Genomic DNA, 144,179 nt, shown 5'->3' with positions numbered 1-144,179 from the left:
GCCATCAGGGTACCGCACGTGCGCGTAAGTGGGATTAACATCCGTTAGTTCCACCTCATCGACGTGGGGATATTTTTGGAAGATCGGACGAATCTTCGGAGCAGCACGGGGCCGGGAGCTGCCAACCATGACGGTAGGGACGTCCCATGAGTGGAGCGACGCTGGAACCTGAAGAATCGCTCATGAGGAGTGACATTGGTGGACGTAAAAAGAAGAGACCTGATGGAATGCAACGCGTCAGGGAGCATAGTTTCCCACTGCTGGTCTGGTAGGTTGCGTGACCTCAGTGCAAGACGAACAGCGTTCCAAATGATAGCGTTGTATCTCAGCCTGAAACATCAGATGTGGCGATCTTGGCTACCTCCGTTACCGATGGGATGATACGTTGGGAAAGATAATCTTGGAGTTCGCTTGACATGAAGGAGGCACCCCGATCAGAGTGGATGAAATTGGCCGTACCGCAAAGGGAAAAGACCTGATCGAGGCATTTGATCACTGTGGAGGTAAGCATATTGGGACAGGGGAAAGCAAAGGGAAAGCGTGAATATTCGTCCACCATAGTAAGTGAGTAGGTGTTTCGCGTTGAGGAAGGCAATGGCCCTTTAAAGTCAATGCTGAGTCGCTGCATAGCGTGTATGAGCGAGCCATCCGATGGACGGAAGAATTGTGGTTTTAATTCCACACAAATTTTACAGGTGGAGCAAGTTCTTTTCACATTTTCCATAGAAAATGGGAGATTTTTAGTTCGCACAAAGTGCAACATACGGGTAACGCCAGGATGGCATAAGTCAGTATGAAGATCCGCCAGAGTTGAAGTTGACATAGAAGAGCAGAATGCACGCGTGAGGGTATCCGGGGCCACATTCTCTTTGCCGGGTCAATAATGTATGGTGTAGCCAAAGGCGGCTAATTCCATCCTCCAGAGTTGTATATTGTTATTCTTGATCTTAGTGCATTTCAGGTTATCCAGCATAAAGGCCACGGAGTGCTGATCGGTTATAAGCATGAAATGGGGACGAGCGAGAAAATGACTCCATTTACGTACTGCTTCGATGATAGCTGTAGCCTCCTTCTCGACAGGAGGATAATGGAGCTCGCTACCCTGCAAAGTTTTGGACAGAAATGCAACAGATCGACCACCTTGATTCAAGGTAGCCGAGATCGCCACATCCGATGTATCGCACTCGACCACGAAAGGGAAATTTTCATCGATGGAACGAAGCGTGGCTTTTTCCAATTGTCGCTTGAGGAGGTTGAAAGCTGAAATAGCTGTTGCCTCCAACGGAAATGACTTTGCATGAAGCAGGGGCTGGATCTTGTCGGAGAAGTGGGGTATCCACTTTGCATAATAGGCGAACATGCCGAGTGCCCGCCGAAGAGAGCCGAGATTCGTAGGGGAAGGGAGCTCCTGAAGCGGACGAAGTCACTCCAGATCCAGTTTGATGACACTGTTGCCCACCCAGTAGCCAAGGATGTTGACTGATGGTACTGATTTCACAGATTTGGATTCATTTAAGGTTAAGTTGCGACGACGGAGAACGTCAAAAAAATTCTGGAGATTGGCATCATGCTCCTTCTGGTCATGACCAGCAATGGTGATATTATCCAGATATGGAAAAGTGTCCGTTAAGTTCTCTTGTTTGACTAGGCTATCCATTGCCCGTTGAAAGATGGCCACCCCATTGGTGACCCCAAATGGAAGGTGACAAAACTGGTAAAGCTGACCATTGGCCTCAAAGGCCGTATACTTTTTTCAGAGTCCTTTAACGGTACTTGATGGTATGCGCTCTTTAAATCAAAAGTTGAAAGTACCTTGTAGTTGGCAAGGTTATTGACCATGTCATCGATGCGTGGTAGTGGGTAGGCATCCAGGTTGGTATACTGATTAATAGTTTGTGAGTAATTGATGCAAAGACGTTTCTTGTGTTGCTTCAGAGGATTTTTAACAACGACAACTTGAGCCCGCCAGGAAGATGAACATGGCTCAATGATACCTTCAGCTAGAAAGCGAGAGATTTTTGCCTCAATAAAGGATCGATCATCTTGGTTGAAACGTCATGATTTAGTGACTATGGGCTTACATCAGGGGGAAAGATTGGCAAACAAGGAGGGCTCGTCGAGCGAAGCTGCCGAAAGCGCACAAAATGGTACTTTGGAAATAGTAAGTTCCGGCTTTGACCCTCCACACTCGAAAGTGAGTCTTTTGTGTTGTTTCTGGAAATTATGTCCCAGGAGCACATCACTGCATAGGTTTTTGAGCACCCCGAGCCGGGTGGAGAAATAAGTGCGGCCATTGAGAATAAAGTCGACAAGACAAAAGCTGGAAGAGTTGGTGGTCAGTGTCATCAGAGCTATTGCAATTTCCCTGTCTGAGGGGTAAATACGCAGTTTTAACTTAATGACAGCCTGCTCACTAATGAAGCTGTCAGAGCTACATGAGTGGATTAGTGCACTCAAAATGTGTCCATTTACCGAAACCTTCGTGGCTGCATGGGACAGACTTTGGAGAAAAATAGCTGTGGTGGGAGGAGGGGCAGTTTTACCCTCGACAGCTGTAACCTTAGTAGTGGTTTTTGGGGGAGGAGCAGTTTTATAGATAGTAGCTGCAAAACTAACAGGGGCGCTTGACTGGTATACCTTAGAAAAGTGGCCTTTCTTACTAACAGAGGCTCTTGACTGGCATACCTTAGAAAAGTGACCTTTCTTACTGCAATGATTGCAGGTTGCGTTACGAGCAGGACAAAATGTCCTATAGTGGAATGCACCTCCACAGAAGAAACACTTCCTTCCAGATTGCCAAGATGCCGCTAGGGCAGGGTCGTCATCAGTGAAGGCTTCTAGGGTAGGGTTGTTACCCGCTAGGTTGGAGTCATCATCAGTGAGGGCTTCCGCCCGAGACCTATCGAAGGAGTCATTAAAAGGTGATAGCAGCAGCCTGTGCACGTGGTAAAAGATAGGTATCTGCATTCCACTTTGCTAAGTCCAGGGAACATGCCTGGTCATAGGCAGCCTGAAACGCGAGGGTTTTATTCTCCAACAGACGCTGGCGTATGAAGGGAGACGTAATTCCGTTAATAAAAGAATCATGAAGTAGCTCCTTCTGGTACTGCTCAGTTGTGACAGCTTTAAGGCTACAATCCTTGCTGAGCCTGTGAAGCTTTTGAAGGAATTTGTCAAGTGATTCCCTGGGTTGTTGTTGAGTTGTGGCCAGTAGATGCCGAGCAAAAATTTCATTTGGGGCCTTAACTTATAGTTGCTGTAATGTTAGGATAGCGGAGTCATAGTCTACAAAGTCTTCGATATAGTCAAACACATGAGGAGATACATAATTGGCAAGTATCTCTAATTTATCAGGAACATTCGCACCACAAACCCTGAGGAAGTTGCTGAAGGTACGATACCAGTGTTTCCATACCTTAGCAGTTGTAGGTGAATTCAGGTCCAGGTCAAAATGGGCGGGTCTGAGTAGTTTGTCCATGATGGATTGATTACTACATCGGAGTTCCCTTCTACAGTTGAAGTCGTAGCTGGCTGTTTCCGAAATTACTCAGAGTGTGGAGTCGATACACAGTTGATTAAATTGATGTAAAAAGACTACTGAGCACTTGGTTTGAGTATAAAACAAGGCTTTAATCAATTGTTTCAAAACCATGAGATTTCTAGTTACATCACTAGTTCCTGGTTACAGAAACATCCTGAGCAAGCTGGGCCCACGCCCGAGTATTTATACTCCTTGGACAGCGCCACCAGCTGGCTGCCCAGTGTTACTTCATGAGTCATGATAAGATTCATGACAAACAGTATAAGCAGGCTGTCCCCATTAGAAGTATAAACAGATTGTACCTATTAACAGTATAAACAGCTTGTCCCCATTAGCAGTATAAACAGACTGTACCTATTAACAGCATAAGCAGACGTAGAAACATAGAAGATAGGAGCAGGAGTAGGTCATTCGGCCCCTCGAGCCTGCTCCGCCATTCAATGAGATCATGGCTGATCATCCAAATTCAGTACCCTGTCCCTGCTTTCTCCCCATATCCCTTGATCCCTTTAGCCTTAAGAAATATATCTAACTCCTTCTTGAATATATTTAATGAATTGACCTCAACTGCCTTGTGGTAGAGAATTCCACAGGTTCACCACTCTCTGGGTGAAGAAATTCCTCCTCATCTCTGTCCTTAATGGCTTACCCCTTATCTTTAGACTGTGACCCCTGGTTCTGGACTCCCCCACCATCGGGAACATCCTTCCTGCATCTAGTCTGTCTAGTCCTGTTAGTCCTGTTAGATTTTTATAAGTTTCAATGAGATCCCCTCTCATTCTTCTAAACTCCAGCGAGTATCAGCCTAATCGACCCAATCTCGACTCATACGTCATTCCTGCCATCCCAGGTATCAGTCTGGTGAATCTTCGCTGCACTCCCTCCACGGCAAGAACATCCTTCCTCAGATAAGGCAACCAAAACTGCACACAATACACAAGGTGTGGTCTCACCAATGTCCTGTACAACTGCAGCAAGACATCCCCATAATCATAATCATAATCAACTTTATTGTCATTGTTAGTGCACAAGTGCAGTACAACGAAATGTAGGCTTGCAGCTCCCGAGAGTGTACATTTAGATTAAGACATTTAAACATTCAACATTCATTTGGCTTGGACCTGTGGGAGAGCAGCAGCGCGACCGGCGGCACTTAAAACCGGCGGATTCAGCAGAGGCGAGGTCAGAGAGCTTGGACCTGTGGGAGAGCAGCAGCGCGACCGGCGGCACTTAAAACCGGCGGATTCAGCAGAGGCGTACCAAATCAACAGCAGAGGAGAGAGGTAAAAAGTAATCAGAGTGTGACGTCACCAGGGAGCAGGTAAGTGATTGGTTGGTGAGTATTTCTCTTTTTTAAACTTTAACTCTGTAGTTTATAGTTACTAGGGTCTTTTCTGGTGTAGTAGGGACTGTTGGTAGACTATACAAGCGCCTTAGAGATATTTTTAATTGGTGATAGTAAATTAATTTAAATTAATTAAAGGGAAGGTCATGCCAGGTGAGCCCAGCCCCGTGATATGCTCCTCTTGCTCTATGTGGGAATTCAGGGACCCCGGTGCCGCTGATGACCACGTGTGCCAGAGATGCATCCATCTGCAGCTACTAGCAGACCGCATTGAGGCGCTGGAGCTGCGGGTGGATGGGTTGTTGAGCATTCACGATGCTGAGAGGGTCGTGGATAGCACGTTTAGTGAGTTGGTCACACCGCAGGAAGGGCTGCACAGGAAGACAGGAAATAGGTGACCACCAGGCGGAGCAATAGAAGCAGGCAGGTAGTGCAGGAGACCCCTGTGACCATTCCCCTCTCAAACAAGTATACCGCTTTGGATACTGTTGAGGGGGATGACTCACCAGGGGAAGGCAGCAGCAGCCAACTTCCTGGCACTGGGGGTGCTCCTGCTGCCCAGGAAGGGGGGAAAAAGAGTGGGAGAGCAATAGTGGTAGGGGATTCTATAGTAAGGGGAACAGATAGGCGTTTCTGTGGCCGTAGACGTGAATCCAGGATGGTTTGTTGCCTCCCTGGTGCCAGGGTCAAGGATATCACTGAGCAGCTGCAGGGCATTCTGGAGGGGGAGGGTGAACAGCCAGAGGTCGTGGTCCACATTGGTACCAATGACATAGGTAAAAAGAGGGATGAGGTCCTGCAGCAAGAATTTAGGGAGCTAGGTGAAGGATTAAAGAGCAGGACCTCAAAGGTTGTAATCTCTGGATTACTCCCGGTGCCACGTGCTAGTGGGTATAGGAATAGGAAGATAGAACAGATGAATGCGTGGCTAAAGGGATGGTGCAGGGGGGAGGGCTTTAGTTTCCTGGATCACTGGGTCTGCTTCTGGGAAAGGTGGGACTTGTACAAGTCGGACGGTTTACACCTGAACCAGAGGGGAACCAATATCCTTGCGGGGAGGTTTGCTAGCACTGCTGGGGGGGGTTTAAACTAACTTGGCAGGGGGATGGGGTACAGAGTGGAGCTATAGTAGGGGGTGATTTACAGCTAAATACAGAGGAAAAAACAAGTCAGCTGGGAAGGCAGAGCAAATATGTGAAGGCAAAAGGGAATATGGCAGGGCTGGAAGGCATTTATTTTAATGCAAGGAGTCTTGCAAATAAGGTGGATGAACTGAAGTTGTTGTTGAACACATGGGAGTACGATATTGTTGCTATCACGGAGACATGGTTGAGGGAGGGTCAGGACTGGCAGCTCAATATTCCGGGGTATAGAATCTTCAGGCGAGACAGAGGGGGGTGTAAAAGGGGAGGGGGTGTTGCAATATTAATTAAGGAGTCAATTACTGCTGTAAGGAGGGATGATATATTAGCGGGTTCCTCTAATGAGGCCATATGGGTAGAACTTAAAAACAAAAAGGGGGCAAGCACTTTGCTGGGAGTGTACTATAGGCCCCCAAACAGTCAGGGGGAGATAGAGGAACAGATATGTAGGCAAATCTCAGAGAAGTGTGAAAATAATAGGGTAATAATAGTGGGGGATTTCAACTTCCCCAATATAAATTGGGATAGTCAGAGTGTGAAAGGCTTAGAGGGTGCAGAATTCTTAAAGTGCATCCAGGAGAGCTTTTTGAGCCAACATGTAGAAAGTCCTACAAGAGAGGGGGCGGTACTGGACCTAATTCTGGGGAATGTAGCCGGGCAAGTGGTGGAAGTATCAGTAGGAGAGCATTTTGGCGACAGTGACCATAATTCGGTGAGATTTAAGGTGGTCATGGAAAAAGACAAAGACGGCCTGGAAATAAGGGTTCTAAATTGGGGGAAGGCCGATTTTAATATGATAAGGCAGGATCTGGCCAAAGTGGACTGGGAGCAGCTACTTATAGGAAAATCCACATCAAAACAGTGGGAGACTTTCAGAAGGGAAATAGAGAGAGTACAACGCCAACATGTTCCTGTAAAGGTCAAGGGTGGGACCAACAAGCAAAGGGAACCTTGGATGACAAGGGATATACAAAAATGCATTAGAAATAAAAGGGGGGCTTTTGGCAGTTACAAAAGACTAAAGACGGAAGAAGCCCTAGAGGAGTATAAAAAGTGCAGGGGCATACTTAAAAAAGAAATTAGGAGGGCGAGGAGGGGCCATGAAATAACACTGGCGAGCAAAATAAAGGAAAATCCTAAGATGTTTTATAAGTATATTAAGGGCAAGAGGATAACCAGGGAAAGGGTAGGGCCCATTAGGGACCAAAGTGGCAATCTGTGTGTAGAGCCAGATGATGTAGGCGGGGTTTTAAATGAATTTTTTGCATCTGTGTTCACTATGGAGAAAGACGATGCAGACATAGAAATCGGGCAAGGGGACTGTGACATACTTGAACATATTAGCATCGAGAGGGAGGAGGTGCTAGCGGTTTTAGCAGGCCAAAAAGTGGATAAATCCCCAGGCCCGCACGAGATGTATCCCAGGCTGCTGTGGGAGGCAAAGGAGGAGATTGCAGGGGCTCTGACACAAATTTTCAGAACCTCTCTGGCCACAGGGGATGTACCAGAGGACTGGAGAACAGCTAATGTAGTACCATTATACAAGAAGGGTAGCAGGGATAAACCAGGGAATTACAGGCCAGTGAGCCTAACATCTGTGGTAGGGAAATTATTGGAAAAAATTCTGAGGGACAAAATTGGTCTCCACTTGGAGAGGCAAGGATTAATCGGGGATAGTCAGCATGGCTTTGTCAAGGGTAAATCATGTCTGACAAATCTGATTGAATTTTTCGAGGGGGTGACTAGGGGGGTGGATGAGGGAAATGCTGTGGATGTGGTTTACATGGACTTCAGTAAAGCTTTTGACAAAGTCCCGCATAGGAGACTGGTCAAGAAGGTAAGAGCCCATGGGATCCAGGGTGCCTTGGCGTGTTGGATCCTAAACTGGCTGAGTGGCAGGAGGCAGAGGGTGATGGTCAAAGGTTGCTTTTGTGACTGGAAGCCTGTGTCCAGTGGGGTACCTCAGGGATCGGTGCTGGGTCCCTTGTTGTTTGTGATCTACATAAATGATTTGGATGAGAATGTAAAAGGTATGATCAGTAAGTTCGCAGATGACACGAAAATTGGTGGGGTGGTAAATTGCGAGGAGGAAAGCCTCAGGCTACAGGACGATATAAACGGGTTGGTCAGATGGGCGGAAAAGTGGCAAATGGAATTTAACCCTGAAAAGTGCGAGGTGATGCATTTTGGATGGACAAATAAGGCAAGGGAATACACAATGAGTGGTAGGACCCTAGGAAGTACAGAGGGTCAGAGGGACCTTGGTGTACATGTACATAGATCCCTGAAGGCAGCGGAACAGGCATATGGGATACTTATATTCTATGCCTCGGCTAATGAAGGCAAGAGCAGGGAGGTTATGATGGAGCTGTACAAAATGCTGGTGAGGCCACAGCTGGAGTACTGTGTGCAGTTCTGGTCACCTCACTATCGGAAGGATGTGATTGCTTTGGAGAGGGTGCAGAGAAGATTCACCAGGATGTTACCTGGGATGGAGCGCCTCAGCTATGAAGAAAGACTAAACAGGCTGGGGTTGTTTTCCTTGGAGCAAAGAAGGCTGAGGGGGGACCTGATTGAGGTGTACAAAATGATGAGGGGCATAGATAGGGTAGACAAAGAGGAACTTTTCCCCTTAGTAGGGGGGTCAATAACAAGGGGGCATAGATTCAGGGTAAGGGGCAGGAGATTTAGAGGGGATTTGAGGAGGAACTTTTTCACCCAGAGGGTGGTTGGAATGTGGAACTCAATGCCTAAAAGGGTGGTAGAGGCAGGAACCCTCACAACATTCAAGAAGCATTTGGATGAGCACTTGAAATGCCATTGCATACAAGGCTATGGACCAAATGCTGGAAAATGGGATTAGACTGGACAGGGATGGATGGGCGGCACAGACACGATGGGCCGAAGGGCCTCTTTCTGTGCTGTAAAACTCTATGACTCTATGATTAACATAAACATAACCATAATAAAGTGCATTGGCAGATGTGCAGGCTTTAGAGTTTATTTGTGGAGTTCAGTAGGATGACAGCCCTGGGAAAGAAGCTGTTCCTAAATCTGGTCGTTCGGGTGCGAATGCATCTGTAGCATCTCCCAGATGGCAGGAGGGCGAACAGACTGTGGTTGGGGTGGGTAGGGTCTTTGATGATGGTCTGTGACCTCCGTAAACAGCGTTTCTGGTATATGTGCTCTATGGTCGGTAGCCGGGTGCCGGTAATGCGTTGGGCAGTTTTGACTACCAGCTGCAGGGCTTTCCGGTCATAGTAGCTACAGCTGCCATACCATACTGGCTGCCAGGCCATCCTGAACTCGAATCCTCTAGCTACGAAGGCCAACATACCATTTGCTGTCCCCATTAGCAGTGTAAACAGATTGTCCCCATTAGCAGTATAAACAGACTGTCCCTAATAACAGTATAAACAGACTGTCCCCATTAGCAGTATAAACAGACTGTCCCCACTAACAGTATAAACAGACTGCCCCCAGCAACAGTGTAAACAGACTATCCCCATTAGCAATATAAACAGACTGTCCCCATTAGCAGTATAAACACACTGTCCCCATTAGCAATATAAACAGACTGTCCCCATTAACAGTATAAACACACTGTCCCCAGTAACAGTATAAACAGACTTTCCCAAGTAACAGTATAAACAGACTGTCCCCATTAGCAGTATAACCAGACTGTCCCCATTAGCAGTATAAACAGATTGTCCCCAGTATAGCAGTATAAACAGACTGTCCCTATTAGCAGTATAAACTGACTGTCCCCATTAGCAGTATAAACAGACTGTCGCCAGTAGCAGGATAAATAGACCGTCCCCATTAGCAGTATAAACAGACTGTCCCCTTTAGCAATATAAACAGACTGTCCCCAGTAGCAGTATAAGCAGACTGTCCCCATTTGCAGTTTTTCTCCTAATTTACTGCACAAAGGATAATCTGGTCAAATCAGAAAAATTCTGATTGGCCTGAATTGATCTCAATCATTCAGATTCATTATGATTTGGATTTCAGAATCATGTTGCAGTTAATATATTAAATTAGTATAGTATAATACAGTTGGGCAAAATGATAACAGTGTGTGCAGTCTGGTACATTCCAGATCTGTCTATACATTGTATGATTATTGCATGTCTCAATATTCCCTCTGATGTATATATTGTATTGTAGCATTATGGGAACATATTTTGAGGCCGCCAAAGGAAATGTCAGAGCCTTTCGCCATGGTATAAAGGGGAAATGCACTGCTTGGTGTCATACAGACCAGGAATGTCTGATACTTAATCACCAATCTGTGCTGAATTGATTGATTTCAGCTGGGGGGCAATGCAATTTGCCCCAGCACACCTGGGCTAAGGAAAGGAAACATCAACCAGGGTTTCTGCTTATACTTGCTATCCAATGATTCCTGTTAAAAATTGCATGTGTAGAAGCTGAACCCACAAAGTATTAGGATAGCTAGGGTCAGCTGTGACACTCTCTGTAGTGAAATAGCGTGCTGACACTCACTATCTAATAATAACATAAGAAGTAAGAGCAGGAGTAGGCCATTCGGCCCCTCAAGCCTGCTCCGCCATTCAATAAGATCTTGGCTGATCATCAACCTCAACTCCACTTTCCTGCCCGATCTCCATATCCCTTGATTCCCCTAGATTCCAAAAATCTATCTATCTCAGCCTTGAATATATTCACAGCCCTCTGGGGCAGAGAATTCCAAAGATTAACAACCCTCTGAATGAAGAAATTCCTCCTCATCTTAGTCTTAAATGGCCTACCCCTTATCCTGAGACTATGCCCCCTAGTTCTAGACACTCCAGCCAGGGGAAACAACTTCTCAGCATCTACCTGTCAATCCCCTTCAGAATATTGTATGTTTCAATGAGATCACCTCTCATTCTTCTAAACTCCAGGGAGTATAGGCCCATTCTACACAATCTCTCATCATAGGACAGCCCTCTCATCCCAGGAATCAATCTAGTGAACCTTTGTTGCACCTCCTCCAAGGCAAGTAAATCCTTCCTTAGATAAGGAGACCAAAACTGCGCACAGTACTCCAGGTGTGGTCTCACTAAGGCCTTGTACAATTGTAGCAAGACTTCCCTACTCTTATACTCCAACCCCCTTGCAATAAAGGCCAACATTGTAGGAACGGGAGTTCCTATCCAAATAACGAATTCCAACGCAGATAAACAAAGTAATCAACTTTTAATAAACTCAATACTTTAGCTTTTAAACTACAGGAGCAAAGGTCAGCAGGTCTGTTAAGGTCTCCAGCCTTTCTCAGACTGCCTTTAAATACTGGAACCTGACGTCATGACGTCATCACGTTTTCCACGCCAACTGAGGGTCATGTGATCGGCGTCATGACGTCATCACGTGAAAATACAAGAAGCTGCATACAGCTTAAAGGTGCAGTCCACAACTGCACTACAGAGTGTTTAAAGGAATTATTACAGGTTGTTCAGTGTCTCTTGGTGGTTCTGCCACAGGCGCCCCCCCAGAATTCTCTTTAACAGACAGCATCAAACGTGCAGGAGGTTTAATTATTCTGCCCGAACGACTGCGAACTTCAGACGCTGGATCGATAGCAGATGGGCCAACATTTGGCTGTGTCTGAAGAGGTACATCTGGGGTGGAGAAAACCGTAGCAGAAGGTGTAGATAAGGATGAAGCCGAAGCAGGCAATTTAATAGTAGGCCGCTTCAGGATTGGTCTAGTGGCCAATGGCGGTCGCCCACGGCGAGGCGGCTGAGCAACCACCACCGGTTCACTCCGATCCAGATGGGCTGGTTTAAGTCGGTCGATGGAGATGGTATCCGATTTACCTCCTATTTCAATCGTAAAATATTTCTCTCCCGTTGCAATGACCCGAAACGGTCCATCATAAGGTGGTCTGAGTGTATCTCCATGAGCATCCTGCCGAATAAAAACATAATCGGAACTCATAAGTTCTGCCGGTACATGAGGCTGATGTAGATCGTGATGTGAAGTTGGAATAGGCAGAAAATTCTTTGCCGCCTCTTGATGCAGAAGAAGCTGCTGCGCAAGCGACCATGATTCTGTATGTGGAGGGAGGAAATCCCCGGGTACTCGAAGCACCTGACCGTATACTAATTCAGCCGATGAAGCCTGGAGGTCTTCTTTAGGGGCTGTACGGAGGCCTAGCATCACCCAAGGGAGTCTATCCACCCAGTTGGAACAACGCAAACTGGCACGGAGGGACACCTTTAAAGAACGATGAAATCTTTCACATAAGCCATTTGCTTGCGGATGGTAAGCGGTGGTACGATGCAGCTTGGTACCCAAGCCCTGTGCAACTGCATTCCATAATTCTGACGTAAATTGAGGACCACGGTCAGAGGAGATACCAGATGGCACACCAAACCGGGCCACCCACGCTGAAATAAATGCCCTGGATACGTCTGCTGTGGTAGTAGCAACTAAGGGAATTGCCTCTGGCCACCTGGTAGTACGGTCTACTATTGTCAGGAGATGCATAAAACCCCGTGAAATGGGGAGGGGGCCCACCAAGTCCACATGTACATGGTCGAAACGGCGTTCAGGCACTGGAAAGATGGCCCTTGGAGCCTTCACATGACGATGAACCTTTGACTTTTGACAGTCCACGCAATTGTTTGTCCAGTCACGAACATCTAAATGTATCCCCTTCCAAACAAACTTACGGGACATAAGTCGTTGTGAAGCTCGCATCCCCGGGTGTGGTAAGCCATGCATAATATTAAATATCTTCTTACGCCATTCGCCTGGCACAATTGGTCGGGGCACTCCCATGGATATGTCACACAACAGCGTGGTTCCTGCTGATTGGAACATAACATCGGCTACCTGCAAGCTAGAAGGCATGGTCCGATACGCCTGAACTTCAGGGTCCGCCTGTTGTTCTTTCGCCAACCCGACGTAATCAATTCCCAGGTGAATTGTCTGGACTCGGGCACGTGACAGGCAATCAGCCACCAGATTATCTTTGCCAGACACGTGTCGCAAATCCGTTGTAAATTCAGATATGAATGTGAGATGACGCTGTTGTCGGGCTGACCACGGCTCCGCCGTTTTGGCCATTGCAAAAGTAAGTGGTTTATGGTCCACAAATGCTGTAAAAGGACGTCCTTCTAACAGAAAACGAAAATGCCGGATGGCCAAAAACAAGGCCAGCAACTCTCTATCAAAAGTACTATATTTTCGTTCATTTTTACGTAATTGGCGGCTAAAAAAGGCCAATGGCTGCCACGTACCATCCACCCATTGTTCCTGCACTGCCCTGATGGCGTAATCGGAGGCGTCGGTAGTGAGGGCGATGGTTGTGCCCGGAAGTGGGTGTGCAAGCATAGTTGCATCTGCCAATGCCGCCTTGGTGTCCAAGAATGCTTGGTCCATCTGTGGTGTCCAAATGATAACAGCTTTACCCGACTTCCCTTTAAGTGCTTCATACAGCGGCTGCATTAATTGAGCTGCCTTGGGGACAAAACGGTGATAAAAATTCACCATTCCCAGGAACTCCTGAAGAGATTTAATCGTTTGAGGCTGCGGGAATGCCATAACTGCTTCTACCTTAGTGGCCAGTGGAACAGCGCCTTCTGAGGTGATCCTGTGCCCTAGAAAGTCAATGCTGGTTAACCCAAACTGGCATTTGGCTAGATTTATAATGAGGCCATGTTGGCTGAGACGGGCAAAGAGTGTACGTAAATGAGCCATGTGCTCTTCCTTATCTTTACTAGCAATGAGTATATCATCCAAGTAAATGAAAATGAAAGAAAGGTCCCGTAACACAGAGTCCATAAGCCGCTGAAAAGCCTGAGCTGCATTTTTTAATCCAAACGGCATACGAAGGAACTCAAACAGGCCAAACGGTGTGATGACCGCCGTTTTGGGGATGTCTTGAGGGTATACAGGAACTTGATGGTATCCACGAACGAGATCCACTTTAGAAAATATCGATTTGCCGGCCAAATGAGCAGAAAAATCCTGTATATGTGGTATTGGATACCTATCTGGCCTAGTGGCTTCGTTAAGGCGTCTGTAATCCCCACAAGGCCTCCATCCGCCACCTGGTTTGGGTACAATGTGTAATGGGGAAGACCAAGGACTGTTGGAGCGTCGGACAATCCCAAGGCGCTCCATAATACGAAACTCTGCCTTTGCGGCTATAAGCTTTCCGGGTTCCAATCTTCGTGCACGAGCGTACACGGACGATCCCGTTGTGGTAATATAATGCACCACCCCGTGCTTCGCAACTGCTGCTGAGAATGTAGGCCTGGTGAGCTCTGGGAATTCGCCAAGTAGGCGCTTAAACCCGTCTTGCGATGGAACCGCACAGGCAACCGACCAGGAGACAGCAGTACTGCGGTGACAAGGCACTGCATGGAAGGTAGACGCATTAATAAGTCGACAATGTTGGACGTCGACCAGTAAACCATAGGCACAAAAAAAATCAGCCCCCAGAATGGCCTGTGATACTTTAGCCGTTATAAATTCCCATACAAAACGTTGACCTCCAAGAGTTAAATTAACTGTCCGTTTACCGAATGTGCGAATAGCCGCACCATTGGCTGCCTCAAGGGAAGGGCCGTGACTGCCGGATTGTAGGTCCAGCTTTGAAACTGGCAATATACTACACTGAGAACCAGTATCACATAAAAATCATTGCCCTGTTCCAGAATCAGTAACATAGAGGAGTTTTCCTGCTGAACCGACTGCCATGGTGAACTGGATGTGTTTGTCAGTTTCGGTCTTCTTCGAAGCTTGTGAGTCTGCTGGAGACTTTTTCTCTACCCAACTGCAGGGTGGACGGCAGCGTCTAGCCCTGACGCCAAAACGGGCGTGGTACATACACAAGCCTGACGAAGGAGGGCTGGATTTTGCTCGCGTAGGAGAAAGACGCCTCGTAGCTGCACAACTCTGCTGTATGACCATAAAAGACTTATCTGCCTCCGCAACCAGCTCGGCACAGTCCATAATCGTAGAACTGGCCAAAACTGCCTGAACTGGCTCGGGTAGCTGGCAGAGGAAGAGCTCTCGAAATAAAAAACATTGGGGCTCTGAACCCAAAAGCGTGAGCATTTGGCTCATCAATTCTGATGGTTTTGAGTCCCCAAGACCCGGCATTGCAATAAGCTTGCGTGCACGTTCCGATTTAGTTAAAGCATACACTTGTAGTAAACGCTCTTTTAAAGCTGAGTACTTGCCCTCTGCCGGTGGATTCCCCAGGATGCCAACGACGCGTGAAGCCGTGGCGCTGTCCAGAGCGGAAACCACGTAATAATAGCGGGTTGAATCCGCTGTAATGTCCCGGATAGCAAACTGGGCTTCTGCTTGAAAAAACCATGCTTCTGGTTGCTGTTTCCAGAACTGCGGCAATTTAAGGGCAACGGCGTTCGTATTCATCATGAATATCTCGAAGAAAGTTGTCCAATGAGCTCGAGGTCACCAATGTAGGAACGGGAGTTCCTATCCAAATAACGAATTCCAACGCAGATAAACGAAGTAATCAACTTTTAATAAACTCAATACTTTAACTTTTAAACTACAGGAGCAAAGGTCAGCAGGTCTGTTAAGGTCTCCAGCCTTTCTCAGACTGCCTTTAAATACTGGAACCTGACATCATGACGTCATCACGTTTTCCGCGCCAACTGGGGGTCACGTGATCGGCGTCATGATGTCATCACGTGAAAATACAAGAAGCTGCATACAGCTTAAAGGTGCAGTCCACAACTGCACTACAGAGTGTTTAAAGGAATTATTACAGGTTGTTCAGTGTCTCTTGGTGGTTCTGCCACAACATGCCATTTGCCATCCTTCTTGCTTGTTGTACCTGCATGCTAGCTGTCTGTGTTTCTTGCACAAGGACACCCAAATCTCTCGGAACACCAATATTTGAAAGTTTCTCACCATTTAAAAAATATTCTGTTTTTCTATTCTTCTTACCAAAGTGAATCACCTCACATTTCCTTACATTGGCCCAGTAATTCCGGGCACAACGCGTGAGTAAGGACGGGGTACTCACGCGTGTGCCCGGAGGAATTGCCGGTTTTCAGCATGCACAGTGCATGCGCTGAAAACCGGCATTTCCTGTCCTCTGACCCAAGGGGTTAAGAGGCAGAATGCACGCGACTGCACAGGCAGCGCGTGCGCAGTGAAATTCCTTTTTTTTTTCAGAGTTGCGCATGTGTAAAGGCCTCCGGTCTTTACGCATAGAAAAACCACACGTAAGTACTTCGTTTTTCAGGTAAGTGGGCTTTTAGTACAATTGAGAATTTTTTTTTCCACAGGTTTGTTATTTTTAAAGAATTTACAGTAAGGTAAGTTTAGTTTTAGCCCCGATTTAAAAAAAAATTTTTTTTTTCAAATTTTAAAATTATTATTTAAAATAGTTTTTCAGAGTTCTTTATTGTTCATTTAAGTAGTGCAATGTTTTTTTTAATTTTCTTTCAGGTTTAAGTAGTGTTTTGGGGCCAGGAGTTTTCATGAGTTTGACAGCTCTTACTGTCAAACTCATGAATGAGTTTCCCCTCCCCTGATTGGCTGCAGAGTGCTCACCTGATCCCAGCCGGCACATCGCACTAACTACGCCGTTGGATCAGGTAAGCACTGCGCGCCGACAGCTGAACCGGGCCAGTGACAGGAAATGCAAGCAGGCCCGGGCTTCAGATGTCAGCGCGCAGGGTGAGTGCACATCGGGGGCTTGCACGCGCGGCAAGCACCCGATCCTAATTTCAGGGCCATTATACTCCATCTGCCACCTTACTGCCCACTCACTTAGTCTATCTCTATCTCTTTGCAGACTCTTTGGGCAGGATTTTCATTGGGCCATGGAGGCGGGATTGGAGGCGTGTGGGGGGTTAAAATCCCAAAATCGGGGGGCACAAACCCATCGCGCCCCCAACCCGCCTCCATGCCAGTTTCAAAGGAGGCGGGTACCCGACCCGCACTGGGACCCGCCTCCCCGAGGCGGGAAGGGGATTATTGCCAATTAACTGCCTGTAAACAGGTAGTTAACAGGCAGTTTTTAGCCTAATCCCAATTTTCATTCTTGAAGTGTGGGATTCCCGACAGCTCCAAACCACACCAAGTTAGCAAGGCGGGCCGGCGGGCTAAAGGGCTTGGAGGGGTCGAGATGTCAGTGTTCAGGTGAGTGATGGGTGCATGAGTGAAGAGGTAAGTGTTTTTGGTGTGTTTAAAGATGTTTTACTTACCTTTACAGCCTTCCTTCCTTCAGGTCTCGGGAGTCCCTCATCTCAGCGGCACAGAAAGCAGAATGGCCACGATCTGTGAAAAATTGCAACATTCAGCTTTCTGTTCTGGAGAGATCTCTAAATCATCCTGAGAGGAAGGAATTAACTTGGAATACAGATTGTCAGTGTTTGACAGCTTCAAACAGCTGTGAAATGCTGATATTTCATCTGTCAAAAGGTCTTGACAGATGAAATATCAATCTGTGATGTCACCTGTTGCCGGGTGGCCCTTAATTGGCCTGCTGAGCCCGCTGGGTGGGCTCAACAAGGTCAATCAAGTCAAAATCACGTGGGTTGGCTACAACTCAATGGAGGCGGGACTACAACCCCGAAAGTTGTAGTCCCGCATCCTACCCGCCTCCTCAATCAAAATCCAGCCCTTTGTGTTCTCCTCACAGCTTACTGTCCCACCTAGCTTTGTATCTGTAAAGGCCGCACCTCAATAATACACGGACTTCGGGAGAACAGTTTAACAGGTACTTTACTGAACAAGAGGCAGCTTGAAACTGAAACTACAGAAGCCTGCTAGGGCCTTTTATACAGGGGTGGTCACTGCCGGTACTGCAGTCTAAGACCAGTTATTCCCTTAAAGGTACATACACAACAGTATCATCAGCAAACTTGGATACATTACACTTGGTCCGTTCATCTAGATCATTAATATAGATTATAAATAGCTGAGGCCCCAACATTGATCCTTGCGGTACCTCACTAGTTACAGCTTGCCAACCTGAAAAAGATACATTTATCGCTACTCTCTGTTTACTCTCCGTTAACCAATCCTCTATCCATGCTACATAAGAACATAAGAACTAGGAGCAGGAGAAGGCCAATCGGCCCCTCGAGCCTGCTCCGCCATTCAATAAGATCATGGCTGATCTGATCCTAACCGCCAATCTACTATCACAGAACCATCTCCTGAATCTAACAGAATTAGACACACGAAATAGGAGCAGGATCAGGCTACACAGCCCCTGGGCCCGCTCCGCTACCCACAGGGCCATGACCGATCCGAACCTAGACTCATGTCCAAATTCCTGCCCGCTCCCCATAACCCTTTATTCCCTTTACTTCTAGGAAACTGTCTATTTCTGTTTTAAATTTATGTAATGATGTAGCTTCTACAGCTTTTTGGGGCAGCATATTCCATGGACCTACCACCCTCTGAGTGAAGTAGTTCCTCCTCATCTCAGTCTTGAAAGAGCAGCCCCTTATTCTAAGACTATGCCCCCTAGTTCTAGTTTCACCCATCATCGGGAACATCCTCCCCGCATCCACCCGATCCAACCCCTTCACAATCTTATATGTTTCAATAAGATCGCCTCTCATTCTTCTGAACTCCAATGAGTAGAGTCCCAATCTACTCAACCTCTCCTCATATGTCCATCCCCTCATCCCCGGGATTAACCGAGTGAACCTTCTTTGTACTGACTCGAGAGCAAGTATGTCTTTTCTTAAGTATGGACACCAAAACTGTATGCAGTATTCCAGGTGCGGTCTCACCAATACCTTGTACAACTGAAGCAATACCTCCCTATTTTTATATTCTATCCCCCTAGCAATGAAAGCCAACATTCCATTGGCCTTCTTAATCACTTGCTGCACCTGCATACTAACCTTTTGAGTTTCGTGCACCAGGACCCCCAGATCCCTTTGTACTTCAGTACTTTCCAGTTTCTTGCCATTAAGATAATAACTTGCTCGACGATTTTTCCTGCCAAAGTGCATAACCTCACACTTTCCAGTATTGTATTCCATCTGCCAAATCTCTGCCCACTTACTTAGCCTGTCGATGTCCCCTTGCAGGTTTTTTATGTCCTCCTCACTCACTACTTTCCCTCCCATCTTAGTATCATCTGCAAACTTTGATATGTTACACTCGGTCCCCTCCTCCAGATCGTTAATATAGATTGTAAAGATTTGGGGACCCAGCACTGACCCCTGTGGTACACCACTAGTTACTGATTGCCAGTCCGAGAATGAACCATTTATCCCAACTCTCTGCCTTCTGTTAGATAGCCAATCCTCTATCCATGCCAGAATATTACCCCCAATCCCGTGATTTTCTATCTTAAGCAATAATCTTTTGTGTGGCACCTTGTCAAATGCCTTTTGGAAGTCTAAATACACTACGTCCACTGGTTCCCCTTTATCCACCCTATATGTTACTTCCTCAAAGAACTCCAGCAAATTTGTCAAACATGACTTCCCCTTCATAAAACCATGCTGACTTTGTCCTATTAAATTATGATTATCCAAATGTCCTGTTACTGTCTCCTTAATAATGGACTCCAATATTTTACCTACCACAGATGTTAGGCTAACCGGTCTATAGTTTCCAGCCTTCTGTCTACTGCCCTTTTTAAATAAGGGCATTACATTAGCAGTTTTCCAGTCTGCCGGGACCTTTGCTGAGTCCAGGGAGTTTTGGAAAATTATTACCAATGCATCCACAATCCCTACCGCCACTTCCCTCAAGACCCTAGGATGTAAGCCATCAGGTCCAGGTGATTTATCCGCCTTGAGTCGCATTATTTTACCGAGTACCACTTCCTTAGTGATTTTGGTCATGTTTAGCTCCTCCCCCCCTATAGCCCCCTATTTGTCCAGTGTTGGGATATTCTTAGTGTCTTCTACTGTAAAGACTGATACAAAATATTCATTCAGTGTTTTTGCCATCCCCATATTTCCCACCATTAATTTCCCGGTCTCATCCTCTAAGGGACCAACATTTACTTTAGCCACCCTTTTTCTATTATATAACTATAAAAACTCTTACTATCTGTTTTCATATTTTTTGCTAATTTACTTTCATAATCTATCTTCCCTTTCTTAATCAATCTTTTTGTTATTTTTTGCTGTCTTTTAAAGTTTTCCCAATCCTCTATCCTCCCACTAGATTTGGCTACCTTATATGCCCTTGTTTTTAGTCGAAAACTATCCTTAGTTTCTTTACTTAGCCACGGATGGCTGTCTTTTCTTTTACACCCTTTTCTTCTCAGTGGAATATATCTTTTTTGGAAGTTGTAAAATAACTCCTTAAATGTACACCACTGATCATGTATTGTCTTACCCTTTAATCTATTTTCCCAATCCACTGTACTCAATTCTGCTCTCATACCTTCATAGTCTCCTTTATTCAAGCTTAGCACGCTTGTTTGAGATCCAACCTTCTCACCCTCTAATTGAATATGGAACTCAACCATGTTATGGTCACTCATTCCAAGGGGACCCTTTACTAGGACATTTTTAATTAATCCTGTCTCATTACACAGGACCAGATCTAAGGTTGCTTGCCCCCTGGTCGGTTCAGTTACATACTGCTCAAGAAACCCATCCCTAATACACTCAATGAACTCATCCTCAAGGCAGCCCTGCCCAATTTGATTTGTCCAATTAATATGATAGTTAAAATCCCCCATAATTATAGATGCTCCCTTATTACAAGCCTCAACTATTTCCTGATTGATACTCCGTCCAACAGAGTTGCAACTGTTCGGAGGCCTATAGACTACGCCCACTAGTGTTTTTTTCCCCTTATTATTCCTTACCTCCACCCAAACTGCTTCATTATCCTGATCTTTTGACCCAATATCATTTCTCTGTATTACAGTGATTCCTTCCTTTATTAACATAGCCACCCCACCTCCCCTTCCTTCCTGCCTGTCCTTCCTGATCGTTAAATAACCTGGTATGTTTAATTCCCAGGCATTGTCACCCTGCAGCCATGTTTCTGTAATGGCCACAAGATCATACCCATATGTAGTTATTTGTGCCATTAACTCATCTATTTTGTTACGAATGCTACGTGCATTCAGATAGAGAACTTTCAAATATGTTTTGTGACACTTAGTTCCTGCTTTTGCCCTTTTTATTACTTTACCTTTTACTCCATACCTTCTGCCCCTTCCTGACATGCTCTGGTTTTTAATTTCCCCACTGCTACCTAAGTCTATGACCTTCTCTGTTGTCATTTTTATTATTTGCTCTCTAGGAACCTCCCCCCCACTAGTTAGTTTAAAGCCCTCTCTACAGCCCTAGTTATATGATCCGCCAGGACTCTAGTCCCAGCACTGGCCAAGTGAAGCCCGTCCCAACGGAACAGCTCCCTCCTGCCCCAGTACTGCTGCCAGTGTCCCAGGAAGCAAAACCCATTTCTCCCACACCAGTCTTTGAGCCACGCATTTAACTCTCTAATTTTATTTGTCCTAGCCAAATTCGCTCGTGGCTCAGGTAATAATCCACAGATTATTACCCTTGAGGTTCTGTTTTTTAATTTGACCCCTAGCTGCTCATACTCCTTTAACAGAACCGGCTTCCTAGTCCTATCTACGTCGTTTGTACCAACATGGACCATGACAACTGGATCCACCCCCTCCCACTGCAAGTTTCTTTCCAGCCCAGAGGGGAGGTCCTTAACCCTGGGACCGGGTAGGCAACACAGCCTTCGGGACTCTCGCTCTCGGCTACAGAGAACTCTATCTACCCCCCTAATAATACTATCCCCTACCACTACAACATTTCTATTTACTCCCCCCTCTTGAATGGCCCCCCGTTCCACGGTGCTGTGTCCAGGTTGCTCATCCTCCCTGAAGTCCTTGCTCCTGTCCCCACAGGGAGTAAGAACTTCGAACCTGTTGGTCAAGAGCAAGGGCTGCGGCTCCTCCAGCTCTACCTCCTGGAACCCCGTACCTGCCTCACTCGTAGTCACACCGTCCTGTCCCTGACCATGGGCTACATCTGAATTACTTAACTTCATTGGTGTGACCACCTCCTGATACACAGAGTCCAGGTACTTCTCCCCCTCCCTGATATGTCGCAGTGTCTGAAGCTCAGACTCCAGCTCATCAACACGGAGCTGGAGTTCCTGTAGCAGCAGACATTTGTCACAGACGTAATCACCGTGAGCCTCAATGGGGTCCACCGGCTCCCACATCTCGCAACAGCAACACATCACCTGCTCCATTCTATGTAATTAATTACATTTTTTATTGTTAGTTATGGACACCCTCTGCCCGATTTTAGATGCTAGTATCCCCTTTAATTAATTGGATTTAAATTAAATCAATCCCTCTAGTTACACCAGTTAAATGGTTTACCAACAGTCACACTGCACCAGAAAGGCCTTGGTACACCACAGCAACCTTAAAAACTACAAACCACAGACTTAAAGTTTTAAAATGAGAGAAATACTCCAACCAATCACCTACCTGTTTTGTGGTGATGTCACACCTTGGATACTTTTTACCTCTCTCCTTGCCTGAGATTGGAGATTGGTACGCCTACCTGAGCCTCTGGGGCCTCTTGTAGTCGCTCTGCCGCGCTGCTCCACCTCCACCCGCTGCCGATGCCGCACTGAGGCCTACCTGAGCCTCTGGGGCCTCTTGTAGTCGCTCTGCCGCGCTGCTCCGCCTCCACCCGCTGCCGATGCCGCACTGAGGCCTACCTGAGCCTCTGGGGCCTCTTGAAGTCACTCTGCCGCGCTGCTCCACCTCCACCCGCTGCCGATGCCGCACTATATTACCCCCATCCCCATGAGCCCTAATCTTGTGTAATAACCTTTTATGTGGCACCTTATCAATTGCCTTTTGGAAATCCAAATATACTACATCCACTGGCTCCCCATTATCTACCCTGCTAGTTACATCCTCAAAAAACTCTAATAAATTTGTCAAACACGATTTCCCTTTCATAAATCCATGATAACTCTGCCTAATCATTTTATGATTTTCTAACTGTCCTGATACCACTTCCTTAATAATGGATTCCACATGAGGAATGGACACTAAGGTGAGGTACCAGAATCTTGCTAGGGCCCATGAAACCCATGTTATCCCCCTTGGCCTGCAGCATGACAGGGAGATGGAGCAGAGGCAGCAAAGAAGAGGACAAGCTGCTCGCAGAGAGAGGAGGAGGAGGGGGAGAAGGGCTGTCAGCAAAAGGCCTTACTCACCTAGCATCTTCCGAGAGCAATTCTCTTACCTCAACCTGAGCCAGGAGTGGAACAGTGTGTGAGGTGTCTGTGCTTTACAAAGGAGGAGCTCACAGAACTCTGCCACCTCTAGCAACCAGATCTGCAGCCTCAATCCAGGGCAAGGACAGTGCTGCCAATGGCCGTGTAGGTGTCCATGGCCCTGAATTTATTCATGTCAGGATCCTTCCAGGCTGGAGCAGGCGACATCTGTAACATCTCCCAGTTCGCTATCCACTGCTTCATAAGAGAGGTGACAGACACTCTGACATAATAAAGACTCACTACGCACTTGGTTGTACATAAAGCAAGGCTTTAATCGACTTGTAACAAAACATGGCGGTCTAGTTAGTAGCCACTAGCTTCCTGTTTCCAGACTGTCTCTGGCCAAGCTGGGCCCACGCCCTAGTATTTATACTCCTCGGGCAGCGCCCTCAGTGGCCGTTCAGTAGTACTTCCTTGTAGAAGTTTCGATTTGTGACATTCTTCCTCCCTAAAAGGTTTGGAAGTCCAATCTTCCTTTAACGGACTAGGCGGACCAAAAATAGCCGTAGTCGTTTAGCTTTCTGCTTGTGACCAGAGGGCACGTCTCCCCAGACCGTGTCCTGGTCCCTGGGTTGCTTGGCCCGTACCGATAAGTCGGTAGAGTCCACGTCGTCTTGATCGTCCTGTGGAGGCCTGGGAATATCATGACTCCGGGTGCGGGTCCCCACAGGCGCAGAGCTGGCCTCATCCTGGGTCGTAGCTGGAGATTGTCCGGCGACCTGATTTCGGGTGGCCACCCCACAGGGAGCGTTCAGCTCCCTGAGTTGATCCGGTAGCACTGCCGGCAGATCCCTCGATGTCCCAGGTAGGGCGTCATCTTCATAGGGGTGTGGAGTGTTGACATCGCCGTCGTGGGATCCTACATCATTCGGGCCCGTGTGACCGGTTGGGCAGGGAGCCAGATCTCTGAGCGAGACGGTGGACTCCCGGCCATCGGGGTACCGCACGTGCGCATACGTGGGCTTTACCTCCGTTAACTCCACCTCGTCAATGAGAGGGTCGTTCTTGGCCGACCGGACGAACCTCCGGAGTAGCACAGGGCCTGGAGCCACCAACCATGATGGTAGAGATGTCCCATGTGTAGAGCGACGCTGGAACTTGAAGAATCGCTTATGAGGTGTGACATTAGTGGATGTGGAGAGAAGAGACCTGATAGAGTGTAACACGTCGGGGAGCACAGTTTCCCACTGCTGGTCTGGTAGGTTGCGTGACCTCAGTGCCAGACGGACAGCGTTCCAAATGATGGCATTGTATCGTTCAACCTGTCCATTGCCGATTGGCTGATATGGTGTTGTCTTACTCGAGGCGATTGCCCGTTGGGAGAGATAACTTTTAAGTTCACTCGACATAAAGGAGGGACCCCGATCCATGTGGATAAAATTGGCTGTCCCGCAAAGGGAAAAGACCTGATCGAGGCATTTAATTACCGTAGAAGTAAGCATATTAGGACAGGGGAAGGCAAAGGGAAAGCGTGAATACTCGTCTACCATTGTAAGTAGGTAGGTGTTCCGCGTCAACGAAGGCAATGGCCCTTTAAAGTCTATGCTGAGCCTTTGCATATGCTGCATTGCATGTATGAGTAAGTCATCTGATGGGCGGAAGAATTGTGGTTTCAATTCTGCACAATCTACAGGAGGAGCATGTTTTCTTTACGTCCTCTGTTGAGAATGGTAGATTTTTGGAGCGCACAAAGTGCAACATACGGGTAACGCCAGGATGGCATAAGTCCATATGCAGATCCGCCAGAGTCGACGTTGACATTGAAGAGCAAAATGCCCGTGTGAAGGTATCTGGGGCCACATTCTGTTTGCCGGGTCGGTAACGGATAGTATATCCAAAGGCGGCCAGCTCCATCCTCCAGAGATGAATTTTATTATTTTTGATTTTCGTGCGCTTCCGGTTATCCAACATGAAGGCCACGGAGCGCTGGTCAATTATGAGCGTGAAATGACACCAAGCAAGAAAATGACTCCATTGGCGTACAGCCTCGATGATGGCTGTAGCCTCCTTCTTGACTGGGGGGTAATGGAGCTCGCTACCCTGTAAGGTTCTGGATAGGAATGCCAAGGGCCGACCACCTTGATTCAAGGTAGCCGAGATCGCCACCTCCGATGCATCGCATTCGACCACAAAAGGAAGGTTTTCGTCAATGGAGCGAAGCGTGGCTTTCTCCAGCTGTCGTTTGAGGAGGTTGAAGGCAGCAATAGCCGTTCCTTCTAATGGAAAAGACTTCGCATGAAGCAGGGGCTGTATTGTATCGGAGAAGTGAGGTATCCACTTTGCGTAATAAGCAAACATGCCAAGTGCCCGACGAAGAGAGCTGAGATTTGTAGGGGGAGGGAGCTCCTGAAGTGGACGAAGTCGCTCTGGGTCCGGTTTAATAACACCATTGCCCACCCAGTAGCCGAGAATGTTCACTGATGGCACCGATTTCACCGATTTGGATTCGTTTAACATTAAGTGGCGACGACGGAGAACATCAAAAAATCTCTGAAGATTGGCGTCATGCTCCTTTTGATCATGGCCGGCAATAGTGATATTGTCTAAATACGGAAAGGTATCTGTCAAGTTCTCTTGCCGGACTAGGCCATCCATTGCCCGTTGGAAGACGGCCACCCCATTGGTGACCCCAAATGGAAGGCGATAAAACAGATAAAGCCGACCATTGCCCTCAAAGGCCGTATACTTTTTGTCAGAGTCTTTCAGCGGTACCTGATGGTATGCGCTCTTTAAATTGAAGGTTGAAAATACCTTGTATTTGGCAAGGTTGTTGACCATGTCATCTATGCGTGGTAGTGGGTAGGCATCCAGATCAGTATATTCATTAATAGTCTGCGAATAATCAATACACAGACGTTTCTTATGTTGTTTTAAAGGGTTTTTCACAATGACGACTTGAGCCCGCCAGGGGGATGAACACGGCTTGATAATACCGTCAGCTAAAAGGCGAGAGATTTCTGCCTCGATAAATGCTCGGTCGTCTTGGCTAAAGCGCCGCAATTTGGTGGCTATGACTTTACAGCAGGGGGAAGAGATTGGCAAACAGGGAGGGCTCACCGAGTAAGGCCGCCGAGAGCACACAAAATGGCACTTTAGAAATGGTAAGCTCTGGCTTCGATCCTCCAAACTCAAAAGTGAGTCTTTTGTGCTGCTTCTGGAAGTCCTGTCCCAGAAGCACATCGCTACATAAGTTTTTGAGTACTCCGAGCCGGGTGGAGGGATACGTGCGACCATTGAGGATGAGGTTGACAAGACAGAAGCCAGAAGAATTGGTGGTCAGAGTCGTCAGAGCCATTACAATCTCCCTGTCCGAGGGATAAATGCGCAGTTTTAACCTGCTGACAGCCCGCTTACTAATGAAGCTGTCAGAGCTGCAGCAGTCAATTAACGCGCTTAGAGTGTGCCCATTTACTGAAACCTTCGTGGCTGCATGGGACAAACTTTGGGGAAAAACAGCTGTGATGGGAGGAGGGGTAATTTTTCCTTCGGCAGCTGTAGCCTTAGCAGTGGTTCTTGGGGGAGGAGCAGCTCCATAGATAGCAGCTGTGAAGCTAACAGGAGCTCTCGACCGGTATACTTTAGAGGAGCGGCCTTTCTTGTTAGCAGAGGCCCGTGACTGGCATACCTTGGAAAAGTGTCCTTTCTTGCTGCAATGATTGCAGGTCGCATAACGAGCCGGGCAAAATTTTCTGTAATGGAACGTACCTCCACAAAAGAAACACTTTCTTCCTGATTGCCAGGATGCTGCTAGGGTGTGGTCATCATCAGCAAAGGCCTCTAGGGTAGGGTCGTCGTCCGTTAGAGTAGAGTCATCATCAGCGGGGGCATCCACCCGAGACCTATCGAAAGACTTATTAAAGGTGATAGCCGCCGCACGTGCACGTGGTGGGAGATAAGTGTCTGCATTCTTCTTGGCCAAGTCCAGGGAACACGCCTGGTCATAAGCAGCCCGTAAATTGAGGGTTTTATTTTCCAGCAGGCGCTGACGTATAAAAGGGGACGCAATCCCATTGATAAACGAATCGCGGATTAGTTCCTTTTGATACTGTTCAGCTGTAACCGCTTTAAGGTTAGAATCTTTGCTGAGCCTGCGAAGTTTCTGGAGGAATTCATCGAGTGATTCCTCAGGCTGCTGCCGAGTTGTGGCCAGTAGGTGTCGAGCAAAGATTTCATTTAGGGACTTGACATATAGCTGCTGTAAAATTTCGATAGCAGCGTCGTAGTCTATACAGTCCTCAATATAATCATACACATGAGGGGATACGTAGTTAATAAGCATTCATAACTTATTAGAGGCACCCGCCCCACATTCTTCAAGAAAGTTGCTAAAGGTACGAAACCAATGCTTCCATACCTTCGCTGCCGCAGGTGCATTCGGGTCCAGGTCGAGACGAGCGGGTCTAAGGAGTTTTTGCATGATGGATCAGTTTCTTGCCCAGGTTCCTTTCTGCAGTTCGAGTTGCAGCTGGTTGTTCCGAATCACCCAAGGCGTGGAGATGATAACAAGTCGATTAAATTGACGTAATAAAGACTCACTACACACTTGGTTGTACATAAAGCAAGGCTTTAATCGACTTGTAACAAAACATGGAGGTCTAGTTAGTAGTCACTTGCTTCCTGTTTCCAGACTGTCTCTGGCCAAGCTGGGCCCACGCCCTAGTATTTATACTCCTCGGGCGGCGCCCTCAGCTGTCCGTTCAGTAATACTTCCTTGTAGAAGTTTCGATTTATGATACACTCGTTATGCCAGGATAGGGGACTTCATTGTCTTCTCACTGACCAGAGAGAAGCAGGCAGAGCATGTACATGGCTTTGCCAGGACAGTGGACTTCCCCATGGTGCAGGGCGGCATCGACTGCATGCACGTGGCTTTGCGGGCACCGTATCGAAATGTTGAGATGTACCGCAACCGCAAAGTTTACTACTTGCTGAATGTACAGTTGGTGTTGTTAGATCCGTGATTCTGAGAGTATGATGTTTTTCAATAACCACACGGATGCTGTAACTTAACAATCAACAGGTATTTACTGGAGTAGGGTAGTCTCAAGACTGGGGTACAGAGGCATGCTCAAGGCTTATATACAGGTGTGGTCACTGCCGGTACTACAGTATACAGGAGCTGTAAAAGTAGTTCTCTCTTAAAGGTACATACACTAAAATTCCTCCCCTTTTAGATTAGTAGTACCCATAATATTCAAATAACAATTAACACTTTAACATGTACATTAAACAACAATAGTCCATTTATAGATTCAGTCTTTGGGGCGGCTTCCTGATCCCTGTGGGTAGTGGAGCGGGCCCAGGGGCCGTGTAGCCTTGTTCTGCTCCTACTGTGTTCTAATTCTGTTAGATTTCAGGAGATGGTTTTATTCCTGTTCCTGGCTGGGGTGGAGATCGCCTTTACAGAAGGTAAGTACTGTAGAAAATATAGGGACAGAGTGATCTCCTGGAAGAATTTCGATCGCCTAGATGGGTCGGAGAGGAATTTCCCAGATTTTTTTCTCCCAAATTGGCCATTGGGTCTTTATCTGGTTTTTCGCCTCTCCCGGGAGATCACATGGGTTCGGGTGGATGCAGAGTGATAGAAGATTTGAGGTTAGGATCAGATCAGCCATGATCTTACTGAATGGTGGAGCAGGCTCGAGGGGCCGATTGGCCTACTCCTGCTCCTATTTCTTATGTTCTTATGTTCTTTCGGGATAGCGCCTTTCCTGAGGTTCTTGTTCTTGGAGCGGAGGCGATTCTGGCCCCTTTTCATCGGTTAGTTCATCGGGTTCCACTGCTATTGGTTCGGAGGTAGATGCTACCGGTATGTCAGGTTCATCCCCAGGTACTCAAGACATGGGGTTGACTCGTTCCTGTGACGCTAAGATCTGATCAACTTGGCGTCTCACAATGTTCTCCCCGACATCCACTGTGTACATCAATGGCCCCTGCCTTGTGCATATCGTTCCGGGTTGCCATTTCTCTGTTCGGTAGCCACGGGCCAAGACTGGTTGTCCTACGTTGAAGCTGCATGTCGGCTTCTCATTGATGTGCTGGAATTGTTTATCCTCAACATTTCTTCGCACATTTGGTCTGAGCAAGTCCAGACGAGATCTCAATCTTCGGTTAAAGAACATCATGGCCGGGGTCTGGTTGGTAACTGCATGTGTCGCGTTTCGGTAGGCTAATAAGAAATTGTCCACCTTATGCTGTAGTGGAATTTCATCGTCGCACATGGCCTTTATCGCCTTCTTAAAGGTTTGTACGAAACTCTCAGCCAATCCATTTGTGGCTGGATGATACGGGGCGGATGTGTAATGCCTTACCCCATTCCTTCTCATAAATTTTCGAAACTCTTCAGACACAAACTATGGTCCATTATCAGAGCAAATCTGCTCTGGCAAGCCGTTTCTGGCAAATATGGTCCATAGGACTGCAATCGTTTTCTCTGTAGTGGTTGAGGACATTTTTATCACCTCAGGCCACTTCGAATGAGCATCCACTGCTATTAAGAACATTGAGTCCATGAATGGACCAGCAAAATCAATATGCACCCATTGTCATGGAGAGGAGGGCCACTCCCATGGGTGTAGAGGGGCCTGTGGTGGTGCATTTTGGACCTTCTGGCATCCTGAGCAGCTCTTGGTTAGGTCTTCGATTTGTTGATCGATTCCCAGCCACCACACATAAGCCCTAGCAAGGCTTTTCATTTTCACTCCCCCCAGATGACCTTCATGTAGCTCATTTAGCACTCTCTCCCTTAACTTGGGTGGAATCACCACTCTGGATCCACACATCACTGTCCCCTGGCATACGGACAGCTGTTCTCTTCTGGATGAGAATGTTGGCAACAGTGAGTTGCCATGTGTTGGCCATCCCCTCACCGTCAAATCATATACCCGAGACAGCGTCGGATCATTGTGGGTCTCCTTCTCTATATCCGCGTTCGTTACTGGCAATTGTTCAATTATTGACGAATAAAATATCTCGATAGGGTCCACTGCTGGTGCTTCCTCCACAGTAGGCAGTGGCAGGCGCGATAGCCCATCAGCGTTTCCATGTTGTTTCGTGCCTTTATATTCTATTTCATATTAATTCGCCCCTAGAAACAGGGACCATCTTTGTAACCGTTGTGCAGTCATCACTGGATGCCCTTCTTAGGATTAAAGATGGAGACAAGTGGTTGGTGGTCAGTCAGCAAGGTGAACTTCTGCCCATGCAGATAGTGGTTGAATTTTTTTACTCCCCATACTAGGCTGAGGGCATCCCTGTCAATCTGGGCGTAGTTGCGCTCGGCTGAGGTTAGTGACCGAGACACAAAGGCTACTGGCCTCTCCAACCCGTCTGGCAATTTGTGCGACAGCATCGCTCCAATACCATAGGGTGATGCATCACATGCCAAATGAATTGGTAGTGCTTGGTTGAAATGGGCCAACACCTCTTTTGATGTGATCAATTCTTTACACTTCTGGAAAGCTCGTCTACATTCGTCATTCCACTTCCATGGTACCCCTGTTTGCAGTAGGGTGTTCAGTGGGTGTAATACCGTGGACAAATTTGGTAAGAACTTATGGTAGTAGTGTACCAGCCCGAGGAACGACCTCAGTTGTGACACATTTTCTGGTGCTGGAGCCTTGACTACTGCCTCAATCTTTTCAGGGGACTTATGTAACCCCTCTTCATCGATGACGTGGCCACAATACGAGATCTGCTTCTGGAAAAACTTGCACTTGTGGCGATTAGCTCGTAGCCCATATTCCTTTAATCTGGTGAGCACCTTCTCCAAGTTGGCGAGGTGATCACTGTCATTTTCGCCCATGACCAGGATGTCGTCCAAATAACACTGGGTCCCTGGAATCCCTTGCAGGACTTGATCCATCGCCCTTTGCCAAATAGCCGGAGCCGATGCTACCCCGAACACCAGCCGGTTGTATTGATAGAGACCTTTATGAGTGTTGATCGTAAGGTATTGTTTCGAGGCTTCTTCTACCTCCATTTGCAAGTACGCCTGGGCTAGATCAATTTTGGTGAAGCGTTTACCTCCAGATAGCGAGGCGAAAATATCCTCAATTCGTGGAAGCGGATATTGTACCGTGTGAAGGATTGGGTTCACTGTCACCTTAAAATCCCCACAGATGCGACCTTCTTTGGTTCCCCAGGCGTATTACTCAATGACCTCTTCATTACAGGAACGATGGGTGTAGCCCACTCGCTCCAGTCTACTTTGGACAGTACTCCTGAACGTTCCAACCCTTCCAGCTCTGCTTCGACAGCTGGTCTGATCGCATAAGGCACTGGTCTGGCCTTAAGAAACTTTGGGCTTGCATTTTCCTCTATTTTAATCGTTGCTGTTATGCCTTTTAGTGTTCCGAGTCCCTCCTGGAACACTTCTTTTGTGTCAGTTAGCATTTTTGACAGTCGTCCAGCTGTGACGTCGTCATCCTTTTTGGCCTCAACCTTCAGTGCCTGTATGGAATGCCAATCTAATTGTATCTTCCGGATCCATTCACGTCCTAGCAGTGGTGGTCCTCCATCTGGCAATACATATATGTCCATTTTAGGTATTTCCTGGCCTTTATATATCACTTTCACCCTTATTTTTCCTTTGGGGTAGACTTTTTGCCCCGTGTACGTCTTCAAGACAATCTCTGTAGCTTTCAAGGGTATATGTGAAAATAGCCGCTTGTAGTCCCTTTGGTTTATAATTGTTAGGACTGATCCTGTGTCCAATTCCATTTTCACTTGGACTCCGTCTATCTTGAGAGTAACCCAGATAGTCTGGTGATCCTCCATTTTGGTTACCTTATGTAGTTTCAGACAACCCAGCTCCTTGCTTCCGGAGTCTGTGTCACTTTTCTGTTCGTCTGAACTACTGTCCATCACTTTGTGTACCTTTTTGTACTTCTCCTGTGGAGATTTCTTACTGTTGGTTTTCTTCCCAGACCTGCAGACTCTTGCTATGTGTCCTGCTTTTCCACACTGTCTGCACACTTGGTCCTTGGACCAACAATCCTTCTGGTCATGTGTTGTTCTGCCGCAGCGATAGCACTTCCCTGTTCCATAGGACATTTCATTGGTGCCATATTCTTGCAGTCTCCGTTGTATCTCTGCAGCGCCCCTTGCGGCTGCTTCGTGTGATACTGCCATACTGAAAGCCTTGTCCAGTGTAAGATCCTTTTCTGATAGAAGCCGTTTCTGGGTTCCCTCACTTTGCAGCCCACACACAAACTTGTCCCTTAACGTATCTGCTAGTCCCACTCCAAACTGGCAGTGTTTCGATAGCGTGCGCAGTTCCGTTAGGTACTCAGCATTGCTTTCGTCTTTGTGTTGGTTCCTTTTATGGAACTTAAATCATTCTGCTATCAGCAGCGGTGTGGGGTTTAAGTGGTCCTGTAGGATTTCTACTATGCTTTCGAGATTCTTGTTCACAGGCTTCTCTGGGGTTATTAGGTTTTGGAGTAACCCATAAGTTTTTGCACCCATGGAATTTAACAAAACCAGTGCTTTCCTAGCATCTGGCACTTCATTCGCCCTGCAGTACACCTCAATACGTTCCACATATGTCACCCAATCTTCGACTTCATTGTCGAACGTAGAGATACTGCCACTCTTCGGCATCCCTGGGTGTGATTTAACTGTCAAATATGGCGTCTCCCGCATTTCCCCTTCTTCTCCACTGGCACAAAATGGCGTCTCCCGTGCTTTCCTTCCTTCCCGCGCTCGCCCTTCTTCTCCGCTGCGGCGTCTAAAAATGGCATCTCCTGCGCTCTTCCTTCTTCTCCGCGGCTCAATGGCGTCTCTCGCGCTTTCCCTTCTTCTCCCCGTGGACACTGTTCAGCCCTTGAGCCCTGGCTGTGCTCTGCGCGTTTTTTTTTCTTCTTTCTGTGCGCCTTTCCCGTTTCCGCCGCTCGGTCCTGAACCCGGCTGCTGCTTTACCCTCTCTCTCTCCATTTTGTTTTTCCTCGATGCCGCTTGGTTTTCAACCCCCGGCTGCACCCTGTGCGCTTCACCCTCTATCTTACCCCGTCGACGCTGCTCGGCTTTTTCTCCGCCGTCGGTCGGCTCCAGCTGCCGCTGTCCGGGAAGGGTCTGCGCTGTACCTGTCGTCAGTCTGTTGCTGATCGTCGTGGCTGGGGAACCAAGCCCGGCTCTCCACAGCCTCCCCTGCGATGTTCACTCTCTGCCGGACGACTGGGCGGTTGCTCGTGGTCGACGCCCGTGCTTCTGGCCTCGACTTTCTTCCACTGCCCTCCCGGAGCAAATCTTCGAAGGGAAATGCAGAGTTGCAGGTAGATTCGAATCGACACTCGTCACCACTGTTAGATCCGTGATTCTGAGAGTATGATGTTTTTCAATAACCACACGGATGCTGTAACTTAACAATCAACATGTATTTACTGGAGTAGGGTAGTCTCAAGACTGGGGTACAGAGGCATGCTCAAGGCTTAGATACAGGTGTGGTCACTGCCAGTACTACAGTATACAGGAGCTGTAAAAGTAGTTCTCTCTTAAAGGTACATACACTACAGGTGTGTGACCATGCTTAGCACATCATGATGGTATCCTGGCAGAAGTAATGATGCTTTTATTCTGCGCCAGTCCACTGTTCCCTCAGTCTTTGAGCCACCAAGACAAACCAGGGGGTGGCTACTGGGCGACAAGGGCTATCCCTTGACAAGCTGGCTCATGATCCGTTCCACAACCCAACAACACGTGGCCAGCAAATGTACAATGAGAGCCATACTGCCACACAAAACATCATAGAGCAGACCATTGGGGTGCTGAAGCAATAGTTCCAATACCTGGATCACGCTTGAAGAGCCCTACAGTACTCACCGGGGCACGTGTCCCGATTCGTGGTCGTCTGCTATATCCTCCACAACCTGGTCATGAGGGCACAGCCCTTGCCACCAGGGATACAGCCACCAGCTCAGGAGCAGGAAGAGGAGGAGGAGGAAGTGGCAGAGGAGGAAGTGGAAGAGGAGGAGGAGGTAGTGGAAGGAACAACCCAGTCAGCCCCATTCTGGCCAGAATATCCAGGATCGAATCATCTGCCTGCGATACAAGTGAACGCAAGCCCAATTCCCCATTCAACATTAGTGCCACACCTTACTTTCCTTCTGTTAATGACCATCACAGCGTGCTCTTGGCCACAATGCTGAAATAAAAGCCACCACAAAGCAAACATTCCAATCCAACTTTTTACATCTATCCATCCAATATTGCATCAAAAAATCAACTAATTACCCTTGTGCATTTCCTTAGTGACTGTCTTGCGTGTGCCTTTGGCTATCCTAGTACTCCTATGAAGTGCTACCCCAGTAGCTGCAGCATGGCTGGTGGAAGACTGCTGACTTGCAGTGGGGGAGACTGCAGATGGCCTTACAAGACAATTCAAGGAGCTCTAGGCCCAGTGGGCACATCTTCGGACTGCACCACCTCGGCATAGGCGGCAGCAGCCTGGGTTGGCTGGCTGACCGGCAACAGCAAGGGCACTGGTGGAGTGGCAGTGGTGAGAGGATGAATGCGGTCATCCTGAGAGAGGACAGCAGGGTCGGCCTCCACGGATCCACTGCCAGTCCCCTGGGGCAGCGCCTCAGCAATCCTAGTAATCTGCTGGAGTACAGATTGCTGGACTGATGTGACACCCTGCAAACCCCTTTCAACACTGGTAACCGCAGCCATGATGGCAGCAGTCTGTGCTTGCATGGCAACAAGCTGAGCTTGCATTACTTCTGTCTGAGCTTCCATTGCAGCACTCTGACATTGGATGGCTTCTGCTTATGCTGCAATAGAAGCTGAGCCATTGGCCATCAGACGCTGCATGATGGTTGGGTCCACAAGTGCGTTAATGAATCTGCCAACCCCTACCACGCTGGAAAGGATGGGCTCCAAGCTCTGCCCAAAGCTTTGGCAAGGCTGGAACTGGACTCCTCCATGCTCCTTAACATTGCATTCAGACTTTCTGACAGGTCTGCCTGTCAATGCATCAAACACTTCATTTTGCATACACATCAGAGTTCTTCTGTAGGCCGCCCCATCAAAGTCTTCATCTGAGTTCTGTGCGGCAGAACTCGTGTACGACCTTGCCCTCTGGTGAGCTGGCACCTGAGCTACCCTTTCCTCCATCCTGGCTGCAGGCCACTTGTGCCCCCTTGTCTCACCACGTGCGGATCCCGCGTCTAACCTATTCTCTAAAGTATGCAGATTATCAGTATCTGAGCTGGTAGCTGGGAGTGTGAAATCGAGTGACCGTGTTTCTTCTTCTTCACTCTCCTCCCCCTCTTAATTTTGTCCCACTGGCTGAACAGGCTGGACTTCTTGGGTGTCTGAAATGAGAAAGGTACAAGTGTAGGGTTGTGGTGAGGGGAGGGAGGAAAGCACGAGGTGCTTGCTTACACCATGTGCAGATTGTAAATCAGAAGAGATTGTGGGATGAGTGGGAAGTGGGATGTGAGAAGGAAGATAATGTATATTCTTTCAGCCCCGCCACTGGCCACGGGCTCAGCCATGCCCCTGCCAGAAATGGCAAGCAACGTTTCCTCCAAGGGTGTGAGGTGATGCAGGCAAGCCTGTCACCCACCAGTTAAGGTCTGCTGGCGCCGGTTATGCACCATCTTTACCAGTAAGAGAAATGGAAGTGTGTCAGTATGTGAGGTGTAATGTGTTTAGGTGATGTGCCTGTCATGGTTGAACAGCTGAGAGTGTATTCAAGCTGTGAGTTGTGGGTGTGAGACTTACAGCAGTGGTAAATGTGTGCAGGTGATGTGAAGCTATGAATGTGTGGTGTGTGTTGTGTTTGGTAGAGATTTTTGGTAGCTGAGTGATGGGGGTGTGGTGCATTGAGCAGTGTGTGAAGCTTGTGGTGCAGATGCTGGGATATAGCATTTGAAAATGAATTCACTGACCTTGACCACTCGTGTGAGGTCATTAAACTTCTTCGTGCACTGAGTCCAAGTTCTCGGGGCTAAACCGCTGCCATTTACCACAGCAGCTATCTGCTCCCACTGCAGTCTGGTTTTGTTGCCTGGAGGGCCTCCTGGCCCCCTGTAGAAAGAGGACTTCTCTCCTGGAGTAGACCTCATGGACCAAGGCCTCCACTGCGGCATCCATGAACTTTGGTGTCCTTTATCTGGCCTGTTGAGCCATTATTTAGTCGTCTTCTTTCTGACCCTTGCCTCCACAACCAGTTCCAGCAGGTGCTACAGGCAAAATGCACCTTCCCTTTTAGAGGTGCAGGCTGCCTTTAAGAAGTGAGGCTAGCTTTAATTGGAGCTAGCCTTGCATGAACTTGGGCCCCCTGCTGAGCATTCAGCCACTCCGCAGCATGTTGGCTGAAAACTACAATCATGTAAATTAGCAAGCACCATGAAGTTTGCGTGCAGCCTGCAGTTTTCCAAACGGGCATGTGTTGATTGCACATCTCGAACCCTGCGCCGTTTTCAGGCCTTATCCAATTTCTAGGCAAGTGCCTTCAAGAAAGGAGTGAAAACTGGGGGAAAATGAAGATCCAGGTCTGTGGAACTGTAGAAACTGAGCAATTTTATTATGGAACTACCAACTCAAAGCCACAGTAACTATGGCTGTGATTTCACCTACCGAGGCGGGTCCAGGGCGGCGAGGGTCGGTGGCGGGGTGCGACCCCCACTCTGGCTCCAGCCCGCTCTGTGAAAAGATTTTATGATGATTGGGCTTGTTAAGCCCGCCCAGCACGTTTGCTGGCCAATTGAAGGAAGCGGTTCTGATGATGTCATTTCATGTTGCGTCATCAGCTGGTTTCCTTAAAGGGACCATGTCCAAATTGATTTTGACAGTTCTGCTGTCAGTATTCTACAGCATTGAAGTGTTGCAAACACTGACAATTACTGCACAGAGGTGCACGGCTGCACCCAGGCTCTCCCATGACTCCCTCCATATGCTTATGGAGGGAGTTGCAGCATACAGGGAGGTCCTCTTCCCCTCCCATAGGCGGAAGAGACCTCCCCAGGAGATCAACACAGCCTGGTTGCACATTGCACAGGAGGACACAAGCAGGGATGTCATTGGGAGGACCAGGCTGCAATGGCGCAAATCTTTCAATGATCCCAGTAGATCACGAAACGTTAATGCAAAGCCACACTCAACCTCATCCTGCAGTGTAACCCATCACATCCCCATCACTCTGCCTTCCCTACCCTACTCCTGCACTTCCTTACTCACACTGTAAAGTTCGAAAATTTCTGCAAAACCCCAAAACAGAAGAATAACCTTATTTAAAATGATTTTTGGAACATCACAGAAGAAATCTGTAAAAAGGATAAAATGTGTGGATGGGCCTAACAGAAGAATTCAAAAGAGTTAAATTACACATTTTTCCTAAGTGTAAGGAAGGAAGAGATTTTGGACTGTTTTAAGGAATTATTGGGGCAAAGGGATTTAAAAATAAAAATCCCAGGAAGATTTGGCTGGTTTAAAAGACATGTTCAGGCTTGCAAAAGGCTGTGACACAGGGGAGGTGGGGTGGGCCCCCGAGTTTGGATATTGGACAGTCTGGGAATGTCCCGGGCCACCCCAGCTTTACATAAGGACAATGAAACCTGTTCCTGACAAAAGTTTGCAGAGCCAAGGTACATGAATAAAACAGTACATGTCCCCAGCAACACAAAGGAAAGAACATAGCCCTACAGGATACAACAATCAAACCACAGTCCAAAACCAATCAAAGAGATTGACAAACATTTTGCATTTTTAAACTAGTTTCAAGGCAATCCCGAAACCAGTTAAAAGTCAATTAAGAGTTAGATGGACCATCCCCAAAACTCGTTAAGTTTAGATGGGCCATCCCCGAAGCTCGTTAAAGTTTTAAAACATATTAAAAATAACGAGCCTGCCAAATTTAACAAAGAAACCTGAGATTTGGCGGTCAGATAAGCCAGGCCCCAAAGTATTATAATTGAGGCCTGCCTTTTCAGTTAAATGGTCAGCTCAGAAGTTCAGCTCAGAAGTCAGTTCGAGTTCAGCTCAGAGTTCAAGTTCGAGAAACAGCACAGTACAGTTCAACATATCATCATCATCGGAGACTTGAAACAGAAAGAAGAAATGGAGATCGCGGCAACCAAAGGCCTACAGAAACCAACAACCACCAATATTACCACCAACCAGGTAATATTGGGCCACCGCAACCAACAAGAAACCAACCGCCGAAAAACTCGAAAAACAAAGACTTGTTTCCACTCTACAGGCTAGTCTGACTTACCTCTGGGTAAGATTTGGACACAAAAGACCCTAAAACTAGCCCTAACCAAAGAAAATCGGGTACTCACCTGATACATCCAACAGCGCGACTAACCGCATCAGCGGACCAACCCAAACTGAAGACCCAACGCAGGTGCTGTCTTCTACCATGTCTGGGGTACAGCAGGCCCCAACCGCCACAACTAAGGAGAACCTCGAAATCGCGAACCTCTACAATCTGTCAAGAAAGTCGTTTTGGTGAGCATTTCCTGGTCCTCTGGATTCCAGCCTAGCTGGTGTAGTGCGGTTGGGAGGGTAAGGGATTTTGTATATTGTAATTCTCCCTCGCTTATTCTGAGTGTTCCCCACCCTTTTAGAGTATAAGTTTTATTGTATTGTATATTTTTCCTGTCTCAAAATAAAGATCTGAATTCTTTTGACTAACCCAGGTGTCTGTTGCAAGTTTATTACAACCCCCAAATAAGTCCAAAGTCTAGGACAAAAGGGAGTGGGAGCGATTCAAACTGCTCAAAGGAGTCAGAGGTGAAGCTGACAAACAACCCACACACCACCCCTTACAACACCAACTTACCTTGCGCCTCCACCCATCCCTATCTACATTAGCACTTCCCCATCTCACTAGCCACCCCTCACACTCACCCTCATCCTAGTGCAATCATACCAACTAACAACACACAAGGGTAGGCACTTGTGTGTTTCAGCCAATGTTCATGTGAAGTTTCTGTTAATGTGCTGTCAAACATTGAAATCTTTATTTTCAACACTTTGCATTGTTGGACAGATTTATGTGACAGAAGTGGCTTAGTGAGTTGCAGTGAATGGTGAGTGTGAAAGGAATGGCTTGGGCATTGTAGGAATGCTTTATGGTGTTGGTGTGGGGTGGTGCCACATTGATGCATCATGTGGCAGCCAGGGTGAACAGCATCAAGTGAAGTAAATCTGGCTATGGTGAAGCCATCCCTGGTGTCCTGGGCACCAATGTGGTCGGGTGCTGATGCCCTGTGTCCTGTGCATCAGTTGATTGCAGAGAAGTTTGGTGTTGTTGTTGGTGCTGCTGGTGTGCCTGGTTCTTCTGGTGTTGGGGCTGATCATGGTGGGATTCTGAGGACAAAGATGAGCGTGTATAAACCGTACCCATTCTAATGTAATAGATAGCAGATGAAGGTGAGATGACAGAAGCGATCTGTCAATGGTGAGAGATGTTGTTCCAATGAGATGGCATTGGATAGAGATTTGGCTCCAAACATTTGGAAGCTGCATAAAGCTCAATCTGTCTTCCAAATGCAGTAAGCAACAGTTTCTGAGCTTGGAAAGTGAACAGCTGTGATATGGGAGCTTGTACAGGAAACTTTCTGGTATCCGGCACTGACGGGACTGAGCTGGTGCCGGTCGATCAACACTGCCGGAGAAACGAGCGCTAATGTTAAAACATACGGAGCTCAGAGCTCCGTCTGAAGCAACAAACCCTGTTGCTTAGCAACAGCTTCAAAACAGTCGGCGCAGCTTGCAAGCATCTCTGTAGCTAAGCAACAGCTTCAGCTAGATGCTTGCAGAGCCCCAAATGGAGAAAAAAAACAACTAAAAGTAAAAAAAGTTATCTGAACCGACTCCTGAATTTTGCCGGTGGATAGAGCATTCTGGATATTTAACCTCCGTTTAAATGAAAGTTTTGTGTATATCACTTTTGCAGCTGTCAGGTAATCAGATAATTCAATGCTGAATCCACTCATGACCTGCTGAGCTGACGTGATCCCCGAGCAGTGGGTAAGCCATGCAGAAACACATAAAATTGAAAGGTAAGCTAAAAATACTATTTAAGTGCCTCTTAACAATCTCTCTAATTATCTAAATTGCCTCCCCCGCCGCTTGGTGTCAGGTCTGTTCAGCGATGACAGACCCGACATCTGGGAGACTAGCATGGAGGCAACAGTTATACATTCGTTTCTGGCACAAAAACACAAAAGGTAAAGCGGCCCAACCATTGCTAACAAAAGAAATTAAGGGTAGTATTAGATCCAAAGAGCAGTCATATAAAGTTGCCAGAAAAAGTAGCAAGCCTGAGGATTGGGAACAGTTTAGAGTTCAACAAAAAAGGACCAAGAGATTGATTAAGAGGGGAAAAATAGAATATGAGAGTAAACTTGCAAGGAACATAAAAGCGGACTGTAAAAGCTTCTACAATTATGTAAAAAGAAAAAGATTAGTGAAGACAAATGTAGGTCCCTTACAGTCAGAAATGGGAGAATTTATAATGGGCAACAAGGAAATGGAAGAGGACACAAATAACTTCCCAGAAATGCTAAGGAAGTAAGGGTCTAGTGAGAAGGAGGAATTAAAGGAAATTAGTATTAGTAAAAAAATAGTGCTGGAGGAATTAATGGGACTGAAAGCCGATAAATCCCCAGGGCCTGATAATCTGCATCCCAGAGTACTAAAAGAGGTAGCCATGGAAATAGTGGATGCATTGGTTGTCATCTTCCAAAATTCTATAGATTATGGAACAGTTCCTGCAGATTGGAGGGTGGCAAATGTAACCCCGCTATTTAAAAAAGGAGGGAGAGAGAAAACAGGGAACGACAGACTGGTTAGCCTAACATCAGTAGTAGGGAAAATGCTAGAGTCTATTATAAAGGATGTGATAACAGGACACTTAGAAAATATCAACGGGATTAGACAAAGTCAACATGGATTTATGAAAGGGAAATCGTGTATGACAAATTACTGGAGTTTTTGAGGATGTAACTGGTAGAATAGGTAAGGGAGAACCAGTGGATGTGGTGTATCTGGATTTTCAGAAGGCCTTTGATAAAGTCCCACATAAGAGGTTAGTGTGCAAAATTAAAGCACATGGGATTGGGAGTAATATACAGGCATGGATTGAAAATTGGTTAACAGACAAGAAACAGAGTGTAGGAATAAATGGGTCTTTTTCGGAGTGGCAGGTGGTGACTAGTGGGGTACCGCAGGGATCAGTGCTTGGGCCCCAGCTATTCACAATATATATCAATGATTTGGATGAGGGAACCAAATGTAATATTTCCAAGTTTGCTGACAACATGAAACTAGGTGGGATTGTGAGTTGTGAGGAGGATGCAAAGAGGCTTCAAGACGATTTAGACAAGTTGAGCGACTGGGCAAATACATGGCAAATGCAGTGTAATGTGGAAAAATGTGAAGTTATCCACTTTGGTAGGAAAAACAGAAAGGCAGAGTATATTTTAAATGGTGATAGATTGGGAAATGTTGATGAACAAAGGGAACTGGGTGTCCTTGTACACCAGTCACTGAAAGCAAACATGCAGGTGCAGCAAGCAGTTAGGAAGGCAAATGGTATGTTGGCCTTCATTGCAAGAGGATTTGAGTACAGGAGCAAGGATGTCTTACTACAGTTATACAGGGCCTTGGTGAGACCACACCTGGAGTACTGTGTGCAGTTTTGGTCTCCTTACCTAAGAAAGGATATACTTGCCATAGAGAGAGTGCAGCGAAGGTTCAGCAGACTGATTACTGGGATGGCAGGACTGTCGTATGAAGAGAGATTGGGTCGACTAGGCCTGTATTCACTAGAGTTTAGAAGAATGAGAGGGGATCTCATTGAAACGTATAAAATTCTGACAGAACTAGACAGACTGGATGCAGGGAGGATGTTTCCCCTGGCTGGGGGCTCTAGAATGAGGGGTCACAGTCTCAGGATACGGGGTAGGACATTTAGGACTGAAATGAGGAGAAATTTCTTCACTCAGAGGGTGGTGAACCTGTGGAATTCTCTACCACAGAAGGCTGTGGAGGCCAAGTCACTGAATATATTTAAGGAGATAGATAGATTTCTAGATGCAAAAGGCGTCAAGGGGTATGGGGAGAGAGTGGGAATATGGTATTGAGGTAGAGGATCAGCCATGATCATATTGAATGGCAGAGCAGGCTTGAAGGACTGAATGGCCTACTCCTGCTCCTATTTTTCAATGTTTCTATGTTGACAGCGGATTCCCTACCTACTGTCAAAACATTTTTTTTCCCACGCCACCAAACGCGCCCGCTGACCCCCCGACAAATCATCCACAAGATGCACTGCAGCTTTTTGCCAAGGCTTCTTCGACAACACCTCCCAAACCTCTACAACTAGAAGGACAAGTGCAGCAGGCACATGGGAACACCACCACCTCCAAGTTCCTCTCCAAGTCACACACCATCCTGACTTGGAAATATATCGCCGTTCCTTCATCATTGCTGGGTCCAAATCCTGGAATTCTCTCCCTAACAGCACTGTGGCAGTACCTTCACCACATGGACTGCAGCGCTTCAAGAAGGTGGCTCACCACCACCTTCTGAAGGGCAAGTAGGGATGTAGGATGCAAGAAGGGCAAGTACCTCTTTGACCAAGCTTTTGGTCACCTGCCCTAATTTATCCTTATGCGGCTCGGTGTCAAATTTTTTGTCTTAAAATACTCCTGTGCAGCGCCTTGGGACGTTTTACTACATTAAAGGCACTATATAAATACAAGTTGTTGTTGTGGATGGACAATAAATGTTGGCCTTGCCAGTAACGGCCACATGGCATGAATTAATTTTTAAAAATTAAAATTCATCGGCCAAGAAATTAGGTTCGGGGGCTTGCCGCGCGTGCAAGCCCCCGATGTGCACTCACCCGGCGCGCCGACATCTGAAGCCTGGGCCTGCTTGGAATTCCTGTCACTGGCCCGGTTCAGATGTCGGCGCGCTGTGCTTACCTGATCCAGCGGCGTAGTTAGTTCGATGTGCCGGCTGGGATCAGGTGAGCACTGTGCAGCCAATCAGGGGAGGGGAAACTTCATTCATGAGTTTGATCGTAAGATCTGTCAAACTCATGAAAAGTACGGGCGCCCAAAACACTAGTTAAACTTTAAATAAAATTTTAAAAAACATCCCACTAATTGAACTATAAATAACTTTAAAAAACAATTTTAAACAATTAATCAAATTTTTGAAAAAAATAATTTTTTTAAAAATTGCATCTAAAACTACACTTACCTTACTGTAAAGTCCTTAAAAACAATAAAGCTGTGGAAAAAATGTTATAATTTTAAGTAATAGACCACTTACCTTAAAGAATGAAGTCCTTACGTCTCCTTTTTACATTCGTAAAAAGGAGAGGCCCTTACACACGCGCAAACCTGTGGAAAAAAAGGAATTTCAGCGCGCACGCGCAGACTCCTGCATGCACGCGTTCGCCCTCTGAACCCCTTGGTTCAGAGGACAGGAAATGCCGGTTTTCCGCGCATGCGCTGTGCATGCTGAAAACCAGCACTTCCATCGGGCCCACGCGTGAGTACCCCGTCCATACTCACGCGTTGGGCCCGGAATTACTGGGCCATTATTAATGCTTGCTGGCACACCATATAAAATCTAATTATTTTTGAAATAGTGTATAAGATTAAGCTAAGATTCCAAAGGAGTTCAATTCACACAAAGACTATCATGAAGATAAGCAATTGCTTAAGCCATTTTCAATTGTTCATTTCTCCAAAGGTACATTTTGTGAGGCCATGCACCACTGGGATATCTCCTGTGCAACCAATGCATATTGGATAATTATGGGCACGATTTTCTATCTATTGATTTCAAAGGTTGGCTAATCCCCTATGCGCTTGCTGCATGTGAGGCCTGCGGGTAGTGCAAGGCCCCCCAAAATTTACCCTAACATTTCCAAGCACAAAGCTCACTGGCCAGCTGTCTTTCACCAGTGCTCAAAGCAATTGTACTTATTACTTATTTTTGTTTGGTAAGGTTATCAAGAGATATGAAACTAAGGCAGGTAAATAGAGTTGAGGTACAGATCAGCCATGATCTAATTGAATGGTGAAGTAGGATCAAGGGGCTAAGTGGCCTATGCCTGTTGCTATGTTTCTACTCTTTCTGTTATGTTATTTGGTAAATCTTCAAAGGAATAGGTCCACAATCCTACACTTCCATCAGTGTACAACACTTTCAGGGACCATCTCTGGGGAAATTGCAGCCACACAGCTCAGGTGGTGATTTTTTTTAAATATTCATTTATGGGATGTAGGCATCACTGGCAATGCCAGCATTTATTGCCCATCCCTAGTTGCCCTTGAGAAGGTGGTGGTGAGCCGCCTTCTTGAACCACTGCAGTCTGTGTGGTGATGGTACTCCCACAGTGCTGTTAGGGAGGGAGTTCCAGGATTTTGACCCAGGTGATGGTGGTTGGGGGGGGGGGGGGCGGGGTGGTAATTGATGGCACTCATGTGACTACCTGGACCTCTTGACACAATACGATGGCCGACATGAACAGAATCCTTTAATCTTGAGATATTCAGTAATGCTGGGTTATTTGCAGGTGAAGACAAACTGCAAGGATGGCTCCTCAGAGAGCAAAGCTAGCCTCTTCTGCCTTCACTGATGACATATTTGTGGCAGACATGGGCAGAAGCAAAGTTTTGATAACACACAGTTACCCAGATATTCAGGCTTGGGCTGATAAGTGGCAGGTAACATTCATGCCACAGGAGTGCTAGGCAATGACTATCTCCAACAAGTGAGAGTCTAACCACCACCCATTGACAATCAATGACATTACCATCACCGAATCCCCCACCATCAACATCCTGGGCATCACCATTGACCAGAAACTTAACTGGGCCAGCCACATAAATACTGTGGCAACAAGAGCAGGTCAGAGGCTAGGAATTCTGCAGCATGTGTCTCACCTCCTGACTCCCCAAAGCCTTTCCACTATCTACAAGGCACAAGTAAGGAGTGTGATGGAATACTCTCCACTTGCCTGGATGAGTGCAGCTCCAACAACACACAAGAAGCTTGACACCATCCAGGACAAAGCAGCCCGTTTGATTGGCACCCTACCACCACCTTAAACATTCACTCCCTCCACCACCGGCGTACCGTGGCTGCAGTGTGTACCATCTACAAGATGTACTGCAGCAACTCGCCAAGGCTTCTTCGGCAGCACTTCCCAAACCCGCAACCTCTTCCACCTAGAAGGACAAGGGCAGCAGGCGCATGGGAACACCACCTCCAAGTTTCCCTCCAAGTCACTCACCATCCTGACTTAGAAGTATATCACTGATCCTTCATCGTCGCTGGGTCAAAATCCTGGAACTCCCTACCTAACAGCACTGTGGAAGTGCCTTCACCACACGGACTGCAGCGGTTCAAGAAGGTGGCTCACCACCAACTTCTCAAGGGCAATTAGGGATGGGCAATACATTTTGGCCTTGCCAGCGACACCCACAACCCATAAAAAAAATGGAAAAAAATCCTCATAGTGCATACAAATGACTTCTTGGAGCAGTGCTTTAGGTGTCTCCATGGTGACTAACATTACAGCCCCCATCATCATCGTTGCCTGCTGTATGCTGCATAACCTTGCAATACAAAGGAGCCCAGCCATGGAGGAGAAGGAGGTCAACCCACAATCATGACCAGAGGAGAATATAAATACTGACCAACAGGAGTTCAGTGCAGAAACCCTAGTTCAGCCAGGCATTCATAGAAGACACATTCAGCTGAGTTTCTGGGCTAGCCATTTAAGGGGCACACAATACGCCTGACGCCTGTCGCCTGACGTGTATATTGACATTTCAGGCTCATGCTGCACATGATTTTCCAACTATTTAAAATGAATGGCCAGAAAATCGTGTGGAGCCTGTTCGAATTTCCAATATGCATTTCTACCGGGCAAGGCTACTCGTTGTCAAAGTCAGAAAAGGACCCCTTGTTACTCACCCTCGTGAGATTGGGCAGGCACATGAATTAACTACTGGACCGTGTACTGTGTGCACTGTTGTAATACTGCCACCTTGGCCTGCACATGAACTAAAAGTTTATTTTTTTTACGTTGATAAGAGCCAGGCAAAAGCGAGTAGGGTACACAGACGATATACAGCGCACCTCCTGCTTATCTAACAGAGAGCCAGAAACCCAACAAAAGTTCTCTTCTAAACTGGAAATCGTGACAGAAACTCGTCAGGCGTGACTGCAGGAGATCATCTGCACGGAGAAAAAAACATTCCTGCGAGCAGCAGGAAGTCTTCTCCCATTGTGGAAAGAAAGCACTTAAGAGAAAGCAGCTTTTCCGATGTGCTGCACTAGCTTGTTTTATCTAATGTCGTGAAACAGTTAGGCCTTGTGTAAACCATAGCTGAACATATGGCCCTCACGGTCACAGACCGGATCTCCTACTGTTAATATCGTTCTCAAGAGTGGTGTTGTTGACAAATAAAATCTAATATTAAATTAGCAAACCAGCAACGTGTGGCTTGACAGACAGGTCTGTGGGGGAATCTGGTGATTAATGTTACTTTTTTCTGTGATGTTTTATAATTGGGGGAATTGATTGGGGCATCGTCCCATACAAATATTTGTTTTCTTTGGGCAAATCATAACACGGATTGCTTCACATCGCCCAAAACACATTGATGGAAGTTAGTCTATGTGAGTCCAGTTTGTGGTGTGTTGCCGTGGTGTTGCCTTGAGTGAGAGAGTCCTCTGGGAACTCGCCGAGGACAGGCAGCGCCTTGTATTAGGATTAATCTTTAGTGTTTGCCCATATCAACTCGGAACGACTTCCGCTACATTAATTGTTGGTAGTTAATACTGGAGGGTTATAGAGATAAGCACAACACAAATACTGCATCAATCGGGCCACTTCCCTATTTTCAAAGGTAATGAGTAAAGAAGATTCCCTAACTTTTTATTGTATCAAGACCCGTGAAATAAATGCTCTTCCCCAATGGTTACTATGCCGTCTTCAAACTTATGAGGAACTCACAAAATGTTACCAACTTTTGCTGAATCAAACATAACAACATCGGTACCAGGCAGGACCAGTTGAACACTGAACCGCACACTATCTGACCAAACCAATGTAGCTGGACAAAGGCAGCCAGCGTGTAACTTGTTGGAGGACACAGTACTTTGATACGAGCAAAATCCACTGTTGCTTTCTAATAATCCAGGAAAAAAATGACCGCACTTAATTTGTGAAGTCTGTCCTTCACGTGGCCTTCCCTTTCACACTATATTGCTTTTATTTTTATCTGATCCGTTGTGCCCTGGAGTTATCAGCATTCAAATCACAAAAAATACAATTTTTACTTTCTTCTGAGATTGCTATGCATTTAGGTATATTTTACTGTCCTATGGATTTTGCTTTTTTGTGTGTGTCTCCGTTTTTCTGCCTGATTTTCTTCCCATACTCCTCTCTTGAATATGGTGACTCAGGCTGGGTCATAATTTCACAGGCGCCTTGCCCATGTGATTAATTTTCTAGGGCAGTGGCTATCCTATCACAGGGAGAAACAGGGCCAACTTAATAGTGTCTTTCTCTGCTGTACAAGTAATATGCATCGATCACCTTTACATTTACAGTAGTCAGCATCATAGAGATACAAAATCAATCTTTTTGTCGATGTTTAATGGAAAATGTGCAGCTACTGAAAGTTCCAAAGGACCCTCAATGCTCAGAGTCCTTAAATTACTGTAAACAATATCGAGGACTGTGCTTGAGGTGGGACCGAGTAGGTCACATGCAATGTCCATAACAGCTGGCTTTTAAACTTGGGGTAACAGATGTATGAAAGTGTATGTCTCCAAAACAATTGAGTCGTTTTGATAGTAGCACACGCCATCAGAATGAAGCTTGAGTGATTTATTTGTATCGTCATCTAAAGCCAAACGGTGCTTTAAAAACTTTAAATATATGAAATAATCCAAAGTCCAAACAAATGGTATATAGCACAAAGCTAAAAAATAGTCAGCAGCTCTTCGCATCGGCAAGATTGAGATCAGGAGCCCAGTATCGTGGGAAATCGCAGGTATACGTCTTACCTTTCTGGGGCTGTTATGACAACTCAAATGATTGTTTTCTGATAGTTCTTTTGTGTATTGTGTGTTCATCAATGTGAGGGATACCAATTCGAGGTGGTGCGGGATGGAACACGTTCCCATTCGAGGACTCGGTATCAGCATCAACACTCCCAGGTCAGGTAAGTTACCTCCCCGCTGCTCCAATATCTCAGTCTTACCCTGCCACACCGATTTTCTTTCCCCAGTTTTTCCACTAGCTACACCCAATGAGATCGCCAATTAGTGCCGGCCAGTGCCATTTGAAAGATAGTTTTGTGCTATGCATTGCATCGCCAATCTGAAATGACTTCCTTGCCTTACTCATGGTGGGTCCATTGCAGTCACCGGCCATTCGGTTCACGGGTCAAATGTTAGGGCGTGAGGAGAGAATCTTACACATGCACTTGGCCGCGAACTTCAAATCTGGTTTGAAATTGAAATGAATGCAGATAAAATAACTCATAAAGGAAAGGCAGCAGGGAGGAAACAAGTCACCAACATGACAAAGTTTCTGTAGAATATGAAGGGAAAGCATCAATGAGTGACAAGCATTCAGAAGTCTTTTTGAATCTAAGGCAACACGCTGCTAATGTTTAAAGTAAAATGTAAAAAGTACTATCTGGAGATGACAGATGTATTGAACTGAAATTAAATGCCTGTAGTCTAATTTGCTTTATTTGTTCGGTGACCCTTGTGCTCATTAAGGACCACTCTGTTGGTGAATCGGACACGTGTATATTTTATGCACCCTGTGCCAGCATTAGTAACTCATGGGTCAGATGTAGGCCAGGGAAATGCAGAGTGACGCTCCGTCTCCTCTGCACTCCCAAATTTTTTTAAAAAATAACCTCCTACTGCAGCATATACATTGTCACTTCCTACACCCGCCATTCTGTGGCTTTCGTGAGCTGCCAGTTTGATTCAGATTTTAGCAATTTTATGCTGTCCATTCACATCCACCAGGGACTGGACTGACACTGAGAGTGCTCAAACTTATTTCAGACAGGACCATTGCAAACCAGTCAAGGCAGAGAGGCAGATAATCATCAGACTATGCTGGATTGGAACTCACTGCGGGACTCAGCAGCGAGGGGATCTGACGCCACTTTTTATTGATAACTTTAAGAAAGCTATGTGTGCAATTTAAACTACAAATCCCAATCACAAGGTGCTTAGTATATCAAGTTAGGGTAAATTATCTTTAAACATCTCATTGCTTGATTTGTGGTAAATATTATAAATATAATTTGGAGATAACAATGCATCCACATAAAAAGCTAATACACATTCCACGTTGTGCAATTAACTTTTTTTAACAGTATTGGACGGGACACGATGGGCCGAAGGGCCTCTATCCGTGCTGTATTACTCTATGACTCTATGACTCTATGACCGACAAAACTTCCTTTCACTTCCTGAAAATAGCGGTAAAGTTGAAGTGTCGCCGTGCTGCATAATTACAACATTTAAAAAGTTTTACTTTCGCATTTTATAACTTATATTTAAATATAATCCTATTTTTAACATTGTGTGCGAATGTTGTTTCTGTACAGGCATTTTTCAAGATGCGTTTTTAATGCGAGTTTGTGTTTTGTGGGCGATCCAACATCCACATACACTTATTGCACTTTTTGCAGTTAACTTCGTGATAACGTTCCTTTCTAGGTCGTTTTGGGTGTTTTCCCTTTTTTTGAAGGATTCACTGCCCCCTCACGTCACGTGACGGGTGGATCAACTTTCGTGGCCTGGGACCTCCTCCTGTATATAGCCAGCAAATTACCATGTCCATTCAGACCAAAACTTGACACTCACCCAACCGAGCCCAAAGTACAACGTCTTCCTTTTCGGGACGACTGAAAATAACAACTACAGGATTATCACTTTAGCCACTTTTGCAGACTCATTTTAAGGCCCAGTGAATTAAAGGTGACTTCAGCACGTTACACGACCCGGTCGCCAGTAAGAGAATGTGGCTGTGAGGCTGGAAATCATCCAATATTTATTGAGAGAGCCGTATTGGAGCAGCGACTGTTCGAATAGTCCACTGGACGCCTTAATCTGGATCCCGGGATACCTATTGTGACATGTCGGAAAAGTTGGTTTTCGCGCTGTTGCTGTGGCTGCGGATGGGTATTTCTGATGCAACGGGTGAGAGTTATCTATCTCCAAGCAAATTAGCAATTTTGTTGTGTAATATTTAATGGCACCAAATTCAAATCGAGGAATTAAGAGCACATTTCAAGTAGAATCGCAATAGGTAACCCACAAATATAGAAATTGTTTCGTAATACAAATTTAAATTCGTTTTGCAAATTAGTGAAAACGTTGTGCAATTCAATTTTATATTGCATCGGAATTTAACCCGTTTAATCACGTGCGATATTTAATTGAATTTGAAACTAATCCCGGAGTATGAGGTGTGCAAATAAAACACTGAATAGAAAAGATAGTTTGTTGAGATTATATAAACTGATTATGTGAAACATCTATTGCATCCAGAAGCGGAGAGACCGACCTGCTACTTTTCAAAACCCACTCAACAAACACAGCTGCTACCTTAGCCTCGAGAATAGATCGCAGCAAAGCAGAGTCCACCTTCTCGCTGTCTGAGGCGGTCTGACAAGTCGACCTGAGGCCGCTTCTGAAAATGATTTGTGATGTTCTGCTTAGTTCGAGTTGTTGTAATGCAACGCTGCTGAGTTCTTTAAACAGTTACATACTCTGAAGACAGGCAAATAACAGCAACGTGCAGGGTCGCGTTCATGATGTTAAAAAGCAGGGGTTAAGGATAGAAAACAGGTATCTACATGATGATCAAATTGATTATATTTGGATTACCTAGACAGGGAATTCTAACAATAGTCAGTTGTTTATGAAGAATTGAAGATTTTTTTTAAAGTTTGTAATGATCTTTAATTTACAGTACTGGTAGACACCGTGCCACTGGTCAATTGCACTTCGCACGAAGTCTCCCTCAGGGTCCTGCTGTCCGTCTATTCATTGTTAGATACAGAAGGGCTGTAGAAAGTCGAGCGGGGAAGCGGCATTTTTGTACAAAATTCAGTTGTGTTAAGTTTGGCTATAATTATGTAAAGTTACTCTTCTTTCGGCTTGTGGTGTGGGGATCTGTCGGTAGTGCACCGTGCATATTCTACCGAAGTGATCGAGATTCACCGAAGAAATTCGTTTGGGGAAAACTCGGAAACACAGTAACCAAAATCAATCGGATTACTGAGTGCGAAGCACGGCTCCCTCAATAGCTCGGGTTTAACACTGTTGAGTAAATAACAAGCATCCGATGTGAAAGTGCAGATGGGCCAAGTGACCGGGGGAGGGTGATGGCGATTTCGGATTTCTGCAGTTCAGAAAGTAGGAAATGAAGAACAGATGCCCCCATGCGCATCTTCTTTTCGTACCTGCACCAATGCACTACGTTTTTCGAAGCAGGGTACCGTAAAGTTCCCGCAGACCCCAGCTGCACATTGAAAATATGGCCCAGGATCTGGGGAGGAGGGTGTCGGGGTTACGGATTGAGGTCTCATTTAGTGGTCGCGCTTCACCCCAAGATCTCTAAATATCAGCCTGCCCAACAACCAATAAAGTTAAGCTTTTCATGCTAAACCAAGAAGAAAAATAAATGACCGAACAGCAGCTTTATCGATGCCGGAGTATAAAAGGGCCCGAGCCACATTCCCACCTAAATGTGTGATCCAACTGAGACACTCCGAATACTTGTCCAGAATAAACATAACTGCATAGATGCAATATATATATATATATATATATATATACACACATATATAAAACAGCTCCCAGTTTTCTGAATAATACAAATACATTTCGATTTAATCGCGTGATTCGGCATCTAGGTATTTTCAAATCATGGAGCACATAACCTGGCCCCCGGAGGGAAAGAAACCAGAACAAAACAATGTTATTAAAACCGCCAGTCTTCCCATGTATTCCTAGAAAAGGAAATTGGAAAAGGCCCCGGGGCAGAGAGGTTTTGAAACTCTCTAGGCCGTTATTCACTTTTACAAGGTTTTGAATTCACTGCAGTTACCCAGTAGCTGATTAAAGGTGAGCGGGTGGCAGCGGGGGGCAGTCGAGTTGCTGAAGTCTGCTGTCAACGCGGATTGTCTCGTTGAAGTAGCTCATGACAGACGGGCAGAAGACGTGGGAGTAGTTGCTGATCAGAGGAAATCTGTTAGACAATAAGTGCAAGTACCCGAGAACAGACAGCGGTCATTTTAATGAGGTGAATCTGCACATACTTTTAAACTGAACTAAATTCTGGATTTGGACCCAGAATTGTGTGTTCCTCCAGCACCCCTCCGAGATAGAGAGACTAATAATGTCTATACTGCACTATATTAGTGGAATACTTAGACCATTCACATTACTTAAACGGTCACTGATTATATTTAACGGCAGTAATCGTGACCTGTTAGCTGGGCATAAGGAAGTTATATAAAGATTGCAGTCTAAAATATAATGAACCGTATAAAGAAACATATAAAAGTTTTTAAATACAGTTTCTATAATTGCATTATGTTCACATCACTTCCTAATGGACTTAATTATTCAATACATCTTTGAATTGTTTTATAGATACTGTAATTTAAAAAAATGTTTGGGGAAAACCTTGAAATTCCCCAAAGGGTGAGATCATCTGCTGATTGTTCACTTTATTCCAATATTTCACATCCTTTGTAAGTCCTTGAAGTTAGGCAATATCAGAAAATCGGAACTCTGCCCAGAGTTTGTGAGGTTTCAATCAGCCAGCTAATGCTTGACCATTTGCCCTTCATCCTGTTATGATAAAGGCTGCAGAACAACGCACTGCGATTTGAAGAGACAGTATTCTCTTTGTCAGCAATTATTTCAGAACTACTGCATTTCAGAATAAAGTACTCTGGCTGTCCCATCAGTACACCCCTACTATTGTTAAAGTGCTCACCTAGTTTCAAACATTTTAAATTTCTTTTGAATGCTATATTTCTGTGGATCAGATGAAGTACACTGTTTGCCCTTTACAGTAACTGTATCATATTATACTTTCTTGAGCTAGCTGAGTATAGAACTGGAGAATGGTGTGCATTTTTCATTTTTCTGATGTATGTACTTGAAATATTTGGTGGCTCAGTAGAAGGTGTACTGTGTCACACAAGATCACAAGATACTTAGACGAGGAAAGCCATTTGGCCCATTGTAATTCATCTTTCCAGAACAATCCAACACTCCCCCATATCTAATTGTTTCTTTAGTGATTCCAGGGTTTTTGCCCCCACCACTCTAATTTCAAGTGTTTATCACAAATATATAAATATGTGTGTGTGTGTGTGTGTATGTCTATATGTTAAAATACCTCTATGTATATAACACACACATAGCACACATATTCAATAGCATTCTGGTCTTTTAGTCTTTCGGTCTTCCATTACAATTCAAAATGCCAAGTTGGACATAAACACTTACATTTTGTCATAGCTTACACTATTTCAAGTATAGCATCAGTCTGACGTACAGCTGATGAAAGTCAAAAATTAAGTTGGAATGCTCTGAATTAATTACAATTTAGAGAAGCAACATTTTTACTTATGAGGCTAATAATGCGATGCCTGGTAACCATGGAGTGGAGTTGAGCTGTGCTATTGGTTGCTAGACCATTTAAGCCTGCTCTGCACCTGTTGTACATACCATGGGGTTAATGAAATGGGAAATCAGCTGTGCCACTGAAGGCCAGCGTACCAGTCCTGCGCTAGAGTCAGTGATAGCTCAAAAATGTTTAAGGGCCTTGCCTTATAAAATGGTTTCGGTACCTGAGCAGCACTGCTGGAGCTCAGCACCCATAAAAAAGGTGCTGGTTGATTGGCCCTTCAGCCATATTGACTTCAGTTCTTTAAAGGTGTCTATTAGGCAGTTGCAAAATCTTGACACAGCGATTTGGTTGTTTATTTAATTGGTTTCACTATTGCTCCTTCTTAAAGCTGGACCTCATCTGCCATCAGTTAGCCAAGGGAACTGTGATTGCGCTCAACCTAATTAGGATCAATGGGTATCCTACTTCTCAACCTCTACTGGTTCCAAAAGAGGAACAGCAGGATCAGAGGAACCATGTAATACAGGTTGGCCTTGGTATCCCAGATGATTGAAATCTGGTGGGCCTTATGCAACCTCAGCTTTCAAAGGAATAGGGGAAGGAGGAGAACCTGCCTCAATCAGTAGCAGGCATATCCTTATGTACCTTGTGTTGGCTGTGTGCTCGATGTTTGTTCCTTGCCACATTTCATTGGCCACAGAGCAAACACACTGAAATAGCAGCATAGAGTCCAGTGATAAAAATGCGGATGCCTGTGTATTTGGAAAATAAGTGAGGGAATGTGCTGTGCATTCTCCCTCTGTGATGTGTCACCAGACTTACAATGACACGCTGTTAAGGTTCATTGTTAGGTGACACTGTAAATTTAGGCACGCTTATTATGGCAACCTTTCAGAGAGCAGCAGCTTTCTTCCTCACCTGTTCCCAGCATCTGGCCACAGTTGAGACAACATTCACACTTTGTGCTACCTCCATCCAGCTAATCTTGTGCTAGTCTTCAGAGAGCATAGCCCCTGCTCTGAATAGGATTGAGCTCCTCTCCAGCACCTCCTGCAACATGACCTCCAAAAGTCCATTCTGGACGAATGCTGTTCATCATCCTATGCTTGATGCAACCATTTCTACCTTGTAGCAGCAGTACAGCTTTAAGATGACCAGCAACTATTCAAGAGCTGTGGGCAGCACTTAATATGTCCCTTTGCTTCATGTGTTGTGTGCTGATAGCACTCCAATATTATGTAAAGGAGCTGACCTCACACTATAACGTGAGCTCAGCTCATAGAATTAAAAGTGCCGGCAGCACCCACAGAGCATCACTCCCATTTCCACAGTACTTTGACTGTGTTAATGGAGAATCCTCAAAGTGTTAATATATAATTATCAGAGTTAAATAGCTTGAATAATATATTTTTGAGCAGGCCTGGTTCCTTTTGCAGCCAGAGTGGCAATCTCTAAAAATGGCTTCTGTCTCACCATGCTGATTACTGACGTAAGCTTGTCATGCAGCAGATCCTCTTCTGATACATTAAAAAAAAAACTTTCTGCTAAAGTACTTTGCAAAGTTGGTCACCATATTTTCCATTAAATAAATTGACAATTTGCTTCATCCTTTTTATGACACATTATTTATGTATCTACCTAACTCTGGTAGAGTCAGGCTTTATTAATTGAACTTACAGCTAAAACACACCCCATATTTAAAAAAACATCTTGCATGCAAAATTAATATATGAGATTTGTAGCCAATATAGAGTTATATAGAAACACATTTGCATTGTTTATTGGTGAATTTGTGATAGACTGTTAAGATAGAAAGGTTTGTCTGTCATTTAACATAACAATTTCATGCAATAAATTTACTGTGACTTTTTAAAAAGAACAATGTAATCTGTTAATTTTCTTGAACATGTTGGACCTCCACTACTTCATCCTCATTTTTCTATCACAACCTCCAACCTTCATCTGAACTCTCAAATATCTCAGCAGAAATAGTGTCAAGTACAGGAAAATGTATATTTTCAATTATAATTTTACAAGGTTCCTCAGGGGAAGCAGTCCCTGGACCCTCCCTAGAAGAATTTCCTTCCTATCTCCCTCCAAACAGTTGTTACACATTTTCTAGTCCTGGCTACACCCTTGTGCACTATACATAATGTGATGTCAATTGATGACTGATACATGGAAGCTATTCCTGACAGGTTTCCATTCATTAAAACTAATAAAACAGTGAGATGGCAAACAAGTGTTGCAAAACAAAGACAACTTGTTTTTGCAAAAATCACCTAAATTCCGCGAAAGTTTGGATTTTTCAGTGTTGAAGCTCACTTTGGCATGTCTATAATTATTAAACTAATATGCTTGGGTGTATTAACTATATTTAGTTTGTACAGATGTTAATTATTAATCTCCTTAACATTAATCAGATGTTTTAATTTTCAGGCTCCTACTCTTCGCCACGTCTTAGCATCCAGAATAAAGAACATGTAATTAATGCTAATGACACTTTAATAATTACTTGCAGGTAAGAGAAAGTGCTACATTTTACATTAAATAATACTTTTAAACTAAATGTGTTATATATATATCACATAACCTTGTACTTAATTTGTATGTTTGTAAATATCTATGTCTTTATGTATATATGTGTGTATTCCTGTGTATCTATTCAATCTATTTCTCTATCTGTCTATCTACTTACCTTTATGTGTAGCAACTATGACCTAAGAATTACTGCTGGCAATATCCATGGACATACACTCAATGCATTTGTATAACATTCCATTATCTTTGTAGAAGTACAAACTATTAAAGATAAACAAGTTAATACCTGTGTTACTGTATTGCTTATAATTAGCTATGTGAGCATTAAGTCCATTCCATGTCTTAAAACAGACAACTACCCACCATTTCAAGTTGTTCTGTACTGAAACATATTGGTTAGCTACAACTTTGAAGGAAATTGCAACAATTACAGAATCATAATTGGTAATATATCTGTTATGGAAATTTCACAATAACCTCTAATCATCTTTCACTGCAGTGAAATAAAAACAAATGATGTTATCATTCACAGTCCATGGTTCATGTTACACTTCTGTCAACAAAGGTGACACGTGGACAACATTTTATATGTTCAGATCATTTCTGCTTGAACTCTTACTAGGATTTTTTTTTAATATCTCAAAATCCACGTTTAATGTAGTAACATTGAATTTGACACTGATTTTTTTTAAACTGGTGAAATATCTTCATTTTGTACATAAAATTATTACTGTTATTGGATTGATTGAAAAAATATCCAGTTGAGATGGTAGATTTCTTCCCTGGAATCCCCCTTCACACTGCCTGTAACCGATTCAGCTCACAAAGCTGAATATCCCAGTATATGTTGATGTTCCTAAAACAAAGGGCTACCAATAGCAGAATACACCGGAAGACACTGGTTTTAGCGTTATTCCATGAATACAAAATAGCTCGATAAAATGTTATGTTTTAGAGCTGCTTTTCATTGCAATTTTCATATTTAAACAGTGGCGGAGGTGCAACAACAATGTATTACAACTGCCTGTATTACTCATTAATGATGGATCTTTCACACTCATGAAATAATCTCACTGTACACCACTATAATATCCTTTATATATTAATTCTTTTAAAATTTCTACTTGAAATGATTATTGCATACCCCATCCTGAAAAAAAACCAATCTATAAATGTAAAGTAAATCTGATGAAATAAGATGTCATTTGTATTTTTGTCTTTATTCTTTTTAGGAAACGTAAAATCGTAATTCAATGTTCAACCTCTTTATTTTTTTTAAAGAGATTTTATGGGTGTTTATGATTGAGCCTTTCAAAAAAACTAAATTCATTAAAAACAATCTTTAAATAGCTCTGCATTTCTAATTGAGAGCATGTTGCTTCTGAATGTTTGCCGTAGCGGACGAGCACCGCTGGAATGGTCATGGCCCAGAAATCACAGCAGCATGGAGCACAGGATATCATTGAGTGACTGCACCAAAGGGACTTCGTTTTGTCAAACTCTCATTCTGACAAAAACCATTGCAAATGATACCGGAACATACCGGTGTTTCCACAAGTACTCTCCGGTCCAAGTAGCTGCAAGTATCTATGTCTTTGTTCAGGGTAAGAAAACTTCTTTTTTAAAAAGTTGTTTGACTTATATGGTCCTTGGAAAGAAATTTGTTGTGTAAATTCAAGAAAACAGCAAGTATTTCCACTTCACCGTTGTCATTACTCCCCCAGTGGCCATTTCTTCTGCCTGTTTAGTATGATCTAAAAATGTTCCAATGTAGTAATTTAAAAAGGCAAATAATGAAGATATAATATTACAGCCAACCGTTTTTAATATTATTCACTGACGTGAGAGTGGGAGCAAAACCGAATGAATTCAATTTATGCAAATAAACACAATCAGCGCTCAACCTCAACTGGTTACATTTTCTCCAGTAAGTAGCATTTCAATTTAAACTTGTATTTCCTGCAGCATGTATTCATTCTCTTTTACTCTTTCATCTCACGGCAATGCCTCTTTTGTGGCAGCAGATACAGATTCTTATCAGAGGCCGCACAAATGATCACCTTTGCTTCCACTGGAGCAGTGTTCCACATTAAAGCCCACCACATGCTGGGGTTAACCTCCATAGGGTTCCTGTTTTTCGACTTCCAAAGCAATGTGGTTAAATGCAGATTGCCTGCAGCACTTCCTTCTGTCTTACCGATCAGACAGGATTGTAATGAGAAAACACACCAATTTCCTGATTGGTGTCCTTGACTCCGTACTTTTTATGTTAGTCTTGCTATTATACTTTGGGTAATTGTGAATCAACCTCAAACAGTTACTTTTATAATAGGGGATTGAGATTCTCCTACAACTGTAATGCTTAACAAAATCACACTTTTTTGAAGAGCACGTTAGAAATGTATTGAAAGAAAAGTCGTATGCTTCATTTAAAGTTAGCTGTCCCGAGGATCGTATTCATACCTGATGTAACACACTTACTAAAATATTTTGTAAGATAGCTTATTTTAAAAATGAATCAGGCAAAAAAATCCATCACTATGATATAAATAAGGAAAACCTTTGTGTACTGTATCTGCATTGAATATAACTAGTCTGAGAGATAGCTCAAACATTGGTCTCTGGCAATGCTTGACGCTCTTTCAGCTTGTACCTAGTTACATGACCAATAGCTCCATTATAGCTGATGAAATGCTGAAGAGATTGAGTAGCTAACATCACATTTTTGAGCAATTTCTGAGTTCCCTCAAGTTCTAGAGTCTCACTGAATTTCACAGGAGTTGCAATAAAATATGTTGATTGTATTATTATTGTTAATGTGGCTGTAGGTATTCAGGCTGATACAAAGTTCCCTCAGAAAATTTTTGTAAATTTACCTTGCTGCAAAGTCATTTCATTCAGTGGTAATATATACAGTCTCGCTCAAGCTTTTGGGAAATTTTTCACCCCAATACTGACATTTTTGTACATCTACAGTGTATTTTGAATCTGTATCAAAATTGGAAGGAGACAAGCAAACATTTATCAAACGTGGATTAGGCACTTTACAACCTTCTGGACTCAACATTGAGTTCAACAATTTCAGACCATAACCTCTGCCCCTATTTTTTCAGATGGCAGTTGTTGATGATTCTGCCATCCCCATTTATACCTCTTCTAGACCCATCTTTTGTTTCTTTACTTGTTCCATTACCATCTCCTTTTGCTTTGTACAATCATACCTTTTGTCATTTAATCTCTCCTGCCTTCCACCCTATCACAGACCTTCCATTTTGTTCTTTCCTGCCCTCCCTCCTTTCCCTGCCCCTGCCTATGTTAAATCTCTAACTTTTTCCAGTTCTGATGAAGGGTCATCGACCTGAAACGTTAACTCTGTTTCTCTCTCCACAGATGCTGCCTGACCTGCTGAGTATTTCCAGCATTTTCTGTTTATATTTCAGATTTCCAGCATCCGCAGTACTTTGCTTTTGTAAAAGAAAAATACACCTGGCACCTTACCATTTATGATAGCAAAATACTGCAGATGCTGGAAATCCGAAATAACAACAGAAAATGCTGGAAAAACTCAGCAGGCCAGGCAACATCCGTGGAGAGAAAATAGAGTCAACGTTTCGGGTGAACCCTTTGTCAAGACTAAAGAAGCACAGGAAATGAAATAGATTAAAAGGCCAGGCTGGGAGAGAACAAAAGAGAAGAGAAGAGACATTAAGAGGTATTCAAAACGAGACGAGATGGTGATAGGACTAGTGGAGACAAAAGACGGCTCTAGATTAGGTGTGAAATGCGCTGGCAGAATGGGAGACAGCTGCCATGTGGGAGAGAAAAAAAAAAGAAAGGGGGGGGGGAAAGGGCCAAAACAAAGGTGTGGATAAAAATTATAAGTAAAAATGTAATAGGGGCTGAGGTTATGATCTGAAATTGTTGAACTTGATATTGAGTCCGGAAGGCTGTAAAGTGCCTAATTGGAAGATGAGGTGCTGTTCCTCGAGTTTACGGTGACCTTACCATTTAGTCTTGGTGTCATGAAGTCAAATGGACCTCTCTAATCTCACCGCCAGAAACCATTCGCGTTGTTTCAAGAAAGTAGTCCAACCAACCCAAAGCCTTAAAGGACTTTGCAAGTATATGGCTCCAAGGATTTAATCAAAATCACCAGCATATGTTGATATCCCAAGATATGCTTTAGAAGCATCTGCAGGTTATAACAAATCACTCCACCTTTGTAGCTAAACAGATGTGTTATTTGCATTTTAGACTATCAAATTCCCTTTGTGAATTTCCACCCTGATAAACCAGAAGCACTGTACATAACAGAAACCAAGACGCTGGTCATTCCATGCAAAGTTTCCATGCCGGATCTTAATGTGACCCTACACGCGGTAAATATAATTGTTTATCTATGTTACCTCGTCATATAACTTGCCCAATTTATATTAAAATATAGTTTACTTCATAACAGCCACACTATTCAAGTTATAAATGTACATATATGTCTAATGTAATGTTGTAAGTAGCCCCTCTCTACATGATCACTTTCAAGATAGTTTGATTTTTTTATGTTTGTAAACATTTTAAAATACTGGAGACTTCTCTGAAATGGGAAGGATCTTAATCCTCTGTTAAATCGACCACTTTAGTCTGTTGTAAAATACTATACTATAAAACATATTTTATAGCGTATTTGTTAAATAATCATAGTATGTAATCTTAACAATAGTTGGCAATTGTATTTTAATATTAAATTTTTTAGTCCGCTAAATTATCCCTGTTTAATGTTTGAACAGAAATATCCTGAAAAATATATTGTTCCTGATGGAATGACAACTTTCTGGGACAATCAGAAAGGTTTCACTATTTTGAGTCAGAAGATCAGAGATGCGGGACTGGTCCAGTGTGAGACAACAGTAAATGGAAGAGTCTATCGTTCCAATATTTATGTGCTGGTAGTTTTAGGTAAGGCGCATTTTGTACATTTATATTGAAGAGGCTAAACTTTAAATTTCATATTTAACTTCCAGTACAGACAATTGTTTGATTTTGAAAAATGCATACAGGGGTTAGTGGCGAGCATTTATTGAGCGGGTGGGACATGTGCTGCGCCTGCCCGAAGGTGTTGTCATCGGACCCGTACCATTTTTTGGCCAGACCTCACGTACTTTATTTTGGGCGAGTTGTCAGCGCGAAATGCATTTCCCTACAGGCGGCTCGTCGATCTGCTGGTGGGATATTCAACGGGGCGGCTGATTTTGAAGTGCCTGCAGCAGCACCTTGAAGGGGAGAGGTTGGAAGCGTCGGGAATGATATGAAGAAACCAGTTTTGAGCAGCGGGCAACATTTTTGCAGCATCTGTAACAGCAAGGGCATTAATAGTGCAAGCCTTGAAGCCTCAAAACTCACAAGCAACTGGCATAAAAAAAAATATGCCAAGCCAGCATTCAGATTCCCCTGACTGCAGCTGAGGATCCCTTTACTCAAAATACCTGCCCATATTTAGTGGGCGGGAGCAGGAACTGGTCGTAATCTGTTGGGCAGAGAAAAAAAATGGCTTTGGGGGCCAGAACTATGTCATCTGACCGTGCCAGTTTCTGGAGGAAGCTTTCTCGATTAAGATCCATCCGAAAATAGGTGCAGGTGGGAACCAATCTTCAACCAGGACTTTTTTGGTCCCGCAACAGCCCTGTTTTGAAATGCAAATGGTGCAGTAGGGACACGAAAATCGTCCCAGTTTTTTTTCTGCACAATTTCTATTCAAGAGGTTATGGTTACAGCATATCAGTGAGAGCACAGTTCAGTGACTGGGGGAAACATTCTAATGCATAGTCTAAATAGTTCCCTGCTGAAAATAATATGGATGTTTATCAGCTTATAACATGAAACGTCTGTACCGTGGCCCATATGTACCTCACTTTAAACGTACTACAGTGCAATCTGTGTACTGAGATAATAGTTAATCGGAGCTTGCCAGTTTATACTGCTTCTCACAGTGGGGCTGCTCTGCTGGCTGATAACCCTAAGCACAGCTACAGACAGTAGGATGTCACTTCATGCTTATTGCCTGCTGGGACAGAGGTTCGGGTTGGGAGATCGTTTATGCTATTGTGTCTCCAGTCTTGTCAACAGGAAACCGAGCTCTCCTCCAGTAAATAATGTGATTGCTTTTACACAGCCAATTCATTGTAGAATTTAGTCCACATCAGATTCATTTGGCATGAGATTGATATTGTAATTGGCTGAGGCTGCACCCAAGATGTTTGTCTTTTTTCTGAGTCATTTGATTTGTTTTCATTAAATTTCTTCATGTCACAGACAGCCACTCGAGTGGCAAGGTTAGAATGCCAACATCACTCTGTATAACCTGTTGCTAGGAAGCGCATGAAGTTAGCTCTCCCTTTGATTTTCTTTCATTTTCTTTGGATAAGGTCTCGATCGCCGCCCTGTATCGAAATATGATGGCATGTCTGGCAGTGGGAATTCACCATCTGAGTAATCTCAGTGACTGTCTCCTTGAGAGCCTTCAGCCTGTTATGATGTGCTCTGTTTCTGCACTGCATCACAAATCTGTGCTAAACCATCTCCAAAGGCACATCGGAACTCACACCACTGAAACCAGAGAGATTTAAGCACAATTTAAATCAGTGGGTTCAAATAATGCCGGAGTACTCAAGAAATTGGGAAATCAGGATGTATTAAAAAAATGTGACCGAAGTGGAGACCATGTCAACATTTAAGGATAAGTTAGATAAGTAATTGAAGGAAAGGGGGATAAAGAAATATGGGGCTGGATTTTTCCAACCATGGTGGGTTTGGGGCGGGCAACGTCCGTGGCGTGTGGGGACCCCGCATCTGTGTCAATCCCGACCTCCCACAAGATAATCCATTGATGGGGCTTGTTAAGTCCGCCCTGTGAGGTTTCCGGCCAATAGGACGCGGGTCTGATGATGCAATTTGATGATGCATCATCAGCCGGTTTCCTTAAAGGGACCATGTCCACAATCATTTTGACAGTTCTGCTGTCAGTCTTCTACAGCATTGAGGTGCTGCAAACACTGACAAGCATTGCATAGTGGTGAACGGCTGCACCCAGGTTCTCCCATTACTCCCTCTATATGCTTATGGAGGGAGTCACAGCACGCAAGGAGCTTCTCTTCCCTTCCCATGGGCGGAAGAGACATCTCCAGGAGACCATCGCAGCCTGATTGCACATTGCACAGGAGGACACAAGCAGGGAAGTTGTTAGGAGGACCAGGTTGCAGTGGCGCAAACCTTTCAATGATCTCAGTAGATCACGAAATGTTACTGCAAAGTCACACTCAACCTCATCCTGCTGTGCCACTCATCACATCCCCATCACTCTGCTTTCCCTACCCTACTCCTGCACATCCTTACTCACACCAACTTACCTTGCACCTCCACCCAGCCCTCTCTATCTGAATTATCACTTCCCCATCTCACTAGCCACCCCTCACACTCACCCTCATCCTTGTCCAATCATACCAACTAACATCACACAAGGGTAGGCACTTGGGTGTTATCGCCAATGTTCAAGTAAAGTTTCTGTTAATGTGTTGTCAAATATTGAAACCTTTATTTTCAACACTTTGCCTTCTTGGACAGATCTGTGTGCACCTTTGGAAGTGGCTTAGTGAGTTGCAGTGAATGGTGAGACATAACGGTATTTCTCCACCCCCCCCACCACCACCACCACCAATGGTGATGACTGTGAAAGGAATGGCTTGGGCATTGTAGGGATACTTTATGATGTTGGTGTGTGGTGGTGCCAACCTGGTGCATCATGTGTCAGCTAGGGTGTACAGTGTCAAGAGAAGTAAATCAGGCCATCCCTGGCCTCCTGGGCAGCATTGTGGTCAGGTGCTGATGCCGTGTGTCTTGTGCAGCATCAGGTAATTGCAGAGAAGGTTGGTGCTGCTGTTGGTAATGCTGGTGTGTCTGGTGATGTTGGTGTTGGGGCTGATCATGGTGGGATTCTGAGGGCCAAGGTGTGATTTTTTTCAAGGGCACCGATGCTGATGGAATAGATGGCAGCTGAAGTTAAGATGACAGAAGCGATCTGTCAATGGTGAGAGAGGTTGGTCCAAGGAGGTGACACTGGATAGAGAGTTTGCTCCAAACACTTGAAACCTCCATAAAGCTGAAAAGTATATTCCAAATCCTGAAGGCTCCAGCCTCTAAGATTGGAAAGTAACCAGCTGTGAACTGGTAGGTTTTATACCACTTTTGCAGCTGTCACCTATTCACAGAAATGGACAGTTGTTTAAAACCTGACACACTTACCTGGCGTGATCCCTGAGCAGCGTGAACCTCATGGAAAACTTGGGAAAATGGTTTGTACCTGATAAAATGCTGATTAAGTTGCTTTAAACACACTCTTAACTGTCTGAATTGCCTGACCTGCCGCTTAGTGCTGGGTCCGCAAAGCGTAGGCAGAGCCGGCACTAGGGAACACACAAGGAGATGGGTTCAGAGCGGGACACCGCCCCACTGGTAATCTTTTTGATTTTGGTGTGGAGATGCCGGTGTTGGACTGGGGTGGACAAATGTAAATAGTCACACAACACCAGGTTATAGTCCAACAGTTTTATTTGAAATCACAAATAAAACTGTTGAACTATAATCTGGTGTTGTGTGACTTCTTACTTTTTGATTTTGACAGCGGACCCGCCTCCGAACCCGCCCTCTGAGTGTTGGCAAAATTCCAGCCATTGGAACTGAGTGGGCATCTGCTCATGTGGAGAATAAATACCACCAGAGAGAGTGATTGGGCCAAACAACCATGTTGTAATTTCTATGTAATTCTGTGTCAGGGCATCGATGGAAATCCAAGTCCAAAATTATATTTGCATCCTTGATTATGACTCATATGATTTATGTGTTTATAGTTTGCGTGTAACGATTATAGTTTGTGTTAAAATATCTGTGCAATTGATGAGGGTCAAAAATTCATTTATTGTTTAAATCCTGAATTAAATCATATTAAAACATACAAAGCCCCTTCGATAGATACATTCTAAACACAGTTAATGGAGGATGCTTTTAAAAAAAGATCTACTGACTTCATGTGGTTTTGGAAAGGCTGCGTTTCTTTATTAGATACTTGTACGGTACTCAAAAATAAGCAAGTACCGAGTTTTTTTCATAGTGGACCATATTGATTAAAATCTTGTACTTCCAAGCTAGCCAAAAGAGAATTGTCAGTAAAACACTCTCTGCTTGCTAGTTAGTGCAGTTTCAACTCAAAACAAACAAACTCTTGTTGCCACGTGATACAAAGCGCCATGGTGAAACCTGGTAGCCAGAATGATGAGGCAAAGGAACATTTGGCAGCACTGGCAAAAGTCAGAACTCCAACAGCAAAACTCGGAAAACTCATAAATGGAAACGCAGATGACTATATATGTGTCACAAAAAATACACAATTTTAGGTTTATGTTCAACACTGACAACGTCAGGGATTTAGATGGAGATTTCCTTTGTGTGGTGAAATTGTAAATGTATTCTTTATAAACAGGTTTAAACTTTATTACACTTCGCGCACAAAGCAAAACATCCCCATCATTTGTAATATTATCTGCATCCCTCAACACACTTCTCATGGCTCGTAACATATTTCTATTATTATTGTACCATTATATAATGGATAATTGTGTTATTTACCCTTTCGCTTCAGCCTAAAAATGGTAGCTTTCAAACACCAGCCAAACTACACCATCTTTAGACTTCCTTTATTTTCCTTCCTGCAGGAACCAAGTTTCAGGAGCTTACATTGAACCCTCCAGCCCCAGTGGAGTTGGCAGTGGGGGAACGCTTGATACTCAACTGCACTGCCAGAACTGAGGTCAATGTACGGCTGAACTTTCATTGGACGTATCCTGGAATGAAGGTATCACATATGAAAACCTTACAACTTTGCTTAGTTGGGAAAAGCAAATGTAAATATTACTATGGGACAAATCCATACAGACCTAAAAGGTCCTAGGTTCAGGGGGGAAAATTGGGTTGGAGGAAGTAATCTCATGGTAGTCACAAGTATACACTACTATTTTATGTGTAGGTGTTGAACAGGGAAAGTGTAAAATAGCAAATCAATTACAAGTATCAAATGAAATAAGATTGTCAGTGAATCCTTCTTGTGCTCCCTACACACGGAGGTGAAAAACTCAAAGTTCTTAAGGATAACGTTCTTGAATTGGATTGGAAATGTGGAACAAACTCCCAGAAAAATGAACTGAAGCTGTATTGTTTAACTCCTGCAAATAGAGCTGAATAAATATGTGGTTGGGAACGGATTTGCGTTATAGGATAGGTATAGACTGATCAAATACTCCACGGGACACTTACCTTTGCTGTTGGGTCAGGTGATGGCACTGTTGTCTAAGAAGGGCAGCAGGCCAGAATTGAACAGTAGAAATATGAGGGGCCAGAGTTTGATGAAAAAATAAGTGTCTGAACAATGCACGCCGTTATTAATGTGCAAATCGGCTAGCAACTTTCGGTGAGGAAAAGATACCCCGTGAATTGCCATAAGTTGCTGGCCAATTTGCACATACGAAAATGGTTTAACCTTGCCGTGATTTTCATGAAGTTGCTGCATTTGCACGTTAATTGCTCATTAACTCAACACAGAAATTAATAGCACAAGTACCCTTTTTAACGATATGATAATTGTTAATGACTACCACTCAACCTCTCTTGTCCAGAAAGTAAACAATTATAAGGTAGGGGTCTCATGCCTTCAGGTTGTAAATTGTTTTAGGAGATTTAAAAAATGTCAAATTTTAAATTCAAGTTTTTTATCTAACACCCTGTCTCTTTTTTCTCTCGCTCTTATCGAGTCTTCCTTTCCCTCTCTTTATTTCTCTTTCTGTACCTGATTTGACATTGAACTCACCCACTCTAATTCATCCTCCTTCTCAGTCGTTCCTCTGTTTATTTCTCAATCTTTTAATCTAATTGGTTAAGGAGATACCTTGTTTGTCTCTTTGTTCACCAAGGTCCTCAGATGCCCTGTTGCCCTCGCGTTGCTGTTATCAGCTCACACTTCCAGAAACTTTGTTGGCAACATTTTTAAAAACCTAAATGTGCAATTGAAAGTCTAACTAATGAGGAAAGACACGAGATGCCCCACTTCAGCAAAATCTGGCCCCTTTTGAGGATGATAAATATTATGGGCTTTTACTTGATTACCTCAGGAAAATTTTCCCTGAGGAAATTAAATGGGTCCATTAGGGTAGGGTACATCACTCATGGTCTGTGGAATGAATGTGCTTGATAGGGTGATTAACAACTTCTCATTCCATGCTTTCATGGGGGGTAATTTTAACATTTGAACAATGGAGTAAAATGGTTGATATTGAATTGACTGCTGATTATACACCTCACCCAATTTTTTCTTCCATTGACTTCAATGAAAAGGAAAATCAGTTGGGGTGAATGATGAGTGGCTAATTCAGTATCATCCATTTTACACTAGCACCCAAAGTTAAAATTTCACTCCTTATATTTCTATGAAATGGGTTATTACAAAGATATGTCCACATCAGTAATGCTCCTTCATTAATTAGCCTGGAGGTGAGTTTGACCAGTACAGGAAAGAAGCCCCATGTCCTCTTCCTGAACTATATTCCCTCTTTTCCGATGGGCAATTATACTGACTGACCTCCAAGAGAAAAACTTAGTTGGAATATTAGTTGAGATTTCAAGTTGGGAGTACTATCCTCTACAACTAGCAGGATATGACAAAGGGTATAATATTCTCCTCGCTATCATCAATATTTCATTGAATTAATTTTGATCTTCTGTGCACAGCCCAAAAATTCAGACCTCATTAAAAAGCATTGTCATGTTCTCAGGATGCCCCAAAAGAACTTCACGTATAATGAATTACTTTTGAAGTGGAATCACTGTTGTTATGTAGGCAATGTGACAGTCATTTTCACACAACAAAGTTCCACAAACAGCATGTGAGATAAATGGCCAATAAAACCTGTTTTTGTGGAGGGAGGAATGTTGGCCTGGACACCAGGAGAACACCCTACTTTATGTCAGGGGATCTTTTATCCATTTTGACAGGTAGATAGGCCCTTAGTTTAATGTCCCATACAAAAGGCAGCATCTTTGATAATACAGCACTTTCTCAGCATTATAGTAAAGCAATATAAGTTATGCAGTTTAAATCCTAGAATGGGGTTTGAAACCTTCTGATTCATAGGTAAGAATACTACCAAATGAGCCAAGCTGGCACATCACAAGTAGTATTCTTATTATTTAGAGGATCTGTATCCACATAATGCAATCCACTTCAGAATATATCCAATAGATTTTGAAACACATTGTACTGGATCTTTTACAAATGTGACTTCTTGTTAATTACAGCAGAATCCACAATTATTCATCAAAACAATGAGACAAGAAATACAAGATGAGCTGGAACTCTCAAGCATTCTGATTATTGATAAAGTGACAAAAGGTGATGAAGGCAGATATTTCTGCAGCGCTTCCGGTGGAACCATGACAAAGGAGAACAGTACCGATGTCATCATCTATGGTGAGATCTTCTGTATGATGTGCTGTAAATTACATGAACACAACTCAGGAGGGACTCTTGTAAAACATTTTTAAAGCACACCATTGGTAACAATGAAAAGAAAAGATCTTCTTCTTAGGCAGTCCCTCAGAACCGAGGATGACTTGCTTCCACATTAAAAATAAGCTTGCAGGTGACTGATTAGTCCAATGCGGGACCTACAGTCTCTGTCACAGGTGCGGCAGACGGTGGTTGAAGGGGCGGGTGGGTGGGGTGCTTGGGTTGACGTGCGCTCCTTGCGCTGCCTGTGCTTGGTTTCCACTTGCTCCCGGCGAAGAGACTCGAGGTGTTCGGCGCCTTCCCGGATGCTTCTCCTCCACTTTGTGCGGTCTTGGGCCAGGGATTCCCAGGTGTCGGTGGGGATGTTACACTTTTTCAAGGAGGCTTTGAGGGTGGCCTTGAAATGTTTCCTCTGCCCACCTGGGGCTCTCTTGCCATGCCGCAGCTCCGAGTAGAGCGCTTGTTTTGAGAGTCTCGTATCGGGCATGCGGACAATGTGACCCATCCATCGGAGCTGATTGAGCGTGGTCGGAGCTTCGATGCTGGTGATGTTGGCCTGAGCAAGAGCCACGCAGTGCTGCCCCCCTGATTATCAAAATCCACGACAAGGCCTTAGACAATGTGGACCACTTTCCATACCTCGGGAGCCTACTGTCAACAAGGGCAGATGTCGACGACGAAGTCCAACACCGCCTTCAGTGTGCCAATGCAGCCTTCGGTCGCCTGAGGAAGAGAGTGTTTGAAGACCAGGACCTCAAACCCGGCACTAAGCTCATGGTCTACAGGGCAGCAGTGATACCTGCCCTGCTGTATGCCTCAGAGACATGGACCATGTACAGCAGGCACCTCAAAGCACTGGAGAGGTACCACCAATGCTGCCTCCGCAAGATCCTGCAAATCCATTGGCAGGATAGGCGCACCAACATCAGTGTAACAATTAAAAGAAAAGATAAGCATTCATTGATGACCATCATTGGCTGAACCGAAAGTTTCTACATTGAATCAGCTGGCCAGTGAAAGTGCTAAGTTCACGATTGTCATTTCAAAATTCAATTTGTTCACTTGTTAAAAGGAATAGCCTGGATTTATCAACTGACAACTTAAATTCAGTTCTAAACCACAATAATGAGGATAAACACTTTTAATTTAATGTTTATGGCAAATGTGTCTTAATTTTATGTGTAAAATGGATACTTTTTGCTTTATGTGAATCTCTGAGTTCCTCCAATATATTTTGCAGGAATCATTCATTATGCTACAAAGTATATTCAGTTTTATTACCTAAACCATAATTACTGATAATACCATCTTCCAAGCATTTTCAATTCTCTTGTGCTCAGAAAGATGAAGGATGTTAGTGCTAGGGAATGGAACTCTTCCCAATTTCAGTTACCCAATTATCAACATCAAGCACTCTCAGGTTAGCTATATCACAGACAGGTGCAAAGTAAAGGTCCCACAACTCTGCCCCACTGCTTAACAGCACTCCCTATATCTACTCCTGCACCTAAAGTGAGACTAGATGGGACCCTCACTTGCCAAAAACTACAATCTCTGATGTTATATATGATACTTATTAACCCCCCTCATACAGGATCCATAAAAAAACAAACTTTCTATTAAAATATGATCATAATATGATAGAATTTTATGTTGAGTTTGAGAGTGATTTAATTAAGACCGAAACTAGGGTCCTAAACATGACCAAAGCAAATTACATAGGTATGAGAGGCGAGTTGGCTAAGGTAGGTTGGGAAACTGGATTAAAAGATATGACAGTAGAAAAGCAATGTCAAACATTTAAAGAAATAATTCATAATTCACAATGAATATACATTCCCTTAAGGAATAAAAACACCACGGGAGAAATGGTCGAACTGTGGGTAACAAGAGAAATTAAAGATAGTATTAGATAAAAGGAAGAGGCTTATAATGTTGCCAAAAAGAGTAGTAAGCCTGAGGATTGGGAGGATTTTAGAATTCAGCAAAGGAGGAGCAAGAAATTGATAAAGTAAGTGAAAATAGAATATGAGAGTAAACTAGCGAGAGGCATAGAAACCGACTGTAAAAGCTTCTATAGCTTTATAAAAAGGAAAAGATTAGTGAAAGTAAACATGGGTCCCTTACAGGCTGAGACAGGAGAAATTATAATGGGGAATAAGGAAATGGCAGAGATATTAAACAAATACTTTGGGCTGGATTTTGCCAGTGCTCAGAGGGCAGGTTTGGCGGAGAGTCCACTGTCAAAATAGCAAAGGTTGACAGCGGATAGGAAACCTGCCTCCACGTGAGTCTCCCAGGTATTGGGTCTGTCTGCGCAGAACTGACCCAACACCAAGCGGCGGTGGAGACAATTTAGATCATTAAATGGCTTAACAGACAATTTAATGCTATTTTGAGGCTACCTTGCAATTTTACGTGCTCCCCCATGGGTTACCCGCTGCTCGGGTAACACGCCAGCTCACCCTGTCATGAGTTGAGTCTGCTCTGATGTATCTGATAAACCGACAGCTGCAGAAGTGGTGTAAAGGATGCCATGTAGCAGATGTTCAGTTTCAGAGCTCAGTAACTGTTGGTTACTGCATTTAAAAAAAATTTGTTCATGGGATATGGGCATCGCTGGCGAGGCTAGCATTTATTGCCCATCCATAATTGCCCTTGAGAAGGTGGTCGTGAGCTGCCTTCTTGAACCGCTGCAGTCTATGTGGTGAAGGCACTCCCACAATGCTGTTAGGGAGGGAGTTCAAGGAAGTTGACCCAGCGACGATGAAGGAACGCGATATACTTCCAAGTCAGGATGGTGTGTGACTTGGAGGGGATCTTGGAGGTGGTGGTGTTCCCATGTGCCTGCTGCCCTTGTCCTTCTAGGTGGAAGAGGTTGCGGGTTTGGGAGGTGCTGCCAAAGAAGCCTTGGCGAGTTGCTGTAGTGCATCTTGTAGATGGTACACACTGTAGCCACGGTGTGCCGGTGGTGGAGGGAGTGAATGTTTAAGGTGGTAGATGGGGTGCAAATCAAGCGGGCTGCTTTGTGCTGGATGGTGTCGAGCTTCTTGAGTGTTGTTGGAGCTGCACTCATCCAGGCAAGTGGAGAGTATTGCATCTCACTCCTGACTTGTGCCTTTGGGGAGTCAGGAGGTGAGACACTCGCTGCAGAATACCCAGCTTCTAACCTGCTCTTGTTACCACAGTTTTTATGTGGCTGGTCCAGTTAAGTTTCTGGTCAATGGTGACCCCCAGGATATTGATGGTGGGGGTTCGGTGATGATAATGCCATTTAATGTCAAGGGTCGGTGGTTAGACTCTCGCTTGTTGGAGACAGTCATTGTCTGGCACTTGTGTGGTGCGAATGTTATGTATAAGTCATATAGGGGGAAAAATTGAGATGAGCCCCCTTTGGGGCGCTAGCTTCGCCCTCCCTGTAGCTGAAATTCACCGGTAGCACCCCAAGAGGGAAGCGGGATGCTACTGGAAATGCACCGCCTCCTTCTTGGGGCGCAGATAGGGCTCTGCGGCACATTGCGCCGTGGTACTGCAGGTCTTCCTCCCATTCTTAAAGGGGAGGGGTCTAGTGCTGCGTGACACGGAGCCCAGCTGGGCCGCCAGGGATCGGAGTGCTGGCAAAAGAGCCCGGCACTCAAGGAAAGTGCCGGTCTCATGGAGTGCAGCCGGCACTCCGCGGGGGGGGGGCGGCTGCAGAGGAGGCCGGGGATGGCAGAGGGGGCAGGTGCTGGCAGGCGGCCAGCAACAAAAATGGCCACCTGGCAGCTCCCCTTTAATTTGCGCTGCCCCTGCCGCAGGTAGGCACCCCCTGACCCCATCGGACATAGCGTTCGCCGGTAAGTTAGGGGTGCTACCGAAGATCGCGGCTGGGGCGCAAGCGTGGCGCTGCGCACGGCGATGACGTCATCACCGGTGGTGCAGCGCCACGGAGCATTAACGGTTACCACCGCAGCTAACCTCCCGCTGAATTTTGCGGGAGGTGTTGGCCGTGCCGCGCCCAGGCGCTAGTTTCTTTGCGCCCCGTTAGCGCCCTCCTAGGACAAAGCAATTGAATTTTTAGGCCATAGAGATTTCCTTAGCTTGCAAGTGTTTAGAGCCAACTGTATAATCAGTGCTGCTTCATTGGAACAACCTCTCTCACCATTGACAGATCACTTCTGTCATCTCACCTGCAGCTGCCATCTATTGCAGCCCTTGAAAAAATCAGACCTTGGTCCTCTGAATCCTTCCACGATCAGTCCCAACACCAACATCACCAACAACATCACCAACATTCTCTGCCATCACCTGCACAGGACACAGGACATCAGCCCCTGACAACATTGCTGCCCAGGAGGCCAGCAATGGCATCACCATGGCCAATTTTACTTCACTTGATGCTGTAAACCCTGGCTGCCACATGATGCACCAGGTTGACACCATCCCACACCAGCACCGTGATGCATCCCTTTAATGTCCAAGCCATTCCATTCACACTCATCACTATAGTGGGGGTACCGTTATGTCTCAAAGTTCACTGGAACTCAGTAAGGCACTTCTCAAGATGCGCACAGATCTGTCCAATAAGGTGAAGTGTTGAAAATATAATTTCACTGTATGACAACACATTACCAAAAACTTCACATGAACATTGGCTAAACCTCTCAAGTGCCTACCCTTGTGTGCTGTTAGTTGGTATGCTTGCAGTAGGATGAGGATAAGTGTGAGGGGTGGCTAGTGAGATGGGGAAGTGATAATGTAGATAGAGAGGGATGGGTGGAGGTGCAAGGTAGGTTGGTGTGAGTAAGGATGTGCAGAATGGTGGTGAGGCACTTCAATTGGCCTCAGTGCCCCATGACTAGTGAGGGGAAAATTAGCCAGAGTTCTTGTTCCTGATCACTATCCATATCTTCTTCTTCTTAGGCAGTCCCTCGGAACCGAGGATGACTTGCTTCCAAATTAAAAATGAGTTCTCAGGTGACTGATGAGTCCAATGCGGGACCTACAGTCTCTGTCACAGGTGCGGCAGACGGTGGTTGAAGGGACAGGTGGGTGGGGTGTTGGGTTGATGTGCACACCTTCCACTGTTTGCGCTTGGCTTCCGCTTGCTCCCGGCGAAGAGACTCGAGGTGTTCAGCGCCTTCCCGGATGCTTCTCCTCCACTTTGTGCAGTCTTGGGCCAGGGATTCCCAGATGTTGATGGGGATGTTACACTTTTTCAAGGAGGCTTTGAGGGTGTCCTTGAAGCATTTCCTCTGTCCACCTGGGGCTCTCTTGCCGTGCCGGAACTCCGAGTCGAGCGCTTGTTTTGGGAGTCTCGTATCGGGCATGCGGACAATGTGACCCATCCATCGGAGCTGATTGAGCGTATACCCATCTGAAAGTGTGCATGGTTGGATATCTAGTGAGGAATGCATTGTATTTGCCTCGGTTGCTTCCCCCAAAAAGCCCGTGGATACTTCCTATATAGACTTACATGTGACAAATGGCTACTTGAGTAAGGGACTTGAAGGGTACTGGTGCCCATAGACCTGTTCCCCAGCAAGGAGTCAATGTCATCAGGAGAAGGGGAAGGGATGAGGCAAAATTAACAGAAAAAGAGGAAAAACGCCCTAATCGAGAACTCAATTTTCCTCGACTGCGGAAGACAAGGTAATAAAGAGGAGCTAATCTTGAAAAATATGCTTTTTGGGCATGAAGTAAGGCCTCCACAGCTTGTTTGGAGAATGGCATTCCTGACAAAATAAATGTTCCTTTTAGTGATGACTGAGCACTCTTCACATCATTTTGACTGTGCTAGAAGCCTAATTTTCACACACTTTTGCTGAACGTTAACATTTGTTTTCCCAACTTGCTCACACAAATATAACGAAGAATGCTGCCTTACACAAACAGTGTCAGCTCTTCTGGTGCTCAGATTCCCAAGCCTCATGTTTTCAATAAGAACATTAGCTTTTTGGATCTAACTTTGTTTTCATTATGTGCTTTCAGAGAAACCCTTCATCTTCATAGATCACAAAGCTGGGTCGATAATCGAGACAGTGCTGAAAGAAAGGAATGCCAAAATTCCAGTGAAAGTTACAGCCTATCCTCAACCAGAAATGAAATGGTAATTGCTCAATAAATTATATAAAGAAATAAAGACAGTTACTTTTCAGGAACCAACTTTCTATATACATTATTATAATTTTCAGTTATATACAGTAGAGCATTATTTACATTTATTCTATGACATATAATTGTCAATTTAATAATTAATTTTGACATATATTTGCATTAAATGGTGAATGTCTTTGAGCAATTGGAATGCTGAACCAGAGTGCATTAAATTGTACATTTGCACTCCTGGTTTCCAAGACTTGAACATTTTTGGCACAGTACACCAATAATATGCACAAAACAATCAAGAATAATTTTTGTAAGAATTTCAGAGATTTAAAATCAGATATTAGATTAGTAATTTCTGAATCTAATATAAATGTGCATTATTCCTCTTTGTTAGCTAGTTCAGATGAATCAAATGGCCTGGTCAGTGAACCTTAATTCATCGTAAAACACACATTCTTAAAATGATCATTATTACAAAAAAAAATAATAATAGCTTCCAGCCTTTTCAAATGCATTTTGTGCATAATCAACAATTCCTTATTCTGTGGCAAACATACTGAAATGTTTATTACCGTAATGCTGCACACATTTTATTGGACACTTTCTCATGGCTGCTCTATTAATGCTTAAAAGGACTTATATATTTTTTGTTGACATACAGTGTAACAAAATCCCAAAGTGCTTCTGAACACTTTCCAATGGTTTGTTTTTATAGGATCAGGAATGGAAGGCCAATTAGTAAGGATCAAGCACACTACAGGATAAAGCAAGTTGGATATACATTGATGATCAGTGATGTGACCGAGAAGGATGCTGGGAATTACACAATTATACTCAGGAATCCAATGACAAAAGAAGAGCAGCGTCACACGATCCAACTCATAGTAAATGGTAAGAAATGCAACATTTTGTAATCACAGGCAGGTTTTTATTGAAGAATTTCATGTGAAAGGTCAAGGCCATTAGTGCAAGACACCACCAAGGTAGGAGAAACTAACTATTAGTTGAGTTTTTAAAGCAATAGATTATAGGAGGAAGGGAATACTGAGAGAGGTTAGGAGCTCCACAGTTTTGAGAATGAATTAGAGCAGAAGGTGGTTTACATGCACAAGGTATGTGGGCTGTTTCTCACCCTGGTTTTAAATGCATTGGAACTCATTACATTGACACTTGCCCATGAGATTTCACCCTTGCCCATGAGATTTCACCCTATCAAGTCAAGTAAAGATTTTACTATAATATTCATAGAGCGTGCAACCAATGCTTTCTTTCTGGTATATAAGTTCACACATATGGTGGGGGAAGGGGAGTGGGTAGGTCTGCTAGCGGCAGGCAACTTAACAGTAAGGTATTTATTTGAGTTCTAAAAGTATTGTGAATGCATCCTTAGATGTAAAACTGATAGATTGGCTTGGATTTATGTCTCGACTGAATGTTTATATGTCTATATTTTTATTCCACAAAACACCAGATTTAAAACTTACTGGGGTTGGAATTCAACTTCGACAGGGACACATAAGGGTGCTAACGGATCGGCCACCCGTTATACACTCTGCCCCATTTCCCTTTCCATTGAAGTCACGGAAAAGAAAATCAGGCAGGGTGTATAACGGGCGGCTAATCCACCACCGACCATTTTATGCCCCCGTCGAAGTTGTATTCCACCTCATTATTTTATTTTGAATAGGATCTCTCAGTGTATATAAAAAAATCCACAACATTTTTCTCCGTTTTAAATGGGTCTGTTCAAACTATGTTTAGGGCTTCTTTCTTAATTTTTCTTGGGATTTGAGCAACACCAGCAAGGTAGCATTTATTGCCCATCCCTCGTTGACCTGAGGCCATTACGAATCAACAACATAGCATGGGACTGGAGTCACATGTAGGCCAGAGCAGGTAGGGGTGGCATTCTCTCTCCCCTGACAGACATTAGTGAACCAGTTGGATTTTTATAACAATTCATAAGAACATAAGAATTAGGAGCAGGAGTAGGTCATACGGCCCTTCAAGCCTGCTCCACCATTCAATAAGATCATGGCTGATCTCTGACCTCAACTTCACTTTTCCACCGGATCTCCATATCCCTTGATTCCCCTAGAGTCCAAAAAGCTATCTATCTCAGTCTTGAATATACTCAACGATTCAGCATCCACAGCCCTCTGGGGTAAAGAATTCCAAAGATTTACAACCCTCTGAGTGAAGAAATTTCTCCTCATCTCAGTCTTAAATGGCCGATCACTTATCCTGAGACTATGCCCCCTAGTTCTAGACTCTCCAGCCAGGGGAAACAACCTCTCAGCATCTATCCTGTCAGTCACCCTCAGAATCTTATATGTTTCAATGAGATCACCTCTCCTTCTTCTAAACACCAGAGAGTATAGGCCCAATCTACTCAATCTCTCCTCATAGGACAACCCTCTTATCCCAGGGATCAATCTAGTGAACATTTGTTGCACCGTCGCTTTCAGCAGCTTTCATGGTTATTTTTCCTGGTACTAGCCCACAAATTAACAAATTTATTGAATTCAACTTCATAACTTTCTATGGCGGAATTTGCATTCAGAACTTTTGGGTTGCATATTCAGTACCATACCCAATAGGCTACTGTACTATTCACAAAATCAAGTGATTTCTGAAAATGCGATTTTAATTTTTCGCAGTTCCCCCAAAGATTCATGAAAAAGCAGTGGCTACACACACTGACTTTTACAACTATGGAAGCAGACAGACTCTGACCTGCACTGTCTATGGCATTCCTGCTCCCAACAGGATTATCTGGGAATGGCAGCCAGTAGAGAACTGTAACTTCTCCTATCAGTAAGTATTAATAATATAATGTCATTAATAATTAGATCTAATTATTAAGATTAAAAAACATACATATTTGAATGCATGTTCTATATAAACCATGGTTCTTGATTCATTGTGCGTCTCAAGACTGCTTTGTGGATCATATATTTTCCATTTAACAACTTCTGCAACCATTACATATGTTCCTTGTGAAGCAAAAAGACATTTCTAAAGTGAAGCATTAAGGTATGTTTATATGCGTGATATATATATCATAAACAGTGCTATGAAAAGCCAATGTATTTCAATCAGGAACAGTTTCAGCAGACTTACTGATGTAATAAAATTTAATAATGGATTTGAGAAGTGAGTGCGAGGTGCTGCAAGCCCTTTGGTACTTCATGAGACACCCCCCAGTATGTCAATTGATACCAACTTGTAAAACAACAATTTTTGCTATGCAACAACTAATACATTTAAAAAAAACTGACTGTGTGTGTGTGTGTGTGTGTGTGTGTGTGTGTGTGTGCACAAGATGTATTCATTCTAGAGGAAGTATATTGATTGATGTTCAGAATGAGTGACAGCCTCCCATACTAGGCCCAAGAGGCCTCTCTTATCTTGGCCCAGCAGAAGGTCCAGTAGACATCCTGCATGACAATCCTGGGCAATCTGCTTTCCTGTTGTTTGTTTGGCCATTAACTTCCACTAGGTCTTTCCTCCACCACCCCCATTGTTTTCCCTTTCCAATCACGGATGCAAAAATCTTACTGAGGACTGCAGAGGTTTCTCTGTCTCCTTATCTTCCTCAGGCGTTGAATTATCTCTGGCAACAAACCTCATTTATCAAAGCCTTGCTTCCAAAAATAGTTATTTCCTTATATGCATCCTAATTAGAAATCACTTAAGGAGTTTGAATAATATTTTGAGATTTTTTTCTATATTTGTTATGTCTATATATATAGATCATATATAAAATATATTTTTAAAGGTCCATTGGCTTTATAACAAAAAGCTTTGCAAACCATTTTTTGGTTTGGAAGAGATGAGCTAGAAGGGATGGGCTTCATGTTTATCACCATAACGATAATTGCAAGCGACCCAATAATGCATTCCAGTTCAAATTACATTACTGCATCTTTTGTTTGACAAACCTTATTTCAGTTGTTTACAGATGCTTTTTCATGAAGGTGGCGCCCTTCATCAGTGTCATATTAAAGTCATGTTGCATGCCAACATTCTGTCCTGATTAGTTCAGTGTAAGGGAGATATTTTCAAATACTGTCTAGTTACAGTAGCAAACATACACTTTTATTCACTTGCTCAGCACTAAAATCATCCTCATTTTTCCAAGTAAGAGCTTACTTTCTTTCGGGTAGCATCTCCAAATTAAATATTATTTAAACAATATTAAATCTATTGCTAAAGTAGAATTGATAAGTATGTAGAAAAATCCTTTATTTCAAATGCAGAAAACAAAAAGATTGAAATTGTATTTTTTGGTTTGTACTTTAGGCCTCATTTAGTTTAATTGCATAAAATACTCAGAATTTGTTTCTCTTTTTTGATTTTCTCCCCTCCGCAGTTTAGTTAGAGTACAGTTCCACAAGCCCTAACAGCTATCTGGTGCCTCACTCACATGGTAACACTCCATGTGTGAGGTCAGACAGTGAGTGCCAACAAGCTATTCGGCTGTGAGAGCCAAGGGGGAAATCACAACCAAGCACAGTCCTGACCACCTCTGACATCCACACAGCTATCAGGAGGGTAATCCTGGTTATTTGTTCTCCAGGAGTGTTGAGACCAGTTATAAAACTAACATTGCTTCCCCAGCTAATATCTGCTAATAGAACAGACCTAGGATAGAGATAAGGGCCTTGCTAATCTGCATAATTCAGTATTACACCAGGCAGTACAGTTGCCCACTGAGGTAGTGGGGAACACAATCATGATTTGTTAGAAACACACAACTTTTTTAATTTGGAAGCATGATTTGATGAAGATGCACTGATGTCAATTTCTTTCCAAAAGTTATCAAGGCGAATTGGAAACCCCCTATAAGTATGAAAATGAAAACTGGAAGAACATTAATGACAATGATGGCAGCAACAAGATTGAAAGTACAGAGCCTCGAACTGTGTTTCTTGAAGGGAAACATAAGGTGAATTAACTAATAACAAATATGGCTAACCAAACACAATGAATGCTATATGCAACTAATAAAATAAATATATTAAGTTAAACAGTGATATTTACTCAGTAGTCATAAAAAGTTTAATAGTGCAATCCAATGTTTAGCTAACATTAATTACCAGTGAGACTGAACTAATGTTTTGAGTCTTATATTTTAATTTAATTGCTTAAGTGTTTTTTTTTGTATGCACTTCTTTGGTCAGAAGACATACTGATATCTGAGCTCATCTCTGTGCATTCGTTATTTATATGATGTTTTCTGATGTTTCCTTCTAGATGGTCAGTACCCTTGTGATTCAGACAGCAAATGTCTGCGCTATGTACAGATGTCGGGCTATTAACAAAGTGGGACAAGATGAGAGGGTTATCTTCTTTCATGTAACCAGTAAGTACAGCATGTCTGCTGCAGCATCTCATTAAAACAAATCCCATGGCGAGATTGAAGGGTCTGCTCAGACTTGAACTTTGAGATTTGAGAACTATATAATTACAGACAGTTAACTTGTACGGTATACAGTGCAGCTGCCCAGCTCATGAAGAAGCTGCTGTTTCTGAATCAAGGATTAATCATACAGTAAATAAGTGCTTTGTCCCAAATAACTTTACAATAGACAACTCTAAATTTGTAAACAAATTATGAATGTGTCATTTTCATCTATTTAAGCTAATTCTAATAAGTCAGAGTAATGAAGGGGTAGATTTCACGAATTAGCACTCCTGGCATGAAAGCTTCGGTCGTTGAAAGGTGGTGATGGCAAGAATTTAAAGAGCATTGTGTTTTATTTTTATTTATTTTAAAAATAAGCATATTTTGTACTTTCAACCGAATGGAGAATACAGAAAAAGTTGTTGAATTCTTCTAAAAAAATCTTTTAACTTCTTTAAAAAATGTTTTTGTTAAAAGTGTAACCCACCTGATCTCACCTCCCTCTTAGTAGGTGGAGTGGCACATGCAATAGTGATTGAAGGGAGTCTGCCACTGGGAGATGGGAGTAGATTGCCAGTGAGCAGAAACTCACAGTCATAATCTACTCATTAAAAACAGTGGCCGAGAAATTGGATTGCACCCAAATCGGAACACAATCCAAATGCAGCGCTCGCGCCTAAGGAGGATGGCGGCAGGACCACCGCAAATTGGTCCGCAGGCCTCACTAGGATAGCAGAGGCGAGCTGCAGCATTATTCGTGGCCTCAGAGACAGCTTGATGGAAACACTGCTTGGCCATAATTATTAACAATGTGAAGCCCATTCTGTCCCAGTAACAAGTCATGTTCTGCATTCTTACTATGATGTTCCTGACCAACTTGAAAGTTAAATACTGACTTCTTCAAAACTGATAGATACAAATGATTTGCTTAGTAATACAGTCACGTGCACAGTATTTGTGACTCACTGCCTTTCTTATATTTTGTGTGTGGTAATCACTTCTTGTAAAAAATTCTGACTAATGAATTAATAATTTTCATAGTCTTACTGGATATGAGTTACTTTTTATTTAAATAAGTTCTTCCTTCAAAATCTAGTGAGTGAACTGTTTGGAAGCTCTTTAGTTCCTGCATAGAAAACAATTTCATGTCACCTCATTCGGCTTCGGAAATCAGTCTTTGCTGAAGAGGCAGTTCCGTTTTGCTAAAGTTTTGTTTAATTAAGTATCATGATCTTTAAGCAGATATATATATATAAACATGTATGTGTGTGTGTAGGGCAGTTTATGCAGCACAGCTCCCTGGCCCTCTTTAGTTTAATGTTTTATGAACCTCGTGTCGCAGTTGCATGCAAATAGTGGGAAAAAGGTTTTCATTTAGGTGAAATTTAAAATAAAAATTAAACCGAATGTTAATAAAAAATGACAAAGCGTGGACGCCTTTTAATAGTTGAAGACCCTCAGGTGCAGTATATTGTTTTCACCCCTTGGCTACAGCTCTGTATATTTACTATACTACCAGCTGTAAAATTTGGCCCACAAATAGTTTTGGCTAGACTGACCAGGCCAAGCAGAACCTCTTCTAATTAAATCCTCTTAATTTTGTGCACTTCATAAAAAAAAAGAAACAAATGATATGAGTGACTGACTCTAAATAAGGGGAAATAATTTTATAATTAAGACTGTAATTATTTTGATATTTGAACATTAATATATATCTGAAGTGTCTTATGTTTGTCAGCATTAAATATATATGTGCATTTTTAAATAAAAAGCTGTAACTATTAATGTTTTCATCAGTAAAAGACAGAAAATGGTTAGAACTCCAGAAGAGAACGTGCACATTTCGGTAAATTTACTGCTACTTGAATCAGTGTTTCAGAGCAGTTTTATAGAAAAAACAATTGATTGGATTTACGTGTTTGATTTTTCAGAGGGTCTTGAAATGAATTTGCAGCCTACTGACCATCCCATTGAAAAGGACAATGTAACTCTTCAGTGCAGAGCGGACAGATTTATATACAAGAACCTAAAGTGGTACAAGCTCTACCCCACAATCCTCCAAACCTACCGTGGCACCCTAGCCATCCTCCCTTGTGAACAGCTCCAACGTGATGCACAGGAGATGACCTGGAGGATGATTTCTGGCCACAAGACTGAAAATATCACCATCGAACTGAGTTTTGGCAATGTATCTCTTCAAGATCAAGGAGTCTATCTTTGTGAAGCCCAGAATAAAAAGACAGGTGAAAAGCATTGTGTGATGAAGACTCTTTCTGTAGAAGGTGAGAAAACAACACTATGGGCAGAATTTCTCTGGCACCCAGAGTGCGGGTTTGGAGGCGGGTCCACTGTCAAAATTGAAATGATTGACAGCGGGTTGGGAACCCACTGCGAACCCGCCTCCATGTAAGTTTCCAAAGTGTCAGGTCTGCGATTGCAGAACAGACCCGACACCAAGCGGCGGGGGAGGCATTTAAGATATTTAAATGCTTGTTAAACACTTGTTTACTACTATTTTGCCAGCCTTTTTCTATTTTACCACATTTTTAACAGGGTTCACGTCATTTGGAGATCACGTCAGGTAAGTAGGTCGGGTTCTCTATGTCTCCCCAGTGCTGTGACCAGGTGACAGCTGCAAAAGTGGTATGAAAGCTACCATTTCACAGCTGGTCACTTTCCAATGTCAGAAGCTTGAGCCTTCATGACTTGGAAGACACTTTTGAGCTGTGCACAGTTTGGAAGTGTTTGGAGTAAACTCTCTATCCACTGTCACCTCCTTGGAGCAAGCTCTCTCACCATTGACAGATCGCTTCTGTCATCTCAACTTCAGCTGCCATCTATTCGAGCAACATCGGTGCCATTGAAAAAATATCACCTTGGTCCTCAGAATCTCACCATGATCAGCCCCAACACCACCATCACCAGGGTATGTGATGAGTGGCACAGCAGGATGAGGTTGAGTGTGGCTTTGCAGTAACGTTTCCTGATCTACTGAGATCATTGAAAGGTTGGCACCACTGCAGCCTGGTCCTCCTGATGAAATCCCTGCTTGTGCCCTCCTGTGCAAAGTGCAACCAGGCTGCTTTGATCTCCTGGGGAGGTCTCTTCCGCCCATTGGAAGGGAAGATAACCTCCCTGCATGCTGTGACTCCCTTCATCATAAGCATATGAAGGTAGTCATGCAAGAGCCTGGGTGTAGCCGTGCACCTTTGTGCAGTGCTTGTCAGTGTTTGCGACACCTCAATGCTGCAGAACACTGACAGCACAACTGTCAAAATGAATGCGGCCATGGTCTCTTTAAGGAAACCGGCTGATGACGTGTCATCAAATGAAGTCATCAGACCCGCTTCCTTTTAATTGGCCGGGAACCCGCCAGGGCGAGCTTAACAAGCCCTATAAATGGAAAATCCTTTTTACAGGATGCAGCCGGGAGTGAAACCTTAACCCGCCAACCACCCCTCCCGCTACGATCCCGCCTCTGCTGGCGAAATCACGACCTAAGAACTGATAGATTGTATCATATGCAACCATATGCTGCTACTTTTTTGATGAATACTTGTGCTTACCACAGTGAGGAATACTGATATTGGGAAGTGGAGCATTTGCTGCTTTTGGGCAGCCACTGTTTGCATCTTCATTCAGTGTTAAATAGTGATTTTGGTCAGAAACATATTTCAGGCATAGTACAAAGCAGTGACCTGCCTCAGTTCAATTTTTAATTCTATTCATGTTATTCTATCAGTTAACAGTACTAAAAATTATTTGTGTGCGACAACTCTTAAAGACATTGGTTGACTAAGCTTGTTCTGATCTTCATTGCAGCTCAACAGGCTCCATTGGTGCTTCAGAATCTAACAGACCAAACAGTGAACATGAGCTCCTCCATAGAGATGAAGTGTGATGTGGTCGGGGCACCGAGCCCACACATTATATGGTATAAAAATGACAAGCAGCTTCTGGAAGTGTCAGGTAGGGTGCTTATAGTTGCTCAGTATTATACCTATATTGAATATATATCTAGAGTAACAGTACTATCTTTCAAATCTGTCTTGGAAGACAAAATCTCCAAACTAGCGATATACAACAATATAGCAGTCATTGGGAGTAATTTTGACTTTGGACGATAGTGTAAAACGGGTGATATCAGATTAGCTGCCCGTTATACATCTCTCACCATTTTCATTTTCATTTGATGAGAGCTGTATAATGGGCAGCTGATTCGATATCGGCCATTTCACATTATAGCCAAAGTCAAAAGTATCCCCATTGCATCTATTGTCATTTTTTTAATGACAGTGCCTTTAAGGAGATAGTTCTATAAATTCACACTCTTCTGAATCTAAAAAAAGCCAGCCAGGGTTCCTGTTTTTTATCACTGCCCGTTGAGTCCCAGTGAATTGGGTGAGGATGGAATTTGGATCTTCTGATGCCCCCTGCAGTCAAATAGCAAGCTCACTGTCTCACGCAGCATGAATGTCCACTCCAGTGAAGGTACTGGAGGATGGCCATTACTGTGCAGATGTACCCCAACATTATCTTCAGAAGTGGAGGGGAGGGGAGAAAATTAGAGTGGAGGAGAAAAGTAAAACAATTCAAAAAAATACAGATTGAAACTAACAGCAAATACTCAGTTCTTCACAGTATATGCAGAAAGGTAACAAATACATTTGTAAATGTTTTCAGATAATATACAATAAACAATAAGCAGTTGTAGAAAAAAAGAACATGTGTTTGGCAGTGTGATTACTGTTATTCTTTTATATTGCCTTATTATTCAGCATATCCTGTCATTTTTGTCCACACTGTGAATTGTAATATTGTGACTGGTGCAGGAAATGGTGCCTCACTCACCTAACGCTGTGTGCCTGTGTCCTGCCAGGCATTGTTCTAGGGGAGCTGAACAGGACCTTGACCATCCAGAGATTGAAGAAGGAAGACGAAGGGATGTACAAGTGCGAGGCTTGTAACATGCAGGGCTGTGCGGAGACTTACGCTGCGATTGCTGTAGAAGGTTAGGAAGCTGTTAAGAAGCAAAACAGATTTTCAGGCAGAATAACAACTGAGTGGTTTGGAACTGGAATGTGATATAGTGCTCAGTCAAGAGGCAGCAGTTCTAACTGTTTGATCATAATGTAAGGCTGTAATGACACAAGTTATCTCATATTTGCTATTAATGTTTGCAATAAAGCAGATGCTATAAAATCATCAATGCACATGGATTTACAATTTGTTTGATAGAACAGCACAATTGTTGCTTTCTTTATGCTATTAAAATGGTGAGTGGTATAAACAAATTGGCCCAGATTTTGCAGGAAGGAATAACGGTGAGGCTATCAGCGCTCACTATTATTAAGGAATAAATCGGACCGCAACTTCTGGCATCCGCACATGCTCAGTTAAACGTGGAAATCAGGAAGTTGCTGTCCAAGTTACCCTGCTCCTCCAGAAGCTTCGCTCTAACAGTATATCACCGAGAGACTCGGCATTCGCATACATGGAAGGGCGTGAAGTTGCGGTACTTAACCACTAGATACCCACAAAACACCCCAGAAAAAGTTAGCGCTTGCCCATTCAAATGTAAGTGAATTTTTAACGGTAGGATAAGTCTTAATTACTGCCAAACAACCTCATTGAAAATTTACTTTTAAAAGCGTGGCTTCTCATTCCTTCAGATTTTAATTATTGTTGGAGATTTAAATAAAATTAAAAATTAAAATAATTTTTAAAAACTTTTTCTGTGCCTTTTATCTCTCGCTCTTAATCCCATCTTTCTTTCCCTCTCTTTATTTCACTTTTTGTACATGATTTTACATTCTAACTTACACTTCCTGGTTCAGACTCTGTGGCCAGAATTTTAATTTGGAGGTGGGTGGTGGTGGGGGGGGGGGGTTGTTTGGAAAGTGCTCTGGAAACCCGGGGGAACGGATTTCCCACAGGCTTGGGGTTGGGATTTAGATTTGTAACTCTTTAACCACCCACCTGACCCCAACCCACCTGTTTCTGGGGGTTAAAATCCCCCCCCCCCCGCCCCCGTGCGTGGCTCAGTAAGGATTCTTCAATCTAATTGGTTAAGGAGACACGCTGTAGAGGGCGCTGCATCAGACTCCCGATAACCGTAAGCTGCTGTACAAAAGCCCATGAAAAGTCTGTGGGCAGATGCAGGAATCGAAAAAAGTAAAGGAATGGGGAATACAGGGTCAGTACAGTGCAGCACAGTAAGCGTAATGAACAGCGAGTGCTGACCGCATAATCCGGGCCATTGTTGGCATTATGCCTGCAGGTGCTGTGATAGTCACTTTACGTGGCCCACCCTAAGTACAGTGAGACTCAACAACCCCACTGTACTGACCCTGTACTCCCCATTCCTTTACTTTTTTCTATTCCTGCACCTGATTTAATTCAAGGATGCATTTCTGCCGGTCTCCACATGTGTCCGCCAATTTCCTCATTGATCAAGCAAATCTTGACCTGCATCAACTATAGTTATTTTTGCTGTGCAGAATTAAAGGGTATTTATACACTGATGTATTAAAGCTGTGTTTTAAAACATTTAAGCCTTAATGCCTGCATCTTAACCTTTATTATTCACATCACAAATCTTCCTAATATCCACATCCCAAACTATTAACATCCACATACCATGTAACATGCACCATTTTAATAGTAATTCAATAGAGAAAGCAACAATTGTGCTATGCTATCAAATAAATTATAAATCCATGTGCATGTTTACTCAATTACTGACAATTTAATAATTAAGTTAATTGGTGACAATATAATAATTAAATTAGGGTATTGACTGAATCCAATAAATCACATTACTAATTGAAGTTAATTAATTACTCACTGAATTTAGTAAGTTTTATAATTATTTTATTTATTGAATAAATATAAATAATCTATATACTTAGTGCAATTATAAATCAGAGATTAAAAAACAGAAATGATAGAAATCTACAATAAAAGCAGAAATTGCTGGAAATATACATCAAATCCTTCATCACCTGAGATAGAAAGTTTATATTTTAGGTAAAGACCCATTCTGATGAAGGATCTACACATGAAACGTGAACCTGTCTTTTCATTTTTCAGATGGTGGTAGACTTGCTGTGTGTTCCAGTATTTTTTGTTTTTATTATAAATCAATTGTAGTGTATGTACCTTTAAGAGAGAACTACTTTTACAGCTCCTGTATACTGTAGTACCGGCAGTGACCACACCTGTATATAAGCCTTGAGCATGTCTCTGTGCCCCCAGTCTTGAGACTACCCTACTCCAGTAAACACCTGTTGATTGTTAAGTTACAGCATCCGTGTAGTTATTGAAAAACATCATACTCTCAGAATCACGGATCTAACAGTGGCGACGAGTGTCGATTCGAATCTACCTGAAACTCTGCATTTCCCTTCGAGGATTCGCTCCGAGAGGGCGGTGGAAGAAAGTCGAGGCCAGAAGCACGGGCGTCGACCGCGAGCAACCGCCCAGTCGTCCGGCAGAGAGTGAATATCGCAGGGGAGGCTGTGGAGAGCTGGGCTTGGTTCCCCAGCCATGACGATCAGCAACAGACTGACAACAGGTACAGCGCAGACCCTTCCCGGACAGCGGCGGCTGGAGCCGACCGACGGCAGAGAAAAAGCCGAGCAGCGTCGACGGGTAAGAGAAAGGGTGAAGCGCACAGGGCGCAGCCGGGAGTTGAAAACCGAGCGGCGTCGAGGAAAAGCAAAACGGAGAGAGAGAGGGTAAAGCAGCAGCCGGGTTCAGGACTGAGCGGCGGAAACGGGAAAGGCGCACAGGAAAAAAACAAAAAATGCGCAGAGCACAGCCAGGGCTCAAGGGCCGAACAGTGTCCATGGGGAGAAGAAGGGAGAGCGCGGGAGATGCCATTGAGCCGCGGAGAAGAAGGAAGAGCGCGGGAGATGCCATTTTTAGAAGCCGCAGCGGAGAAGAAGGGCGAGCGCGGGAAGAAAGGAAAGCGCGGGAGACGCCATTTTGTGCCAGCGGAGAAGAAGGGAAAGCACGGGGGACGCCATTTTTGACAGTTAAATCACACCCAGGGATGCCGAAGAGTGGCAGTATCTCTACGTTCGACAATGAAGTCGAAGATTGGGCGACATATGTGGAACATATTGAGGTGTACTGCAGGGCGAATGAAGTGCCAGACGCTAGGAAAGCACTGGTTTTGTTAAATTCCATGGGTGCAAAAACTTATGGGTTACTGCAAAACCTAATAACCCCAGAGAAGCCTGTGAATAAGAATTTCGAAAGCATAGTAGAAATCCTACAGGACCACTTAAACCCCACACCGCTGCTGATAGCAGAACAATTTAAGTTCCATAAAAGGAACCAACACAAAGACGAAAGCAATGCTGAGTACTTAACGGAACTGCGCAAGCTATCGAAACACTGCCAGTTTGGAGTGGGACTAGCAGATACATTAAGGGACAAGTTTGTGTGTGGGCTTCAAAGTGAAGGAACCCAGAAACGACTTCTATCAGAAAAGGATCTTACGCTGGACAAGGCTTTCAGCATGGCAGTATCACACGAAGCAGCCGCAAGGGGCGCTGCAGAGATACAACGGAGACCGTAAGAATATGGCACCAATGAAATGTCCTATGGAACAGGGAAGTGTTATCGCTGCGGCAGAACAACACACGACCAGAAGGATTGTTGGTTCAAGGACCAAGTGTGCAGACAGTGTGGAAAAGCAGGACACATAGCAAGAAAACCAACAGCAGGAAATCTCCACAGGAGAAGTACAAAAAGGTACATAAGGTGATGGACAGTAGTTCAGACGAACAGAAAAGTGATACAGACTTCGGAAGCAGGGAGCTGGGTTGTCTGAAACTACATAAGGTAACCAAAATGGAGGATCACCAGAATATCTGGGTTACACTCAAGATAGACGGAGTCCAAGTGAAAACGGAATTGGACACAGGATCAGCCCTAACAGTCATAAACCAAAGGGAATACAAGCGGCTATTTTCACATATACCCTTGAAAGCTACAGAGATTGTCTTGAAGACGTACACAGGGCAAAAAGTCTACCCCACAGGAAAAATAAGGGTGAAAGTGATATACAAAGACGAGGAAATACCTAAAATGGACCTATATGTATTGCCAGGTGGAGGACCACCACTACTAGGACGTGAATGGATCCGGAAGATACAATTAGATTGGCATTCCATACAGGCACTGAAGGTTGAGGCCAAAAAGGATGACGACGTCACACCTGGACGACTGTCAAAAATGCTAACTGACGCAAAAGAAGTGTTCCAGGAGGGACTTGGAACACTAAAAGGCATAACAGCAACGATTAAAATAGAAGAAAATGCAAGCCCAAAATTTCTTAAGGCCAGACCAGTGCCTTATGCGATCCGACCAGCCATCGAAGCAGAGCTGGAAGGGTTGGAACGTGCAGGAGTACTGTCCAAAGTAGACTGGAGCGAGTGGGCTACACCCATCGTTCCTGTAATGAAGAGGTCGTTGAGTAATACGCCTGGGGAACCAAAGAAGGTCCGCATCTGTGGGGATTTTAAGGTGACAGTGAACCCAGTCCTTCACACAGTACAATATCCGCTTCCACGAATTGAGGGTATTTTCGCCTCGCTAGCTGGAGGTAAACGTTTCACCAAAATTGATCTAGCCCAGGCGTACTTGCAAATGGAGGTAGAAGAAGCCTCGAAACAATACCTCACGATCAACACTCATAAAGGTCTCTATCAATACAACCGGCTGGTGTTTGGGGTAGCATCGGCTCCGGCTATTTGGCAAAGGGCGATGGATCAAGTCCTGCAAGGGATTCCAGGGACCCAGTGTTATTTGGACGACATCCTGGTCATGGGTGAAAATGACAGTGATCACCTCACCAACTTGGAGAAGGTGCTCACCAGATTAAAGGAATATGGGCTACGAGCTAATCGCCACAAGTGCGAGTTTTTCCAGAGGCAGATCTCATATTTTGGCCACATTATCGATGAAGAGGGGTTACATAAGTCCCCTGAAAAGATTGAGGCAGTAGTCAAGGCTCCAGCACCGGAAAATGTGTCACAACTGAGGTCGTTCCTTGGGCTGGTGAACTACTACCATAAGTTCTTACCAAATTTGTCTACAGTATTACACCCACTGAACAACCTACTGCAAACGGGGGTACCATGGAAGTGGAATGACGAACGTAAACGAGCTTTCCAGAAGTGCAAAGAATTGATCACATCAAAAGAGGTGTTGGCCCATTTCAACCCAGCACTACCAATCCGTTTGGCATGTGATGCATCACCCTATGGTATTGGAGCGGTGCTGTCGCACAAATTCCCAGACGGGTTGGAGAGGCCAGTAGCCTTTGCGTCTCGGTCACTAACCTCAGCCGAGCGTAACTATGCCCAGATTGACAGGGAGGCCCTCAGCCTAGCATGGGGAGTAAAAAAATTCAACCACTATCTGCATGGGCAGAAGTTCACCTTGCTGACTGACCACCAGCCACTTGTCTCCATCTTTAATCCAAAGAAGGGCGTTCCGGTGATGACTGCACGACGGTTACAAGATGATCCCTTTTTCTAGGGGCGAACCAATATGAAATAGACTGCAAAGGCACGAAACAGCATGGAAACACTGATGGGCTATCACGCTTGCCACTGCCTACTGTGGAGGAAGCACCAGCAGTGGACCCTATCGAGATATTTTATTCGTCAATAATTGAACGATTGCCAGTAACTAACGCGGATATAGAGAAGGAGACCCGCAATGATCCGACGCTGTCTCGGGTATATGATTTGACGGTGAGGGGATGGCCAACACATGGTGACTCACTGTTGCCAGCATTCTCATCCAGAAGAGAACAGCTGTCAGTATGCCAGGGGACAGTGATGTGTGGATCCAGAGTGGTGATTCCACCCAAGTTAAGGGAGAGAGTGCTAAATGAGCTTCATGAAGGTCATCTGGGAGGGGTGAAAATGAAAAGCCTTGCTAGGGCTTATGTGTGGTGGCCGGGAATCGATCAACAAATCGAGGACCTAACCAAGAGCTGCTCAGGATGCCAGAAGATCCAAAATGCACCACCACATGCCCCTCTACACCCATGGGAGTGGCCCTCCTCTCCATGGCAACGGGTGCATATTGATTTTGCTGGTCCATTCATGGACTCAATGTTCTTAATAGCAGTGGATGCTCACTCGAAATGGCCTGAGGTGATAAAAATGTCCTCAACCACTACAGAGAAAACGATTGCAGTCCTAAGGACCATATTTGCCAGGAGTGGCTTGCCAGAGCAGATTTGCTCTGATAATGGACCACAGTTTGTGTCCGAAGAGTTTCGGAAATTTATGAGAAGGAATAGGGTAAGGCATTACACATCCGCCCCGTATCATCCAGCCACAAATGGATTGGCTGAGAGGTTCGTGCAAACCTTTAAAAAGGCGATAAAGGCCATGTGCGACGATGAAATTCCACTACAGCATAAGGTGGACAATTTCTTATTAGCCTACAGAAATGCGACACACGCAGTTACCAACCAGACCCCGGCCATGATGTTCTTTATCCGAAGGTTGAGATCTCATCTGGATTTGCTCAGACCAAATGTGCGAAGAAATGTGGAGGATAAACAATTCCAGCACATCAATGAGAAGCCGACAAGGAGCTTCAATGTAGGACAACCAGTCTTGGCCCGTGACTACCGAACAGAGAAATGGCAACCTGGAACGATATGCACAAGGCAGGGGCCATTAATGTACACAGTGGATGTCGGGGAGAACATTGTGAGACGCCACGTCGATCAGATCTTAGCGTCACAGGAACGAGTCAACCCCATGTCTCGCGTACCTGGGGATGAACCCGACATACCGGTAGCATCTACCTCAGAACCAGTAGCAGTGGAAACCGATGAACTAACCGACGAAAAGTGGCCAGAATCGCTTCCACACCAAGGACAAGAACCTTAGGAAAGGCGCTATCCCGAAAGGATCAGGAAGCTGCCCCAAAGACTGAATCTTTAAATGGACTATTGTTGTTTAATGTGCATGCTAAAGTGTTAATTGTTATTTGAATATTATGGGTACTAATCTAAAAGGGGAGGAATTGTAGTGTATGTACCTTTAAGAGAGAACTACTTTTACAGCTCCTGTATACTGTAGTACCGGCAGTGACCACACCTGTATATAAGCCTTGAGCATGCCTCTGTACCCCAGTCTTGAGACTACCCTACTCCAGATATACCTGTTGATTGTTAAGTTACAGCATCCATGTGGTTATTGAAAAACATCATACTCTCAGAATCACGGATCTAACAAAGACAGAGTAGAGGGATAATGGGTGTGTACTTGAATTGGATGGAAGTGACTAGTGGTGTCCTAATAGGATCTGTGCTGGGGCCTCAACTATTCACTGTGGCCTAGAAATTCGAGTAGGCTGGAAACCTGCCTGTAACAGCGCAGGCCAAGGCTAATGGCTGCCTGCAAAAAGAGCGCAGGCCCCACCAATATTTTGGTGCTGCCTGCTAATTTACACGAGCGATGCGGAGAATCTCTTATGCACCGCGCTCTTTCCAGCACTAACCTCAGCAGGAGGCCGAAGATCGCATCTGAAGGATGGGTGCAGCATTCTCTGGCAGTGTGCTGTGTCCGATCATTTGGTGTTGGCTTCTGGGTTTTGCTATCGAGTCCGCTGATGGCCATTGTAGGGTTGGAGCATTGTGCATTGGGGCACATCACGAGGCATTTGTTTGTCCACGGCTCCCCTCTTACTTCCACAGACATTTGTCTGGGTCTTGTGTGGGGTCCACAAATGGGTGCTAGACCGTCTGATACTCCCACCTTCGCTGGCTGCCATGGCACCACAGATCTTTTACACAAATGGTGGCTGTGTTGAGGAAAGGCGCTATCCCGAAAGGATCAGGAAGCTGCCCCAAAGACTGAATCTTTAAATGGACTATTGTTGTTTAATGTGCATGCTAAAGTGTTATTTGTTATTTGAATATTATGGGCACTGCTAATCTAAAAGGGGAGGAATTGTAGTGTATGTACCTTTAAGAGAGAACTACTTTTACAGCTCCTGTATACTGTAGTACCGGCAGTGACCACACCTGTATATAAGCCTTGAGCATGCCTCTGTACCCCCAGTCTTGAGAATACCCTACTCCAGTAAACACCTGTTGGTTGTTAAGTTACAGCATCCGTGTAGTTATTGAAAAACATCATACTCTCAGAATCACGGATCTAACATCAATGAGTTGCTCACTGTAGTTAATAATGAAATTAGTTTATAAACTTACAACTTGAACTGTTTTATCATCTGTCATTGATAATCTACATTGGCTACAGGTCCGCCAATGTTTCCAATGTAAAATTCTTATCCTCATGTTTAGATCACTTGGCCTTGCCCCTCTCTATTGCTGTGACCTTCTCCATCACTACAACTCCCCACCTGAACTCTGTGTTCCTTGAACTCTGACCTCTTGTGTCTCCCCCTCCCCCCTTTGCTCCACCATTGACAGCCATGCCTTTAGCCATCTGGGCTCACGCCCTGGTTTCGCTCCCTATACCCATCAGCCGCTGCACCTCCTCCTTTTAAGACCCTACTTAAAACCAACCTCTTTGACTAAGCTTCTGGTCACCCTTCCTAATATCTCTTTCTTTGGCTCAGCATCCAATTTTCATCTGATTACACTTCTGTGAAGCAACTTGGGACATTTTTCTACATTAAAGGCGCTATATAAGTGCAACTTGTGGTTGCAATGAATAAGTGACACTATGGCAGAACAATGTAATATTTTAAAAAGAACTCATTCCAGGCCCCAAGAATTGCAGCAAATAACTCGAATATAAATCCAAGGAGCTTCCGCACACCTACCCCCCCACCACAATGCGTGCACAAACCTACAGCAGAATGCATGAACACAGTCCCGCAGTCTACCTATGAGCAACACAGAGGCGATCTGCTTGTGCTTTATAAAGATTTGGACTGCATTACTTTGCATATATGTTATGTATTAATGTCAGTTTTGGCCCAGTTGGTAGTACTCTTGCATCTGAATCAGAAGGTTGTGGGTTCAAGTACCACTTCAGAGACTTGAGCACAAAAATCTAGGCTGACACTCCAGTGCAGTACTGAGGCAGTGCTGCACTGTTGGAAGTGCTGTCTTTTGGATGAGATGTTAAACCTCAGGTAGACATAAAAGATCCCATGGCACTATTTAGAAGAGCAGGGGAGATATCCCTGGTGTCCTGGCCAATATTTATCACTAAAACAGATTATCTGCTCATTATCACATTGCTGTTTGTGAGAGCTTGCTGTGTGCAAATTGGCTACCGCGTTTCATAGAGTCATAGAGTTATACAGCATAGAAAGCAGCCCTTCGGCCCATCATGTTCGCGCCAGCCATCAAGCCCTGTCTATTCTAATCCCATTTTCCAGCACTTGGCCTGTAGCCTTGTATGTTATGGCGTTTCAAGTGCTCATCTAAATGCTTCTTCAATGTTGTGAGGGTTCCTGCCTCTACCACACTTTCAGGCAGTGAGTTCCAGATTCCAACCACCCTCTGGGTGAAAAAGTTTTTCCTCAAATCCCCTCTAAACCTCCTGCCCCTTACCTTGAAACTATGCCCCCTGGTTATTGACCCTTCTACTAAGGGGAAAAGTTCCTTTCTATCTACCCTATCTATGCCTCCCATAATTTTGTACACCTCAATCAGGTCCCCCCTCAGCCTTCTCTGCTCTAAGGAAAATAACCCCAGCCTGTCCAGTCTCTCTTCATAGCTGAAGCGCCCCAGCCCAGGTAATATCCTGGTGAATCTCCTCTGCACCCTCTCCAATGCAATCACATCCTTCCTATAGTGTGGCGACCAGAACTGCACACAGTATTCCAGCTGTGGCCTAACTAGCATTTTGTAGAGCTCCATCATAACCTCCCTGCTCTTATATTCTATGCCTCAGCTAATGAAGGCAAGTATCCCATATGCCTTTTTAACCACCTTATCACAGAATCACAGAATCTACAGTGCAGATAGAGGCCATTTCGGCCCATCGAGCCTGCACCGACACATATCCCACCCTATCCCTGTAACCCCGTAACCCCACGTATTTAATCCCCTAACACTAAGGGTCAATTTATCATAGCCAAATCAACCTAACCTGCACATCTTTGGACTGTGGGAGGAAACCGGAGCACCCGGAGGAAACCCACGCAGACACAGGGAGAATGTGCAAACTCCACACAGACAGTCGCCCGAGGCCTTATCTATCTGTCCTGCTGCCTTCAGGGATCTATGTACATGCACACCAAGGTCCCTCTGATCCTCTGTCCTTCCTAGGGTCCTACCATTCATTGTGGATTCCCTTGCCTTGTTAGTACTCCCAAAATGCATCACCTCACACTTTTCAGGGTTAAATTCCCTTTGCCACTGTTCTGCCCATCTGACCAACCTGTCTATATCGTCCTGTAGCCTGAGGCTTCCCTCCTCGCTATTTACCACTCCACCAATTTTCATGTCATCTGCGAACTTACTGATCATACCTCCTACATTCATATCTAAATCATTAATGTACGCTACAAAAGCAAGGGACCCAGCACCGATCCCTGCGGTACACCACTGGACACAGGCTTCCAGTCACAAAAACAACTTTCGACCATCACCCTCTGTCTCCTGTCACTAAGCCAATTTTGGATCTAATGTGCCAAATTGCCCTGGATCCCATGGACTCTTACCTTCTTAACCAGTCTCCGATGCGGGACTTTGTCAAAAGCTTTACTGAAGTCCATGTAGACTACATCAACTGCACTACCCTCATCCACACACCTAGTCACACCCTCAAAAAATTCAATCAAATTGGTTAGACATGATCTCCCTCTGACAAAGCCATGCTGACTATCCTTGATTAATCCTTGCCTCTCCAAGTGGAGACTAATTTTGTCCCTCAGAATTTTTTCCAATAATTTCCCTACCACTGATGTTAGGCTCACTGGCCTGTAATTGCTGGTTTATCCCTACTACCCTTCTTGAATAATGGTACTGCGTTAGCTGTTCTCCAGTCCTCTGGCACCTCCCCTGTGGCCAGAGAGGTTCTGAAAATTTGTGTCAGTGCCCCTGCAATCTCCTTGCCTCACACAGTAGCCTGGGATACATCTCGTCTGGGCCTGGGGATTTATCCACTTTTAAGTCCGCTAAAACTGTTAGTACCGCCTCCCTCTCAATACTACATTATAACAGTGACTACATTTCAAATATTACTTAATTGTCTGTAAAGCGCTTTGGGACGTGCGGGGGTCGTGAAAGATGCTATATAAATGCAAGTCTTTCTTTCTATTACTTGTCCTCTGTAATATAACTAGCATGGTCTGCATTTTCTTAAAGTATTAAATCATATGGATACTGAATTGTACTGTGACACTTTATTTTTTACTTAATATATATTACAAGCTCATCTTGTTCCTTCTATTTCCAGCTGTTTCAGTACCTATTAAGGGCTCTATCTGTGTATTTATCTATTCCTCTATAAATTCCCACTTATCTATGATCACATGCACCTCCACGAAACTGAAAGGATTTTTTTCTTCTGTACCAGGAGTTGAAGACAAGGCAAACCTCGAGCTGATTATCCTGGTTGGCACCGGAGTGATCGCCATGTTCTTTTGGTTGCTTCTAATAATCATCATTAGAACAATAAAGCGGGTAATAAAACAATCCCACCATTGTCCCACGGGAACTTACACTGCCTGACAAATGAAAACTGACTGTAGCCCTTTCATGTTGATCTTTCCTTTGTGTTTAAAACAACACACGCATTTTTTTCTTTCTTTCCGTAATGCTGCTGCATGATTTAACAAAGGATTGACTAATGTGTGTTAATTAGAATTGCCATTCATGGGGGAAAAAAAGGCTTGTTGCTCAAAGCTGCATGCTCAGGACCGTCGTCGTGTATTACAATGAAATCTGAAATAATTGCGAGCTCGGCATGCATGTTCAGTTTAGCCGATGTGATGTGTACTTTTGTTTGTTTGGCAACATTTAATTCTGGATCATTGACTGCTCTGTGTCTTTTCTCAACAATCGCTAAAGTGAGCACGACCACTCTGTGAACACAGAGCAGGCAGTTAAAGTAACGTGACTTGTCACTCTTTTCCAGCCCAGTGATGCAGAACTGAAGGCAGGCTACTTGTCAATCATCATGGACCCTGATGAAGTACCTATGGATGAACAGTGTGAGCGGCTGTCGTATGATGCCAGTAAATGGGAATTTCCCAGGGATAGACTTAAATTAGGTGAGATACCCCACCCCCCATGTTGCTGTCATTTATATTCGCCCCCTTTAGAATAAAACCTGCATACAAAATCTCTGAATCGATCGCGAATTCGTACAATGCTTATTGTTGACATAATACTAGGATATACTTTGTTCTGTATTAGTAACTCAAAAGTCTTTTGTCTGCAAGTTTTGTTGAGGATTTTAAAATCTGTAACTGAGAGAGCTATAAAGCACATGATTGGGATAAAGCCAGGTATCATTGTACCATACAGGTTTTCCTATTGATCAAATTTCAGAGGCAGTAATAACACTAGTCAATAAGAATTTACTAAAATCTGTTCTTTAGTAGATAGCTCGCTGCTGCAGTTGTATTGCATTTTTGTATTTCTCCATTGATCATAATATTGACCTGTTCTTCAGTATACAGCAGGTCCGTTAATAAAACCACACCAGTTGAGTTGTCCTCAGCAAAACGTCTTTCCTTTAAGGTTGTGCACCATTGTCTGAAAACACCCAATTTGTATTCCCTATAGTGTGGTATTTGCCAAGAACATTCAGCGAAACGGATTTATTATTTCATATAATTTTCATAATTGAAAGATCCTTTTGTATTTCTTTAATCAGGCAAACCATTGGGTTGTGGAGCTTTTGGCAAAGTGGTTGAAGCAGCTGCATTTAATATGGAAAAAATCTCTACTTGCAAAACTGTTGCTGTCAAAATGTTGAAAGGTAAATGAAAGTTGGAAAGATTTCTTTCTGAAAAGTGTAATTATAAGGTTGTTGAACCTCTGGTGGCTGTTGTTCCAAACCAGCGTGTTTCCAAATCTCAATCAATTTACAACATTTTATAGTCGATAGAAGAAAATCAATTATTTTGGATTAAGGTAAAAATCCTCTACCTAGCAGGGTCTTTGCATACCTGCAGCGCAATGGAGAATTTGGGAGCAGAGCCCACCAGGCTCCACAGGGTTTTCTACCCACTGAAATCCCATGGTGCCAACTGGCCCCTGTGCCCGAATTCTTGATGTACATTCTGAGTGCATGAAGCTCCGCATTGAGAGTGTGAATTCATAAAATCTAGCCTATAATATCAGGAGGGTGGTTGAAATTTGGATGGCAACATTATTGATGGGGAGAACATAAGTTGACAATAACTTTGAAGGTATATGTTCCACATCTTACTCCTTTCAACATTATCCACCCCACCCCACCCCCACCACCACCAGCAGTCCCCTTACAAAGGTCCCTTTAAGGGACAGGTCTTTACCCCTGATCTTGCCCCCCCGTCCTCCCACTCCGCTTAAGACAATGTCCTTGTAAGGGGTGGTCAGAGACGTTCCCCTCAGAAGACCATCTTTGAATGTTCACTGCAAGAGGACCCGGTGCAGCAGCCATGGACTTTTGGAGCCTATCTATTTTAAAGTTAATTGTTTGGGTTGTTTAAATAACACTTCCCATAAACAACGTAGATGATTTATTTTGGTATGCATATAAATATCCAATGGGATATAAATGTAAGTCAGTCACAGCAAAGAATCAAATGATAGGACCCTGAGAAACGTGTCATATATGTGATTACTAGTTCTTTACTTACCATGGATTTTCAATGGTGATGATCTCCTGCACTATCGGCTGTCAATATAAAATATGATGTTATTTTCATTTTACTATTTACCAGTCAAATTCTGGCATATAACTAATACCTATTAGTGTATAAGCACATTTTAACATCTATCTAGATACTGACCATACAAACAAAATACTGCAGATGCTGGAAATCTGTAATAAAAACAAAAAATGCTGGAAATACTCAGCAGGTCAGGCAGCATCTGTGGAGAAAGAAACAGTTAACATTTCAAATCGATGACCTTTCATCAGAACAGGAAAAAGTTAGAGATGTAACAGATTTAAGCTGGTACAGAGGCAGGGAAAGGAGGAGGGGAGGAAAGAACAAAAGGGAAGGTCTATGATAGGGTGGAAGGCAGGAGAGATTAAATGACATGGAATGATGGTGCAAGGCAAAAGGGGATGGCAATGGGACAAGTCAAGAAACAAAAGATGGATCTAAAGGAGGTGTAAATGGCAATAGCAGAATTATTACCAACAGCTGTTGTCTGTAAAAATGGGAGCAGTGGTTATGATCTGAGATTGTTGAACTCAACGTTGATGGCTGTAAAGAAAGATGAGGTGCTGTTCCTTCAGCTTCCTTAGAACAGTGTAGGACGCCGAGGACAGAGAGGTCAGAGTGGGAGTGGGGCGGTGAATTAAAATGCCAAGCGACCGGAAGCTCAGGGTCACGCTTACGGACTGAACGGAAGTGTTCTGCAAAGCAATCACCCAATCTGCGCTTGGTCTCAACAGATACTCACCATCATCACTTCAAAGATGAAACTGCAGCATATGAAATGAATTCTCTTAATAGAATATAACATTTGTTAAGTAATTTTAATTCATAATCTCAAAACAAGTAGCATAATGTAGTCAGCGATAAATACTCCCGTATAAAGTGAACTCTTTAAAGCTTTGCAAGCATTGAAATTTCTTGGTGTGCTGCTTAAATTTCTGCGGCCATTCTATACACATATCTGTAAATATATATCATTACATGCAAATGTCATTACAGACCTGTATTTGTGCATAGGTGCTCATCCTCTGTACTTGCCTTGTTTTCAATAGAAAGGAATATATTCATTTATCTGACTGCTATTTTTAGATGGAGCAACTTCCAGTGAACACAGAGCATTGATGTCCGAACTGAAGATTCTTATTCACATCGGCCATCACCTCAATGTGGTGAACCTGCTGGGAGCCTGCACAAAAGTGGGAGGTGAGTCCATGCAATCTCTTCACCATCTGGCCACTTTCAGGACAACAGCTTGCTTACGGCCCTTTTCTATGAAACAATAAATCATGGTGGCAGTTACTTTTATTATTATCCATCTTCCATATGATTTTGGTGATATAGGGGTTATCCAGTTTATCTGACTATATTTGCAAGGTAGTGGAGGAATAATTGTTCATCTTTGCACTTCTGGCAATGTTGGAAAATGACTCCTAAAATAACTCAAAAATGAGTTCACCTAATTTGAGCATTACCATATGGAAGTTGGATTATGCTTGATTAAAAAAAACAGGAAGGCAATGGCCGGGCTGGAATTTTAACAAAGCAGCTATGTGAAGGTCATGTGGACACCTTACTTTTCCTCTGTTCCCTTGCGTATTCTTCATTTATACCAACTCCATGTGCTCTGAGTCTACCTGGGAGAATAGTTAAATACATGGTGGACTTTCTCAGTGCTCCCAACACCTATGACAATGGATGCATGGAGATAGATTTTACCAATTTATGGTCCTATGATTTTAACTGTGATGACAGTATTAATTATAGTTCTTCTCATGTCTGAGCTCAGCAAATTACATCTTCTGAATCACTAAACACTTCTGCCATGACTCAGAGATTTATGAACAAGTTGAGAGCTTAAAGTATAATGAAAATCATTCTATAATGATTCTATAAGGAAACAGAGAGTAGTGATGAGCGGTTGTTTATCGGACTGGAGGAAGGTATACAGTGGTGTTCCCCAGAGGTCGATACTAGGACCACTGCTTTTCTTGATGTATATTAATGACTTAGACTTGGGTTTACAGGGCACAATTTCAAAATTTGCAGATGACACAAAACTTGGAAGTAGAGTGAACAGTGAGGAGGATAGTGATAGACTTCAAGAAGACATAGATAGGCTGGTGAAATGGGCAGCCATGTGGCAGATGAAATTTAGTGCAGAAAAGTGCGAAGTGATACATTTTGGTAGGAAAAATGAGGAGAGGCAATATAAACTAAAGGGTACAATTCTAAAGTGGGTCATGAACAGAGAGACCTGGGGGTATATGTGCACAAATTATTGAAGGTGGCAGGGCAGGCTGAGAAAGCGATTAAAAAAGCGTACGTGATCCTGGGCTTCATAAATAGAGGCATAGGGGGTGATTTTAGCTCAGGTGCGGGCTGTTGTCGTGTTATCCGAATTTCGTGTTTCTCACATGAATCTAAGTGGATATGGGAGATTGATGCAATTTTAACTCAATTGGTCAATTGATTTCCAACGTGTGGGAAGCCTTTGCAAGGGGGTTTTTCATGACTGAAAGTTCCCTCCGATGACGTCATCATTGCTGCTGCATTTAAGGTCCACAGCAAGCCTTGCTTCTTCTGCAGGTCTCCAAGCTTCCTCCATTTGGTGTCAGAGGGACCTGCAGGAGAGATGACAAGCGGGAGGGCAACAGCAGCTCCTCACTTTGACGAGGTGGCACTTCAGGTATTGGTGGATGGGGCTAGGGCCAACAGGGAGGTCCTGTTCCCTTCATCAGGGAGGAAGAGGCCTCCCACTCAGACCAAGGCTGTGTGGATGCAGGTGGCTGAGGAGGTCAACTCCTTGGGGGTCACCCGCAGAACCTAGACACAGTGCAAGAAAAGATTTCATGACCTTCAGCGCACTGGAAAAGTGAGTATGAATTTCCCATCACCCTCAATCTGACCCCCATTGCCTTTCCTCACCAGCACTCAGCTTTAGCAATCTCTTCCTCCACATCCCACTTGACACTGACATCCATGCACCCTTACCCATTCCCTCTCTCTCTATGCTCACATTCACTAACTATTCCACCATACAGCCCTCACACTCCCTCTCACTCTGATGTTTTGAACACAACTGACAACACACAGGGAGGGCCCTTGGTCTTGCAACCTCACTCCATCTTTGTCTCCTTCTAAGTATCTATGCTATGCAATCTCTACACTCACTCCTTCATTCTCACTCAACCAACACCTGTCTCCCTCATTGCAGGAAAAGAGAGCTCACAACAAAAGAGAGCGAGCCAGGACAGGAGGAGGGCCACCCTCAATAGCCCACCTGACCCCCTGGGAGGAGGCCATCCTGGAAATCATTGGCATTGAGGATGATTCGCACATGGGGGACAGACAGACAGGTGCAACACAGCAAGCTGGTGACAGAAAAGTTTCCCAGCTCCCTCTTTGACATTGCATTAGTCACTGATAATGATTGTCAAGCTGTAACAGATGGACTTACGAGCATCTGCAAAAAGCTATGTGCATATAGCCTTGGCATCACACCTGTAACTCTTTCCTTTACTCCCCCACAGGACCATCACAAGCATCCATCCCCCCTAGCCAGGAAGAAGAGGCTGAGCAGCCAGGCTCCTCAGAGGAAGCTGCAACTTCTGAGGGTGCAGCGTCAGCAGAATTCTACGCACCCAGCACCAGCGCAGACACTCACACCTCGGTGGGACCTTCGAGACATAGAGTAGTGTTGTCACCTGGTGTATCACAGCTCACAAGTGAGCATCAGCAGATTGTGGAGACAGGGACAGCAGCGGAGAGTCCTAGTTGGAGGGCGCAGGACTCTGCCAGCTCAGCTCAGCAGCATGTCGACCTTTTGCCTCTGGGCCCATCCATGAGATCAGAGGTGATGGAACTCCAGGCACAGATGCAGGAGTCTCTGGCAGGTTTTGTCTTTAGGGTCACTGCGAGTGTGGAGCGAATGGAGGAGTTCATAGCGAACATGAGCAGAGCCTTTGTGGCGTCATTGGCGCATGAACGCATCAACATGGAAAGGATGGCTAGCTCCATGTTAAGGCTGGCTACCATGCAGGAGAGGATGGCTACGGTAGAGGAAAGGAGGGCTACGGCCATGGAGGAGCTTAGTTGCCAGGGTATGGAAAATATGGTAATTGTTCAGAATAGAATGACATCTCTTGAGGAGCGATGTTCATCTATTGAACAGAGAAACCAGACCTTCATGGAAGTCCTTCTGAGTAGGACTGCCATTGCAGATACGGGTCCCCATGGCCCACCTGATATGCAGCAAGGTGCTCTCCAGCCACTTGCAAGCGCTGAGGGGGACATGACCCATGAGAGGGAGATTGGTGGCAGACCTCAAGGAAGTGGGAGCTCCTCTCCAAGCACCCACACTTCCATGCCACTGCAGAGCCCTCGGTCAGAGCCCCACCGGAGTCCACATCCAAGTGAGATAGACGTCTCAACCCCTGCACAGCCGCAGGAGCAGCAGACTGTTGACAAGCCCTCACAGGCTCGCAACCCCAGAGGACGTCCGCCAAAGGTGTCGAGACAGGAGCAGCAGGAAAGTGAGCAAGGGGCCTCCACATCTGCTGAAGCCACAGGGAAAGCACTACATAGGAGCACACGTAAGAGGAAAATTCTGCACAAGTAGTCACAAGGGTAGTCACTTGGGTGAAATGTTGTGTTTATTGTAAAAATGCCATCAGTTGGTTCTTATACATAAAAATTCTGATGGCAACTGTATCATTTCGCGAATGGGACTTTCACATTGAGGGCTTAGGATTACTTGCAGTTGTCAGTATGCTGGTCAAATAGCTAGGAATCCGCAGGGTCTTGGTGATTGTCGATGCTCAGGTAAGAAGCTGCGAAGCAAAAGTGTTTGATTGACTAGGCTAAGCAAATCTGGCCAGGATGAGTGCGTTCCTTGCTTCCCAGGCAGCAATGTTCTCGCGTAATGTTGCCGCTGGCTGATGGGCCTCTGCAGGATCTTCGTTTTTGCCCTCCTCCTCCTCCTCCTCCTCTGAGGAGGAGGATATGTGAGGAGCCACTTGGTCCTCAGCAATCTGCAAGCCACGACGCTGTGCCATGTTGTGAAGTGCACAGCAAACCACGACGATTCTGGAGACCCTGGCTGCTGAGTACTGTTGTGCTCCACCTGATCTATCCAGGCATCTGAAGCGCATCTTCAGCAAACCGATGGTTTGCTCGATAATGGATCTGGTGGAAATGTGGCTGGAGTTGTAGCGCTCCTCAGCTTCGTTGGATGGGCTCCTCAACGGCGTCATTAGCCACGTCCTCAGGGGATAGCCCTTGTCTCCAAGTCGCCATCCGTTAAGTTGGTCTGGCGGACTGAATAGCGGAGGCACACTAGACTGGCGCAGTATGAAGGAGTCATGACAACTGCCAGGGTACATGGCACAAACATGCAAAATTTCCTTCTTGTGGCCACACACCAGCTGAACGTTGAGGGAGTGGAAGCCCTTGCGGGTGACAAAAACACCTGGATTGCGATGGGATGCCCTAAGGGCCACATGTGTGCAGTCAACGACGCCCTGCACCCTTGGAAAGCCTGCCAGATGAGCTAATCCAATCGCTTGCGCTGTGACACTTGCTCGATCCTTGGTGAAATGGATGTGATTGTGCGCGAGGGCAAAGAGGGCATCGGTTACTTGCGTGATGCAAGTGTGTGCGGCCGCCTGGGAGATGCCGTTGATGTCTGCTGCTGATCCCTGGAATGAGCCTGAGGCAAAAAAGCTGAGTGCGGTGGTGACTTTGATGGCCACTGGTAATGGTTGTCCACCTGGTCCTCTGGGCAGCAGGTCTTGCTGTAGCATTGCGCAGACGTCAGTCACTACCTCTCGCGAAAGTTGGAGCCGCCTTTGGCACTGCTGCTCAGACATGTTGAGGTAGCTGACCCTGCGTCTGTAGACTCTGGGGGGTATCTCCTGCACCGACGGGCTTCCAGGCACTGGCCCCTTCTGGCCTGTGCAACTTCAGGTGGGTGAGCAGCAGCCTGACGCTCCTGTTGCTGCTGCTGCTGTTGTTCCTGGTTCTGCTGGTGGCGCGGCTGGTGCTCGAGCTCCTCTAATGTCCAGATGGGAAGGAAATAAATGGCTCCCATGCTTCTGGTATATGCCTCCATTGAGGAAGTGCAGAGTGAAGGTGGCAAGAGGGGTTTCCCAGGAGGTCACAATGGAGAAGTGTGTGAGGCACCAACCTTCCACAGGTGTGGTTAAGTCTTGTAAAAGTTGCCCCAGACCTGAGACCACTAAGTCCTGTCACCTGCAAATCATGGCTGATCAAATCTCCTCGTTAATGGTTGACCTGCAGTTGATGGTCAGCAATCCAATAGTGCTCCCGCCAGGTTTCACATTCGTGTTTCCCACCAGGCGTGTTTTACGTGGGAAAAGGGTTAAAGTTGCAAGAGCCTGTTAAAATAGGATTATCGAGGCCATTTAGTGATAATTAAGGGCCTTAAAGACCAGTCCCGCCTGTTGGATGCGGGACGGAGTCGGGACCATCAGACACGCCTGAGTTAAAATTGCTCGGCGTCGGGAACCAGGCCGGGGCGGTCCCGTCCACCATTTTTTGCGATTTTAACCCCCCGCCCGCCTCACGGCCCAATGAAAATCAAGGCCATAAAGTACAAAAGCAAGGAAGTTATGATGAACACTGTTATAAAACACTGTTTCGGCTTCAACTGGAGTATTGTGTCCAATTCTGGGCACCGCACTTTAGGAAGGATGTGAAGGCCTTAGAGAGGGTGCAGAAAAGATTTATGTTAATGGTTCCAGGATGAGGGACTTCAGTTACATGTATAGACTAGAGAAGCTGGGGTTGTTCTCCTTAGAGCAGAGAAGTTTGAGAGGAGATTTGATAGAGGTGTTCAAAATCATGATGGGTCTACGCAGAATAGATAGAGAGAAACTGTTGCCATTGGCGGAAGGGTCGAGAACCAGAGGACACAGTTTTAAGCTGATTGGCAGAAGAACCAAAGGCGACCTGAGAAAAAACTTTTTTACTCAGCGAGTGGTTATGATCTGGAATGCACTGCCTGAAAGGGTGGTGGAGACAGACTCAATCATGGCTTTCAAAAGAGAATTGGATAAGTACCTGAAGAAAAAAAATTACAGGGCTACGGGGAAAGGGCGAGAGAGTGGGAGTAGCTGAAGTGCTCTTGCAGAGAGCTGGCATGGGTTTGACAGGCCAAATGGCCTCCTTCTGTGCTGTAACCATTCTATGATTCTGTGATAACTCTTTTACATCAATATATTGATAACAAAGGAAGTTACTTTGAAATAAATTAGGCTCATATGGGTCTGTGGTTCCCTGATCAGTGATAGCTCCTCACTGGAAGTGTCCAATTAGGGAATCAACCCTCTCCATTATAAGCAGCTGGCCACAGATGACCTCAAAATCCATAGCAGAGTTTATGATCTTTCCTTTACATATGGAATCATAGAATCATACAGCACAGAAGGAGACCATTTGGCCCATCGTGCCTGTGCCGCCTCTCTGAAAGAGCTATTCAATTAGTCCCACTACCCCGATCTTTCCCCATAGCCCTGCAAATTTTTCTTTTAAGTACAGATTTAATTCCCTTTTGAAAGTTTCTATTAAATCTGCTTCCACCACCCTTTCAGGCAGTGCATTACAGATCATAACAGCTCGCTGAGTAAAAAAAAGTTTCCTCACCTCCTCCCTGGCTTTTTTGCTAATTATTTTAAATCTGTGCCCTCTGGTTACTGACCCTTTGGCAGTTGAGACAATTTCTCCCTATCTACTATATCAAAACCCCTCATAATTTTGAACACATCTATTAAATCTCCCCTTATCCTTCTCTGCTCTAAGGAGAACAGTAAGTATGGCTTACTTTCATACTTTTACATAAGTCATTGAACTTCTTCATAACCTCTTTCACGATTGAAGTAATTGAGAACATACCATTTATCTTTATGCCAGGCACTCTGGTGGTATTGATTCCCACTGACCTGAAAAGGCTCCTCTTTTCGCCAGGATTGCATCCATCATTTTGGGCAGAGATATGTCTGTAAATTGTGCTTTACTTGTGCTCAGCTAACCAATAGAAGCCCAGAACCATGCTGTCTTCAGCTGCCTTAACATTGCTACATGTTACATATACTAGTTATGTAGCTGGACTGCTTTAGAGGTTAGAAAGCCACACTATAAGAGGTATGTTGGGAGCGGTCAGATCGCCAATGTTACCACTGATACCCACTGATGCCGTGGAAAACACACATGGTTGTACATGGAAGAAATATTAGTCTTAGTTAAACCTGAACAGTAGGGATATTAACATTCCTAGAATTAGTAATGGAGAATATGCCTGTAAATCTGAAGTTCTATAACCTCACTGTGAAAAACTAATGGAAAGTGGCTGGTAAATTTAAAGCTTCACATGAAACGCCAGCTTTGTGACTATAGGCGCAATACAGAACAGAGCTAAACAAAAACCTACAGATCAGCTAGTGGCGCTGGCATGGATAGTACTGTACACATTGGTAGATATTGCAGTCAGTGCCAACCAGCAATAGCTTGGTGCTTTCAGTTGGTTGGTAGCTTTCTGTGTCAATCTTTGGTAGGCCTCAAACCATTGACAATAGAATTGTGTACCAGTGATCTCTGCCATTAACTAATATAGTGCTCGACAAGTTGTTTGTGTTTTTTTAATAGTTATTAACTGCAATGATAAATTATTGATAGATGAGTTTGAAATACTACAAAAGAATAATCCTGTGTTTAACAGTTATGCTGGGTTTGTGTTGGTGTGATTATTGAGCGCATTTCATTGATAATTTGTGTTTACAATAAACAGAATTTAATGTAAAATAATATGACAGAGTAGAACAGTTACTTTTGTCCATTGTAACTGTGCATTTCTGGCAGCTATTAATACTATTAATCCTGCTGTTCTTTCTCCAGGACCATTGATGGTGATTGTTGAATACTGCAAGTATGGGAACCTGTCAAACTACTTGAGAAGCAAGCGAAATGACTATGTTCCCTACAAGGTAAATCTATGTTGCTCCGTACTATATGCTACAGGAAACTCTTTGGTATCCGGCACCAACGGGACCGGCGTGTTGCCGGTTGATCAAAAATTCCGGATGACGGGGAGGGTTATCTACCGAGGCTATTTTTAACAAAGAAAAATAAAAAAATCAAGAAATGTGCAGTATACAGCAATTGGGTACTCACCTACAGAATGTTGTGTTAAATGGATGGTGGAAGATGCTTGATTAAGTACAGTACTGCCAGTTGAGGGTAATGCAATGCAATGACTACCAGCAGCGTGGGAGACACACAGTACCCCTGTAAAATGGCGGATCAGAAGGGACTACCGGCAGCGCGGGAGAGTCAGACTCCTGTTACAGGGGTATTGAGGTGTTCCGACTTCCGACAGCACCAAGAAGCCGAGTAGTGGCAGTTTGAAGAACTACCCCCACTGACTAACTCGGCCACCGCGGGAGACTCGGACTCGGACTCGGCAACATTGCCGGTTATTGAGGTGTTGTTTTCGGAGTGAGAATTTTGCCGGTTAATAGAGAATTCCGGATATTTAGGTGCCATTTAAATGAGAGTTTCCTGTACTGTGCTGTGGTATAAGACTTCCTATGAGGCCCAGATTCAATAGCTCACAGAGGTTCTCCAACTCTAGATTAATTGAAAGAAAGAACTTACATTTTGCCTTTCACAACCTCAAAATAACCCAAAATGCTTCACAGCCAGTGAATTACTTTTGCAGTGTAGTCACCGGTGTAATGTAAAGGAATATGACAGCCAATCTGCACACAGCACAGTCCCACAAACAGCAATGAGATAATAACCAGATCATCTATTTTTTAGTGATGTAGCCATGGGATTTTTTATATCGACCTGAGAGGGCAGACAGGACCTTGGTTTAACACCTCACTTAAAAGACCGCACCTTTTACAGTGCAGTACACTCTCAGTGCTGAACTGAACCGAACTGAAATGTCAGCCTGGGTTATGTGCTCAAGTGGAGTAGGACTTGAACCCACAACCTTCTGACTCAGAGGCAAGATTGCTGCCAACTGAACCAAGGCTGACACCTCTGCACAATTATGTAAACTCTCACAGACTGGCTTAAGCAGTAGGCAACCAGATCCCATAGTGAAATGTAGGGTTTTATTGGAACAGAATGAGCCCATTATTGAGTAAGCGACATTCATCTCTTGCCCTGTATGGATATTAAGATTAATATACTGGCTGAAGAGAAAATTCATTTGCTAAGCAAAAGCAAAATACTGTGGATGCTGGAAATCTGAAATAAAAACAGAAAATGCTGGGAATACTCAGCAGATCAGGCAGCATCTGTGGAGAGAGAAACAGAGTTAACGTTTCAGGTCGATGACCCTTCATCAGAACTGGAAAAAGTTAGAGATTTAACAGGGTTTAAGCAAGTACAGAGGCTGGGAAAGGGCGGAGGGGAGGAAAGAACAAAAGGGAAGGTCTGTGATAGGGTGGAAGGCAGGAGAGATTAAATGGCAAACGGATTGATGGTGCAAGGAAAAAGGAGATGGTAATGGGACAAGTGAAGAAACAAAAGATGGGTCTGGAAGAGGTGTAAATGGGAATAGCAGAATCATTAACACCTGCTATCCAAAATTAAATGGGAGCAGAGGTTAGGATCTGAAATTGTTGAACTCAATGTTGAGTCCAGAACACTGTAAAGTGTCCAATAGAAAGATGAGGTGCTGTTCCTTGAGCTTGTGTTGAACTTCATTGGAACAGTGTAGGAGGCCGAGGACGGCTAGGTCAGAGTAGGAGTGGAGCGGAGAATTAAAGTGACAGGTGAGTGGAAGTGTTCCGCAAAGCAGTCCCCCAATCTGCGTCTGGTCTCCCCAATGTAGAGGAGACCGCATCGTGAGCAGCGAATACAGTATACTAAATTGCAAGAAGTACAAGTAAATCACTGTATCACCTGGAAGGTGTGTTTGGGACCCTAGATGGTGGGAAGGGAAGGGGTAAAAGGGCAGTTGTTGCATCTCTTATTTTTGCACGGGAATGTGCCGTGGGAAGGGGAGTGGGTGCTGGGAGTGATAGAGGAGTGGACCAGGGTGTCGCGGAGGGAACTGTCCTTTTGGAATGCTGAAAGGGAAGGGGAGGAGAAGATATGTTTGGTGGTGGGATCACGCTGGAGGTGGTGGAAATGGCAGAGGATGATCCATTGAAAGTGGAGGCTGGTGGGGTGGAAGGTGAGGATAAGGGCAACCCTATCGTGGTTCTGGGAGGGAGGGGAAGGGGTGAGAGCAGAAGTGCGGGAAATGTAATGGACATGGTCGAGGGCCCTGTCAACCATGGTGGAGGGAAATCCTTGGTTGAGGAAAAAGGAAGACATATCTGAAGCACTGGTATGGAAGATGGCATCGTCAGAACATATGCGACAGAGAAACTGGGAGAATGGAATCGAGTCCTTACAGGAAGCGGGGTGGGAGGAAGTGTAGTTAAGGTAGCTGTGGGAGTCAGTGGGCTTATGGTGGATATTGGTCGATAGCCTATCCCCAGAAATTTATGATGTGGAGATGCCGGTGTTGGACTGGGGTGGACAAATGTGAGAAGTTACACAACACCAGGTTATAGTCAGGTGAAGTGACAAAGGAGCAGCACTCCGAAAGCTTGTGATTTCAAATAAAGCTGTTGGACTATAACCTGGTGTTGTGTGACTTCTCACATTTGCCCAGAAATTTAGACAGAGAAGTCGAGGATGGGAAGGGAAGAGTCGGAGATGGACCATGTGAAGGTGAGGAAAGGGTGGAAATTAGAAGCAAAGTTAATGAAATTTTCTAGTTCGGGGCGAAAGCAGGAAACACCACCAATACAGTTATCAATATACCAGGAAAAGAGGTGAGGGAGGGAACCTGTGTAGGACTGGAACAAAGAATGTTCCACATATCCCACGAAAAGGCAAGTATAGCTCGGAGCCTTATTTGGAGGAAGTGAGTGGAGTCAAAGGAGAAGTTGTTCAATGTGAGTAAAAGTTTGGCCAGGTGGAGGAGGCTGGTGGAGGATTTGCCAGATGGTTTTTATTTTGCACAATGCAGAAAGTTACGAAAGTTAATTTCTGAATGACAAAACCATAATTTATTTTTAGTTCACACCTACCACAAAAGGCAGCTGGTCTGTGTGGGAGGAGGATTTGCTGTAATGGGACAAGTCTGTAATTTACTTCTGGTAAAATGTAAATGTTTCCTAATATGTTAGCTAATAGTTCCGCTGCACTGAATGAACTTCTCTGTTGAAAGTGAAGAGTTGCAAAACTACTGGGAAGAATACAGGAATCTCCAAAAAATGTTAAAAAGGGCAATCATTGGGGTAAAGAGGAGATAAAAACAAGAGCAATTTAGAATGCCAAATGCAGCAGTAAGAAACTCTTCCAGTACTATAACAATAAGTGGATTAGTAAAGAAAGGTTGCTTAAGGATGCAACTGAAGGAGAAGTAATTTAATTTATCATTGATTACTTCCTGGAGGTATTCACTAGAAAGGACATATCACCCATTATAGAAGGTTCTCTAACTAAACTGAATTGGGTAGTTTTTTTTTTACTTCAGGGTGCAGTGCAGAGAGGAAAATCAGTTGGGGAGGATTGCACACCTGAAATAGAAGCCACCTGATGTTCTGTTCATTAATTAATTTGCATGAATGTGCCAGATAAGCTTTAAGGGCTCAAAACTAATGGCCCAGAAATTCGGGTCGGAGGCTTCCAGCGGGTGCAAGCCTCCAACCTGCACTTATGTTTTAATGTAAATTTAAATAAAGGAAACTATGATGGTCTGAGGAGCGAGTTGGGTAGGATTGATTGGGGAATGGCACTCAAAGGGTTGACGGTGGATAGGCAATGGCAAACATTCAAAGACCGCATGGATGAACTACAGAAGTTGTTCATCCCAGTTTGGCATAAAAATAAAACAAAAAAGGTGACTCAACCGTGGCTAACAATGGAAATTAGGGATAGCATAAGATCCAAGGAGAGACAATATAAATTGGCCAGAAAAAGCAATAATCCTGAGGATTGGGAGCAGTTTAGGATTCAACAAAGGAGGACAAAGGGATTAATTAAGAAAGGGAAAATAGAATATGAGAGTAAGCTTGCCGGGAACATAAAAACTGACTGTAAAAGCTTTTATAGATATGTAAAGAGGAAAAGATTGGTGAAGTCAAGCGTAGGTCCCTTGCAGTCAGAATCGGGGGAATTTATAATGGGGAGCAAAGAAATGGCAGACCAACTAAATACATATTTTGGTTCTGTCTTCACAAAGGAGGACATAAATAACCTCCCAGAAATACCGCGGAGCATAGGGTCTGATGAAAGGGTGCAACTGAAAGATATCAGTATTTGTAGGGAAATGGTGTTAGGAAAATTGATGGGACTGAAGGCCGATAAATCCCCAGGGCCTGATAATCTACATCCCAGGGTACTTAAGGAAGTGGCCCTAGAAATAGTAGATGCATTGCTGGTCATCTTCCAGAACTCAATAGACTCTGGAACAGTACCCATGGATTGGAGGGTAGCTAATGTTACCCCACTATTCAAAAAAGGTGGCAGAGAAAAAGCGGGGAATTATAGACCGGTAAGCCTGACATCGGTAGTGGGGAAAATGCTAGAGTCCATTATAAAAGATGTAATAGCAGAGCACTTGGAAAGCAGTGACAGGATCGGACAAAGTCAACATGGATTTACAAAAGGTAAATCATGCTTGACTAATCTACTGGAATTTTTTGAGGATGTAACTGGTAAAATAGATAAGGGAGAACCAGTAGATGTGGTGTATTTGGACTTTCAGAAGGCTTTCGATAAGGTCCCGCATAAGAGGTTAGCGTGCAAAATTAAGGCACATGGGATTGGGGGCAAGGTATTGACTTGGATAGAGAACTGGTTGGCGGACAGAAAGCAAAGAGTTGGAATAAACGGGTCGCTTTCCGAGTGGCAGGCAGTGACTAGTGGGGTACCGCAAGGATCGGTCCTAGGACCCCAGCTGTTCACAATATATATTAATGATCTGGACGAGGGAATTGGATGTAATATCTCCCAATTTGCAGACGACACAAAGCTGGGTGGGAGGGTATGCTGTGAGGAGGATGTCATGAAACTCCAGTACGATTTGGACAGGTTGGGTGATTGGGCAGAAACATGGCAAATGCACTATAATGTGGATAAATATGAGGTTATCCACTTTGGTGGCAAAAACAGGAAGGCAGATTATTGTTTGAATGGCAATAGATTGGGACAAGGGGAAGTGCAAAGAGACCTGGGTGTTCTTGTGCACCAGTCGCTGAAGGTAAGCATGCAGGTGCAGCAGGCAGTTAAGAAGGCAAATGGTATGTTGGCCTTCGTAGCAAGAGGGTTCGAGTACAAGAACAAGGATGTCTTGCTGCAGTTGTACAGGGCCTTGGTGAGACCGCACCTTGAGTATTGTGTGCAGTTTTGGTCACCTTATCTGAGGAAGGACGTTCTTGCCATGGAGGGAGTGCAGCGAAGGTTCACCAGGCTGATACCTGGGATGGCAGGAATGACGTATGAAGAGAGATTGGGTCGATTGGGCTTATACTCACTGGAGTTTAGAAGATTGAGAGGGGATCTCATCGAAACCTATAAAATTCTGTCAGGTCTGGACAGACTAGATGCAGAAAGGATGTTTCTGATGGCCGGAGAGTCCAGAACCAGGGGTCATAGTCTAAGGATAAGGGGTAAGCCATTTAGGACTGAAATGAGGATGAATTTCTTCACCCAGAGAGTGGTGAACTTGTGGAATTCTCTGCCACAGAGGGCGGTGGAGGCCAGTTCATTAAATATATTCAAAAAAGAGTTGGATATATTTCTTAAGGCTAATGGGATCAAGGGATATGGGGAGGAGGCAGGGACAGGGTACTTAATTTAGATGATCAGCCATGATCTCATTGAATGGCGGAGCAGGCTCGAAGGGCCGAATGGCCTACTCCTGCTCCTATCTTCTATGTTTCTATGTTTACCTAGCGCGCCAGCCGTTGAGCTGTGGGCCCGCGTGGGATTCCGATCCTGGGCCTGCGCCAACTGCTGGCGCACAGTGCTTGCATATCCCAGGGGCGCAGTTAGTTCGAAGCGTCCCCTGGGATCATGTGGGCCATGGAGAGCCAATGGTAGCAGGGAATGCTTCATTCATAAATATGACAGGAAGAGCTGTCAAACCTATTGTAGTGTATGTAACCTGAAGAAGGAACTATATTCTGCAGCCCCTGTATACTGCAGTACCAGTAGTGACCACCCCTGTATATAAGCCTGTGTAGTAACCTTGCATAGTAGTTCCAGTTTTGTCTCCATTCAGTAAAAACCTGTTATAACCAACTCCTGCAGTCCGTGTCTCAATTACACACGGACGTTACACTGGCGACGAACAGATCCGAACTTACCTACAGTTCTGCACCACCTCACGGGGATCCATCCCTGAAGCGAAGTTGTTAGAGGTCGAGGCCAGAAGGAAGAAATCCAAAAAGAAAAAAAAACAAACAGAAGAAACGGGCGTCGACCATGGGCAACCGCCCTCTGATTCATCGAATTCAAAGATTTGCAGGAGAGGCTGTCGAGAGCTGGGCTTGGTTATCCAGTCTATGGTGTTCCAGCTAATCGGGCTGGTGGCAGGTAGTACACTGATCCTTCCTGGGCTGCGGCGGGCTAGAGCTCGATCGGGTGGCTTTTCAATGGGGCTGAGCAGCGTTGTCAGGAAGAAGAGAGAGAGAGAGGGTGGAGCACACAGGGCGCGGCCGGTGCTACGAAGCCGGGCAGCGTACAGACCTGAGAAGAGGGAGGAAAGTGTCCCATAGGGTCTGCTCTGACGACGGGAACAGTAATTAAAATAAAAGAAATTAGAAGCGCAGAAAGCCGCGAGGAGCTGCAGTTTGCCACGGGGACCGCGGAGAGCGGCGTTGGCAGCAGCGCGGGGGGGAAGTGCGCGAAGACCATAGGGCGTCGCCATCAAGGCATAAAAACGCCAGCAACAGCGCTAGCAGCAGCGGAAAAGACAGAAAGCGCGGGAGGCGCCAACCTAATCCAGCGGGGAAGAAGGCAAAGCGCGGGAGGCGCCATTTTGTTCAATCGGGGAAGAAGGCAAAGCGCGGGAGGCGCCATCTTAGATCTCCAAGATGCCGAAGACTGGCAATATCACTGCCTTCGATAATGCAATAGAAGACTGGACCACGTATGTGGAAAGAGTCAAAGTATATTGCAAGGCAAATGAAGTAGCCGATGAGAAAAAGGCATCGGTACTACTAAACTTAATGGGCGCAAGAACATACGGCCTATTGCGGAACCTGATCACTCCAGTCAAACCGATGGCGAAGAGTTTTAATGAAATTGTTGATATCCTACAGGAACACCTAAATCCTACACCGCTGCTGATAGCAGAAAGATTTAAATTCCACAAGAGAAATCAGCATAAAGATGAGAGCAATGCTGATTACCTTACAGAACTACGCAAGCTATCAAAGCACTGCCAGTTCGGAGCAGGACTGGCAGATACCCTACGGGACAAATTTGTCTGTGGACTCCTGAGTGAAGGAACCCAGAAGAGGTTACTCTCCGAGAAAGAGCTGACGCTAGATAAGGCTTTCAGCGTGGCAGTATCGTACGAAGCGGCAGCAAGTGGAGCTGCGGAAATACAGCAAAAGCCACAGGAATACGGCACCCATGAAATGACACGGGGATTTGAAAAATGTTATCGCTGCGGCAGAACAACCCATGACCAGAAGGACTGCTGGTCCAAGGACAAAACATGCAGGCAATGCGGAAAGATGGGACACATTGCACGAGTTTGCAGGTCCGGGAAGAAGACTAACGACAACAATAAGGCTACTAAGGAACAGTACAGGAAAGTACAAATGATGAGGGGCAGTAGTTCCGAAGACCAGAAGAGTGATAGTGAATCTGGGAACAAGAGACTAAGCTATCTCAAACTACACAACGTAATCGCAAAAGAGGATCACTGAACCATTTGGGTCACCCTCACGATAGCAGGGTCCCAAGTCAAAATGGAATTGGATACAGGATCATCCCTGACCGTCATGAATCGACGAGACTACAAGCGGCTATTCTCACACATACCCTTGAAAGACACATCCATTGTCTTGAAGACGTATACGGGGCAGAAAGTATACCCCAGAGGGAAAATAAGGGTGCCTGTCGAATACAACGGCAAGGAAATACAGAAATTGTATCTGTACATACTGCAAGATGGTGGACCACCGTTATTGGGACGTGAATGGATCAGAAAGATAAGTTTAGACTGGCACTCCATTCAGGCACTGACTGTGGCTGGTAAAAAGGATGACGACGTCACACCTGGACGATTGTCAAAAATCTTAGCTAACGCTAAAGAGGTATTTCAACAAGGACTGGGAACTCTTAAAGGCGTAACCGCCTCGATAAAAATAGAGGAGAATGCAATTCCCAAGTTTTTCAAAGCAAAACCGGTACCGTATGCAATTCGCCCAGCCATCGAGGCAGAGCTGGAGAATCTGAAGAATGCAGGCGTGTTATCTAAGGTAGACTGGAGCAAGTGGGCGACACCCATCATTCCTGCCATGAAGAAAACGTTAAACAATAAGTCTGAGGAGCCAAGGAAGGTTCGCATCTGTGGGAACTTCAAGGTGACTGTGAACCCAGTCCTTCACACAGTACAGTATCCTCTTCCGAGGATAGAAGATATTTTCCCCTCACTATCTGGAGGGAAGCGTTTTACAAAAAGTGACCTAGCACAAGCATATTTGCAGATGGAGGTTGAAGAATCCTCTAGGAAATATCTCACGATAAACACTCACAAAGGTCTTTACCAGTATAATCGATTGGTATTCGGAGTAGCATCAGCTCCGGCGATATGGCAAAGAGCGATGGAACAAGTCCTGCAAGGGATTCCGGGGACTCAGTGTTACTTGGACGACATCCTAGTGACAGGTGAAAATGACAGTGAACACCTTGCCAACCTAGAGCAGGTGCTCACTAGACTAAGAGAACATGGGCTACGAGCCAATCGCCCCAAGTGCGAGTTTTTTAAGAAACAGATATCGTATTGTGGCCACGCAATTGATGAAGAGGGGTTACATAAGTCCCCTGACAAAATTGAAGCGGTAGTTAAGGCTCCAGCGCCTGAAAATGTGTCGCAACTGAGGTCATTCCTCGGATTGGTGAATTACTACCATAAGTTTTTGCCGAATTTGTCCGCAATTCTGCATCCACTGAACGCCCTACTACAAACTGGAGTAGCATGGAAATGGAGCGATGAATTTAAGCGGGCCTTTCAGAAGTGTAAAGACCTGATCACTTCAAGAGAAGTATTGGCTCACTACAACCCATCACTACCGATAAGACTGGCGTGTGATGCGTCTCCCTACGGCATTGGAGCGGTACTGTCACATAAATTCCTTGATGGTTCAGAGAGGCCGATAGCTTTTGCGTCACGCTCGTTAACTTCAGCCGAGCGTAACTACGCCCAGATTGACAGAGAGGCCCTCAGCCTGGTGTGGGGGGTGAAGAAGTTCAATCACTACCTGCACGGACAGAAATTTACTCTACTAACTGATCATCAACCTCTTGTCTCCATTTTCAACCCTCAGAAGGGCGTCCCGATAATGACAGCACAACGGCTACAGAGGTGGTCCCTTTTCCTAGGGGCACACCAATATGACATCGAGTACAAAGGAACTAAACAGCATGGGAATGCTGATGGATTGTCGCGCCTACCGTTGCCGATGGTGGAAGAAGCACCTGCAGTGGATCCTGTGGAGATATTCCACTCGACCATAGTTGAATGTCTACCTGTGATGAATGCAAACATAGAAAAGGAAACACGAAATGACCCGACACTCTCCAGGGTCTATGATTTAACGGTGAAGGGATGGCCAGCACATGGCGAACCACTGTTGCCAGCATTCTCGCCGAGAAGAGAACAGCTGTCAGTGTGCCGAGGAACCTTGATGTGTGGATCCAGAGTAGTAATCCCACCCAAATTGAAGGATAGAATGCTCAATGAGCTTCATGAGGGTCATCTGGGAGGGGTAAAAATGAAGAACTCAGCCAGAGCGTTTGTGTGGTGGCCGGGAATCGATAGAGAAATCGAAGAGATGACCAAGAGCTGTACAGGATGCCAGAAGGTCCAAAACGCCCCACCACAAGCCCCTCTACATCCATGGGAGTGGCCCTCATCTCCATGGCAAAGGGTGCACATTGATTTTGCTGGTCCATTTATGGACTCGATGTTTTTAATTGCGGTGGATGCACATTCAAAGTGGCTAGAGGTAATAAAAATGTCCTCAACCACCACAGAAAAAACTATCACAGTCTTATGAACCATATTCGCCAGAAATGGGCTGCCTGAACAGATTTGCTCCGACAATGGGCCACAGTTTGTTTCTGAAGAGTTCCGGAGGTTCTTAAAGAACAATGGTGTTAAGCATTACAGATCCGCCCCATATCATCCAGCCACCAATGGATTGGCTGAGAGGTTCGTTCAAACATTCAAGAAGGCTATCAAGGCAATGTGTAATGAAGACATACCCCTACAACACAAGGTGGATAACTTCTTGTTTGCCTACCGGAATGCGACACATGCGGTTACCAACCAAACTCCAGCCATGATGTTCTTCAATCGAAGACTAAGATGCTGCTTGGATTTGGTTAAGCCAAACGTCAGAAGAAATGTGGAGAACAGGCAGTTTCAGAATATGAATGAAAGGCCAACCAGGAGTTTCAAGATAGGTCAACCAGTTTTGGCCCGGGACTACCGCACAGAGAAATGGCAGCCAGGAATGATCTGCACACGGCAAGGACCTCTAATGTATACCATGGACGTTGGAGAGAGCATCGTAAGACGCCATGCTGACCAGATTCTAGAGTCACTGGAAAACGTCAAATCTACACCGTGATCCTATACACCTGGTGATGAAATCGAAGTACCAATTGCATCTACCGCAGAATCGGTGATATTGGAAGCAGACGAACCAAACAACGACATTGATCCCGACGCAACCTTGCCAGAAGAACCTGATACCCCAAAGAGGCGTTATCCAGACAGAATCAGGAAGCCTCCTCAAAGACTGAATTTAGAATTGATTAACTTTAGCTAATGTATATAGCAACTGTAATTGTAAATATGTTATTTAATTATTAATCGAATGTTATGTACTGTTTAGCTAAAAGGGGAGGAATTGTAGTGTATGTAACCTGAAGAAGGAACTATATTCTGCAGCCCCTGTATACTGCAGTACCAGTAGTGACCACCCCTGTATATAAGCCTGTGTAGCAACCTTGCATAGTAGTTCCAGTTTTGTCTCCATTCAGTAAACACCTGTTATAACCAACTCCTGCAGTCCATGTCTCAATTACACACGGACGTTACACCTATAAATACGATAAGCCCCAAAACATAACTAAAACTTCAAATAAATTTGTTTTTTAAATCGCATTTTTAAAATAACTATAAATTACATGAAATAACTATTTTAAACAATAATTTAAATTTTTGAAAAAATTAATTACATTTTGTAACGGGGCTAAAAATAAACTTACCTTTCTTTAAAGTAATTAAAAATAATAAACCTGTGGAAAAAATGTTTTAATTTTAATTAATTCACCACTTACCTTGTTAAAAGCAAACCTTGCGCCTGCTTTGTAAAAGTGTAACTGCTGGAGACTTACCCTCCCGGAGAAACCTGCAAAAAAAACATAAGTTCGATGCGCACGCGCTGCCTCTCCGGCGCACGCGTTCCACCTGTCAACCCCTTCTTTCAAGGGAATGGAAGTTCCGGTTTCCCGCGCATGCGCAGTGCATGTACGAAACCGGCACTTTCGTTGGGCCTACGCGTGAGTACCCAGCGCGTACTCACGAGTGGGGACTTGAATTTCTGGGCCAGTAAGTCTTCAGGAATGACACTATATACACAAGGATGCAAAGTGGGACTAAGGGCAAAATTAATAAAGTGCTTATAGTTATCATGAGGGACTCAGTGAATACAGGAGCAATTACAGAATGATCTGAACAATAGATGGCCTTAACCAATATTTAATATTTTTGACCTTTGGTGTTGCATTTGAGCTGGACCTTGAAATTAAAATTCTCATCCTTGTGTTTAAATCCCTCCATGGCTTCACCCCTCCTATCTTTGTAACCTCCTACAGCCCAAAACCCTCCCAGACTTCTGCACGCCTCCAATTCTGGCCTCTTGCGTATCCCCAATTTTCTTTGCGCCGCCATTGGCAGGCGTGCTTCAGATGCCTAGGCCCTAAGTTAATGGAATTCGCTTCCTGAACCTCTCCGCGTCTGCACCTCTCCGCCTCTCTGCCTCTCTGCCTCGCCGCCTCTCCATCTCTCCATCTCTCTCTCCTGCTTTAAGATGCTCATTAAAACCTACCTCTTTGACCAAGTTTTATTACGTTAAAGGTGTGATATAAATGCAAGTTGTTGTTGTTAAGCAAATATCGGTACTGTATCATTAAATAATTAAAAAAGTGGAGATAAAGATTTCCTTTTTGTCAACCTAGCAAGCTGTGTGCTACAGTTAAAACAATCCAGTTGGCAATCCCCCATTGAAAACAATGGGAGCAGAGCACAGAAGAAAGATGTTTCCACACTACCCTGTGCTTGTTGCCCTCTTATGATCTTATTGCCTTCAGTGAAATGGAAAAATTGCCAACAGAATTCCTATGTGACTGAGTCATATCAAAAGATAGGATTAAAACGGCCAGACTACAGGCTCAAAATAACGGTGGAAAATCTTTAGCACCACATAAAAATTGGCAGCAATTTCTGCAAGTGCTCAGTAATTATATTCAATTATGATCCTGTGTATGACAGTCTGGGACTGAGAACGGCTCACAGGCAGCAGAATCTCTCCATGATCTGTTCAAGGTTCGCCCCCTCCACCATATGAACAGACCATCAGGTCCATCAGTGCTCATCCTATCTGTTCGAAGCCCACCCACCAACTCATTTGCTAGGTTATCATACTTCTGTATGTATTATATAATAATTTTGCAGTTTAAAATATTTTTGTATACATCATGTAAAAATGTTCTATTTACTTATAATTTGCATTCTTGTTCTCCCCTTGCTGCAGAATAAAGTACTGAAGTCAAGACAAATAAAAGAGAAGGACCCTGCTGAGATGGAGAGCGAGTTTAAACGGCGCTTGGACAGTATCGCAAGTAGTGAGAGCTCCACCAGTTCTGGATTTGCAGAAGACAAATCACTGAGTGATGTAGAAGAGGAGGAAGGTAAAGTGATGATACACCTCATTTCAATTTCCACAAATCTAACTTTGGTGGGGCATCCTTGTTTAATTTCTGAAATTGTGATGAAAAAACTAAATAATTCATTCCATATTTAAAAGCCTCTTGCTGTAGTTTGGATGAATCAATTTTCAAATGAGGGCTAATATTGAAAAATAATGATTGGTATAAAAGATGCACATAAATGTGCTTTTAAATGGAGACCGCTCCTTTGGTCTAGCTCCACCAGCTCACATTTCTTTTTTTTCTTACAGCTGCAGATGACCTTTACAAGAACTGTTTGACAATGGAGGACCTTATCTCTTACAGCTTCCAGATAGCCAGGGGTATGGAGTTCCTGGCAACACGAAAGGTAAGAAACCAAAACATCTCCTCACCTTTCAATAATCGCCCATACATATCATTCCCATACAAATCGCAGAATAATGAATCTTCACCAATTATGCACTGCCTTTTTGTAAATACATTCTCTTTATAATCATGTGCACTGCCTTTTTTTAAAATACATTGGGGTAGATCTTGACTTTGTGCGATAAGTGATAATGAGTGGCCAGCCTGTTTTACATCTGCCTTCAATGGAAATAAAAATCGGGAGAGAAGTAAAACGTGCTGCCGACTCGCTATCACTCATTTTATACTAGCACACAAAGTCAAGGGGGGAGAAATTGGGTGAGTAGCGCCACCTGTTAGCGCTTAAAGAGGCAGTCAGTGGCTGTAGTGCCATTGGCTGCGCCTCCCGCGATATTCAGCAGGGGCGCTAATGGTGGCGTTAGCCTGTTGCGCTGCACCGCCACCGATGATGTCATCGGTGTGCGCAGCGCCCCATTAGCGCCCCGTTCGCGATATTTGGTAGCGAACGTCGCTGTAGTGCCGTTCGCTACCCCCGCCCGGTTCACGGGGCCTTGCTGTGCTGGCAGCGGCGCAAGTTAAGGTGGAGGTGCGGGGCGGCTGCCTTTTTTGGCGGCCGCCTGCCAGCACCTCCATCCCCGGCCTCCTGACCACCCCCCCCCCCCCCCGCGGCATTGCCGGCTGTTTCCCGAGAGCCCGGCACTTCTCCTCGGTGCCGGGCTCTTTTGCCGGCACTCGCGATCGGGGATCGCGCTGTTGCAGGCACCTCCCCCTTAACAATGGGAGGAAGGCCTGCAGTACCACAGCATGCCGTGCCGCAGCGTGTGGTGCTGCGGCACTTTGCGCTGCGATATTCAGTTTCAGCACCCTAAGAGGGACGCAGAGCGCCTCAAGCCTCGCCCCGTTTCCCTCGAGGGTTTCTGAAACGGAATTTCTGGCGATCGGTATTACTCCCAACGCAGCGCAAAAATCAGCGCCCAGGCGAACTTGGCGCCAGTTTGGCGCCTCAACCCAATTTCTAGGCCTAGATCTACCCCATTCTGTCTATAACCATGTGCATTGGCTTCTTTTAAAAGCAGCTGTAACTCCCATTCCTGCAAACAAAAGGATTCTCTCAGGCACTTCAATGACGTTCCTATAGACATTTTCTCTATCAGACCCAATGAGACTGTCGCCTGCTGCCAATGTAATGACTGCACAGATGGTGGTGATCTGCGCTGCCTCATGAGAGAGAGAGAGAAAGAGAAAACAGGGCCAGAATAATAAGTTTCTGTTTTCTATTTTCAGTGCATCCATAGGGATCTGGCTGCACGCAATATACTCTTATCAGAGAACAATGTGGTGAAGATTTGTGACTTTGGTTTGGCTCGGGACGTTTATAAGGACCCAGATTACATTAGAAAAGGAGATGTAAGTATATGAAAATGAAATTCTACAAGTACAGCATTGTCTCTAAGGTGCAGCTCAGTAATTTGAACTAGCGCACAAGCATGCATATATAAACATTATTATGGTAATCAATGATAATAGTGAAGTGGATCACCCATGCATTATAGAACCTGCTTGATTTTAATTCCATTGAAATTTGAGCTAGTTCTATAATCGGTGAGTTTTCCACTCCATTACTGTCCACATGCTGAAAACTAAAATTTACCCCAGCTGAGTCCATTTATGGCAGTGACCAGTGCTGCTGAACTCAAGAGAATGTTTAAAGCAGTCCCAAAATTTGTATCATTTTATGAAATCTTGGTTCCACGGCAAAGCACATGTGGGTTGTGCCCTTGAATTTATCATATGCCCTCCCTATAGCCAGGCCTCTGCACCAGGTGTGCAAATTCTTCAAATTACCCCTTGGAAGTGAAGCCTTTAGTGAAGAGCTTCTACTGTATATTGGTCAATAAGACAGAATCAATAAGTACGATTCTATTAAATTTACTGCTTACATTCATGCATCCTATATGTTTGTTCCTAAACTTTATGATTACCCTTTAGGATGTAAAATAATGCATCCTTAAGTCATCCTATGGAATATTTAGGTAAGAATTTGTATAGTAAACTAATAATGTGTTCTTTTCTAGGCACGGCTACCTCTTAAATGGATGGCACCAGAGACTATCTTTGATAAAGTTTATACAACACAGAGTGATGTGTGGTCTTTTGGGGTTCTACTGTGGGAAATATTCTCATTGGGTGAGTGCTTTTGGTTATATCTTCTTGGCGTTGAATAATTAGAAAAATGTTTGTAGTGGATGTGATGAAAAGAGAAGTGATTTTCCCAGCGAAACTGATGTGTCCTTTTACTCCTACTGATCACTTCCCAGGTGCCTCTCCATACCCTGGCGTTCAGATTGATGAAGAATTTTGTCAAAGACTTAAAGAAGGCACACGAATGCGATGTCCTCAATATGCAACAGCAGAAATGTAAGTCCTAGTATTGCCATGCAATGTTCTTGTGCTGTAGATTCGCACTAATAGAGCTACGGCACTTTAAATGCATTTGCCCCAATTTCATTCAATCACACAATTCTGTAATCCTGTACATAAGAAGAATACCTGCACGGATGTTTATTCTCCCAAGTTTGTGTTATTTTCATGGAATCTTACAGCACAGAAGGAGGCCATTCCCCCATCGTGCCTGAGCCAGCTTTTTGAAATTGCTATCCAATTAGTCCCACTTCCCACCTCTTTCCCCAAAGCTCTGCAAATTTTTCCTTTTCAAGTACATATCCATATCCCTTTTGAAAGTTACTATTGAATCTGCTTACATCATCCTTTCAGGCAGTGCATTCCAGATCACAGCTACTCGCTGTATAAAAAAAAATTCTGCTCCTCTCCCCTCTTTGTTTTATTGACCATAATCCATTGATAAATTAATCTATTCAGCCAATATTATGAAATATGGCATTAATTTAAGAATTGTTGCACAATGTTGTTGCCCCAGTGTGCTGTTTTACAGAGTGATAGAACATAATTTAATGCTTACAATTTTCCACATATCAAGAAGGAGCCACAGAGCAAAATTTAACATCTCATCCAAAAAGACAGCACTCCCTCAGTACTACACTGAAGTGTCAATCTAGGTTATATGCTCTGGAGTGGGACTTGAACCCACAAGCTTCTGACTAAGGTGAGAGAGCCAAGGCTGACACCTAAAACAAGTTACAATGTTCTTATTAGATTTTAGTTCCCTACCTATTGTCTACACGCACACACACAACCAATAGAATTTGTTGAGGATGTAACTGGTAGAATAGATAAGGGAGAACCAGTGGATGAGGTGTATTTGGACTTTCAGAAGGCTTTCGATAAGGTCCCACATAAGAGCTTAGCGTGTAAAGTTAAGGCACATGGGATTGGGGGCAAGGTACTGACTTGGATAAAGAACTGGTTGGCAGACAGGAAGCAAAGAGTTGGAATAAACGAGTCTTTTTCCGAGTGGCAGGCAGTGACTAGTGGGGTACCGCAGGGATCGGTCCTAGGACCCCAGCTATTCACAATATATGTAAATGATCTCGATGAGGGAACTAGATATAATATCCCCAAGTTTGCAGATGACACAAAGCTGGGTGGGCATGTGTGCAGTGAGGAGGATGTCGAGAAACGCCAGTATGATTTGGACAGGTTGGGTGATTGGGCAGAAGCATGGCAGATGCAGTATAACGTGGATAAATGCGAGGTTATCCACTTTGGTGGCAAAAACAGGAAGGCAGATTATTATCTGAACGGCAATAGATTGGGAAAAGGGGAAGTGCAACAAGACCTGGGTGTTCTTGTGCACCAGTCGCTGAAGGTAAGCATGCAGGTGCAGCAGGTGGTTAAGAAGGCAAATGGTATGTTGGCCTTCATAGCGAGAGGGTTCGAGTACAAGAACAAGGATGTCTTGCTGCAGTTGTACAGGGCCTTGGTGAGACCACACCTTGAGTATTGTGTGCAGTTTTGGTCGCCTTATCTGAGGAAGGATGTTCTTGCCATGGAGGACGTGCAGCGAAGATTCACCAGACTGATACCTGGGATGGCAGGAATCACGTATGAGGAGAGATTGGGTCAATTGGGCTTATACTCGTTGGAGTTTAGAAGAATGAGAGGGGATCTCATTGAAACTTATAAAATTCTAACAGGACTGGACAGACTGGATGCAGGAAGGATGTTCCCGATGGCCGGGGAGTCCAGAACCAGGGGTCACAGTCTAAGGATAAGGAGTAAGCCATTTAGGACAGAGATGAGGAGGAATTTCTTCACCCAGAAAGTGGTGAACCTGTGGAATTCTCTACCACAGAAGGCAGTGGAGGCCAATTCATTAAATATATTCAAGAAGGAGTTGGATATATTTCTTAAGGCTAAAGGGATCAAGGGATATGGGGAGAAGGCAGGGACAGGGTACTGAAATTGGATGATCAGCCATGATCTCATTGAATGGCGGAGCAGGCTCGAGGGGCCGAATGGCCTACTCCTGCTCCTATATTCTATGTTTCTATGCAGGACCCACATATATGACATGAACAGGCCCTTTTAAGTTCATTACTTCATACTGCATCAAAATAAATTTTGAACATGCTAATTGTTCTGTCCCATCAGCTATCAGACAATGCTGGACTGTTGGCATGGGGACCACAAAATGAGGCCTGTCTTTTCTGAACTAGTGGAGCACCTAGGAAACTTACTGCAGGCAAATGCTCAACAGGTAAGCTTGCCCTTTGTTAAAATGTGTATACATTACAAAATAGTTTCAATTGATTTTCTTAGTCTACAAGAACAACTGCTCAATTCCTGAACTACACAGTTCAACAGTATTCCATCCTGGGTCATTGATGGGCCCTGGAAGAGAACCCGAATCACTGGGGCTGGATTCTTCCCACTCACCACCAGATAGCTGTAAAAGCTACTGAGGGTGATCCGAGCTGCACAAGTAGTGGGAAGATTAGTGGTGGTCTATGCTTGTGAGCTGCACACTTAGAGTGAATTTCCACAAGGGTTTTCCCACTCATCTGTTGTAGCTTCGCTGGAAACTCCGGAATAACAGTGTAAATGCCACGTATACCTTTTTTCTGGGGTTTGCGAAGTTCTGGCAGGTGATCGAAAGATCTATCACTACAGGGGGAAAGCATGCACTCACCATTAGACAAACAGCAACTATATATAAAAAAAGAAACTGAATCTTCTGGAAATTTGAACACGAAACAAAACAGCAGCTGTACTTATGTGATTTTCCCAGTAGCTTGGTTTGGAGACTCTTACACGTTGTGATGGATATGTTAGGAACTCAGCCGACCAAAACAACTTCTAAAAAACCTAATTAATTTAATTGCCTGCTGAAAATGTATTGAGATTATGACCGTACGTCAGGCAATCATATGATAGCTAGATGGTAAATTATGCAAAGCCATGTGCCGTCAGTGGAGCCTCACATAGTGCAAAATCATGGGCGCTATTTATATCCCTATTGTTCAAATGATCCTGTCTCCAGGATTTCGGATGTAGTTCAGTCAAGAGTAGATGGAGTTTCCGGAACCTTCACCCCTCTGTCTTTATAGTTAGCAGCACGTGGTAAAAACCTTTGCAGTGTTTAAAGGTTTATTTCTCAGAGATAGATGGAGAACACTGCAGCCATGTCCATTTTACAGTAGGCTCTGGGACTCTTTTAAGGAATACTAAATGTCCAACTGCATCCGAAGAGTGATTTTAATAAAATAATTATTTTACTTACAGTGTATATGTTGATTTAATCTTTTCAACAGCCAGTTTTCTTCATGTGAATGTTCATAATAATACTATGTCATCCCTTTTGTGGTGTTATCCCTGAGTGATACTTTTCCCATTAATTGCAATTATTATTCCTAAATTAAATTCCATGTAATTCACAAATGTTGCAGGACTTTGATTTATTGTTAAATAAATGAAGTAGATAGCAGTGCATATTGAAGATAACAATGCCTGGAATGTAGCTTGTTCAAACCTTAATATAGGTTTGACTCAGAGGGCAGACAAAAGCTGTCATACTGAATTCTGTCTTTTTTCTCTGCAAGCAGTGTATATAACAAACATAAAAATGCCTCTCTTCTGCACTTTTTTAGGATGGCAAGGATTATATTCCGCTTAACATGTCACTGACTATAGAAGATGATTCCGGGCTTTCTCTACCAACTTCACCTGCTTCCTGTACAGAGGAAGAGGAAGGGTGTGATCCAAAATTCCATTACGACAACACAGCAGGAATACGGTAATTATATAATGAACATCCTACCATTCCTGAAGGCAGCATTTATGTGCCTGTGAACAGAAGGAAAATAAGAGGAAACCTTGCTGAGCCATTCCAGTTGACTTGTAGCTCAGATCAGAGGATGACACATAAAAGTTGTAGGGATGTAACACAGAACAGTGAATGGAAAAATTTATGGAAAAAATCCAACAGTGGATAAAATTCAAAGTATTAAAAGCAATAGAGAGATAAAACAATTTACCAGTTGATGAGCTAGCTATTATAAATGACCATAGATAGTAGCATAATTAGCAGATAGCTCATAGTGAATGAGATAAATAGATGAATATTTTCAGAATCACGGGATGGCTAATAGCAATGACAATAGGTAATATTTGGTGCAGTTACTTTAAAATATTACGGGGCTGAAAATCCTCAGCCCTTCTTCACTAGTGGAAGAGCAGCACAGTGGGCACACGTCATTTCCGCTCCTGACTCCGTGGAGTATCCAGGGTCAGGGTCAGGGTCATTTGGTAGGAAAAATAGAAATGCAGAGTATTTTTTAAACAGGAGAGATTGGGAAATGTTGGTGTTCAAGAAACCTATGTGTCCTTGTACATGAATCACTGAAAGTTAACATTCAGTTACAGAAAGCAATTAGGAAAGCAAATGATACGTTGGCCTTTATTACAAGACAGAGATCGATAGATTTTTGGATATTAAGGGAATCAAGGGATGTGGGGATAGTGCAAGAAAGTGGTGTTGAGGTAGAAGGTCAGCCATGATCTTATTGAATGGCGGAGCAGGCTCGAGGGGCCAAATGGCCTACTCCTGCTCCTATTTCTTATGTTCTTAAGTTCTTATTTGCTTTGAACTGGGTCCACTGATGGCTGCTTGGCGGGGGCCACTGGTGTGCTCCCTGCAAAAGTATCGACACACATGTGGATCAGGCCCCTCTATAGGCTTTTCCAGGTCTGGATTCGCCGGTGGACCCGACTTCCACCACTGAGCCAGCTGGTATGCCAGGTTCATCCTGCCTTCCAGGTTACTCATGGTATGGAGGCCGGACCTGAGGAAGTTTCCAACATGGAAATTCCCTTCCCTCAGCCCCTAGATTTACATGGACATAGTGACACATTGCGGCAACATTTTGAGGAGCCACGCAGTTAAATGCAGGTTTGATTCTCTCAGTCTGATGAAGTCCCAGTTCCAGCATCCTCATTGTGGAATGGCACTGAGCAGAGGCCAGAACTGTCTGTGCAGGGAGGAAGGGAAGATTGGCGGATGAGTTATCACTTGGATGCTTTGCACACTTCCCAGTGACCATCTGAAGCATGGCATAGACAATTAGGAACAAGTGGTTTGCCCAATCTTTCTACTGTAGGAATTATATGGTGCATCTAGAAGCACTGGAAAACGGCAGGAAAATACAACTGAAATAACCCCGTCCACAGAGGTGGATAGATCCCTGCTTCAGCTGCTGCAGCGGCTTAGGGAACAGGAATTTCCTGGCAGCGAATCTACTCAGAAGCATTGATAGCAGTGCCTATGGAGACTAGTTGCATTCGGATGTATTTTGTCATATGAACCTCCACCCAGCTCCATTTGACACTACAATAAATGGATTCTATTTTTTAATCACAGATAGTATCTATGTGTAAGGTTATCTTCTCCTTCAGTTGTAAACATTGCTTACATTTATCTGTGAAATCATACTGGGAAAGAAATCCCTCAAAAAATACTGAAAACAGGCAACTTATTGGTTTAGCAGGGATTGCTGGAGAAAAACTCCGTCTTGACAAAAACAATGTTCACTGGAAACTCTCTGGTGAATTTCTGCTATCTTGTTGCTGGCATTTGAGAAAGAGGGCAAAAAATCAGCAATGATTTCTTAAGTTACCGTTTCTATCTCACCACAGGTTTCTCCATTAAAAGGTTTCCAAATTGGTCACTGTTAATAATATACCTTTGTGTTTTGGGTTTCTTCTATTATTATTCCATGAATTACCGATATCCACTACTGTTACAAATATATTGGTCTGTGAAGCCCACAGGATTACAGGGTGATTCCATGATTCAGTGCTCCCACCAGTGCTCACAGGGAGGGAATCTTGGAAAATGTGAGGCCCATTCGTTCATAAATCACGGGCACTAACCTGAGATGCTCTCCCTGTGAGTGCCATTCCCTGCTGGGAGTGCTGGATTGCAGAATCGCTCCTTACATGAGTTAATTTATGAAAGAAATTGTATCTACTATTCGATGACATTGCTACAATGGCGTCTATTGGAAAATAAATCCTAGCATTTCAGAGCAGGTGTTTTTAGCACTGTCTACCACGTCTGTCTTGTTTCTTTTTCTAGATACCTTAATGGCAGTAAAAAGCGAAGCAGACCTGCGAGCGTTAAAACATTTGATGACGTACCAGTGGAACAAACAACTATCATTGTGCAAGAGGTACATATAGACACATAAAATGAAGTCTTACCTTTCCATGTAGAAAACACAGACTTGCATTTTCCAAGTAGAAAACACAGACTTGCATTCTTATTTATTTCTTAAGGGTGTTAAGATAAATTGAGGCATAGATATTGCAGATGGAAGCAAGCAGTTTGAGTTAGAGCTATGAGCATGGAGATGGGGAGAACAGGTTCAAAATTAACAACCTATTACCATTGTGGGAGCACTGTTAGCACAAGGACAGCAGCGGTTCAAGGAGAAAGCCCACCATCATCATCCCAGGGCAATTAAGGATGGGCAGTAAATGAGGCACTACCAGTGTCACCCACATCCTGAGAACAAATAAAAAAGTGAGGTTGGGGAAACATTCCACAGAGTAGTTGATATGTGGGTAAGGAATAGACTGCCAGAAAAAGCAATTGAGGCTGAATCAATTAACTACTTAGAAAAGCAGATAAATAAATATGTTTCAGACAAGGATTGGTGGTTGTAAGGACAACATAATATGCACTGATAAGATCAAATACTCAAGGGGGATACAATGGATCCTGAACAACGTTCCCGCTAAGCTGCGTGGCCACACAGCTACACAACGGCCTGGAGGTCCCGCGCAGGCTGCTCACTGGCTTTTCAATGGAAATAACCGCGCATGCATGAAAATTTGAAAGGGTCGCGCAGCCAGTTAAGGGGACGGCGCACGAGAAAAAAATGAGAGGGAACATTGGTCCTGAGCTACGAAGGAATGGTGAATGGTGAATGGAAAGTGGGTTGATATGCGTAGGATAGCAGATTAGGTTTTAATACTTGAGATATCAGTATGTATGAATACTCTGTGGTTTTGCTCAACTGCCTTTGGGAATCAGGATGCATTTTATATAGAACTTTTTCTCAGGAGATCAAACAAGTGAAGTAGAGTCCATGATAGGGTCTGGTGCACATGGCCTGTGGAAGGAGCAGGCTCACTGAGATGATTGGCTCTTTCTCATTCATGCTTTCTTATGACGTGCTTACTTGTCTTCACTGAGTACTTTTCCCTGACTAGGATAACCAGACTGACAGTGGCATGATACTTGCATCAGAGGAACTTCAAACACTGGAAACAAGGCAGAGTCAGACTTTGGCATTTAGGTAAGCTTTCATTATCCATGGTGGTTTATATTAATTGTCTTCATGAGAAATGATTTCTTTGGGGAGGGAGAAGACATTCAGTAGAGTCATGTATTACTTTTGTCATGAGGATGCTATGAATCACCAGCCCGATTTACACCTTGCCAGATTTTCTTTTCCGGAGTGTGTGTTCGTCTGCTAATATCACTGACAGTAATTTCCAGCCTCAGAACTGCTTTAATCACTGACTGATGATGCAATCACAGTGAGAACAGATGTCTCCTGACAGCTCAAGCAAGGATCACAAACACACTTATCTTTCTATCTGAGGTGAACTTTTGGCCGACTAAGCATGTAATTTTATATCATGCATTACACAGGCAGAGTTATATGTTTTTCACAGGCTGGGCTTGTTCTGTGGAGCACCTAAAGTTCTGCAAACCCCAGTGAAATTCATCAATGGTTGTCATAGATTTTAGGGAGAGATTGACAAATTTCACAAGTCGCACCCCTCCCCAACATTGTGAAATTTTAGGGACACCTACAGCCCTAACAAGAAGCTGTTCTGTATTTTCATTCCTGGGGTGTCTTCCTTCGGTGGTTTGGCTGCATTGTCCCTTTACAATATACAGATTGAAAAATATCTTCCTGTGGCTGTATAACAATTTGGTTTTAAATCATTCAGTCGGTGCTAATAATGGAGTTAGAACCTGGACAAAAACTGACAAAGGTGGAATTATTTTGGCAGCTTTAGTTTTGTGTTGAGGAAATTGGTTTGTGATGAGCTAACAATCTTTAATATCTGATATACTTTCCAATGGAACTATAATGGGCTGTGTTTGGAGTCAATATCATCTCCATTTAGTTAGTATCAAATGGATTTTTAACTCGTAAGATATTAAAACAGCACAACGTTATTCTGCTGTATCTCAGAGGAGTCATAAAGGCATTATCACAAAGATGTTTGTTATAAAATGGTGGAAAATTACATCTGATTGCCAGATCAAGATTTCTCTCCAAGCAGCTGGAAGAAATTCCTAATGAGAACAAGTCTTTACTAAAGCCATTTGCCATACATGTTGAAGGCCTTGTGATTGGTTTTAAGATCAAAGGAGGTGAAATTGGTCTTCGGCGATAGTGCCGAAGAATCGACGGCCTGTTTTTCACCCGGCCAATTTTCTTTTCCATGGTATTTAAAACGGTCTGCCGATTGACTATTGTCCATTTTGTCCTATTGCCAAAGACCAATTTCACTCCCTGTATTTCACTGGCTCACTAAATGAATCAGAACCAGAATCTTATTAATATCAGCATGCTGAAGGTGTGACTTTAGTGTCTGAACCTTATTCCTGATTCTACTCATAAATAGGTATGGGAATTTCTGGAAAATAATTTTATTCTGTGTCAGTTCTGACATACCGCTGCCACAACATAGGTAGGAATATTCTGGATAGACTGGAAACTAGGCCAGGACCCAGATACAAAGGATCCCAGTCTATTGCCGTAGTTTCCTCAATGGCCTGTTGGGGACAGACACTCTGTCCTACTCAAATATTCCTGTCGACGTATGAAGTGTTGGGCCCTGGGGGGGTGGGTGAGGACTCTAAGGTCAGCATTCCTGCTATCTGGTCTTCACTGAGTGTGTGGTTGGCAGAGGTACATCTGGTCACACCAGACAGCGGTAGAAGTGGGGCACACCTGGGGGTTCAGGCTGGGAGCAAGGCTTGAACCCCTGAAGAAATAAGGCATTTTAAAGAAAATGTTAAAGCTCTGTGTTGGTTTTGGGGGGGGGGGCGACACCATTTCCCCCCTTACCTCTCTAGTCCCTGGCCCAGACACCTACATTAGACTTTCCAGCTTCTTTTATATGATGGGTACCCTAGATGCACCCTTAGTGGCATGGACACTTACCATTTACAGGCTAATTAGGGAACCTCCCACTGACACTGGAATGTTTGTCGGGATCAACCACAGAGGTTCCCGGCAAGCACAATCCTGATGTAAGTGCTGGGATCACTGGCCCACAGATTTTTGGAGCCGGAATCTTTTTAGTTTAATTTACAACCTATGGAGGTTTCATTAAGAGGTTGCTATTCACTCATACTGACTCTAACATAATGCAACCAAAAGCTCACCTTTATTTCACTGATATATAATAATATCCTTTGTTTGGGAAGGATGCCTTTTGTGCTCATAAAGATGCAAGATGTTAGTGCTGAGAATCTGAACAATTTCACAGTTCAGATAACCAATTTTCAGCACAAAGCACTGCCATGTTAGGTACAGTGCAGCCAGATATAGAAAAAAGCTTCCCTCTTGCTCAGAGAAGTAATCCTCCTAAAACAGCCATCTCTCTCTGTGTAAGAAAAACAATCTAGGGGCTGAAATTCCATTCTTATATGCCAGCAGGTGCAGAGGGAGAGGCAATTGGGGTAGAGGCCTTGCATCCAATTGGCACTTGATTTTCCGCTGGGCCTGTGCTAGGGGAGCAGGACGCCTGTAAGCCTCATTAGGGCACTAATTTCATTCATCCGTGGGCGTGTTGCTGCCCCAAAAATTCTGATGGTTCATGCCATTGGTGCAGCGTCATGCTGTGCACCTGTAAACCCTTGAGTGCTGCATACACCTACAAATAAACAGCTGGCAGAAGTACTCATAAAGCTGGAGATGCAACACCTGCCCTTTTACCTCCTCCCTTCCCACTGTCCAGGGCCCCAAACACTCCTTCCAGGTGAAGCAGCAATTTACTTGTACTTCTTGCAATTTAGTATACTGGATTCGCTGCTCACGATGTGGTCTCCTCTACATTGGGAAGGCCAAACGCAGATTGGGTAACCGCTTTGCGGAACACCTCCATTCAGTCTGCAAGCCTGACCCCGAGCTTCCGGTCGCCTGTCACTTTAATTCTCCGTTCCACTCACACTCTGACCTCTCCATCCTCGATCTCTTACACTGTTCCAACGAAGCTCAATGTAAACTCGAGGAACAGCACCTCATCTTTCGATTAGGCACTTTACAGCCTTCTGGAGTCAACATTGAGTTCAATAATTTCAGACCATAACCTCTGCCCCTATTATTTCAGATGGCAGCTGTTGATGATTCTGCCATCCCCATTTATACCTCTTCTAGGCCCATCTTTTGTTTCTTTACTTGTCCCATTACCATCCCCTTTTGCTTTGTACAATCATACCTTTTGTCATTTAATCACTCCTGCATTCCACCCTATCACAGACCTTCCCTTTTGTTCTTTCCCCCCCTCCCCCTTTCCGTGCCCCTGCCTCTGTTACATCTCTAACTTTTTCCAGTGCTGACGAAAGGTCATTGACCTGAAACGTTAACTCTGTTTCTCTCTCCACAGATGCTGCCTGACCTGCTGAGTATTTTCAGCATTTTCTGTTTCTATTTTGGATTTCCAGCATCCGCAGTATTTTGCTTTTGCACTCTTAAAGCTGTCCTGTCTAATATTTTAAAGTGATTTAACAGTTGTGGTGTGGGGGCTTTTTTGCTTTGTAATAACATTTTTGTTCTCTCATAGTTTCTTTGGACTAGATCTTTAACTTGTTGCCCTTTTTTTTGGTTTGAATTTAAGTTTTGCTCCACACACCATTTAAGACAGTCTGCCTGAGCTAGGCACCGGTGCCCTGCAGATATCATGGGAACTCCTTTGGGATCACCCCTTGCCCTTAAATGAGATGGAAGGTGAAAAGGAGCAGAGGCAGGTGTACCTGGATTGTAGGAGGTCTCCGTGGCCTTGTGCCTACCAAGGAGCCCTGTGTAAAGACCATACTACAGAAACTGCATCTATCTGTTCAGCTACTTCTGCCCAGGGAACGCTGACTGCAGCATGCCAAGGACAGTGCCCCTTACATCCAAAAATGGCAAGCAACCTTGGCATCACCACCCTCAGCATGACCTCCAGGGCTCTTTGATAATAAGGAGCTGTCTTTCCATTCCTCTAGGGGACTCATGACCCATGGCACAATACACAGCAGAAGCAGAATTGGACAATTTGCCGCCAACAGGAATTCAGGTGTTCCTAGTCTCCATGCTCCCAGTTCAATTTGCACTGGGAGTGCACCAGAAGCATGTATATGAGGGGAAACCAGAAAACCTCAGAAAACCCACGGAGATCTTCTCTGTGTGCCAAAAACAGAAACTGTGCAGGGCCAAATGCAATAACACCACAAATGCACCCGCAGTGGAATTTCTGCATGTTTGTGTCAATTTAAAGGTAGCTTTGCACTTAGGCACACACACATCTGGTATTGGGTTGACATTCACCCAATCCATTTCATGTATGACTCTTAAGACCAACAGATAGAAAAGACTTTCATCCAATCACTTTGGTCTGGATTCAAAACCAACTCCTAGAAGTGAATGGAAAGAATTCTATCCCAAACTTCTTCAATTGTATTTTAATGTCCACAACATTTCTAAATGATATACATAAATTACAACATATATTTTCTTTTTATCTACAGTGCTTTAATTCCTAGCAAAAGTAAAGAATCTGTGACATCTGACGTCTCCAACCAGACGAGTGGCTACCAGTCAGGATACCATTCTGATGACACGGACACAGCTCCTTACATCAATGAAGAAGCAAAAACAAAGGAAAATTACTGCACCTTACCAGCTGATTACAACCATGTGATTCGATACAGCGCGCCACCTGTTTAAGAATTCAATACAAAACTCAAAGGATGCCATCTTGTAGCAAATTCACCTAAGCCTTAATTGTATAAAGTTACCGCACGTGTTACCTAAAATATTGTCAAAATATGAACTTTGACTGTTCTAGCCAATAGAACTATTATTAATATTGACACTAGGCATCTTTATATAGCAGATAAAGGCAGTGGAGTAACTAGCAGCCAATATTATATCTACTGTTCAGCTTTACTGATGAGCAATTCATCAGGCCAAGTACTTGAGCTAACTCCAGTCTGTTTTACTCTTGTAAGTTCAGCTCCAGTAGCCTTGGTTGTCCAATACATAAACTCATCACACAGCACACAAGGAAGAAACAAGGCTGTCAGAATTGCTCTCTGGAAAAAGTGGCAAGCATTGACTGTTATGTTGGTGCTCAGCATCACTTCACAAAAAGGCATTGCATCAAGTTGCCGACTAAACCTCAAGCAAGTCTAGGCTGAGGAGATGCTTTTGTTGAATGAACCACTGCACAATTGAAAGTTACCTGGTAGCTAAGTCTGGGTTCCTAATAGACAATGAAACTGTCTGAATGTATAAATCCCATATTGCAAAGTACATTTCATTCCTGTTAGATGGATAGCTCTCCAGTTAGACATTTCAGTGTGTGCGGAGAGAGAATGTGAGAGAGGAAGTATAGATAGGCACCTATTTATAGCACCTGAGTGTTGAATGTCTGCAGATTCTCAAATAAATGTAATATATTGAACACAGATAATAAGGTTTTCATTGAATGAGCATGCTGTATACAGTACACTTTCTTTACTGCCATTTTAAGGAATGTTGGATTGATTAAACAGGAAAACCATGAAAGGTTCATCTGGTGGTACATACACTCTGTTCATTGAGTGGTAATCAAAATAAAATGCTTCCAACTAAACATATGTAAGCATCGAACTGGAAGTTAATAAAGATTGGATTGTGCTGTGTATAATATATATATTGATCAAAATACATCTTTTACTATTTTTGAATGTGAATAGTCGGAGCCTTAATTATGGTTTGCACAATCACCATGGAAAAGGCCCCAAAGTGATCAATGTATTAGTTCATAAATGAAAGATCCTTTATGACAAAGTTACTTTATATAGAGAGAGTATTCGAGCAGCTATTCATTTTAGTTCTCTGGTTCTCTGTCTTTTGTCTTCCAAAAGTGAATTATTTCAAAAGACATGCAGTATTACAGATTAATAAACATCTGCTCAAGGCAATTCATGCTGTTGTACAATACATATATTATGTTTTCTGTAATTTCTTAGATTTGTATCCAGTTTGTCAACAATAATGCTATAGAAAATCAGTGTTTTATAGTACAGAAATTTGGTAATGTTAAAGAAAAATAAATTGATACATTATTGTAAACTTGCTTGCTGGTCAGGCCTTTAAACTCAGAGAGGACCAAACAATTCAATCTACCATCTTATCTAGCCCTCTCCCAGACAACCTGTTCTGATGTTGGACAATGCACTTCTCGGTGGAACATATAGATGTTGGCAAGAGCTTCCTTCTTCTATTGTTAATCTGTGAATTATTGACCTGAATGCACTGACATTCTTGTAACCAATTAACTTTGTAACTTGGAATTCTCATACGTCCTTATGGAAGGTAGTTCTATGTTGCAGGACAAGCTGTTCTGTTGTTAGACAGATGAGATACCTGGAGTATTGTGTACAGTTTTGGTCTCCTTACCTAAGGAAGGGTATACTTGCCTTAGAGGGAGTGAAACAAAGTTTAATTAGACTGATTCCTGGGATGGGGGGATTGTCCTATGAGGACAGATTGAGTAGACTAGGCCTATATACTCTAGAGTTTAGAAGAATGAGAGGTGATCTCATTGAAACATATAACTTTCTTAAGGAGCTTGACTGGGTAGATGCTGGGATGATGTTTCCTCTGGTGAGGAGTCTAGTACTAGGGTTCACGGTCTCAGAATAAGGCGTCGGTCATTTAGGACTGAGATGAGGAGAAATTTCTTCACAAAGGGTTGTAAATCTTTGGAATTCTCTATCCCAGAGGGCAGTGGAGGCTCAGTCATTGAGTATATTCAAGACAGAGGTTGATAGATTTTTGGATACTAAGGGAATCAAGGTATATGGGGCTAGTGCAGGAAGGTAGAGTTGAGGTAGAAGATCAGCAATGATCTTATTGAATAGTGGAGCAGATGGGAAAGGGCCAACTCATGCTTCTATTTCTTATGTTCTTATAATGAAAGACACACATCTTCTATAAGTGCCAATATAACAGACATCGATTAGTAAGCAATGTTTTTTAATCGGGACATTCTTTCTTAGCCAATCCATTTTTAATATAAAACAAGTTCGATTAAACCAAATCACTTTCGAGGTAAGCAACTTTAGTTCAGGGGCTACTCATCCTTGGATGGTTTTGCTAGGTAGCAAACATATCTTTAATGATTAAGGATTAAACTGTCACTACATGAGGAACAAACAATAAAAAAGTTTTTTCTTAACAACATTGCCATCAAACTATCTGATACTTAATGATTTTTTTTATTTCTTTAGTTGAATTAATGCAATCATATGCAAAGGGGTCTGTCACATGTCCCTCAGTCAGGCGATGCACATTGACTTCAACGGAAAGGAAACTTGGGCAGGGTGCATGATGGGCAGCTGATCTGCTATCACCAGTTTTCTGTCCGGCGGTGAAAATTCTAATCTAATCCCCAGTGTTTAATTGCTCCATTTATTACCAGCACATTTTCGGTCCATGAAAATTTATTGAACTCAGCCTTAGTTTAAAACTGGAAATTTAATGTTCACAAAGCTGTTTAAAGTTTTCAAACTAAATACAACTCAAATCTCAAAAGAGAATGGGTGTTGAATGTATAAAAAGTTTTTTCTATATATGTTTTGTTTTAGAGTTCTTGGAAATTGAACCATGTGTCAAAACATTCACTTCTGTAAAATTTTTAATAAACATTTTTCATGTATTTGAATTTTTTTGTGGTTATATTTTTCTTAATGCTTTTTGGCTTTTGGCTTTACGTTAAAGAAATTAACCTATTACACATTCTAAATATTCTCAGAAACATGGGTCTGGAAATTCGTTTGCCCTGAAAATGGGCGCGGGGATCGCAATGCGCCCGTTCAGAGGACTGCAGGCAGCGCGCGAATTCCGTGCTGCCTGCTCATTTCCATGATTGTGGCATTCAGCCTAGCACTGAACACACTGCCGAGTGGCTGAACGCTCAGCAGGGGGCCCAAGTTTGTGCAAGGCTAGCAGCATTTAAAGTTAGCCTGCACTATTTAAAGGCAGTCTGCACCTCATAAAGGGGAGGTGCATTCTGCCTGCAGCAGATCATTCAACTGGCTGAGGAAGACAATGCAAAAAATCAATTAATGATGGCACACCAGGGGAGAGTGCATGCACCAAGGTTCTCCGATGCAGCACTGGAGGCCTTGGTGCAGGAGGCCAATAGGAGGAGAGAGGTCCTCTTTCCACAGGAGGCCCTCCAGGCAACGGACCAAAGTGCTGTGGGAGCAGATAGCCACTGTTATGAATGCCAGCAGTGTAGCACCGAGATTTGGAAGATTTAACGACCTCACACGAGTGGTCAAGGTCAGTGAATTCATCTTAAATTGCCATATCACACAAACTGCACCACTAGCCTCACTGCTCAATTCACCACAACCCTATCACTCAACTACCAACAATCTCTAATTATCATGAATCATACCTCATATTCACATGCTCCACCTCACCTTCACACACTTACCATTGCTGCAAGCCTCATACCCACATCTCACAGCTTGCACACACTGTCAGCTATTCAATCATGACAGGTACATCATCCAAACACATTGCACCACATTCACTGACACACTTCCCTTTCACTTGCAGGAAAAGGTGACGCATAACCGGCACCAGCAGAACCTAACTGGCGGGGGAGAGGCTCACCGGCAGGGGCATGGCTGAGCCTGTGACCAGCAGCGGGGCTGAAAGAGTACAAGATGCCACTATCGTCATACGTTATCCTCCTTCTCACATCCCACTTTCCCCTCATCCCACAATCTCTTGTGATTTACAATCTGCATATGGTGTAAGCAAGCACCTCTTGCTTTGCCCCCCTCCCCTCACCACAACCCCATGCTTGTGCCTTCCTCATTTCAGACACCCAAGAATTCCAACCTGCCCAGCCAATGGTTGTAGAAGAAGAGGGAGAGGAGAGTGAAGATTTGACACTCCCAGCCACCAGCTCCTCGCGGTCATCCTGCAAGGCCATCTGCAGTCTCCCTCACTGAAAGTCAGCAGCCTTCCACCAGCCTTGCTGCAGCCACTGGGGTAGCACTGCGTGACATCACTAGGATAGGCAAAGGCACACACAAGACAGGCACTAAGGGAATGCACAAGGGTGATTAGTTGGATGCATATATGGTTAAAGTTGGACTGGCAGGTTTGCTTTCTGGTGGCTTTTGTTTCAGCATTGTGGCCAGGAGGACACTGTGATGGTCAGTAACCGAGGGAAGGGAAGGTGTCAGACAAATGTTGAAAGGGGAATTGGGTTTGCGTTCACTGGTACCGCAGGCGGATGATTCGATCCCGGATATCCTGGTCGGAAAGGTGCCATCTGGGTTGCCTCCTCCTCTTCCACTTCCTCCTCTTCTGCTTCCACCTCTTCTGCTTCTTCCTCTTCCTCCTCCTCCTCTTTCACCTCTTCCTCCTTCTGCAAGCAGCTTGTCCCCTTTGCTGTCTCTGCTCCATCTCCATGTAATGCTGCAGCCCAAGGGGGACTGCAGCTAGAGCCCCCAAGACTGTAAGCAGGTGGTGTTCTCAGAGGCCTTCCTTTAAGAGCTAAAGCCTTACAAATGTCCAGCAGCACTCCCTGCACTCCCTTCACACTTTAACAACTTTTAAAATATCTTACACCAAGGCACTAATCAAATAAACTGTACAGGAACCAGTACAAAAGCAAAAAGCAAAACGTACCTCAAAGTTGAGTGTGTCCTGCCCAAAATGGCGGCCCCTGCGGGACACGCTGGAAGTGGGCGGAAATGAGGCGGTCGCCATTTTTTTTGCAGAAACCGGCCTTAACCACCGGCGCTAAGGTACTAAATTTCACGGCCAACGTGTCTCCTTAAACAATAAGATTGAAGAATCTTTACTAAGCCACACAGGGGGTTATTTTGCCCATTGGGTGAAAATGGGTAAATGAGTGCTGTGCTAATAAGAAATGCCTGTTTGGAAGTACGGATTTAACACGTAATTTTCAGGTTAATTGCTAATTATCATAATTTGAATGTGCCTGCTGGCGCTGAAGCTGACAACTGCAGGTTTAGCACTCAAGTGCTGATTAGATGCAATTTTCCTGGAGTTGTATATGTAGCCTGCACTCACCCACTTCCACTGAAAGTGTGGGGTATGATGGTTGGGAGTGGAAAGATGTTGCAAGGAGTAACAGAGAGGGCTCCCAGGTTCTCCGATGTGGCACTGGAGGTCCTGGTGGTGGAGGTAGAAAGGAGGAAGGATGTCCTCTACCCGCAGGGGGGGAAGGAGGCCACAGAGACAGCTGATGAATTTTGGAGCATGCGCGATGCTGAGAGGCTCGTGGATAGCACGTTTAGCGAGTTGTTCACGCCTCAGGGCAGGGCAGCACAGGGGGTGACCATCAGGCGGAGCAACAAAGGCAGGCAGGTAGTGCAGGGAACCCCTGCGGGCATCCCCCTTTCAAACAAGTATACCGCTTTGGATACTGTTGAGGGGGATGACTCACCAGGGGAAGGCAGCAGCAGCCAACTTCCTGGCACTGGGGGTGCTCCTGCTGCCCAGGAAGGGGGGAAAAAGAGTGGGAGAGCAATAGTGGTAGGGGATTCTATAGTAAGGGGAACAGATAGGCGTTTCTGTGGCCGTAGACGTGAATCCAGGATGGTTTGTTGCCTCCCTGGTGCCAGGGTCAAGGATGTCACTGAGCGGCTGCAGGGCATTCTGGAGGGGGAGGGTGAACAGCCAATGGTCGTGGTCCACATTGGTACCAACGACATAGGTAAAAAGAGGGATGAGGTCCTGCATCAAGAATTTAGGGAGCTAGGTAACAGATTAAAGAGCAGGACCTCAAAGGTTGTAATCTCTGGATTACTCCCAGTGCCACGTGCTAGTAAGTATAGGAATGGGAGGATAGAGCAGATGAATGCGTGGCTAAAGAGTTGGTGTAGGGGGGAGGGTTTTACTTTCCTGGATCACTGGGCCTGCTTCTGGGAAAGGTGGGACTTGTACAAGTCGGACGGGTTGCACCTGAACCAGAGCGGGACAAATATCCTTGCGGGGAGGTTTGCTAGCACTGTTGGGGGGGGTTTAAACTAACTTGGCAGGGGGATGGGATACAGAGGGGAGCTGAAATAGGGGGGGATGTGCTGCCAATTATAGAGAAAAAAACAAGTCAGCTTGGTAGACAGGGCAAATATATAAGGGCAAGGCTGGATGGCATCTATTTTAATGCAAGGAGTCTTGCAAATAAGGTGGATGAACTGAAGGTGTTGATAAACACATGGGAGTATGATATTGTTGCTATCACGGAGACATGGTTGAGGGAAGGGCAAGACTGGCAGCTCAATATTCCGGGGTACAGAATCTTCAGGCGAGACAGAGGGGGAGGTATAAGAGGAGGGGGTGTCGCAATATTAATTAAGGAGTCAATTACTGCAGTAAGGAGGGATGATATATTAGCAGGGTCCTCTAATGAGGCCATATGGGTGGAGCTTAAAAACAAAAAGGGGGCAAGCACTTTGCTGGGAGTGTACTATAGGCCTCCAAACAGTCAGGGGGAGATAGAGGAACAGATATGTAGGCAAATCTCAGAGAAATGTGCAAATAATAGGGTAATAATAATGGGGGATTTCAACTTCCCCAATATTAACTGGGATAGTCAGAGTGTGAAAGGCTCAGAGGGTGTAGAATTCTTAAAGTGCATCCAGGAGAGCTTTTTGAGCCAGCATGTAGAAAGTCCTACAAGAGAGGGGGCGGTACTGGACCTAATTCTAGGGAATGTGGCCGGCCAAGTGGAAAAAGTGCTAGTAGGTGAGCACTTTGGTGATAGTGACCATAATATGGTAAGATTTAAGGTGGTCATGGAAAAGGACAGGGATGGGCCGGAAATAAAGGTTCTAAATTGGGGGAAGGCCGATTTTAATAGGATAAGGCAGGATCTGGCCAAAATGGACTGGGATCAGCTACTTGTAGGAAAATCCGCATCGGAGCAATGGGAGGCTTTCAGAAGGGAGATTGAGATCATACAATGGCAACATGTTCCCGTAAAGGTCAAGGGTGGTTCCAAAAACCACAGGGAACCTTGGATGTCAGGGGATATACGAGAATGGATTAGGAAAAAAAGGAGGGCTTTTGGTAGATACAAAAGGCTAAAGACGGAGGAAGCCCTAGAGGAGTACAAAAAGTGCAGGGGGATACTTAAAAAAGAAATTAGGAGATCAAGGAGGGGCCATGAAATAACACTGGCGAGCAAAATAAAGGAAAATCCGAAGATGTTTTATAAGTATATTAAGGGTAAGAGGATAACTAGGGAAAAAATAGGGCCCATTAGGGACAAAAGTGGCAATCTGTGTGTGGAGCCGGAAGATGTAGGAGGGGTTCTAAATGAATTTTTTGCATCTGTTTTCACT

At 44.3% G+C, this 144,179-nt stretch overlaps 1 protein-coding gene across 3 annotated transcripts; it reads left to right on the top strand.

Moving 5' to 3' along the window:
* The first annotated feature begins 50,063 nt into the window (after nt 1-50,063).
* kdr (kinase insert domain receptor (a type III receptor tyrosine kinase)) lies at nt 50,064-139,504 on the top strand. Of its 3 annotated transcripts, none has more exons than XM_085970027.1 (30): nt 50,068-50,521; nt 56,415-56,496; nt 57,915-58,120; nt 60,771-60,895; nt 61,301-61,469; nt 66,275-66,414; nt 68,910-69,078; nt 75,088-75,205; nt 75,920-76,095; nt 77,865-78,021; nt 80,026-80,155; nt 80,464-80,572; nt 82,546-82,896; nt 84,437-84,583; nt 85,494-85,625; nt 97,162-97,268; nt 97,723-97,858; nt 98,467-98,571; nt 100,556-100,669; nt 108,377-108,465; nt 121,558-121,714; nt 121,984-122,081; nt 123,365-123,487; nt 124,156-124,267; nt 124,399-124,498; nt 126,653-126,758; nt 128,149-128,294; nt 130,635-130,728; nt 131,774-131,859; nt 136,320-139,504. In XM_085970027.1, exons 1-30 carry the CDS (start codon nt 50,458-50,460, stop codon nt 136,516-136,518), a joined length of 4,047 nt encoding a protein of 1,348 aa, XP_085826153.1. In that variant the 5' UTR covers nt 50,068-50,457; the 3' UTR covers nt 136,519-139,504. The 3 variants fall into 3 exon arrangements, with proteins under 3 accessions (XP_085826159.1, XP_085826153.1, XP_085826145.1); XM_085970019.1 differs by having other exon boundaries at nt 50,069-50,521; nt 68,907-69,078; XM_085970033.1 differs by lacking the exons at nt 128,149-128,294; nt 130,635-130,728; nt 131,774-131,859; nt 136,320-139,504 and adding an exon at nt 125,079-125,204 and having other exon boundaries at nt 50,064-50,521; nt 68,907-69,078; nt 126,653-126,740.
* The last annotated feature ends 4,675 nt before the right edge of the window (nt 139,505-144,179 follow it).

This window comes from Somniosus microcephalus, chromosome 2 (genome assembly GCF_052327205.1).
Source record: "Somniosus microcephalus isolate GS21.2 chromosome 2, FLI_Smic_1.0, whole genome shotgun sequence".
NCBI classification, from domain to species: domain Eukaryota; kingdom Metazoa; phylum Chordata; class Chondrichthyes; order Squaliformes; family Somniosidae; genus Somniosus; species Somniosus microcephalus.
Note: the sequence above shows the minus strand (reverse complement) of the source record. Positions and strands in the feature narration are given on the sequence as shown.

Excerpts from the sequence above, each read along its gene's own strand:
- kdr (XM_085970019.1), top strand. The coding sequence starts at position 50,458 with ATGTCGGAAAAGTTGGTTTTCGCGCTGTTGCTGTGGCTGCGGATGGGT. Across the intron at positions 98,572-100,555 it reads TGCTGTCAAAATGTTGAAAG|ATGGAGCAACTTCCAGTGAA; the intron begins GTAAATGAAAGT and ends TGCTATTTTTAG. Across the intron at positions 108,466-121,557 it reads ATGACTATGTTCCCTACAAG|AATAAAGTACTGAAGTCAAG; the intron begins GTAAATCTATGT and ends CCCTTGCTGCAG.